Source organism: Ictidomys tridecemlineatus, chromosome 8 (genome assembly GCF_052094955.1).
Source record: "Ictidomys tridecemlineatus isolate mIctTri1 chromosome 8, mIctTri1.hap1, whole genome shotgun sequence".
NCBI classification, from domain to species: Eukaryota; Metazoa; Chordata; class Mammalia; order Rodentia; family Sciuridae; genus Ictidomys; species Ictidomys tridecemlineatus.
In genome coordinates, this window is record NC_135484.1 from 46,364,791 (window position 1) to 46,487,762 (window position 122,972).

Here is a 122,972-nt window from a genome sequence, read left to right on the forward strand (position 1 = left end):
TGTCCAAGGACACTATATCAAGATGTCACTATACAGAAAAAATGGGAACCAGGTACAATAAAGAAAAGGAATATTGAGAAACACTGCTGATAGTCCCCTAATATTGAGTCTCCCCTTGTTCTCGATATGCCATTTTTAATTGAGCATATTGACCAGTCCCAGAATAAAAGCTGCATTTCCCATTTCTCATGAAATGACTCAGTTTTACTTAACAAGATAAAAACAGAAATGTCCATGGATGGTTTCCAGGAACTCCCTTAAGAAACTTCTGGCTTTCATCCCGGCCTCACCCTCGCTTAATTTCTTTATCTGTCCTGTTACCTGAAAAGGGAATACTACCATCATTTAGGCCAACAAGGTGAGTACACACCTTAGGGATGACAAAGTAAAGGATCAAAAGAAGCTTCTTCCCTGAGGAACTTTTGAATTGGTCCTGCCATAAGTCTTATGTGCAAGAGCAATAAACTTTTACTTTCAAAAACTAATGTTATTTAGGGTTTTCCATCACAGCTGAACCTATTTTTAAAACAGAGAAGGGGGTGATATAGTATGTGAAAGTAAGGCAGCAACTAAAAACAGAGATGGAGATCCTGAGTTCTGATGAAGGAATACCCCAATCTAATACATACATTACTGTGAGTTGGGATAAGTATCAGATGCCAGATTTGCACCACTGTGAGTGGATCAAAATAATTTTGAAGAAAAAAAAAAAAGTAAGATTGTTGGGCATTACGGAAGGGTAGGAGAGATGTTAGGTGACATAGAGGCAAATAATGGTGAGATGGAGAGAATTAAGGATTTTGCCAAAAACAGATAACAGGCAGTAGCTAAAAGGTATATTAGCAGAGCATACAAATGACCTTAGATTTCCACAAAGAACTAGTAAGCCAATATTAAAATCAGTCCCCTTGGTTGTTAGGGAGTATTTAATCTTTCAAAAGTATGTTTAAGAAAAACTGCTTTTATAAGAGACTCCTGCTCTAAGATATACTGTTAAATGCAGGATTGACAGGGCAAATACAGGATTATGTACAGCTCTTGGCAAGGCAAACAGAATTACGGGAACCTGGTTTTTGGTTCACTTGATGTCAACCAATTTATTTCAACAAAAACTCCCAACATCCAGAGATTTTGATACAGAAACGGAAATAACCAAATTCTACTACCTTAGCAGGACCTTGTCAAGTGAAGCACTACTGAAGGAGAATGTGGTATCAGGAGAGTCCATTTATAATTTTGGAAGACTAGTTGTTAGGAGGGTTGGATCAATGTGCAATCAAGCTACAGAATAGGCAAAAAGAAGAAACTGTATTATGATTTGTTATAATTCACAACAAATGCAACACTGGACCAAAAAGTCTTTGCAAATAGAAAACCTGTTAACTCTGAGGTTAGGGTAGGTCTATGCACTAGAACTGTGCCTCTTCAGCATCCACATAAATGCATGTGTACTTAACAAATGCTGCTTTCTTTAGCTCTCAACCAGCCATTGGAAGAAAAAAAGAGGGGGTGGGTATCTACTTCCTTCATCAATAGCAAAGAGCATTTACCAAATCTAATATTAACTGTGATTCAAAATGAAGTTAGAAAACTATGAATTAGTTCTTTGACAAACTGACACAAGTAAGCTCTCTTTCTTAAATCTGGCATAAAAATACAAAAGTATGGAAACAAACAAAACAAGGCTATATAAAATAGCAAACCTTAAAAGTTCTCAAAATTTCAAAAGATAAAACATGGCAACATTTTATTTCAAAGTCCTCTGCCTTTCTCCTAAGACATTTCATAAAGAACAAAATCACAAGACAAAGGTCCCTAAGAACTATAAATCAAGACATTTTAATTTATTGCAAAACTTATAGGAATGCTATCAGGAATTAGAGATGTAGACTCACATGATAACGGTAGAATACTTGAATGCATCAAAAAATTCATAAATATCATTTATTATCCTGGTTCAGAATTCTCAAGCACTTGTGTATCTGCCAAAATTTCTACATACTGAACTATACCAGAGCTGTCATGGCATAATACAATTTGAAATACTTACGTAACTATTTTAGGGTTAAAAACCTATCACTTTCCTAACTATTTATATGCACATATAATAGTAAGAGATACCTTAACATCCAAAAAAAAAAAAAAAGAATATCACACCTATGCTGATTTGCCTCTACCTACAGAGTTCATGTCTGTGATAAGTCTAAAGTACTAGAAACCACCAAACATCACCATTAAGAATATATCCAACAACTGACCCTGGTATTCCATTTTATTTAGACATTGACATATAAGCAAGGATAGAGAAGGGAGCCAGACTCCATACACACTCACCCAGGTAATGACACTCTCAAACCCCTCTTCACTCATCCCCTTAACATCCTCACAGCACAGTTGTACTGCTGGTGAGAGACAACATGAACAGGACTGGAGCTATACTGGGGTAGCTGACACACTTCTGCCTGTTGGCAAAGCAGAACAAAATTTGCTACCATTGCAAGTAGTGATCAAAGGGCAGAACCAAGGAAAAACTAACCTAAACAATGAAAGGGAGAGGGGTTACAGTTTATGACCTCAAGTAATACATTTTACACTCTGATATCTATGATAGACAGCACTTAAAGGAAGGGATGGGGAATGCCTACTCATTCATAATGGCCTTACCTGGACTTCTCAAATCTGAGAGAAGCTATACTGATAGAATTACCTTATCGCACTTTCAGAATCAACTGAAGCATGACTAAATACGTAAGAATTCTCAATATAGCTAATGAACTTCTCACTAATATTTTATCTTAGCCCAACCAATAAGTAATCTGCTTTCCTTCATATCAAGCCCCAAAGCCTAGAAGAGGAAAAAAGACAGAGTACAGGACCTAATACTTAGTACCATCCCTGCCACTAACTCGCAGGCGGTACCAAAGCAAGCAAACCACTTTCCTTTCCTGAACCTCCGTTATCTTACTTGTAGCAAAAGTCTCAAACTAGATGTCTAACATCCGTACCAGCCTAACAACCTACAAAACTATAGCGGAACAGAAATTTGGGCCACATCATTCATGAGGCATTTTGCAGAATGCCAGGGAGAGAAGTTGTGTTTCTTTTTCTTTCTCTTTAAGAAAGAAAGTCGACAAACTCCAGGGATTACGCTACTCTCAACACTGATTCTAGGTTGCTCTAAGAAGAGCACTGGGAATCCCACAATTTTTCAAACATCATCCTATGAAACACACCTTCTATCGAGTTAGGGGTAAGTACGTGAAAACTCAGACCTTTGCGGCTCTGGAAAAACAAATCTCATTCGGAGTATCTTTTAGTGTATTTCACTGAATCTCGGATGGATTCAGGTTACACAGAAAGCAACGTGCTCCCGACCCAATTCCAGGCCTGACAGTTTCCAGGGACTTCACCAGCGTCACCCCGCTTTTCAGATCTCAGCGAACAATCGGAGAAGGGGAAACAACCATTGAGTTACTGGCAAGCGGCTGAAAAACTTGGTGTGGCGGGCGGAGTGGCCACGCGGCCTCAAGGTCCCCTCTCCATCCCAGCCAGGGAGACTTAGGCCTGAGGCGGCTCCTGCCCATCCCACTCCACGTCGAGGCAGCTGTGGGCTCGCGGCCGCGAAAATCACCTGTGAAGGAATCGGGGTAGATGGACTCGAGAGCCTCCAGCTCATTGCGTTGCTCCTCGCCGTAATCTGTCATCGTGGCCCTCGCAGCTACCCATGGGTCGCCCGGATCCCAAGGCAGCGCGCAGCAGCTGAAAGCGCGGCCGCGCCGGCTGCGGGGCGGGCGCAGGCGCAGAGTCCCGGGCTGGAAAGAACGCAGTCCAAAGCCAGGCCGGACCTGCTGAGCAACAACACCGCGAGGCCCTCCGCCTGAGCCCTAGTTCCGCGTTCGACTTATTCGGCCTAGCCAGCGGGGCACTGATTTGCCGCCTGTTCCACGCCTGTACGACGTTTGCTGGGATCTTGGAGGCATCTGGTCTGGCATTTACTAAGGACACCTATCGCCGCTGCTGCGCTTTGCAGGGCCTGAGCCTGAGAAGCCTTCAGCGCGGCATCCTCGCTCGATGAGTCGGGGCTGAAGGTGCACTTAACTCTTTGGGTCGGACTCTGTCTCCAATGGCGGGCGGTGGGGACGTCTGCGAACTGGCGCATTTTACGGTTTCTGATTTACCTGCTGTTGAAGCTACCCCCAGCCTGCTGTTGGTTAGGTTCAGGTCATTTCTGCCCTTCTCCAAGTTCAAGTTCAAGTTGCTGGGCTTCCTCAGGAGTTGAGCAGCGAGAGGCTGGGACCACTACGGAAGCCGATAAGCGGAGTAGCAGAAGGTCTGCTAATGCGTGGGGCGGGTAGGCTCAGCGCCTTAATAAGTAGAGGTGAATCCAATGGAGAAATCGACTGGGGTCCGGGGATCTGACCTTTAGGCTCATATGGTTAGGCCTTATTTTTGAATTTGTGGAAGAACTCGGCTTGCATATAATAAAGATGTCTATCATGATGTATTTTTGTGAATTGATGAAGAGGAATGTAGACGTCAGTAACAGTTTTGATATGCAATGTAAAATTTTGCTGCACCTTGAAAAATGCTAAGAACCTTTGATTTGGTAATGGTACTTATGAGAATAACATTGTCAACTCCAAGCGTGCGCAGCAATCACAAAGGAATTTGTCAGTGAACCATAATGGCAAAAACTAAGAGGATGGGGAAATAAGCGTGGTGTTTTTATGAGAGAAATATTAAATAACCAGGTTTGTGTTTATGTTCTCAGTAAAGGAATTCAGGTTCCTTTATTATATGATTATGTGTAGCAAAAAAATGTGGAAAATGTAAGAAAATACTCCCAACATGTTAACAGATTTTCTCCACATTTATTTTCCTTTTGTTTTCTGTATTAAATCTGATTTCACTTATCTAGTAGGGGGAGCACTTTTTAAATAAGAACTCTCTAATGAAGAAGGTTCTGAGATTTTCTCTTGTTAAAATGATGATGTCTCATGAGTCATAAGGCATCTCGATTTTTTTTTAATTGGGAAATATTGCTTACTTATAACAGAGGAATACTTTATAACAACCTACTCAAGAACAATCTCTACCGATTCCGTGTTTTAAATATTCATTTAAGCTTGAGTCAGAGGAATCTTCTGACTATACTGAGAGTTAAATAAAATGTATAAAATAACTTTCCATATATAAAATGTTTCATTTTCTGGATATCCTTAATTCAGAGGAATTACAATTGTCTCTTTTCAGGAAAGAGCTTCGGGCAGAATCCATTGCAAAGGTCATAAGGTGGGAACCCACAGAGCATGTTGGAAGCCAGTGTGAAGAGAGCCCAGAGAACTTTGGAGAAGAGGATGGTTATTGCAGATTGTATAGGATTATTGGATGTTTAAATGAAAGAGTAATGGTTTGATTAAAAATACCACAGTAGTTTCTATGGTGTAAGAGTTCTTAGGGAGGACGACATCTGAAAGTGTAGAGAACAGTTATGGCAGTAACCTAAGTAGAAGACAGTGGAAATCTGGACCAGAGTGACAGTAATTGAAGTGGTAAAGTAATGATGAAATTCCAAATATATTTTGAAGATAAAACTGTATGAATTATAAGAGAAGAGTCATAGATTGTTTTTGGCTAAAACAACTGAAAAAATGATGTTCTGGTAACCAAAATGACAAGTGACTAAGACAGCATATGTTTGGTAAAAAAGATGAAAATTCATCTTTGAATCATGTATCAAAGAAAAATGCAAAGTAAATTTTTTTCTAATTGATAATGCAAATTAACTACCAAAATAGGTGAGACGGAGCAAAACAGCCAATTTATATTAAAAAAGAAAGTTGCTATTGCCATTGAAGTTTTAATCTAATGAATGGATGACCATTTTACTATTTTATTAACAAATTTTGGTAAAACATCCTTTTCAAACCTGTTACATACCATTGTAAAACCTGTTTTTCCAAATGTTCCAGAGTGGTATTTTTAATACTAGAGATAGTTTCCTTATAGAGTTCCAGACCTAGCGTAATCAAAAGAACTGTTTTAGTCAGGTTTTTTGATGTGACCAAAATATCTGACAAGAACAATTTCAGAGAAGGAAAAGTTTATTTGGGACTCCTGGTTTCGGAGGTCTTAGTCTACAGCTGACTGACTCCATTACTCTGGGCTTGAGTTGAGGCAAAACATTATGGCAGAAGTGTATGGAGAAGGAAAACAGCTTAGGACATGACAATCAGGAAGGAGAAGGAACTCCCCTTAAAAAGGACAAAAATATATATCCCAAAAGCACACCCCCAATGACCTACTTCCTTTAGCCATTGTATATGACTACCACCCAGTTAATCCATTCAACTGGATTAATGTACTTATTAGGTTAAGGCTCATAACTCAATCATTTTACCTCTAAACTTTTTTGCATTGTCTGATACATGAGCTTTTGGGGGATACCTTATACCTAAACCATAAGAAAAACATGCCCCCAAATATTTACCTTCTCATACCTACTTAGACATCATTAAATTTTTCTTAGTTGATACCTTAGTTTCATTTGTCAATGAGAGAAACATTTCACAGAGCACAAGAAGCCCTTATCTGAAAATATGGCAAATTCTCAAAAGGAAGGTTGACCCTTAATTTATAATTAAAGATGGTGTGGAACAAGTATGTTTCAAGCTGTGCAGGTAAGCAAATGGTATAGTGAAAGTAACCATCATGGTCTGTGAAGCCAGAAGTGAGAAGCCCATCCTTAAACATTTACAAGCTTTATAGGATCATTTGGATAGCATGAAATGTGTGTGGAAACATAATAAACTAGAAAATACAATGCAACTGTTGTTTATTAGTGATTTGAAAAATATAATATCCCTTGAAGCATTTCTGTTCTCTGTTCTTTTTTATTGCTAAAGAAAAATGTCCCTAAGAGATTAACCTTTTTTAAAAATTGATTTTTTAAAATAAATGACAGTGGAATGCATTACAATTCTTATTACACATATGGAGCACATTTTTTCATATCTCTGGTTGTATATAAAGTATGTTCACACCAATTCGTGTCTTCATACATGTACTTTGGATAATGATGTCCAACACATTCCACCATCCTTGCTAACCCCCCGCCCCCTCCCTTCCCTACCCATCCCTCTGTCCTATCTAATTCATCTATTCCTCCCATGCTCCCACTCCCTATCCCACTATGAATCAGCCTCCTTATATCAGAGAAAACATTCGCCATTTGTTTTTTTGGGATTGGCTAACTTCACTTAATGTTATCTTCTCAAACGCCATCCATTTACCTGCAAGTGTCATGATGCTGAGTAATATTCCATTGTGTATATAGGCCACATATTTTTAATCCATTCATCTACTGAAGGGCGTCTAGTTTAGTTCCACAGTTTAGCTATTGTGAATTGTACTGCTATAAACATTAATGTGGCTGTGTCCCTGTAGTATGCTGTTTTTAAGTCCTTTGAGTATAGACCAAGGAGAGGGATAGCTGGGTCAAATGGTGGTTCCATTCCCAGTTTTCCAAGGAATCTCCAAACTGCTTTCCATATTGGCTATATCAATTTGCAGTCCTACCAGCAGAGTGTGAGTGTACGTTTTTCCCCACATCCTTGTCAACACTTATTGTTTGTCTTCATAATAGCTGCCATTCTGACTAGAGAGAGATGATATCTGAGTAGTTTTGATTTGCATTGCTCTAATTGCTAGAGATGATAAACATTTTTTCATATATATCTTGATAGATTATATATCCTCTTCTGAGAAGTGTCTGTTCAGGTCCTTGGCCCATTTAAATTGATTGGGTGGGTGGGTTATTTATTTAGGTGCTTAGCTTTTTGAGTTCTTTCATCACTATACCAGACCTTAAACTATACTACAGAGCAATAGTAACAAAAATAACATGGTATTGGTACCAAAACAGACTGGTAGACCAATGGTACAAAATAGAGGACACAAAGACTAACCCACAAAATTACAATTATTGTATTAGACAAAGGTGCCAAAAACATGCATTGGAGAAAAGATAGCCTCTTCAACAAATGGTGCTGGGAAAATTGGAAATCCATATGCAACAAAGTGAAATTAAACCCCTATCTCTTACCATGCACAAAACTGAACTTAAAGTGAATCAAGGACCTAGGAATTAAACCAGAGACTCTGTCTAATAGAAGAAAAACTAAGCCCTAATGTTTTTCATCTGGGATTAGGCCCCAACTTCCTTAATAAGACTCCTAAAGTGCAAGAATTAAAACCAAGAATCGATAAATGGGATGGATTCAAACTAAAAAAAAAAAAAAATTTTTTTCTCAGCAAAGCAAACAATCTGTGAGGTGAATAGAGAGCCTACATCTTGGGAACAATTTTTCACCCCTCACACATCAGAGCACTAATTTCTAGGGTATACTTAAGAGAGTAACCTTAATCATTTGGATTCATCTTAATTTCTTCTGTGGGTAATGCAAACTCGATTATCTTTTAATATTACGTCTTTAAAATTTGTTTTGGTGTTTATTTTTGCTTTCCTATGCCTATGAGTTCTCAATCTTACACTACTCTTAGAAGCTCAGAATTGAGAATTCCTTTTTTAATGTTTAATTTAATTTTCCTACCATTCACGTGGGTAATGTTTCATTTACCCAAGTGTCTCAAAGGCTGTTCAGCAGTCATAAATACAAATAACCGTGTAAAATTTTGATTGGAGGTGGGAATCTCAGTAATACTTCTAGCCTAACTGATGTCCCCACTTTCACCCTTATCTCACAGTCTACTCTGACTCAATCCAACAGCCAGAATGATCTTGTTACAGTGTCATGAGGTCATATTACTCCTTTGCTCATAACTGTGCCTCACCCACGTCTCAGGTTAAAGGTCTATATCTTTACAAATGTAGGTCCTGTAGAATCTGTCTCCCTGATGCTTTCCTGCAACACTTCTTTCCTCTCTGACCTTAACCTGTTACTAACACATCTGCTCCAGCCACACTAACCTATTTGTTGCACTTCAGACATGCAAGATAGTCTCTCCTCCAAAGGTCTTTGCACTCACTCTTTCCACTGTCTGGACTAAAGTTCCTTCTGTGACCACATAAGTCATCCCCTCGTAGTCTTTCCTCAAAGGCAGAAATTTTATTTGGTGCTATATTTTAGCACATATACCAGTACCTAAAACAAAGTAGTCACTCAGAAAAGTATTTACACTCAGAATGAATGAGCCCAGTGGAGGGGTAATGGTATGATGTTAAGCGCTGGACCAGGGATTGTAAAACCAGGTTTTGGGTCTTTGCAATTACCTTAACACATGAATTTGGGTAATGTACCACATCGCTGGGTCTCACCTTCTCCATCTATAAAATGAGGGCTTCGTGTAAGATGATTTGAAAGTTTCTTTGCAGAGGTAAGAGCCAATAATTTCTCAAGATCTTGCTCATTTTGGAGCCAATTGTATGGAATCAGACTTTAAGACCACATTTAATTTCTTTGACCCAAAGTCTCATAACTAAAAGGAGTAATATTTTATGGGTAATATTTTGTCTCCTAGTAGTCTCATTATAATGCTCTTGAGCCATGTATCAGAAGGGGATCTCAATTCTGGGCAAAAACAAAGCAAGGACCACAATAGTTTTGTGTGAACTATACTTTCAACATGACCTTGCATGTAAGAACAGGTGAGCAGACAAAATAAAATTTGTACATTTTTCTTTTCTTCCACCTAGAACACTTTGATAATTTTTATCTTTGCTATCATCATCATCATCACCATCATCATCGATGTATTATTATTATTGTCTCTCATACACACACACCCCTCTTGTGCTTTGGATTTAAAAGGGACTAGGTGGGAAAGAGGAAAAATCAAAGGAGCAAAAGAAGATAAGGTTACTGAAATACAAAGCAAATGTCTTAAAATGTATAGAAGAAAAATGAACTTAAGAGTTAAAACAAACATTTAAAGTAATTAATTCTTTGGCTTCCTGTGATAAAAGTGAAGGTCTGACTCAGAGTCACCCCTAAGGTATGGAAGATCTAGATGGCAAACATTTGGAGGGAAAACCTAGCTTCAGATTTACTTGCTTTTAGTTGATTTTAAACATCATCAATTTGGGAGATCACACAGCTGAGCAATAGATCATTAGCCTTCCACTAGGTTTGCTATGGATTACATCTCTGATGAACAGGTCGTGATAATGGTTATCTAAGTTACTTTTCAGGGACTTAAAGATCATCTTTGTTGAAGCCATCAGCTCTTCGCTTGAGCCTGCATGTGTCCAATGGATGACCTTTTGACATCAGGGCCCCAAAAAACTTCATACTCAGATCATTCTAATGCCACTAATTTCTGAACAGACTTCCTATGAAAAGCTATGAAGGCTAATTACACATGTACATATCCCTAATTATCTCATCTCCAATCACCTGTCCACATATCTTAAATATCCTGATTCTTTATGTCATAAATATCCCAAGCCCCATCCTTTGGAGGTAGATTTGAGACTTGGGTCTCTTATACTTGGCCATCTTGAAAATAAATTATTGGAAAATTCGTTGTTTCAGCAATTGGTGTACTTTACAGTGGACAAATGGGCCTTGTTAAAAAAAAACAGGGCTCTCAGTAGTTAATTAAATTGAAAATATTTTGAAACAATTCAAAGGCCTCTGTAAGATATAATAAACTTACTGATGAAGACTTAGAATAAATTATAATAAAGCAAGGTACATAAACATTTGTTTAGTCATTCTGAGAATTCTCCATAGTGTACATTTACCATCTCTTCCTGTTGAGGTTAAAAAGCCATCTCTTCATGTTTTTTTTTTAATTTTTTAAGTTGTAGTTGGACACATGCCTTCATTTTTTATTTATTTTTATGTGGTCCTGAGGAGAAAACCCAGTGCCTCACATGTGCAAAGCGAGCACTCTACCACTGAGCCACAACCCAGCCCTCTTCATATTCTTTATTTGCAAATGCACTGTTCCTGTCTGATTTCTTATCTCTCATTACTATTTAAAAGAAAAATAGTAATGTTATTACATACATGTTATGACTTTGTCATTTATATTGAAATAATTATAGTTCTTGCTTCTGCATTATCCTAAAATCACATCCCTAACCTAATATCCCTGATCACATCATTACTTATTAAACCCCATCAGGTTTTCTCCTGAATACTGGCTTCCAGTGAGTTTCCCCAAGAATGTTTTCCTGATGAGCACAAATTAAGATCTAACCCAAAGCTTTCTGGTGAGCTAACTTTCCACACATCTTCCAACCATGTTTTTAGGCCATAATCACTGCATTCCTATCACACTGCCTTCCACATATGGCCCCCAGTAGGCAAGCAGCCTATGGGCAGTGCTAAAGTGAGCAGTTCTATTCCTTTGTAAGGAATGTCCTTGATTAACTGGAGAGCTCAGTGTCATCTGCCACCATCCTGCAGGCTTGGAACATATATGTGGAGAACACCCAGGGCTTGCCTGCACCTGTGGAGTACAGCCTAGATAGCCAGAAAGGGACTAAAGGAGCCAAAGCAATGCAGAGCCAGTCAAGATGGCTCCAGGCACCTCACCCGGGTGGTTCCCAGAACATTTCAGAGAAAGAACTCAAAGGCCCTGATGGTGAGCAATACTGAATTGCATATTAATTATTCTATCTGTAATAACTTGGATATTTTTCTTGGTTTTGCTTTTATCTTCTCCACAAAATACAAGCCTTTCCCATAGGATTTCATGGGATCTATTAAGTCATTATTGAATTAAAGATGCTTGTTTTGTAAATGTTTTTCTCAAATTCAAGTTAATCTCAACATGAAAAAGTATTAGGCAAAGATTCATCATTAATAGGTCAGCTACTCTTGATTTATGAAATTTATACAATCAGTAAAGTGCCACATAGATCTAGATTCCTCTTTTACAAAATATTGTAGGTTTGGGGAGGGGGTTTTTGTTTTGTTTTTGTTTTTTGCTTTGGCATTTGCTTTCTCACATTTCCAAATGCTGAAATATTATGAAATAACTTATAATATACAGTTCTATTATAGTATACCACTGACTAGTAACTACAGAAGAAAACTAGATATAGGTCTTTTTATTTATAACTTAAGGTGAAACATCTATACATACAAATAAAGTTTATATTCAGCTATTCTTTCTGTACTTTAGAGCACCTTAAATATTAGAACACATTGTATTTTATTTATAATATATTACATATATGTGTATATATACATATTTTTTAGGAGCAACAATTGTACCTAGGACAGAGCATCAGCACATATAGAATCTTAGGATGCTCATGCTAGAAATGACCTTGAAAAGGTCTTAATCCAGAGGGTATCATTTGTCCACAGGCTTGTGGATTCATAAGCTACTGTGACATATCAGTATGTGTATTAGTTTCCTGTCACCAAATAACTATGAACTAAGTGGTTTAAAACATGCAAATTTATTATCTTATAGTATATGGTTCTTATTGTCCTGACACAGGTCTCAGTAGCCTAAAATACAGGTGTCACCAGGGCTGTGTTCCTTCTGCAAGCACGTGGAGAGAGTCAACTTCTTTGCCTCTTCATTTTTAGGAGCTACCCACATTCCTTAGCTCATGACCCACTCCATCCTCAAAGCGAGCAGTGATTGATTTCTCAAACTGCTTCACTCTAACCCTTCTTAACACTCTTCTGTTGTCACTTTTCCTTCTCCCTGACTCTGATTCTTCCTATACCCTCTTATAAAGACCTTTGTGAGTACACTGGGATAATCTCATCTCAAAATTCTTAACTTGATCACATCTGCAAAGTCTCTTCTTCCATATTACTTTACAAGTTCCAGGAATTAGGATGTAGACATCTTTGAAGGGCCATTGTTTAGCTTGCACAGTGTTGTAAACTCTGAGGTATGTGAGCCTGTGTCTGTGTGTATGCAGTTTTGCTGAATATTTTGTCAAAATAATTTATCAGAATAGCGCCTCAAAGAGATATGTGACTCAAAATACTTTAAAAACCCACTTTCACAATTTAATATGCTCTCTTGTTTCATACAAGGGGAAATTAAAATTCCAGGGAGACTGACTCATACAAGATCATAAGAGTAATGGAGACTATGTTTCCCTGAACCTCATTTTGACCCTTCATAACTATGACTGAAAGCATATTCACAGATTATACTATTGCCCTGCTGAGCCCAGCATAAGAAAGAGTACATGTAAGAAGCCAGGGCAGGTATATGATTCATCTGAAGTTAGTAAAATCAGTGCTACTGACTGTTTACTGAGTAGATAAGGTCTAAAGTTCATGGTCCAGTGAGAGTGGAAAAGTCACTATGGTAAGAAGCACAGTGACTTGAGGTTTAGGCCTTATGTATGCAAGAATACAAGTGGAAAGACAAATGAAATGTGCTATGACATTGACTTGTTGAAGTTCAGGGTGGTTTATTGATTGATTGGACTATAGAGAAATCCTCCCAACACTGCAAGGCCCTGGAATGTTGATAAACCGATACTTTTGCAACATTTTAGCACAGTGCTATGTAGTATAGGGTAAGAAGTCAGCCTGCTGGTGCTAGATTCAGGCTTCATCACTTATAGGTAAATGATCTTGGGCACATTGTTTGATTTCTCTGCATCTCAATTATCTCATTAATAAAATGGAAGAACTTATTTTAGGAGTTATGTAAACTTGGATTCCAATTATGACTCACCATTCACCGGTTATCTAGTAAAGTCATGTAAGTGGGAAAGTATTTCATTTGTATAGGACTTTTAAAACTTTTTCATATTATTTACATTATTTAATGTCATTCCAGCAAGTTATTTTCTGATAAGTGACTCTGTTTGCTTCTTTGTTATAAGTAGATACTTTTTATAGTAGCTGGTATATAATGAGCACTCTTAATTATTTTTACTTCTGCAGGTAGAGTATCTCTTATGCAAAATGCTTGACACGAGAAGTGTTTCAGACTCCAGACTTTTCAAATTTTAGAATATTTGCATATATTTTACTGGCTTAATATTCCTAACCCATCATGTTGGCTCTCAAAAAATTTAGATTTTGGAGCATGTCAGATTTCTAATTTTGGGATTAAGAATGCTCGACCTGTTAATCTCATTTACAAATGGGTGTGGGTGCAGACAACACTACTAACCACTGGATGGCAGCAGAGGAAGCCATACTTGAAATCAGTTTTCTTCCTGAAGATTTCTGGTGCACTGAAACTAGAGAAGCTTAATCAAATTGGTGCTTACTTCAGAAAAATAATCTGGCCGATAATTAATTTTGCTTTTGTGGAAATTGCTCTTAGGTTTATCTATTGCTCTTTGACCCAGGGGTCACATTTTATGGATTTGTGCCTCCCCTGCCCCAGCTCAAGCAGCCATGTATCTGCTCCCCTTATTCTGCCAGTATCTGTTCTTCCTTTACTAGAGCTAAATTTTGATAGACTCTTTTAGAAGCTAAAATTATGTCTCTACACCTTATGTTTTTGAGTTAGCAAATACCTACATAATCATGAGTTCAGAAGGCTTTTGGTAGTTGTGGTATGTCAAAGTTTATGGTTAATGTGCTTTCCCTTTGCATATAGGTGGTAAAATACACTAGTATTTCTTATTACAAACATAAATGAGTATTTTTTAAAGACAGAGTTGGAGATTGAGAACAGAGGGAAAAAACAAGGAGGATGATAGAATTTATAATGTTATACAATTCAGCTTTGGAAAAGAAAGAAATCTAAATTAAACATACCTAAACATTGGCTTTATTTAGTTCCTGGGAAGGAGGCAGTTTAGACTGCAGTGGGGAAGTGGAGGAGCTGACAAAGATGAAGTTAAGAAGTCAGCAAGTTTCTATCTGCCAAGCCAAAGAATCTGATGTGGTAGCCAAAAGCACTTGGTAGCAAAATATTAGGTAGTATTAGCACATAATTGATTTTAATTATATGTTTCATAATTACACAAATCCACTAAGCTTAAAGGGGAGGAAGTACCATGTTCTGATGGAAAAAAATTTACCTAACTGACTGTGGGGCAAAAGAATACTCTAGATAAAAACAAAAACAGCAAAACAACTGGGAATTCAAGTCTTTCATTTGAAGTGGATAACATATAATGCAAACACAAAGATGTATCCTACACTTTAAATGTTCATATAGATTCTATGAAGTACTTTGAAGCCATTTAGAAGAAGCAAAGGATGCCTATTGTCCTTTACCAGAAAGCTATGATGGAAGAGCATGATTGACTTGCTCAAAATATAAACTTCATATGTCATAGTCCAAAAGAGTTTATGAAGAAAGGGCTTCAGAAGCCAATAGAGACAAAGTTTCCTATTATTAAGGTATATAAGCTACTATTAATCTTCTTTCTGATGATGTCTGCTAAAACTTCATACATTGTTTGATTTTGCTCTTAATTGAATATCCTATTGGAGAGTCTTTATTGTGGTATAGTTCCTGCAAACCAATAAACTAATTCTGAGCATGGTATAAAGGGCTGATTTTGTAGCAAGTCTCACTACAGAGAAGTTTCAAAACCTCTCATGTAAATAGAGCCATAGAATTTTCAAGCTTGAGGAGAATTTTGAAGATGAAGTGGATGAGACTTTCCATATTTGCCAGCTCATGTAGCAAAAGGAACTAGAATCCTAATTTCCTTCCATGACACACATATTTTGTTTTTAATGTCTTTCTTGCAATGTACTGAGTACATGGTTAATTGATAAGCTAGAACAACTTTCCTAGCCACATGCAAAAAGTACATTAACATTCTTTAAAAGTAGAATGCCCGTATCTGTCTAAGAGAAAGCTCAAAATCAAACTTGGTAATATTTTTCTTCCAGCAGAAGCAATCTGGTCCTACTCATTTCAGAAGGATGTGTACATATTGACCTGTATATCTATAAACATAAATATTAAAGTCATTCAATCTGGAAAAAACCTCAGGAATTTGTTCAGTCCCTTGCCTTCCAGAAGAGAGGGCACTATTATCTTATTTTACAGGCGAAACAGGGAAAGGCTAAAGAGATTAACTGAGTTGTACAAGGCTAAATTACTAATAAGCAATGATAAGGCAGCACAAGTCATTAGTGCTTACAAAATATGACACTGAACAGCCTTTTGTTGGGGGGAAAGCCTGAAAACATTTTGTTTCCTTAAATATTCATTTTTACTTGTTTTGTTAAATTGAAGGACCCAGCATTTGACACAAAATAGAATCCTCCATAATTGTATAAAAATAAATTAATAAGAAATTGGTTTAATTTTAGATAATCAAGCTATTTGTTCTCCTTGAAAGTGAATCTTCTAAGTCAAGTTGACCATTGGCAGTTTGGCCCACTGACAGTAAGAGATCATTGTTTTGGCTAAGGAAATGGATAAATTAAAGCCATCAGATTGCTCATTTTAGCCCATGAGCCAGTTGCTTCAGTAAACATGAAAAAGTCAGACATGAGACACTATACATAAGAAAGAATTATGATCCCCATGTCTCACTCCTTGGTTTTTATCCAAAATAGCTAAAATCAGCATACTACAGTGATACATGCACACCAATGTTTACAACAGCACAATTCACAGTAGCCAAGTTATGGAACCAGCCCAGGTGCCCATCAACAGATAAATAAAGAAAATGTGGTATATATACACAATGGAGTTTTATTCAGCCACAAAGAAGAATGAAACTATGTCATTTGATGGTAAATGGAGAAGACTAGAGAGAACATGGTTATAAGTAAAATAAACCAGACTCATAAAATCAAAGGACAAATGTTTTCTCTCATATGTGGAAGCTAGCCAAAGAGAGAAAAAAATCTCAAAATTAAAGAGAATGTGTTAGGGAGCATTTCTCACAAAAATAGAAGGAAAACCAATAGAGTAGATTAAGAGAATCCAGAGGAAGGGAGGAGGGGAGGGCATAGGAATAAGGAAGTACTGGGGGAACAAAATCTACTAAATTTTGGTCTATCCATACATGAACATATTAAAATGAGTCCTGCATATATATATATATATATATATATATATATATATATATATATATATACACACACATAGTTGTATATATACAACTATGTGTGTATATACCCACATATATATACATATATACACGCAATTACAATGTACAAGCTAAAGTAATAATAAGAATAAAAATAATAGGGCGATCTGTAGAGTGAGTAGATGAGGAAGAGGGAAGAGGGAAGGGAAAGGGACGGTACTGGGAAATGAGATTGAACAAATTATCTTGTGTGCATATACAAATATGGCATAATGAATCCCACTACTACATGTAATGCACTAATAAACATATTAAAAAAGAATCAAGATAAATTAGAAAATTGTCAAATACTAGAAATCACATAGCAAAGGCAGGCAGAGGAGGGACATATTTTCCCCTTTGGGGTTATAGTAATGGATAAACAAGAACAAACAGTAGTCTTGGTTTCCCAAACAGACTTCTAATGCAAGGTGCAATTTGATAAATAAAAGGCACAGATGGGACCCCTGTAGTAGAGCACAGAGAGTAAGTTTTCTAGAATAATCCTTGTATGTAGTCTAGGCCATTAAAATGCTCCAAATATGTAGTATGCTACAAATAACAATATGAAACTAATGATAATACCATAAGGCATCACTTCCTCCTGATTATGGTAGGATGACTGAAGACCTTCTTCACATGTTATTAGTTTAGCAAGGCATTTTATTGTTCTTCCCAATAGGTCAGATATTCAGATTTTAAGAAAGAGGAAGAGACAATGGAAACTTTCTAGATATTATATAAAGGTAGAAATAGAGAAAGCCAGGAATTAGAGGTAAGGAAAACAATGATAGAAGACATAGAGTTTAAAGGGAAAGAGAAAATTAAAATTTATTAACACTTTATGAAAGGTGCTGCAGTAAACATATTGCTCATGTTATTACATTTAATCTTCACAATGGCTGAATGAGGTAGCTAACATGTGGAGATGAAAAAAATGCCACTCAGAAATATTAATTTTCACAAATAGCAAATAATGGAACAAAGAGGCAAATTTTGATATGACTTAAAATTTCATATTTTTATTAGATTAATATGACACTGTAGGCATTACCAAATCATCAATGAATTTTAAAAAGGGAGAGAAGGACACAATTGTCAAACTGATTTCTGAAATAGTATTTTTGGATGAACTTCTACCAACAAATATTAAATGGAGAGAGAAAATGATGAAGAGATTGCAGTGAAACTCCATCATCATAAAGTCAAATATCTGTTAAATAACTTGAATTGTTAAAGGTGCTATTATCAAGGTTTTAATTCAATGCCTTCTGGTTTGTCTTCATTATCTTCAACCACCCTGTCTCCAAGAAAGCTATAGTGCCCCAGTGAGGTGTCACCCATGCATAGAAGACCAGGTGCTGAAATATCTCTCCAGTCCTGACTTGAAGGAATACGAATGTGTCTGACATCTTCACTCCCGGGACAGAAGCCAAATAGTTTCTTTATGCGCTGCCCAATGAGAAGCCTGGAGTGCTCCTTTGCGGCTTGTTCAAAAAGCTCTCTCTCGTTATGAAGGTGGTTGGTCCAGTAGTAATGCTGCAGAGAGGTGAGGGGAGAGCAGCACCTTGCCAGACAGCAGGAGACCACGGTAGCAATGGTTGCCAAGGTGATCAAAATCCAGCCTAGCATCTTCATATAATTATTAGGAAGAAAAAAGAAAGCATCAATACATCACTAAAAAATGACAAAATCATGGAATTTTCAGGGAAATGGATGGCACTAGAGCAGATTATGCTTAGTGAAGCTAGAAAAACAAATACCAAATGTCTTCTTTGATATAATGAGAGCAACTATGAACAGAGCAGGGAGGAAGAGCAGGAAGAAAAGATTAACATTAAACAGAGACATGAGGTGGGAGGGAAAGGGAGAGTAAAGGGAAATTGCATGGAAATGGAGGGAGACCCTCATTGCTATACAAAATTACATATAAGAGATTGTGAGGGGAATGGGAAAATAAACAAGGAGAAAAATGAATTACAGTAGATGGGGTAGAGAAAGAAGATGGGAGGGGAGGGGAAGGGGGATAGTAGAGGATAGGAAAGGTAGCAGAATACAACAGTTACTAATAGGGCATTATGTAAAAATGTAGATGTGTAACTGATGTGATTCTGCAATCTGTATTTGGGATAAAAATGGGAGTTCATAACCCACTTGAATCTAATGTATGAAATATGATATGTCAAGAGCTTTGTAATGTTTTGAACAACCAATAAAAAAATACATAAAAAATTCTAGAAACAGCCATGTCAGGAGGGATTCCTAGAAAACTGAGAATTTAAATATGGGTTTGTTTTTCTAGTCTCTAATAAATTAACAAGAACTGATCATTGGATGTGGAAATGAATCTGAGAGGACAGGTCAAGTCGTTTCAACTTGGCTTTCAGATTACAAAGGAATTTGACCAGTTAACATGGAATGGATTCTAAAGTACTGTTCTTTAAGTCACAGACACCATAACCCATCAATTAACCTTACATAAGATACATTGTTCTTTGCTTATAGCTCAGCCTTACTTCTCAAATCATCAGGTACAGGCCCATTCATTCCTTGGGGGCGTAATGAATATTTGGTAATGATGGTGATAAAAATAATAGTATGATAGACAATAATGGTAGCCTCCCAAAATATCTTCAATCATGTGCCAACAAGTATTCATTGATATTTCTTCCTGTATTGCTGTTTCCTCTTTTCTTTTGCAATCAAAGAAAACAGTGAGGAAACCCAAGTCTCTAAATTTATTATGAATAGTTTAGTCATTGCAGCTTCTAGTACCTTATTATTTTCAAGTGGACTATTTAGTATTTAGTGCATGCTTTTAAAGACCACCATAAATGTTTTCTAGTCTTAGAATAATTTTTTTCTTTTTATTATCATTTTTTAATATTTAACAATTGCTTTGTAAATAAATTAATAAAGACAAGTTCCCCACATTTAGGGGCGTCAATAGTACAACAGTATGCAGCCAGTTTGGGCAATGAAGACCTCTTCTGTATCTTGCCATTTGTCTACAAGCCTGGAGTAACTAGAATGGCACAGTGCAAGTTTTAGCCTCTACAGTTTTATATTTGTAACAATTTAACAGAATAGAGGCCATCATGGTGGCAGAAATGTCATCATAGATGCCCATTAATTCATAAACTATCATTTATCAAGCTCCAGTTTGACTTTCTACCTTATGCAGCCTGTGGTGTTTGGTAATGGGGACTCAAATGGGGATTTATTCTCCTTATAGTCTTTAGACCCAAAAGGAGAGATTAATAAGCAACCTGAAAGAGAGCACAATGTGATCATTTCTGGTATGAGTAAACATGGCACCGAAGGAGCACAATAGAAGAGAATTGAATTCGTTTTAGGGAGAAGAACATCAGGAACACTTGCCAGATGAGTGTATTCAGACTTAGACTAAAAGAAGTTCACAAGATGCAAGAAGTTGAGAATTCTTAAGGAAAGAAGACAGGAATATAACAGCCTGAAGAGTTGGGAGAACCACAAGAAACTTGTATTTGCAAGTTCATAGGAGTCATGGAGAAGTCGTGGAGAAGAAGTCGTGAAGGACTTTGTATGGAATGCCAGGAATTTGGATTTCTGCTTAGGCTGGTAGAAAAAGGACTTTAGGGAGAGGAACCTCACCATCCAACTTACATTTAAAAAATACTTTTGGCATGTGTGTAGAAGATAGACTGAAATGGGTGAAACTAATGTCAGAGGTATTTTACAATGGGACATGGACAAAGAAGGAATTTTAACTGAATATGACCTTATGGTCAACTCAGAAAACTCAAACTGAAAAGCCACATATATTCTTCAAAAGACAATGAAGTTCAAGGTGGCTGCAGAAGGCAACCTGGTGAACTGGAAACAGCATGACCTCTGGATATCTTAATCAACCATGTATTAGCTCTGTGAACATCTACAAGTTACATAAACTCTTTGAACTTTAGCAACTCATTTGCAAAATGGGGTTAATATCATCTACCTCTCAATATGATGAGAAAGTAGAGACATGAAATATTTATACAGTACTCTAGATGATAAATATCTAAAAATTTATAAGTTTTCTTGTCACGAAAGCAAAACCTACTGGTGATGGTACTTTGAACTATAACTATATATATGACCTTTTTCATAGTAATCTGTGTATGGATTTTATTTTGACCTTAAGAAAATCTTACCATAATATCTTTATTATATTTTAGTTTTTCCTTAAGCAAGAACATTTTTTTTTAACTTTATAATTGTCCTACTGATTTTTTGACTTATCACATAGCTTCACAAGATTCCTCTCTGCCTGACTTTTAGGGCTAGTGTAAAAAAAACAAATTGAGACAAAGAATGACCTATTGGGATTTTTAACTTTTCTTAAACATATTGCAACACTTCAGTATTGTCTGTTTTGATTATAGTTTTTTTCAATTAAACTGCATTAGCATTCCTCAGTTTTAATAACTGAAAGACTATAGGTAAGAAATCTTATATATCTTTGCAGTAAGAGGTTTAAAAAATATGTTTTTACTGTTTTACAGTGGTTTGAAAGTATGTTTTTCCCAAATCCCTTGGAGAGACTGATGGGAGGCAATGACTTTTTCCCTCCTGAAAAAGTACTTCTAAAATTGTACTTCTAAAATTTAATCTATAAATGTAGTAGATTCAAGCTTTCCTCCCGCTCCATCCCATACTTTGACACAAACCTGTCCATGGATTGACCAAATTTAAAAGCATCATTGGAGATATTTAAATCATAATTAAGCTTCCTGTAATTTTAAGCAAGGTCGTGAGAACATACATGCAGCAAGTTGGGATTTACAATACAGTATTAACTGTATTCATAAAATTCATTATTTTTAATATAAATTCATAGGGCAGGGCATTTTAGATATGTTATTTTAGATGTATGATATATTGATCATTTATTACATTTTAGATATATAATATATTGCTCATATATTCCCCACAACAATTCAATGCAGTAAATACTATTAATACCCCAATTTTACAAATGAGGAAAGTGAAACATAGATAACTTAATCAAATTTTTTTCAGGCTAATGAATAGCAAAGCAAGACTAAATCCCAGTTTGCTGACTCCAAAGCACAATGTCCTAATTACAATCTATGCAACTGCTCAGTGGAACTCATTTTGATGAATGGAATCTAGTTTTTTTTTCCATAATCAGACAATACTAGAAGTAGCAGAAATGTGAGATGTTTCCAGTATTATAGTAATTATGGAATAGCGTGCCAAAAAAATAAAAATAAAAAACTTACTTGTGACTGGTACCTGTGCTGAAGAGCTACTTCATCTCTTACTAGGATCACATTAGAAGGAGTTGACCTGTCACATGGAAAGCCAGCTAGGATCTCTTCTCGTTTGCTAGCAGTGACATTTTGAAACTCCGGGTAATGGTCCACAGATGCAAATTCACTTGCTGCACATTCATAATAATTGCCTTTCAGCAGGGTCACCGCCAGCCATGTTAATGGTGCAACAAGCGCCCTCCCTGTGATGCTGAATATCCTAAGGCAAGCCAGGCTGCGCTCCAAGGGACTGATGTTCCGTCCGCGGGGGACACAGCTGCAGCAGTATTCACTGGTAATTGTCCACATTTGGTTTCTCAGAGCATAGCCAGCAATCAGAAGGATCAAAGCAGGAATGACAAGAAAGGCTGAACCATAATAGAAGTTTTTTCCAACTTGACAGGGACATCTGAAAGTGAATGAAGAGAACAGCTGTTGTCCACCAATAGTCAACACTGCAATCAAAGAGTTGATAAAAGTTCCACTTCTCTGCAGAGAAGAAACAATATTGTTGAGGGTCAGGCTCATCATGGGAAGTTCATCCACAAATCAGCTTATGGCCCTTTCTGATCATTAGACTCCACAGCTATAACCATTTTATGGGCTCTTACTGGTTTAACTGGTTATGTCAAGTGACCCGACATACTTACATGTTTAAAGGATTCGAACATCTTTCCTTAGGTACTTTGTGAATCCTGACCTAATAAATACACACCAGATTATAGCTAGAAGAAACGGAAGGTATCTCAATTCTCATTTGGTATGTATAAACTGAGAAAACTTTCAATATATCTTCCTACTAAAAAGAGTAAAAAGAGCATAGCAGGACTGAGGCTGAGGCTCAGTGGTAGAGCACTTGCCTAGCATGTGTAAGGCACTGGGTTTGATTCTCAGCACCTCATATAAATAAAATAAAGGTCCAACTAAACAAACAACAAAAAAAATTAATCTTACTTTTAAAAAAAGAGCATAGCTTGCTTGTGAAACAGACTGCCTCCATCTCTGTGCTGCTATGTACAACACAAAATGCTGAGCAACAGCAAACAGAGTGCTGAAAGCGCAACAGAGTCACTCCTGCCTTTGTACTAGATGAGGGTTCTATCATCATAAAGTTACAATATACAGAATAATGAATACTAGAACAATCTGAAACTTAGGGTCCATTGGAAAGTCTATAACCTAAGGATTCCACCATATCCCAAAAAATTTTCCAAAGAAGAATAAGCCTAGGTACCTCCAAAGCCAAATAACAAGAAAAACATTCTAACTTTGCATAAAGATTTAAAATCTGTTTCTGTTCCCAGAATATTGCTATGTGCTACCTTAAAAGTTAAGTTGCAGATTTGTTTATATGGTATCTTTTTCTTATATAAAAAGGTGATATTTTATTTTTAATGAACTAGCATATCTGTAACTAATGAAATGATCAAATATGTAAGGTAATTTTATGTTGATTTGATTGGTAAATATTTATTGCGCGGCTCCTATATTAAGGGCCCTGGACTAGGCTTGGTTGGGGGTTATAAATTTTTCTTCTCAAAACTTTCAACTGGACATAGTTAAACATGTAATTAGTGACTTAAAATGCAGAACAGAGAAACTCATCCAAAGTGCAATAGGACAATGAAATAAAATAATACAGCTGAGGGAAACAGAAGACAGATTAAACAACTCACAATCTAGTAGGAATTTCAAAGGGAAAAAAGAAAGGAGAGGCAGAGAAGCAATATTTATGAAAAGAAATAACTAATAGCAAAATCAAAGTCAAGTTTTTACATCATGAGCATGTTAGTTGTTCTGAGCAGAACTAAATCAGATCAATTCACAATTAGGCACAGCAAAGAAAAATGCAGAATGTGAAAACAGGAAATATTCTTAATAGCTACAAAAAAAGAAAAGACAGATATCCCACTAAAGATAGACTTCTTATCAGTAACAATAGACCCTAGAAGACACTATCTTTAAGGTGCTTAGTACCAGCTAAATTGTCATTTAAGACGGAGCAAAATAAAAATACATAAAGACTAGGAAATTGATCTTTCACAGAACCTCATTGAAGGAATTATGAAAGGATATATTACAGCAAGAAGAAAAATGAACCCTGAGGAAAGACATGGAAGCAAAAATATTGATGAGCACAATAGGATACTTTTTTAAAGGTCTCTTTAATTATTAACTATAGAAAACACTATTTTTATTTCTAAAGATATAACTAAGGCAATTATTACATATATAATGTATTATTATAATAAGATATCACTACATATCTACTAAGATGGCTAGAATTTAAGATTAACCATAGCAAAGATCAGTAAGAATGCAAAACAACTGGAATTCTCATACACTGATGATGGGAAATGTCAAGTTGAACAACCCACTTTGAACTACACATTTTCTTTAAAAGTTAACTAAGAACCTATCATATAACACAGACATTTATGCCCTAGTTATTTACACCAGACAAATGAAAGCATATGTCTACATGAAAACTTATCTACGAATGACCATAGCAACTTTCTTTATAGTAGGTATAAATAAGAAATAGTCCAAATATCCATCACCAAATGTGTGAATCAACAAATTATAATATCCATTTGAGAGAATATTACTAGCAAAATAAAAGGGAAAATTATTTAAATATTCAAAACATTACTGAATTCAAAAATAATTTTCTGGATGAAATAATTCAGAAAAAGGGATATGTAGTATATGATTCCATTTATATAAATTCAAGGAATTATAAATTAATCTGTACTGACAGAAACCAGATGAATGCCTGCCTAGAAAGTAAGGGAGGAGGGATAAGAAGGGAAAAATTACAAAGGGACTTGAGAAAACTTTTTGAGAGTTGTATCAATTTGTACCCACAGAGTTTTAATTTATGAAAGTGACTAAGTAACAACAAAGAGATGCCAACATCAGAGAAAGAAGGATCTTTCTCCCAGACAAGGGGGTATGCAGTGTCATACTAGGTCATATAAGGAAGCAACAGGTTTGGTCAGGAGGTAGAAAGAGGAAGGAAAAGGCTAAGCCAGAGCATTTATTGGGGTTTCTATGGAAAGGCAGAGCAGGAAGGGGAAACACTTAGGACTGGCTAGTTTAGATAATTCTAGTGGGCTTTTGGCAATAAACTGTCCCTACATGTGTGTGACCTGAACATGAGTTGCTTTAGGGCAGGAAAATATTGCCTTTACTATGTGAGAGTTAGATAAGGAGATGGTTCAGTACATGGGTTCAGGGTCATAGGGGAGATATAAACAACTTGGCCATTATTTGACCCTGTAATTAATGGATGCCAAATAGACAACCTAAGTAAACACAGTGCAGGAGTGATGGAAATGTTAATTATGCTGATTAATTTGATGACTACATATATATTATGTATATACACAGATATATATATTCTCATCAAAATGTACAGAAATTATATCTCAATAAAACCATAAAATGCAAGTATGATTCCAAAAAGAATAAATGTACAATTATAGATCATTCAAAAATAGAAGGAGATGTTGATAGAAAAGGAGATGGTAAACAAAGGAAAAGGATGATAAAGAGAGAACAAAACAGCAGTAGAAATGAGACCTAATACATGAAAAATCACAATTAAATTTTTAAATAGCTAACACTTACTAGGTGTGCTACATGCTGGGCACTGTTCTAAGAACTTTGTCCCATTGAATTCCCACAGTAACTTAATAATGAGGTTATTATGTTATCCTCAATGTTGTTACAGACTGAGAAAATTAAGTCTGGAGAGATTAAGAAAATTGCTCAGTGTCACACAGAGATGAATGGAGGAACCAACATCAGGAACCAGGTGGTCTGGCACATACTTTTAACCCCCATGCCAGAACTGGCTTCAACTTGCCTACAAAGTGGTAAACAATCCTTCTGCTTACAAGTGACACTCTCAAAATTGTACCACATGTAAAGCTTGAAAAGAAAGGTACTGGACTGTAGATCACTGAGAACAATACTAACAGAAGGTAAAAGTGAACTAAGGCAAATAATGTCAAAAGGGCTAATTATGAATGTTCCATCATAATAAAAGCAAGGATCCATTATAAAGATATACCAATGTCAACTTGTATGTCTATGATTGCATAACTTTGAAATATATAAAGCAAAAGCTAATTGAACTATAAAGTAACAGTTTTATCATAGAGATTTTTAACATATCTTTATCAGAAATAAATTGATCAAGTAGACACTGGAAAGTATACAAAAAATGCAAAGAACAATCTTAGCAAGTTTTGTCTAAGATATAGGTGTTCAGGTAGAGATATGTAGTATTCCATCCCCCCAAAATAGAAAATAAACATTTTTATAAACTACCCACAAAATAATTAGCAAAATATATTGATTATGTAGAAAATCAGAGGGGAAATTCCAGCACTAATGTCCAATAATAAGGAAATAAATTAATACACCATGGTAACAAATGTATAGAGTGGAGTTTGGCAACTATGGCTTACGGACCAAATTGGCCCACTGTCTGATTTGTATGGTTTATAAGCTAAGAATGGATTTTAAATTTTAAAATGGTATAAAAATTGTTAACTATTTTGTGATATGTGGAACTTATATGAAATTCAAATTTCAGGGTTTATAAATTAAGTTTTATAGAACGTAATCACATGTCTGTTATTTCAGGATAAAGACCACCTTTACATTGCAGCAGCAGTGCCGAGTTCTTGTGACAAAATCTATATGACTGCAAAACCTAAGATCTACAGTAACAGGCATGGAAATCGATAAACCTTAAATAACTTTAAGAAAAATCCAAGCTGTAGGATACATGTAGTAAGATACTATTATATAAAACTCCAAATACTACTATATATTCTTTATGGATAGTTGCATATCTCAAGTTAAAAAAATGCATAGAATGATCATTATCAAGCTCTGGATAATGTAACCACTAAAAATGAAAGGAAAATAGAATTAAAGAGAGTGTGGCTGTATCAGTCCTGCTTTATTGCTGAAAACAAAGTCTGAAATGTATATAGCAATGTGTTCAGTAAAGTATTAAAAACCACATATTTCCTTAGGTTTATAATTTCATATTTAAAAGCCAACCTAATTTTTAGAGTATATGAGAAATGTGGAAGTGGGAAAGGAAATTACAGATCATTCTTTCTGGGAACTATGTAGGAAAGGATGGACCATTGACGGAGTAGATGTCACTATTGGAGTGTCAAATTATTACTGTAAAGGAGCTCACTGACAACAAATTTGCAAGTTTTTTTATTGTTAGCTATTGAAATAATGACTTCATCTGCAGTGCCAGTGTGTGTGTAACTTGTCAATGGCTGTGATGGATTACATCTATGAGTAATCTATTTTCTTTTGGGCTTTGTCTTAGTCCTTTTGTACTGTTATAAGAAAACATATGAAACTAGATAATTTATATTAAAAACACACAAATTTATATTCCACAGTTTTAGAGGCTGGGAAGTCCAAGATTAAGATGCCACATTGGTGTCTGATGAGGGTTGCTCAAGGCTTCCAAGATGGCACCTTATTGCTGTGTCCTCATATAGCAGAGGAACAAAACATAAAAAGGCCTGAGCTAGTTCTGTCCAGCCTTTTTATAAGTCTTTCATTGTTCATGAGGACAAAAGCTTCATGGCTATTAATCACAGTTCTCAGACAGCCTCACCTCTTAATACTACCACAATGGGGATTAAGTTTAAGCCAAGTTCATTTTGAGGGAACATTCAGACCATAGAAATTTACGGCTAAATTGTCTCCTTGTTAAAGATAACTTGCTGCTGTTTGCAACACATAGGTATCAAATGTATATTCCTCAGCATGGACCCACCACCTCATTCACAAGGTACAAGTTGGCACATAGATATGGGATTGGCACTAAACTCTAGGGCTATCCTTAAGGGACAAGTCACACACAGATATTACTGAAATAACACAAGATAAAATAAACACTAAAACCAGCCTAAAATAGAAAGAGTTTGGAAAAAAAATGAGTAATCTATTTTCTTTTGGGCTTAAGAAATAGAAAGAGTTTGAAAAAAAAATGAGTAATCTATTTTCTTTTGGGTTTAAGCCTCTGGACCAGATATTATGGTACCAGGAAATAGCTCTCATCCATCTTCTATTAGCTATTTCCCACCTCTCACCCGCCCAGATACCTCCCAAAGGCCCTGTATAGAGGTATGGCCCAGTTCACCATTTACTTGGATTGGTTAATTACAGTGCACATTTGATGAAACTCAAGAACGCTTCTTTGTCTCAGCCCTAGGTCCAAAATCAGTCCTGGCCAGTCTAAAGAACTCCTACTGAGAGAAAAAAACTACCTGTGAATTATTTTGAAATGATTCTCCTTCGTAGTTTAGTGCCAGGCTAGATATTACAGATCATTTACCTGCTTCAAATATATACTTGGAGCTGTCTTCTATTTAAGTACGGGGTGGATTTAAATAAAAACAAGGAGCCAGGGACAACAAAACAAAGATTCCCTCAGATCCTAACAAGTGCTGAAGGTCAGTGGGTTTCACAGTCTGAAAAACAGCAAACCAGTGTACGCAGTGACAATGACTACAGCTGCATTTGTGCAGCTTTGCTTGGTACAAAGTCTCTGGGCTGAAACTAAGTTCTTCTTTCTCTATTCCTGTGTCCCAGGAAGAGAGCTGTTGGGGCTTGTTAGTCTAAAGGAAGAGCTCGCTTTCTCTAAATTCCTCACAATGTCCTGAATTTCCACAATGGCTCTGATGCAGTCCTACCACAGCCATTAGAGTTTAGTGATTGATTCCAGTATTATCATACCCTCTCTCCAAGCACACAGATCTTTTCTGTTTTTCTCAGGGATCTCTTACCCAAAACCCAAAACTGTTTCCACACTAAGCCCATCAATGTGCAATAGCTGCACCTTAGTGATTTTGTGAGCCTACCTCAAAAATATTTTGTCCTAACATAATTAGAACATGTGCAACAGGGGGGAAAAAACAACGCTTGTCTTAATTTATAGTCAATAAAGTTAGCTCAAATCCCTTTCCCACCCACTATTCAGGCATATTTGAACAAATTTCTAGTCTTTCTACATTTAGATTCCTATTCTACAAAATGGCAATGATTGCAGTAGTGACTATATCACAGATTATAGATGAATTAAAACAAGGCAAAGAGAATGAATACCATGTTGTAAATTGTAAAGTTTATACAGGTTGTCATTAATCTGCTACTGAAAAGTCCTCCATGCCCCACAACTCAACAAAACTGATTTTCCTGAGATCATGGTATCTAGACACTAATGGAAATACCATAAATATTATACAATTCCACTCAATAAATTCACCTACAGGAATAACCTATAGTTATTGACTATTATTTTTTACTTAGCGCATTACCATGTGTTTTATAGCACATATTATCTCTTTGATACTCACAATTATTCTTTGAGGTAGGTATTATTACTGCCATTTTGCAGATGTGAAAACTGAGCCATAGAGCAATAAAGTGGCTTGCCCAAGGCCACACAGCCAGTAATTGTAGAACTGCAATTCAGCCTGGGTCTTTCCAGTCCTCCAAGGTTCTTTCAACTACCTCACACTTCTTCAAAGTATTCACTAGTCTGTTCCTTTATAGCAAGAATATGCCAGAGCAAATAGAACTAATTGTCTCAAGCTGTAAAGAGGTAGGAAACTACTTTTCTAAACTGAACTTTATGCTTCTGTTTCTGGAACAGCTTTGTTCCTCCACACCCCATAGTTGTCAAGATGAGATTTTTTGTTTGAACTTTAAATATCTTTATTTCTGTATAAATAAAGCAAGCTTTCAATAGTTAACATCTTAGGAACTATCAAAAGAAAGCTAAGGACTTACTTTCTCTGCCAAAATCATCACATACATTATTAAACTATAGAGCACCCATTTTGTGCAACAGTTCTGAAAGAAAATATCACTGATTCAACACTTCTTAAAATGCTGTTGCTGCTTATGAAAAGAAGAAAAAGGATAACAGATATATTTGACTATTTGAATATTGTAATCACACAATATGGGGACCTACGTCCTGGGAACAATGTGATACCCATTTGAGTTGTTGCTAAGGTTTGAACGAGGATTTAGTGCCTACGGATTGCTGATCCTGTCTCTCTAATTCATAGGACAATCAATACAAGACTGAATAATGCTAACATTTAGTTCTCTCTAGATTATAAAGGTTTCTGTTTGTGATTTTAAAACAATGCCTTGGCATGAGAACAAAACACCACTCTTGAACTCCCTAGGGCTAAAGAATTTTTAGTGTCTTGGTGCTTCTGATCTGACTTCACACTATCAACTTTTATGGGTCCAGATTACAACTCATCCTGACAAGTCAAGCAGTTATTTGAGCAGTGGCAAATTACGTAGACACAAGACAGTCCTGTTGTTCATGATTTTTGTTTTCCTCTTGAGTTCAGCAAAGAGCAAAAGCAGTAGAAGGCAGAAGTAGCACTCCTGCCTCAAAGCAAGGAGGAATTTGCAAAACTCAAAACAGAGGAAGACTTATGCACCTCTAAGTTATAGACAAAAGAAAAGAAATTGAAGATCACCTTCTTCCTCTACCAAGCACTATGTCTCGCCCTGCACACAGAAGACCGGAATACCAAAAAATTGTAAGATCCTTTTATAAAGGAGCATTATTCTACTTCATAGAAGATGTTTTTTCTGAGCAATTCTTGATTTATTTTGAAAGGTGATGCTACAAGTAGAATTTTTCAGTTGAGCAAAATTGGGTTTGGTGAAGCATATCATAGATGACTCCTCTGGGAATAGTTACAAAATATCTCTCAGTGTAACAGAATAATTGATTCTTTATAGAGATTTTAGGGTCTTCTTTCCTGATTAATTACATCCATAAAAGTGTGGAGTTTTCCTCTTGTCTCTGTGAGGAAATACAAAAAGATTAAGCAATTCTTTGTGTGTCATATTGCAAGAAACAAGAAATTAAATGTATATAAAATAGTTAAATTTTATGTGTAAAATCAAATATGAGTAAGATTATCAAAAAATCTAGGTGTTAAAAGATTACCTTTAACAATTTGTTTCATAGTCTTAAATGTGTTTATATTTGCTCCATGTTATTATTCTTTCTATTTTAAATTCAGAGTTTTTTTAAACTTCATTTTGTACAGATTCAATTAAGATAATATTCTTTTTTAATTCTCTCTCATAATAGCTTTAGCCATTTAGATGTTATAGATGTGAAAATCATGGTTACGTTTAAAACTATGTTAACTACTTCAGGAGAATAATTGGCATTTGATGTAATTAAGTAATTTCAGCCTTGGGTACTTTGGGTTGTAGTGAATAACTGGCACACCCCAATTGGAAATGCATACAGATGCCCCTTGTCCCTGGAACTCTGGATCTTGATTTCTTTTACTATCAGGCTCTCAAATACCAAAAAATATTGTACATAGTTCATATTGTGTGTGTGTGTGTGTGTGTGTGTGTTTACCAGTAAAATATTTTTATCCTGATATAGCACAAACCTCTGGAAATAATTAAGTGTTCCATTTTTCACATATGAAAATTTTGGGTTATTATGGTTTTAAAAACCATAAAATAAATAAATTTATTTTGACATTTCTTTGGATCTGTGGTGTGGATTTGAGATCCAACTGCACATGTACTTCAAAGTACAGCCTTTGGTCTTGAAACAAGAGAGAGTATGTGTAGTAGGGAGTTGCCATTTTCTTAGTCTGACCTTAATTATAAATGGGCACAATACTGAGGCTATGGCATGTAGGTGGGTTATAATATTTTCTCCTTTTCAAATTCTTTTGCTTTACATCTAGTTGCAAGAAATACATTGTCATTCATGTTCTCTCTCTCTCTCTCTCTCTCTCTCTCTCTCTCTCTCTCTATTCTTCATCTTTGATATTTCTATGTTGTAGCATTGGTACATAGCCATATTTTGTTTTATTCTCTGGCTTCTTATATGCTAAGTAGATATAATTGCAGTCATTATTGTAATTTGTGATTAAGTTCATGGAAGATTTAAATAAGAGAATTAAAATTGAATACATGGTGACCCTTAGTGTTATGTTTAACAATATTTTTGTTCATATTACTTGCTTATATCCCTTATATCCTGGTAAAAATATTAACATATTCACTATTTTCCTACACCTGAATTGTATATATTACTGTAATATCAGTAAATATATAACATAATATCAATTAATTATAGGTAACATATATCCTATGTAAATTTATGGTATTTTGGGGGTTTTTTGCATAAGTATGTCATATATGACAAATAATATTTAGATTCTATTTATTCAAATTTTATTTAGTGTTAATAAATATCCTACCTGACTGAAGAAACATGTTTGTCACAATATAAACCCATACATAAGAGTCTGATGGTATTGAACCAACTTTGGAAGCTTTTGATCAAATTATGTAATATTTACAAAAGTAATTTGTTGAATAAACAATCTTATTGGTTTCTTAAAGGCATTCCTGACCATGCTTTAAAAAAAAAAAATCACCCAGAGGCCTTCTCTTCTCCTATATATTAAGTTATCCAAGATACTTGGACCTAGAAGTAAGGACACCTCTTCTAATCTGGAATCTACATTTGACTTTTCACACAAATAAAAGATTATGTGCAAAATAGACTTATTTTCAGTAGTGACCCTCCTTCTTACCTGTATCTCCTACCCACATCTACTCCAAATAGTATCCTCCATCTTTGTTTACCTCAGTGATAAATGCTGCGTCAGAATGGAGGCTTGGAGTCTGACAGGCCTTTCTGGCTCTCACAATTGCAGGCTAATTGGGCAAGTCATTCGGTTCTTCTGAAGCCTCATTCTCTCCTCTGGAGAAATGGCAGCATTGGAATTAATTATCTCTAAGATAACCTTTCCTTTTTCAGGTAGTACTCAATATTAGAAGCAATTACCAATGGATTGATTGAACTTTATGTTTTCTGTTTCCCATATATTCAACATCTATGCTAAATGATATCTAAATTGGCTTTGGTTTTAGTTTTCACTTGTAATTCACTCTAAAAATGAGACATATTTTGGAAATCCCTAAAGAAAGCACAAGCACCCCCCTCCAAACACACACACACACACACACACACACACACACCTTTTTTTTTTTTTAAAGAAAAAAGAAGAAAGAAAGAAAAAACTCACAAATTTGCTGCTCCAGCTGGGTTCACCCTGAATTTCTCATTGGCAGATCTGCTGCTCATTAAAGATTGTACAGACTCAGGAGAAATCTCACCCAATTATTTCTTCCAACTGAAAACAGGGTCAGTACAAATCAAAGTTCACTTTAGAATAATAGGAACTTGTATTAGAAATTAGTGATTAAAAATACTTTATCCATGAAATACATTGCAAGTTATATAATGTAAGCAAAGGCATAGAAAGATATTCTCATGTTAAGAAATTGATTTCACAGGTCTTTCCACAGCACCAGCTAAGTATCCAAATGTAAGTACAGTTTGTTCTAAAAATAAAAAGGGTTGCAATAATACAAAGATGGGAGAAAAATGAACAGATGATCTCTGAGGCTGATTCTAACACCAAGATTTTGTAAAGAAAGGGAAGTAGGTAGGAAGGGGAAAGAAAAGAAAAAAAATACAGTAGCATATTGTTGTAACTTTGCCTATAACATAAAACCATCCCTTTGCCTACAGAACAAAGATCTCTTTGTCCTCACCTATGGAGCTTTGGTTGCCCAACTTTGTAAGGATTATGAAAAAGATGAAGATGTGAACAAATACTTAGATAAAATGTAAGTAGGCATCTTTTATTCTTTTAGAATGTTCGTTGTCTTAACATCACCTACATTTTTCCTGCCTCTGATGACTTGCTCCATTTCACCAGCTCTTCTTCTGTGTCAATGAATCATATTGGAAAGCTGAGTATAATTTCTTACACTTACCATTTGGATTGATACCAGAAATTAATGGGAAGGAATTTTTTCTCCATGAATATCAAACGTGGAATGTTTGTTGTTAGAAATTATTTCTTCATTAGCCACTGTTGTGGCAAGACTAAAGTTGCTCTTTTAATAATGTGATAAAGCATCCAATTTGATCTTTTCAGTAGTCTTTTTTTCTAACATTGACTCCTTACAATGTAAATATTTACTTGCAGAAGCATAGACCATCTAAGGAAGCATATGCAAAAATGTTATTATAATTGCCTAAAAAGAAGACTGGGTGATAGGGAATTATGGGTTGAAGGGAGAATTTCTTTTTCCTATATAACATTTCCATTGTTTGAATGTTTTTTGCCCTTACTATAATTTATTTTAAAATATATTTTAAATATAAAACACACTTCTTAATAAGTCCATTCTCTTTTGTCTTTATTAATAGAGATTCCTCATGCTCAAATTTCACCTTTTAATTCCCTCAGAATAATTATATGATCATCAGATTATTTCCAAACAATGAAATACCTGTCAATATCTTTTTAACCTCTTAATTGTGGGCTCTGAAAAGGACTGGAAAATATGCACTGGCTAGAAGATTTACTTAGGCAGATTGAAGGGGAAATTTAGCCTAGCATTTTAGAGCTTTCTAAAAGGGCTCCTTGTATTTTCCATTGGAATACAGGGGGAAAAAAAAAGAGGAAGAAGAAGGGAAAGCTTGAAATTTTAAAAAAATTTTAACTCTTGTTCATATATATATATATATATATATATGTATATATATATATATTCTCATTTTTTCTTTTTGGAAAATTCCTTTTCATTTTGGTATACAAGCCTGCCCCCTTCCCTCCCCATTTCCCCCCTCTAATTTTTAAAATTTGTTCTGTTTAGTTATATATGCCAGTAGAATCTCTGTCTCGTTTCTTTATATTTCTTCTTAATTATTTGGAAGTGTTCAAAAAGCAGCAGACAGCCCAATTACCCGCAAATGGTCATTGCAGTTTCTTCCTCAGCTGAACTGTCTACAGCTGTGGGAGCTGCTAAAGCTGTTTTTGCCTGTGGTCACACTTCAACATCTGACAGTAGTAGCATTCCCAAAAGTTATCCATTTATTTGACTTACATTACATTTGCATTGTTTTGTGGAGTAGCTGAAGAAAATTAAGAAGCTGATTTAACTAAAACTTAAATTTAACTGAACTAATTGAGTGCACATTTGAACAAATGTGAATGGAATATTATTTAAAAATAAATTTGGAGAGGCTGTAGAAAGGCTTTATGAAAAAAAAATCACACTTGAATTTCTTTAATAGCTTCTGGGAGTGCCTTATATTTTAAAATTGATTTATAAATATCTACTTTGTAGAATCATATTTTTTGACCAAAGCAAGACATGCAGTATAGTGCACTGCTCATAACCTCTGGCTTCTCATCGCTGTTCCAGTGGCTAAGTCTATAGCTCTGCATAATGATAAATAGAAAATACTGGAAATATCTTTTAAAATGAGTTTAACTTTCTTTTAAAGTAAATGTTCTGTTCTTCAAGTATCTTTTCAGTGTGAACACATCCGGGTTAGAATTATAAACCACTTTTTCCTCAGAAGTCTCAAGTAAGCTAAATGGACTATTTCTATCCACTCATAAATATAAATAGAACATCTCACTAGATTTGGCGCTCACACTGACATCAAATCCATCTCCCCCAAGTCACCAATGATCTCATGCTTTTTTTTAGATCCTCTGAAACAATCACTACCTCTAAAAACTGTAATGTCTTTAGTTTGTTGGGCCCTCTGCTGCTCTATCCAAATCATTTTACTTGTGTATGTACTTGTGGCTATGAAATAAAGACTTTTTTCCCCATTGGTTCGACAAAAACAGCATTCCCTTTATTTTTCACCCTTAAGGTTCTACTTCTTCAACTGAATTGCAAGTTCTTATATGAAAGAAACTGATTTTTTTTTGTGTGTGTCCCTTTCAGAAATTTCACAGTTTCAAGGAGTGTGCTTAACCATCTTAGCCACATATTCAGTTGTGTTATCACATATCAATAAAGGCTCTCAGAATTGTACTTCAGGCACTGTCCAAACCACTTACTTGAGGTACCATTAACAGATAACAGCGCCTCCACCCCAAGCTCCATCATTCCAGCTTCTCTAGAAAGAGACACGAGCTTTCTTAATTGGCTCTTCTCCTGGTTCACTCACTCACACATACAGTAAAATTCAGAGTCCCAACTGCTAAGACCTTCACTAGCAATGAAAAGTATTTCTCTGATCCTTGTTTTCCATCTGCCAGAGCCTGCCCTCCTAACTGTGCTAAGAGTGAGCACCCAGGGCCCACACCCATAGCAGACAAGAGGGCTAGACTCTCAGTCTATTTCTGTTGGTAGGTAACATTAGGCTACAGACACCAGCTTTTCTCAACTGCCACTGTCAAGTTTGCCAGTCTCACTATAGTCAGGCTCCTATGCTTAGAGGAGACTAGTTAATATTTCCTGGATCTGTTGCTCTCTGCTTCTGTGGGACAGATACAAAGCCCACTGCCAAAGGCCATTTGACTCATTATATTTGGTTTATTTGTTATCCACGTGTGCAGACCACACTCCTTCCTTCATCCACAGGGGTTATGGCATTGGAACACGGCTGATTGAAGACTTTTTAGCTCGATCCTGTGTGAGAAGATGCCATAGTTATTCAGAAATTACGGACATAATTGCCCAGGTAAATGCATTTTTAGTTCTGTCATGTTTTGGGAAACTTTGTGGGTTTTTTCCTGAGTTTTCTGCTTGGATTGGACAGGTTCCATCTGTATACATTGCTAGGTGCTGAGAAAGGGGATTCTGATTGAAAAGCATTTTATTTCAGCACAAAGATAAAGCTATTGAGAACTGAAAGAGAAATGCTTCCGGGCATTTAAGCATCTATAGATTTTCCTGACTACAGGGCGTGTGTGGAGTGTGTGTCTCAGGCTGGAAAAAAAAAATGTTTTGAGAAGGTAAAGAGAAGAATGTAACAGGGAACTTTGTTATGTGCATGGCCACATCTAGTTTCCTTCTGTTGTCATTTTCAGCACATGGGAAGAGATAGGGTTTGGCAGTGTCAGAGAAAATTGCTGTAGTCATTTCCCAAGAGAAAAATAAAACTTCCTGTAAATGTATATTTTCTAACATCTTTCACAGCCTTGATGTATGAGAGACAACTTGGAATCATCCAATACTAGCTCAATTTAATTTTTTTTTTAAACCAGGGATTGATTGAGCTCAGGTGTTCTCAACCAAGGAGCCATATACCCAACACCTTCCCCCCTTAAATTTGTTTTAAATTTTGAGACAGGGTCTTGCTAAGTTGCTTAGCTCTCACCAAATTGTTAAGGCTGGCTTTGAACTTGCAATCCTCTTGCCTCAGCCTCCCAAGCCACTGAGATTATGGGGTATGCTACATGCCCAGCACTAACTTAACTTTCTTAGATATAAGACTGTGAAATGCATCTGCAGCCAGCATTTCTTTAATCCACAGACCTGTGGTTAATATTATTAATTTGTTGGAGACCCAGAAATTGTGCATGGATATGAAATATTTAGGAAGTCTTGATATGGTGCCCCAAGGTTCACACAATGTCAAATTAGCTCAAGTCTTATTTTTTTTTCTTGACCCTTAGTATTGTTTACATGGCACACTTCCCACAAATGGTTCTAATACTACCATATAGTGCTCTGTGGTTCTAAATGCAGTTACTTAATTCCTTTCATCCTAACAGTAGTTCTGTGAAATAGACAGAATAGGAGTTATTATCCCCATTTTCCAGATAGGAAAACTGGGTCCCAGGAAGCATATGATGAAATTGAATGATAGTGTATATGAAAAAAATTGTACATTTGAGGCACAATCCAAATGAAAGTTTTTTCTATTTATTGATATTGTTACTTATTACTTCATGATTAGTGAATCATGTGATTGAAATTGGAATCCAACTTTAGCACAGTGAATTCACTACATGTTTAAGCAGATTTTTTTTAAAAAAATTATTTTCCATATGTATTGGCAGAATATAAATAAACTCCTAAAACAGTGGTTTAGTTTTTCACTAAAATGATTTTATGGGCAATAACCAAGAATGCTAGCTAACCATTTTAATGGGAAATAAATACAGTAGTTGAAATATAGACATGAAATGTCGGTGTTTGCTGTATTTCTGTTTTTCTAGTTAGTGCCCTCTCTCTTGGCCTTTTGACTAGTAAGGCACCTTCTTTCTGTAATGATGATGGTCAGATTGCTTTGAGAATGACACCCCTTTAATATTTGCCTAAATTCATCCCACTGGTTGATAATTTGAAAAATCATATAATGTGAAACATAAAACCTGATTCTTACATTTAAAGTTGTTTGCCAGGCTTTGGTATCTGAAAAAGAAAATAATTTCCAAGGCTGAAATAAGACTCCATTCTAAAATTATGCTAGCATAACCAGTCCAAGTTTTAATTTTTTCCTCAGGATATGTTTATATATGTATATATTTTCCATTTAGCAGTATCTTATGTTTAAAATGAGATGATTAGAGATGAGTTTAAAAATCTGCTGAGTAAAGAACAATATCTACTGGACATGGAGGCATATACAGCCTCATTCCTGAGAACCTGGAACTATTTTCTGTCATGCAATGGAAGATCAGAACTCATCTGAAATGAGCTCAATACTGTAAATGCTCTTACCAGGAGAATCTTGGCTGCTGATCTAACTGAGCAGCAGTTAGAGTAGTGTGGTGATGGGGGAAGGTGCTGTAGTTCCCTCTTATGGTTTTTCTTGGCTCTGACTACAGAGGCCAAGTCAGTGAAAGGCTTCTGTGGACTCTAAAGGAATAATTCCATGTATACATTTTAATCAGAGAAATGTTAAGAAAACTAGGCTTCTCTATCGAGTGGGGATGGGGAGTTGAGTATAAGAAGAGTCAGTATAAGAAATAACTTTTTTAACCAGTGTTATCTTTTTTTTCAAAATACCTGCTAACAAATATCCCATAAAAGTTATTCCCAGAGGTAGCTAAGAAGATGAGAAGTCTCACATGGAATTTTCTTATTACCTGTGTTCCTGTACCAACAGACCCTGATGTGTGGGAGACAACTTGGAATCATTCAATACTAGGCCCTGTTCATCTCAGGAAAAGCACAAAACTGAGAATCAAAGCAATTAAGCCAATAAGAAATATGATACCTGTTTATTTAGGGCCTTACCCAGGACTTGTTACTTGGTAATAATCAGTAGAAATTAGTTGGAGAAAAAGAAAAGAAGAAGGGCAAGAACGATAAGAGGAAGGACAGATGATGAGAGGTAAAAGGAAGAGGCGGGAAGAAAGAATGAAATCTCTCATTGGTTCAGGCCCCTTGGGAAGAGAGCTTTTCTTCAGCAGGGAGTGTTCCTTAGCTGCCCACCACACCTAAGGGCTCCTTGAGTCCCTTTCATGAGGAACCATGCATTTCACCTAACAACGAAGTCTTCAGTGTGCAGAAATTAAATCCCATTCTGCGTACCAAAGTAAAGGAAAAAAAATAAAAAAGGCTAAAGATGAGCCTAGTGAGAAGGAGAGAAAAAGGATTCCTATCTCAGCCAAAAAGAAAAAAAAATTCCCACAGAGTGCCTCCTATTTTATAAAGCATATTCTGCCTTTAAAAAAAGTAAAACAGTCTCTAAAGATATCTGACCTCCCAACAGTGGACCAAATTTTCATCAGGTTAGAAGCGATTCTACTTGATATAAAACCAGAAACATGTGTATCTGCTTTCCAAATATCCTTTCCCCAAACTTTTTATGTCTTGTCAACCATTCTGACATCTTGCAAATTTTTGTCTGACATCTTCTGTTCTCAGTGAGCTGAGAAAATTCCCTTTGCACTCCCATGCAAGATTCTGTCTGGGCAGTAAAAAAGTTCATTACCTTCACCCTTCTCATGTGCATAGCAATTGTCTCGTACTCTTTGAAGGCCTGATTTTTTTTCCCCCTTTTCATTTTCACTTCTCCAGAAAAATGTTCTTTTATATCTGGTGATGATGTCACCCATTCCAGGAGCATTTTGACAGAGATGAAGGGTCAGACTTTAGTTATGTACTCACCCACTGGTGCTTTGCTTGTAATTAGCAGCTTCCATTAAAAGATCTGGCCTTTGGCATCATTATCTCATTAATCCTTGTGAACTCTCCTCAGAGGAGGCAGGTAGCAAATGTAACTGAGTCAGTTTTATAGAGAACTAGGTCAAAGTCAGAGGAAGCATAGTCACGTGTTGCCCTCACATTGTGGTGGAGTCAGGAGTAGAACCCAATGGCTGTGCCTTGTTAGACCATACATTGTAGAGTACATCAGTACTGAGCTGAGAAGAAAAGAGAGGAGAATACATTTGAGTAGACTTGACTAGATGAAGAAACCGATGTTCTGCCTAGGGAAGCAATTCCTCTGAGTCAGTTAGCGAGAGCCTGCAGGTAGGCCAGATCTTTGAATTTTCACTCCACTCTGCAACCCTCTGTCTTCCCACCAGGAGGACTGTGTAACTTCAGATGCTAACAATATTACCCGCTCTCTTGTTTTTCTCACTTTGCCTTTTTCAAAAGGGATGTCTTTATCAGTAGGCATCTGGCAAAGTCTTTTAATGTTAGGCCTCAAATTTCATCATCCAGTGGTCTGAAAAGAAATTTCATAAAAGAGTCCAAACAGTTGATCAAAAAACAAAAAAGAAAGAAAGAAAAGAAAAAATATTTTGTAGGCCTTACAGGACTCATATTTTGCATATGAAAAGGGATGACAAGCTAACTCTAAATTCTACTTTGTAAAAAATTAAAATGGATCCTTAAAACGTGATTTTGTCAAATACCAGTTTGCATTTTTTGATCGCATTCAAGTACACCTGAAAATATTAAATAAGACATAATAACAGCTCTCCATATCCATGGGTTCCACAAATCAAAAAAAAATTTTGAAAAAAGTTGCACATGTGCTGAACACATAAGGAATTTTTTCTTGTCATTATTCCTTAAACAATACAGTATCACAAACATTTATGTAGCATTGACATCATATAATGTATCAAGAGAAATCTAGATGTGATTTAAAGTATACAAGAGAACTGCACAGGTTATATGCATGTGCTATGCGGTTTTGTATAGGGAATTGAGCATACACAGATCTTGGTACCCAAGGGAGGGGAGGGAAGGCAGGTGTTCCTAGAACCAATGTCTTGCAGATACCGAAGGATGGCTATGATTTCTAAATGTTGTAGCAACATTTAGCAACATAATATTGAAAACCTCTCATAATGCAGAGGATTTATTCATGAAAGTTCACAATAATTCCTACTTATCACCTATATTCACCTTACAAAAAACTTATGAAGTTAAAAAAAACTATCATTAGACCCATTTTATTGATAATAAAATTATTACTGATATTTATATCAGTAATAATTATATATTACTGACAGTGTAATAGAGACTTATGATATTACCACAGATACATAAGAAAAGCACTCCCCAAGAATTTAATTCTTCTGATCTTATTTCAGTGCTTTTTTTTTCACAAATTCATTGTTTCTTTCAAAATATACATTTGACATTTTCCCTGAGCAAAATTTTGTAGTTTTTCCAAATAAAATATGTAATTTGTGGCAGAATTATTATAGCTGATTTAAGTTGTAGTTATGAAAAGTTAGAACATTTAACTGTTACTTGCAGTCCTACCTGTCTTTCAGTTTATTATAAGAAAAACTAGAAAATATAATTGTACCTGTCTCTGGTCTAAGAACTAAAAACACAAACACCTCTTTTGCTATACAAAAATACATTTCAGGATTTCCAAATACCTTTATGATAATTATTAGAGGAAATGAAATAGAGATAAGTTTCATCTTTTAAATCGGGATGATTATGCAGGCTAGCCTTGACAAGAAATATTGTAATGTTACCTTTTAAAAGTTATTCAAGCACAAGGAGCTCTGATCCTCATCATGAAGTAATCACTAACCTAACCATCTCCAATAAAGTAGAGATTGAAGGAGCCACATTCTGCTGAGCTACAATCCCACCATGTATCCTTAAGCAAATTATTTAGCCTGTCCAAAAGTACAGCTTCCCCCATATGTCAGATAAGACCTTTTTTTGGCTGTGGTTCTTCTAATTTTCAAATATTACTTTCCTTAGGTAAAGTCTGGACACTGAATTCTAATCACATAAGGCTGAGTGTGGTAGTGTCACTTCCAAAGCCTCCCTCAGAGCATCCATACCTTAGTTAACTGACAGTGTTTATAACTGCATGGCCTTGCATGTATTGTTAATCAAAGTTGGGTCAAATTTTTACTGTCTGGTCAATTTCAGTATTATGGTTACTCAGAAGGGCAATAGAGGGAATTTGCCATTTTTCAATGTAAACACCACAGCATTGGTGGTGTGATACTAATATGAGACTTTAAAAAACTACTGTGTAAAAAGACTTATGAATATGAAACCCAATACACTACAGTTGTTAGAAATTCAGAAAAGCAAAAATGAGATCATTTCCTTTTATAGTATAAATTCAAATTTTACCTTAATTAAATAATGAGAGCAATGATATTTTTGGTGAGTGATATAAAATTCAATAAAATAATTTAAAGAAAATTTTCATAGGATATAATACAAATAAGGATGCCTAAAACAGGGAAGGAATAGTAGATGTGGTAAACATAAACTCTGGGCAAAAGATTTTAGAACATAATCCAGAGAGAAAGTTAAATGGCAGAGGATCTTTTTTTTTACTGGCTAAATCATTTATATTCTAATATAAATGGTGTAGAATCTAAATAGAAGGAGTCCAGAAAATCATTCCAGTTACTTTTTTAAAATCCTTCCTTGATCTGAGTGCACAAGACTGCCATGGCCGAATCTGTAAGAAGAATCCAACACTTCTGAAGACTCAGGTTACTTTAGAATGGGCACAGCTCCATGACAATAGAAGGTCAACCCCTACTCAGAATTGTGCTCAGAAATACCAACTTAACACTCAATAGGAACATCCAAATCTAATTAACTTTATTAAATATTTGTAGAGGTAAGGGAAACCAGTGAGGGTCCAGTCAGAGAACAAATACTACATATGCATTTCAACAAGGAATAATGAATATTAAAGAGTTTTAAACTATTTTCGGGGGATGTAGCTACTAGAAAGAAAATAAACATATTTTAGTCTTCTGACTCTAGGGCTGAGGGAGAAAGCATAAAGAAGAAATGCATTTTGGAGGAAGTTCCTTTTCCCAAGGGCAGGGTTCAAATCTGGTTGGAGAAGGTGAGATAGGAGTCCCTGGGATGATGGAGAAATCCACCAGGCTGATACTGGTGGGCAGGGAACAATGGGCCCAAACTAGCAAGTTAGAAACCCCTGCTGAGAGCCAGGATGGCAGAGAGAGACCTATGGACTAGAATTAGCAAGTTAGAAGGGAAGGGATCATGCACTGCAGGTCACCAGGCCAGGAGCAAACCAAGAAAAGGCACCCTAGAGCTAGATGAGGAGCTCCTTCCCTTCTGCATTGACCCCATAGCACCTTCTATGGGCAAAGGAGAAATGTTTGCATGATCTAGCAGAAGCACCACAGTCAGCATGATGAAGAGTGGCTTTTGGGCTGAGAGGCCATCAGACAACCAGCACAGAATGCATGAGCCACTCTGGATTCTATGACCATTTTTATGGCAAATTTTTACTTCCATGGCCTTGTGTTTGACTCTGCCCACCTGCTTGCCACACTGGAACTCTTCTGGCCTCTCAGTGCAATTCTAGTTGAATGGGGGAGGAGCAAAGGAAACCACATTCCACTCTTGCCAGGGTGGTGTCAACTTCCTACAACTGAAAAATAGACTAAAACATACAGTTTTCAGTTTACATCTTTTCTTCTGAAATAAGGACTTTCTATTAAAGTTATCAAATATAGCCATTGCTTTTCTTTTCTACAAAATTTTTAAGTCCTATAACCAAATCTATGTTCTCTCCCTCAATCACTCCCATGACTATGAATTCTATTGTCTCTATTACAATAGAATAGTGCCATGTTATGGTTTAGACTTGGAAATTCCCCCAAAATCTCATGCATGGAAAGTATGTTCCCCAGTACAGCAAAGTCCAGAGGTGGACAGCAGATCACCTGGGATAAGGTCTTGAGGACTGTATCAATCCCTGCTCCCTTCTCTGTCTCTTTCTTCTCTTCTCTCCCCTCTCTTCTCCTCCTCCACCTCCTTCTCCTCCTTCTTCTTCTTTCTCTCTCTCCCTCCCCACCTCTCTCCCTCTCCCTGTCCCTCTCCTTATCTTCCTCCATCCCTCCCCACCCCTCTGCTTTCCGACTGCCATGAGCTGAGGTTTTCTCCATTAAGCTCCTCTGTCATGATTTTTCTTCTTGGAGACAGCAGAATATGGACTGGTTCCTCTGAAACCATGAGCCAAAATAAATCTTTCCCTCACTAAGTTGTTCTTGTCAGGTATTTTGGTCACAGTGCCAAAAAGCTGATGAACACATGCTATTAAAATGATACAGTCAACAACGCCAGAATATTGCTAAGAATTTTACTTTCTATCTGAAAGTCCAAGGGAGTGATATGCAAGGCCTAACATCAGACTGACACTTCAGATACCACCTAGTGAAAGATGTAGTGGGAGCTCAAGGCTTGAAGCCCATATGAAAAACATACAATCTCATAGACTGTAAGTCAACCAGATTCATTTTCTGAAACATCTATAGATCTTAGAGGATCAAAGTTGCTTTGCATGAGGCAGGAGTTGCAGTGTTAAGCAAAATTGAGAGCCAACCTCAGAGAAATAAGGGAACTCATAATTAACCTTCCTTAAAACATTTCTTTTAGAAGACTAGAGCAACATAGGTCTAGGTGTTATTTAACATTTTAATAAGTCTGTGATATCCAATTTTATTGGTGATTTATCACCAATTTATTGGTGATTTGTCACAGATCTCCCAAGAATTTGCCATTGAAAGTTTCTTTTGTATATATTTCCATTAATCATCTAACTAGAGCCAAGGTGTCTCACAAAGAATAGAAATAGAGCAGAGCACAGTGGTCTATGACTGTAGTACCAGCTACTCAGGAGGATCTCTTGAATCCAAGGCCAGCTTGAGCAACATAGTGAGACCCTGTGTCAAAAAAAAGTTTAAAAGAATGAAATAATAGTTTCCCTGAGTTATAAAACATATATTTTGTTTAATTTGATGCTTGGTTGTATTATTCAGTGAAGTTATTTCTCATTTCCGGACAATTTCATTTTCCTATCACACCTATAAGCTTATCAAAGGGAGGAATAGTTTCAAGTATTGCTAGGGTTAGCCACATGCTACACATTATAGACATTCATGAAATGTTTTAAAGTAAACTTAGAAAATATCTGAAGATCTTCATATACCTCTGTACACTATTTCTTCTCCTATTCTGCCCAGAAGAGGGCAGCAATCCACATCCTCTCTAATGAAAGATTCCTACCCTTTCCCCTTCTACCCCAATTGCCACCAAAAGCAGAAGAACCCTCTTATTTCAAGCAGTATTCACTACATTGATAATCCAGCACTCTAAATGTGATTCACAATAACAAATCTGCAATAACAAGATTTGAACTACAAGAAGATCCTGGACAGGAAAATAGCTAATTCTCATTAAATAGGAGACAGTGAATTCATCTTGAAATTTTATTGAAATGTTTAATTTTTTTTTCTACCATCTATATGAGTATAGAAAGTTTCAGAAGAGGGAGATTTTTTTCCCCTCTACTCTGAGGTCAATTGTGATTACAAAATGTAAACATTAACTAGTTAATTAAATCATTACATATAACATTTCACATTATTATGGAAAATGTTTGAAATCTATTCTAAAATTCACCATGGAGCCAAATCATATTAGAAAAACTCCCTTAGGTTGCCCGCTTTGGGGTATGTCAGGCCATGGGAGCTCATGGAGGGATATTCAGGGATACAGTAGTCAGGCCTCATGGAAGAACACACACTGGAAAGTCCTTCAGTTTATCTTGTCACCTCAGCTGGCCTTTGTGGTTCCCTCCTTCAGTCCTCCACCATCTTGGTGACTCATCTATTCTCTGCTTCATTTGCTCTTGTGCTACCTAGTATTCTTTCTATTCTTTTTTTTTTTTTCTGTCTCAGTGCTTCTAACACTACACAGTTTTTTGCTTCTGCTCACTCTTTTCTCCAGGTATCATTGGTCTTCTGCTCAAATCAATCCCTAAAATGTGATTTCCTCTGTGTATCTCATGTTCAAAGTCCTGAAAAGAGAGCTTCTAACCTGTCTGTCCATCACCAGGCTCCGTGGGGTAGAGTTTTCATGGTAGGTCATTTCCAGGCCCTTAGCCAAACTCTTGACTGACTGCCGGGCTCTCAAATGCCCACTGCCGCCCATTAATTGTGGCCAGAATGGCAGAGTAAGGACACAGTATCATAAGGAACCCCTCAGGGAGATTTGGGTCTGAAAAACATGTTGAGATTTTTTAAATGGGGCAAAATCATTGACAAATACCTTGTTCTTCCTGTCTGGGAAATGGGTAAGAGTCATGTATGCACCCTACCTCACCCTTCAACCAGCTGTTCACTGAATACACATTACTGAGGCTGGTGCTTGCTTCCCTTTGTTCCAGAAGCTAGACTTTGAGGGAAATATTAGTGTAGCAGGTTCCATTTCATATGCCTACTATAAGGTATCAAAGTAGAACTGTCTTTGTTATGCATTTAGTAGATAATAATCAAGTAAGCAAACCTTTTTTTTTTAAAAAAATGCTTCCCCTAGGAAGCAGTCCAAGTGAAACCACATTGTTAGTTGAAAGTAAATATTTTAGGCCATTAGCAAGAGTGGGGCAGACATTTCTCAGAATAGTAAGCTCAAAGGGAGACTTTGGTAGAAGAGAAGTAAACAAATTGTCCTAAGAAAAATGATGTGCTATCATATATAGTGTTAGGTTCTCTTCTGAGCTTATAAAGGAATTCATCATAGAAGTTTGCTCTGGTCCTGTAATCCTGTGGGACTTTTTCTTTTGTTACTTTTTTCTTCTAATCTTTCCAGTCCTTTCTCTTGGCATTCTGTGGTTTTTCAAAGAATGTTACCACAGATGATCTGAATAAGAATAAGATAAAATGAATTTGAAGCAGTCCATTCAAGTCAGACATTAGCTTATCTTGGGTTATTTATTTCTTTAGAAAAGATTTTGTATTTTATTCTTCTGTGTATTACTTCCTCTCCTTTCTTTTTGATGGTTGTATTAGACTTCCTTAATTTCCTAAATAATGTGCGTTTTAAAACCAAAATACTTTCCTTAAAAGTTGCCTTATTTCACAATTCTGACGCAAATCTTAATGTAACATGCCTGGTAAGATGCACAGCACTTGATCTGTGCTGCCATTGGCATGCTGTTCATGAAATGGGAAGGCTTGTGTGTCTTTTGTTCTTTCTTTTATCAGGATGAAAATTTCAATTTCAATTTTAGAGCTGCCTCCCATTCTCTCCTGGTTTACTCACAACACAGAAACATGCACACACACGCACACACACACACACACACACACACACACACACACATGCACAGCTCCTTCTCTAATACACAACTTATTTTAAGGGAAAGGCTAGGAAACTCAGCCAGAAGGGCATAAAACAGAGGGAAACCTGCAACCTCTTTCTTTCTGTGGAATTTCTGCCATTCTCTTTGTTAACAGCTCACTGTCGTGGAATACTGATGTCTGATGCTGATTCTCACAGAAGGTGGCTCATTCCTGCTGCTTTCATCTCATCAGGGCTGGGAGTACATCACTGAGGCTGCCCAGCTGTCAGTTTCACCAGATGATAATGTGACTTCCACCTTTTAGGAGTGGAGAGGGTCTCTGTGCTTCCTTCACAACTGCAGAAGGCAGATACTAAAGCAAAACAACTTCACTCAGCTCAAAGCTACTCCATCTCAGGTCACTCAGTGTTCTATCCAGGACAGCCTGCCAAGAAACCCCTGGCAGTGCAGAGTTCCAAGGGCTGAAGGTGAAATGCACCTCCCATTTATTTCACCTACGGTTGTCATTTTGTTGGTTATCAAGATCCCAAACCCTAATCTATTTGGATATCTCACCTCTATCTCATATTACCAATAATTTGTAAATAGGCTTTTGAGAATTTAGCTATTATTGTGTGTGCCTCCCAACCTCTCAGCCAAAAGATGAAGGTAGGAAACTGAGGGATTGGAATGGTACAGAGTCCTCAGGGTCTAGGTGGGATTGGAGACCCAGGCATTTCTTACTGTATATAGAGCTGAAGGTGTGGGGAAGAGTCAAGGGAACAGCTCAATTGTTAATACAGTCGGGATGATGTGGAGAATGCATTTTCTCAATCCACATGGTGGAAAATGGATACCTAGCCAGACAGCAGTTCTCATCACAGGGACCCTGTGGGCAGGGGAGGACTAGGGCAAAAAGCAGCATTTGTGTTGAACTAGAATTGCTGCTTCCTTGAATCCTTCAACTGAAAAACTGGAAGCTCACCAGATAAAGCCTAAATACAAAATCTCTCTTTGCCATTTCTATTCTTCAAAGACTAACTCATAATGAGAGAAGTCTGTTGAATTGTTTTCCTTTTTTCCACTTTTTCTAACATATATTAAAATAAGTGGGAGCCCTTGGTAAATAAGAATCGAATTCCTTGGAAGTCACAGCCCAACACAACATAGCATTCCAGAGAAGGCTGGCATCACAGTTAGCTGAATGTCAGACCATTTTCCCACTTAGTAGCATTTTTTTTTTAAGCAGAGAAGAAGGGCGTGGAAGTAAATTGAAAGACAAGAAAAATTCTTTGTGGTAATAAAATTTTCAATATTTAAAAAATGGTAATATTAACAGCAAAAGCAACTCATAAAATAGAGAATTTTGACCATTTGGTCTAGAAATATGGCAGATGAGTTTATTAAATAGAAGAGAATTCTTAAACAAATGTAACCATTTAGGCTTGATTCTTCCCACTGAGTAGGCAAGAACTGCCTTATGTAAACCCTCACACACTTGATCTCTTTTTCTCTGAATTTCAGGGAGGGGTAAAAGAAGGAAAATGTGGGCAATTTTCTTTTGTGGAAAAGCATGTATATACAGCCACGAAGTCTATGGATTTTGCAGGCTGATTGGATTGAACCCAGCAAACCACATTTTCTCCTCATTCCAATATGAAGACAAGGCACTGTGGGAAAACTACCCTCACTTTAACTATGACTACATTGGATTAAAGTACTTTCCCTTTAGTCAAAGACAGTATTTCTTTAGGCTTAACTCTCAGCAAATTCTGCAAGTTCCTAAACTAACTTAGTGCTGCCTCTCCCATTGCTTAAGAATGCCCATCTTTCCCTTCTGTTTATGATCAGGACTTAGACAAGAAGTCTAGCTTGACCCAAGGATCCTGTGTCCTTGGCACTGTTACCAGAGATGCTCCAGGGAGAATTTTTTTTCTCCAATATTAACTTTAATGGTTTCACATTGCCCACATTTAAACTAAATGTATGGGCTACCTATATTTGTGCTGAGTCCCTCTGCTGGGCCCTAGAGACCAGGCCAAAATGGACTTAAGCTGAAGTCTCATGTCACGAACCTACATTAAGTTGTTATCAGACATTCCAAGGAATCAAGAGAGAGAAGATAGGATGCCGTATCTCCAAAGAGGCCCATTTTAGCCAGCCCCATCAGGAAGCCCCCTCTGCTTTTACCATTACTTAGAAAGTAACCTGATATTTACCAATATGGTTTTATCCCCCTCTTTTTTCTTGGTCTTTATTGTTCTTATTAAAGTACTTAATGACTTCTTTGTGGTCAAGTGATATCTAGATTGTTCCAGGATTTGAGCTCCTGGAGAGCCATGCCTATCTGTCTGTCTGTCTTCTTCTTTTTTATTTTATCTTTTAATTAAAATTGATGCATTATAATTATACATAATAGTGGAATTCATTGTTACATACAACAGGAGAGAATTTTTGAATTTTCTATCTCAGCATATGAAAATTAGGCTGTCCTAATTTTACATCAGAAATTCTTGGTTTTATTTTTATTGCTTAGTTCCTTTGGATGAAATGCATGAGATAATGACATAAAATCGTACGGAAAGAAAGACTTTGCCTCTATCAAATTAGGTTATTTGTTTGTTTGTTCATTCATTTGTTTTGTGCTGGGCCTGAGAATAAGATTGACATAAGTCAGATCAATAGAAAAAAGTCATATGATTTATTTAACACAAATCTTACATAGCCTGGAAATCTTCTAAGGAAAAGGGAGACCCAAAGGATTGAACTATTGTACACTGAATTGGACAGATATGATGTTGCAAAAAAAAAAAAATCTCAATTATCTGGGGAGTCTAGAAGAATTATTTCAATACATTCTGTACAGAATTCCCTCAGCCTCTCAACTTCCTGTCCTTTATGATAAGCATACTTTCCTTCTAGAGTAGGGAGGGCAGCTATACATGAGAATTTTAAATGCTGCCTTTAAGAAACAGCATGAAGTTCAGAGAGATTGCCTTGCACATGCTGTTTTTCAAGTGCCTTGAACACAAAACAGTCAATATGCCAGCATGGAACATTTTGGTGTGGCATACTCCTAGCTCCTTCAAAACAAACCTAAGTGTGTGGATTGAAGGTAGCATTAGCTTTGGGGGTATTTCCTTGAGTTAACTACTTATGATGAAATTCCTTACTAAGAGATGAGAATTGTAGAACAAATATTCTGGGACACAAAACCCCAAAGGCTAAAGCAGGCACCGTCTGAACCTAAGCACTAGAAGACACATCAGGAAGGTTAATTGAACTCTGGGCCCTTCCTGCTTGGTGTGAATTTTAGGCCATGTCAAAGTAAGATTTGGTCCAGACTTGCCCTGACGTCTCAGTGATACTTCAAGGCAATGGTTTATCAATTTCAGCTGCTCTGTAAAATCACATGGAGGTTTCCAAGGATGGTCAGGGCTTACTTTGGGGCAGTCAAATCAGAATCTCTGGGAATAAGAAATAGTGCAGGAATTAGAGCTTTTTAAGTGCTCCCCAGATATTTCTATGGGCCTTCTTGTTTAGAGCAAGTGTTTTCAAATTGTGTTCCGGGGGCCTTAGGGCATTGCTGTAGAAGTGAGGTAGCAGGTAAGGGCTGCCACTCTTCAAGATACTGCATCCAAATTCTTTGATTTACCTCTCATTTTATTTCCATTAAATGTTTCAAAATAAAATATAATGTCACTATAAAAAATAGTGGAAAACACTCCAAAGATATAATAAAGTTTTAAGAGTTTTGACCTTAGCCAAGCCCATCCACTAGAGGTTGAAAGAACTATCTTATCTTCTGGGGAAGAGGAAGGAAGAAAAGCTGTGTTTTCCACACATTGGTTCCAAAGAATATGGAAATTGATATAATATCAGTTCATAACTGCATAGTTTTAAAACTGCTATACTTTATGCAGAGGGCCAGTGAAACTTACTCATAGTTAGCCAACTGTTTAAGGAAAAACCCTGATTACTATTCCTTATGTTTCCTCCCATGACACAAATGTCAACAAAACCCCAGGGAGAAATAATCTTGTTCTGTTGAAACCATCAGCATTCATTATTATTGCAGAAGCACATCCTTTTATGTTAAAATCTAGGAACAGAATGTTATTGCAAGGGAACTAGTCAACATTTCATGGGTTGTATGCTCTGACAAAGGATGTATACATTTTGAGGTACTTATCTTAAATAGAGTCACTTGATATCACCTGAGTTATTACTTTACTGATTTCATCCTATTCTTTAAAATGATCCAGTAGATATGATTAGGGGAGTTCATTAATTCATTTTACCCCTTTTTGATCTCAGTTTCCATTATGATTTAAAAGTTGTAATGTTTTCTTCCTAGCATTTTCCTATAGATTCAAGAAATTTGGAACTATAAAAAGATACTTGGTCAGACAGAAAGAAAGATGGACTCTAAAATACGTAAAACTCAAAGTTTAGAGAGTATTCTAAATCTTTTGTGAGCTTTCTGCTACTAAAAATTCCTTCTTTATAAATTATAATTTTTATCTAAGGAAATAAAAATAAACAAATGGAAAGTTGACCTCATTGATACAGTAGAAGTATAATTTGAGCTTAGCTATTCCAAATATCCAGAAACCAAAGGTGACAGGCTGTTCAGGATAGAAGAGTCCAGGACCCAAGAGAGAGGCCAGGAGACTTGGAGACAGACATCTATTCCCAGAACTTCACTAGGAAGCCAACGACTGGGAATTCATATGTCACTTGACTGTAAAGCATAAGATGACAGAGTTGAAAGAAATTTTGATATGTAATTATTCAACATCCTTTCTTTTAAAAATGAAAAAACATGCTCTTAAAGGTTAAATGAATACATAAGAATAACAGCAACACGAGGCAGCGTTTGTGTATTGAAAATCAGGCATCAGACAAACTTTGGGACCAGATTTATATTCTGTAATCTAATGATGGCTTCACTCCATTAACCTTTTTGAATATTAGTGTTATTTATAAAAATTGAAACAGTATTAAATCCCTCAAAGTAACTATTAGGAAAACTCTCAAATGCAAACCAATATAAAAAAACATGCAGTGAATCCTATGTATTTCTCATCCAACTTCAAAAGTATCAATATTTGCTAATTTGTTTCATCTTTCAACTCCTTCCTTTTTTAAACTAGGGTATTTTAAGTAAAATTCTAAACATCATGGCAATTTATATATAAACATTTAATATGCGACTCTTATTAATAGGAACTTAACATTTAAAACATAAGCCAGCATGTCATTATAACCTATAACAAAATTAATAATTCTATAAAATCATCTAATACCCATATAATATTCATTCATATTTTCTAAAATATCACAAAATTATATTTTCACAGTTGGTTGTTTGAAATAGGACACAAATAAAGTCTACATATTGCATTTGGTTAAGTCTCTATATCTTATATATTCTTTTTAATACCATCAATCTGTGGGGGGGAAAAAAATCACCTACTGTATTGGTTAGCTTTCTGTCACCGTGACAAAATATTTGAGATAAACAACTTACAAGGAGGAAAGATTCACTTTGGCTCATGGTTTCAGAGGTTTCGATCAGTGGTTGCTTGGCTTTGTCACTTTGGGCCTGGGCTGAAGCAGAATATCACGGCAGAGAACATGTGGTGAAGCAAAGCTGCTCACCTCATTGCAGCAAAGAGATCAAGAAAGGGACTGGATTCTCAATATCCCCTTCAATGGAACTCCCCTCAATGATCTAACTTTCTTCCACTAGGCCCTCACCTCTCAATAGTGTCACAGGCTGGTGATCAGGTCTTCAGCATATGGTCCTTTGGGGGTACACTTCAAATTCAAACTATAGCACCTGTAAAATAGCATGTTCTATGTCTAGATCTATCTGGTCTTCCTGAGGGTATTAACTACCTTTCTTTCTGCTGCTCATATTTCTTGCAAGCTAATAGTTACCTCTAAAACCTAGATTAGCTTCAGGTTTAATTTTTTTGGAAACAATATTCGGCAGGTGGTGCTGTGTACTCTAGTCTTGCATCACAAGGCACATAATACCTGGTTGCCATGTTTAGGGATGCTAATATAGATGAGTGTCTTCAAGTTGCACAAGGCCTCACCCCTTCTTGCTTTTATCTCATAGTTAAGAATTTATTTTGTTATCTAGATCCATTATGTTATTAGGTGTTACAAAATGTTACTTTTCTAATTCTGAAAATAAACAATAAAAGGACCAGCAGTGTTGTTGCATAAAGTTGATACACAAAAAACAAGAGCTTTTCAGTGGACTGAGCTAACAATCACTTAGAAGATATGATGGAAAAAAGAAATTATTTACAATAGCAATGAAGAATACCAGTAAAGAATGTTTACAAGAAAAATGCAAAACTTATGTATGATAAACATTAAAATATTCATAAAAGACAAAAAGTATCTTTGAACAAACCAAAAAGCACCTCAATTTCTTGGACAGGTTGATATAGCATAACAAAGATGTCTGATTCAGTAGACCTGGGGCAGAGCCCAAATTCTAAATTTCTTCTAGCCTTCCCTTCCCAGAATGGCCTGCTCTGTGCACTAGAGTCATCATCCTCATGATGTGGTCACTGAACCAACAGCAGCAGCATCACCTGAGAACTTGCTAAAAAGGCAGATTCTTTTGCTTCACTACAAATCTACTGAATCAGACATTTTGGAGGTGGAGTTCAGCAATCTGCATTTTAATAAGTCCTCCAGATGGTGTTGATATGTGCTAAGTTTAAGAACAACTCTTCTACTCTTGCAGACAAATCAGCTAAGATCTTGTTAAACTATGAACTTGATCCAGCAGGTCTGGGATTTTGCATTTCTAGCAAGATCATTCAGGTTGCTGCTGCTGCTGCTGATGGTCTGAAGACAACATTCTGAGGTACAACACTTAGAGACCAATCTTTTTCCAGCTTACTCAAGGCCAACCTATCCTCTCATCTCCTCCACTCCTATTTTTGTCACAGATATTAATGACAAATAATAACTTAATGGGTTACCCCTCCCAATAATATGTTTACTTTAAGTGGAATTTAACCCACAGCAGTGTTCATTTCAAACAGAATTTAGCCAGAAATAATTAAAAGTGCATCTCAGGCTTTGGTGGAGCTATTTTGAGAGGTACCTATTCAGCATTTACTAATCATGCCATACTGCTAAATACTGCTAAATGGAACCTAAAGGAGAAGAAAATCTTAAGGAAAAGTCTATGCATAGAGAAAATCTTTGTATAAATCTGTTTATAAATATAATTTGCCTCTATTTTCTTTTTATAAATTCTGATTTTTATTTGTTTGTGTCTGGTTTATCTAAGTTGCTTCATATTGCCCCCAAATTTGGTTTCTTAACATAATGCACATTTATTAAAGTGCATGATTTTCTGGGTCAGAAGTTTGTAGAGAACATAGTGGAGACTGCTCTACAAAACCTGCAGCTTCAGTTGTGATAGCTTAAATGTGTGGGGAATGCTGGAATGGTTTGACTAGGGCCTTAGATCTGGAGCCTTTTGTTCCAGCTGTTGGTTAGACTCCCTGCTTCTTCTCCATGTCATTTATACTGGGGTTAGAATTTCCACTATGGTCTCTTCATTTGTATGCCTGACACCTAGGGTAGAATGACTGGAACAATGGGGGCTGTTAAGATCTCTTTATCTCTTTCTGTCTCTCTTTCTCTCTTTTTCCGTGTGACTAGCTTAGGCATCTTCACATTGACATGGTCTCCAGGTAATTGGACTCTTTCCTAGTGGCTGGAATTTACCAGATTATTGAGCACTGAAAGAGACCAAGAAATAAGCTTTAACACTTCTTACCAACCCATCTTTACTACTACCATAATGGTATTCTAAATTTTTTGTGAACTTTCCATTACTCAAAATTACTTCTTTATCAATTATAATTTTTATCTAAGGAAATAAAAATAAATAAATGGAAAGTTGACCTCACTTATATGGTAGAAGCATAGATTGAGCTTAGCTATTCCAAATATCTAGAAACTTAGGGTGAGGTGGTGGTTGGAAGAGGTAGGGCATAGTGGGAAGTCTTTAAGTTATTGGAGGCATGACCTGGAAGGGGATGGTGGGACCCCATCCCTTCTTCTTCCTCTCTTTTGTTTCCTGCTCATGAGGCAAGTGATTTTGCTTCTGCCATATATTTCCTCATGTTGTGCTGCCTTGCCACAGGCCCAAAGCACAATTCATGGATAGGAACTTCTAAAACTATAAGCCAAAATAAATTTTATCCTTTTATACATTGATTTATCTCAGGTATGTGTTATAACAATAGAAACTACTAATTCCTATCTACTAATTTCAACTACTAATAACACAAATTAGTAGTTGAAATCCCTGAAATATGCCATGTGAAAACAGGTAGAAATTCTATGCTACCTAGTGACTTCTGGAGTCTTAACCAGTTCTTATAGGAAATCAGTGGATCACCAGGCCTTGAAATATGATACTGTATTTAAAGTTTTCATGTTAAATATATACATTTCAGTGGTATATATGTTAAATGTATAACACTTCAAAGGTCCTGAGTAGAAAACCATATGTATATTTTCATTTTAAACATATATATATATATATATATATATATATATATGACATATGTATTTTGCAATGTGTTACTTAAAGGTATAAGTACATTATATAGAATTATGTAATGATTTGTCTGTCAAGCCTTATTTTTTTTTCAAAGAGAGAGTGAGAGAGGAGAGAGAGAGAATTTTTAATATTTATTTTTCAGTTCTCGGCAGACACAACATCTTTGTTGGTATGTGGTGCTGAGGATCGAACCCGGGTCGCACGCACACCAGGCGAGCGCGCTACCGCTTGAGCCACATCCCCAGCCCCATGTCAAGCCTTATTTTTTAAAAAATCTTTACTAAATGCCTTTTTTCTCATTTGCCATTGGATATGTTTATGATAATAGTATCTAAAATTACTAAGTTTATTAGTAAAGTCTGAATAAAATAGGAACTTCACAGGAAAAAAAAAAGGAATCATATATACCTGTATACAACTTATTCATGGAATAAATTAGGAAAAGTAGGTGTTATGTATCAATGATTTCTTTCTTATACATATTCCTTTCAGAGTACTCTCTAATTCTTTTCTTTTATGTAATAGAACAATAATAGTAAGAGAGTACAAGGCACCCACATTTGTTGCTCTTTGGCTTCAAGAGAAATTAGAAGTTTTACAATGGAGTCAGCCTCAACTAGAGGGCTCTTGTCTAGGATGTCTTTCATATGCTTCAGTTCTAGGCCTGAAGGAGACTGTCATAGCACACATCAGTGGGAACCTTCTGGTACACTCTCCATGTATTTAATAGCATGGTGCTTATCCCTCAGTCACTGAAGTGAACCCCTTTCTGGAGGGTCACCCCTGGGCCACTGGTGGCTCTTTGCCTAGAATTGTCTGGGGAATGCTACCACCTGCCCTGGAACAATGCTTAGTCACAGCTGAAAATCCTGAGCCCATTTTGAGGTCAAGCCAAGGCTGGTGGCCCAGAATTCCCTATGGGATTATTTGGCACAAGGCTTCACTTGAAACCTCCTTCTTTCTTGTGTCTCTCCTGCTAATAGGTGATTTAATAAATCAGTTACACACAGCTTCTTCTGATAGGCACTGCTTCTAAAGAACCCAACTTAAGACAACAAACTGTCTACACTTCTAAAAAGTCTCCCCTACCAAAACCAGTTTATCTCCCCATCTGTAGATACTGGTTCCTTCTGAACACCCAAGAACAGATAACAATTTGCTCTCTCCATCTCCACCCATTCCCTTCAAGGCTGTTCATAGGACAGATAAGTTTCCTTGGACTTATTTCCCCCCTGAGCAAATTACTGTTCTAAAGGAATTAGGACCGGGAATCAAGATGAGAACCTGACTCATCGTGGGGTGACTTGTTCCACAGTAGGAGGATGTGCTCCTCTGCTACTTATTAAGCTGCCGCTAAGAGTACCCCAGGCTGCTGGCTTGTTACTAGTCAGTTTGGCTATTCTTGAACAGGGCAACCATTGTCATGAACAGGAGCTTTCTGACCTCAGAAAGCCTCTGGGTTGAGGATGACAGAAATATGTTCCAAGTTGACTCCTCAATCTTTAACGTCCTATAAGTAAGCTACTTCTGTACAACTGTTGCTTCCACAACAGACATCGACTAGTTCCACCTGCCTTCTCCCAGCTCAGCAGACAATTAAGGGCAGACAAGTCCAAATCGAGAAGGGATATGGAGGAACATTTGTATTTGCTGAGTTTTATCTCTCTTCATTCCAAAACCTCTGCCATCTTTCATCCCTAATCTCTGTCCTGTCTCTCTCTCTCTCTCTCTCTCTCTCTCTCTCTCTCTCTCTCTCTCTCTCACACACACACACACACACACACACACACACAAATTGCTACTGCACCTCCAAAATCCAAAGCATATTGCATACAGAAAAAAAACTTATTTTTCCTTCTCCATTCTGACCATCAAGAGTGTGGGTTTTGGGGCTGGGGTTGTGGCTCAGTGGTAGAGCGTTTGCCTAGCATATGTGAGGCACTGGGTTCGATCCTCAGCACCACATATAAATAAATAAAAAATAAAAATTCATCAACAACTAAAAAATATTTTTTTCTCCCACACTGACCAATTTCCCAACACCAACTGCTTGTCTATAATTCAGTTCATTTCTGACACTAACCGGAGTTAAGTTCAGAACCCCCAACAGGTTAAGGGCTCATTCCCACAGTAATTCTCCCCAACTCTAGATGCCAATCACAAGCAGTAGGCTCCCAATCTACCCACAGCTTTGGTCTGACATGGCTACAAATCCCTTTCTCAGGTTCATTTGCTTGCTAGTAATTGGCTTACTAGAGTAACTATTTTTACAAAAAAGGATACAACTCAGGAACATCCAGATAAAAGTGATGCACAGAGCAAGGTGTGGGTGGGAGGGGTAAGGAGCTTCCATCTCTCTGGGCATGCCTCCTTTAGTCTGCCAGCCAACCCAGAAGCTTTGTCCTTTAGGGGTGATTTATGAAGGCTTCATTATGTAAGCATGATTGATTAAATTAGTGACTGTTGGTAATAAATTCATCCTTTCAGTCCCTCTTTACTTCCTAGAGGTGTAAGGATAGTTTCAACCCACTAGTAATGGTTGGTTCTTCTGCCAATATGCATCCTCTACTCTGCACTTCAGCATGAGGTCCTCCAGGAGCCAAGAGTCATTTCATTACTATACAAGAAAACATATCGTGGAGAGCATAAGGGTTTTGGAAACTCTGTGCCAAAAACGGGCCTGAAGACAAAATGCACATTTCTTATCATAAATCACAATATCATAGACATGTCCTGGGTCTTCCATTTGCAAGGTTCTCCCCTCAGTTAGTCAGGATGTTTCATGGTAATAAGGAGCTAATATCTAGCCTTCTCAAACTCAGTGATGTAGACAGCCAGTGACACAAGGGATGGGTCACAGTGCAAAATATGGTTCCTCTTCCTTAAGCTCAATTCCATTCAGAGAATTTACATACACACACATACACATACACATGCACACACTAACTATATATATTATATAGTAAAATTCAAATTTGATTTTTTTTTTCTGATACCAGGGATTGAACCCAGAGGTGCTTTACCATTGAGGCATATCCCCAGCCCTTTTAAATTTTTTTTTTTAAATTTTGAGATAAGGTTTCAATAAATTGCTTAAGGCCTCTCTAACTTGCTAAGGTTGACTTTGAACTTGTGATCTTTCTTCCTTAGCCTCCCTAGCTCTTGGGATTACAGGTGTGCGCCACCATAACTGGCTAAATTTGAATTGTTTCTAATGAATGTAAAAGGGCAAAACAATTTTATACCAGTACTACTTTGGACAGTGGCCCCAGACCTCTAGTCAGGGCCAATTTGTCCTGCTATGGTCTGAATTCTTGTATCACTCCAAAATTCATATGTCAAAATCCTAATCCCCATGGTGATGGCATTAGGAAGTGAGGCCTTTGGTAGATAACTAGATCATGAGGGCAGAGTCTTCAGCCATGAGATTTGTGCCCTTATAAAAGCTGCTGGAGGGAGCACATTTGCCCTTTCCACTTGTGAGGGCACAGTGAGAAGTCAGCAGTCTGCAGCCTGGAACAGGGCCCTCACCAGAACCTGACCATGATCCTGGCACTCTGATCTCAGAAATCCCAGCCTCTAGAACTGAAAGAAATAAGTTTCCATTTTTCTAAAAGCCACCCAGTCTATGGCGTTTTATTACACTATTTCAAATGAACTAAGACATACTCACAGAATAGTAGACACCATGCCCAGGGCCCCACAATACTTGTAGAAGTACATGAAATTATTTTTTTAAATTTTCTTTTGGGAGGTACCAGGGATTGAACTCAGGGGCTCTCGACCACTGAGCCACAAATCCAATGTTATTTTGTATTTTGTTTAGAGACAGGGTCTCATTGAGTTGCTTAGTGCCTCACTTTTGGTGAGGCTGGCTTTGAACTCGTGATCCTCCTGTCTCAGTCTTCCAAACCACTGGGATTATAGGTATGCACCACCATGCCCAACATGAAAGTGTTTTTAATTTTAAAATCAGAAAGAAATAAAACAACTTTTGGGTTGAGCAAAGTGTTCTAATACATAATATTAATATTTTTGAGTATAGAAATTGGTCTGTAAAGGCAGAGAGTGCTTAGGGCCCCTGCTCCAAGAGCACACTTTCAGTATACAGTAAAAACTTGCGGAAAACTCTGAATTTTCAATATCACATTCTTTTGATTAATCCTTTTTGAGAACTAAAGTCTTTAAATTCTGAGGTAAAGAATTCCTAATGGTAGAATTTCATACATCTTGAACAGCAGTGGGATGGATTTACGGAACAAGGGCTCCTGCTGACCACACCACAGATCCCACTGTGTAAAGCAGTCTATACTGAAGAGTACTTTGCTTTAGCACAAGCCACCAATTCAGTCCCAGATACCATGACCAATATTTATAAAGAGTGGCAGATCCTCTTGCATGAATCTGTCTACTAAGTCATAAAATCTTAGAACTTAGAACAATGTTTGGTCCTAATAAGCCCAGCCCTCCACCAATGCAAAAGTGTGTGTCACCACTTAGCCCCAATTTGAGCACATCCTGACACTGTCTTCATCTGAGTTTCCAAGCAGTTTCTCTTTGTGTCATTGTCTTGTAAAGAAGGTAGCTATGAAAAAATGCAGAGACACAAGATGGGTGTGTATATCGCAGGAAGCTTTCTGAATGAATGAACCGCTGGGCATTTGGAGCCAGTGATGGTGGATGAGCTACAGAGTTTATGCGGTACCCACGAGGACCATTGTGGTCTCATCGTCCTGGGGGCAGGGTTCCAGACCATCATCCACCACCTTGTGGAGAGTGCTGTAATGTTGCTGATTTTGGTGGAAAGAATGCAGCTCTGAAGCAGCTTCCCAGGCAGCAAAGGTGGGCAAGGGAAAGACACCCGGCCTCTTGTTTTCAAAAAAGCATTTCAGGTTCCTCTCACTCAGTTTGGTGGCATAGTCCACAAATGTATTTTCCAACTGCTCCTTCTCCTTTTCCGTATACGTCTTCCAAAAATTCAGCTGCAGATAGCTAACTTGAGATCGGCAGCGTGCATAACAAGTGGTGAGCAGAGAGAAGAAAGATGCTGAACAAATCAGGCACCATCCTAGAATCTTAGGAAGAAAAAAATATGGAGGATATGTAAAAGTAAAATCCATTCGCAGGGAGCTGGGATGGTGTACAGCTAAATTAACCAGGGGGAGCATATAGCTAAGTTGATAAGTCATTACCATACCTCATTTCAAATCATTCATCTTAATTTTAAACACTTTTTAAACAGTCAACATGAAGTTAGAGTTTACCTAATATCTGTTCTCCTACCCAACATCGTTGCCATGCAAAGAAATAACCAAAAGGTCAGCAAATGGAAAAGAATAAAAAGTAGGGTTTATTCCAGAATTGGATAAATCAAGTGCTCCCAAAATATTAGCTATTAGAAGGAAAAATTCTATGCATCAGTAATTGTGATCATTTGAACACTGACCAGTTCATTAGTCAGGTGTCTTAAGCATTGATAAATGTGTAGTGTATACATGGCTAGAGGCCAATTTTACCATGTGACATTGTTTACAAAGAGCAGCAGACACTCTGGAAGAAAAGTCATTACTTACTGCCTGTGGTAAATGGAAAACAGACATAGAAGGACATTTTAAAGCCTCTCTAAGTGCCAAGAAAAAAAAAATTGGGGTCATTCCAAATTTTGAGGATTATTCGTCTGAATTTTGGTAATTAGAAAAAACAAAATTTATATCCTCTCTGATAAGAAGGGTCCCGTTGGGCTGGGGATGTGGCTCAAGTGGTAGCGCGCTCGCCTGGCATGCGTGCGGCCAGGGTTCAATCCTCAGCACCACATACCAACAAAAATGTTGTGTCTGCCGAGAACTAAAAAATAATAAATATTAAAAATTCTCTCTCTCTCCTCTCTCACTCTCTCTTTAAAAAAAAAAAAAAAGAAGGGTCCCACTATGTTTCTAGTTTTTAATGCAAGTCTACATATCTCAAAGTAAAGCCTAAATATTTTTGTTGTTCAAGTTGTTTTCCACAATTGAAATTAATTTTATATTTAATTAACAACTAATAGATCTCTTTGAAATCGTCTCAACATTTAATTCCAATGACCCTTAGTATCCCTCAACAGATGGGCTCATTTGAAAATAGAATAAAAATCTGCAAATGAACCCATTTAGAGCAAAACAGAACCACAAGAAATTCCATATCAGTGGTTCCCAACCTCTCACTCTCAGATGAGGGATTACTGTAAAGGGTCTCAGCCTCTGCATGAACTCCACCTCTGCATTGGCTTATTTGGGTTTAAACCCTAGCATTCCCCTTGCTATGGATGTTCCCTGTGCCTTGGTTTCCTCAATTGTAAAATGGGGGTTACCCATCTCAGAGGGTATTTGGGGGGATTCAGTGAAAAGATGTTGGACACACAAGTGTATTAGGTATTATCACATGCTATTTTTCAAATGTATATACATTTATAGAAAAGTGTTACTGAACTGATAATATCTTTCTATACTTATGATTAATGAAGTAAAACAACCATCATGTGAAAGTCCTCAAATTTACTTCAGTCATTTGTGGACTTGTGGCTTCCTACTTCTTTCCTCTAACTTCCTCTTTCCTTACAACTTAGGCTTCTGAGCTAATTCTAGCTCAGAAACTGTATGATCAGCTTCAGATCCTCATCTTTCTTAGGCTTGACCTTAGCATTGACCTGCTCTCACCTGAGTGCTGAACACTGAATATTTTTGTCCTTCTCCTCAATTCACAGTATCCACATTTCCAACTACAGTGTGGTAGATGCTTCCACCCCAGCCCTTATTAGGGTCCTGTGTTGCATAAGTCTCCTTCCCCAAACCCTGGCAGTTTTCTCAAGAACTTGGAAACTTATGTGTTCTAGAAGCTTTGTGCTAGACCTTCCAACTACTGTCCAATGTAGGTGTTATTATCCCCCATCATGAGAAAACTGGTGCTCAGAGAAGCTGAAACACAAGTTCTATGTCACATAGCTCATGAGTGGGAGCATCAGGATTCAAACCCAAAGCCAGTTAACTCCAAGTCTTGATCCATTCCACTACTCCAGTTGACTGTCCTTAATAATAGAGTCATCCAGCTGGATTTCTTGTTGCTCTGCCCCACCCAGGGATGAATGTACTTTTCCCACTCCCACCCACATGCCCAATTATTGGTCTGAACTGTATGTTGCCTTTTGCCTATCTGAACCTCATGGTCAGCACCTGCTATTGCCACAACTCCCTGTGTCCACATCTCTGGGGCATCTTCCCATAGGAATAAGCCCCAGGTCTTTCTCATTCTGCTGAAAAGTCAACATGTCATTGTGCCCAGTCTCAGCTATGACAGGATGTGCATGATTTCCTTGTGCCTGTGTTTAGAGAAGAAAAGCTTACACAGTGATAAGTGTTTGGACCTGGCACTGACTGAACAGCCTGGTGCCTGAGGACATAAACCATAACTCATTCATTCTGCCATAACATTCGTAATTAATACCTTCCTTCAACAAAAGATGGAAGACATTTGGGAGCCTGACATGTTTTATCTAAGATGTACTTTATGTACTAAACAAAAGATTTTGTTTGAGGTATTTTTTTTGGCTTATCAGTTTATAAAGAAAGTATAACTTTACTGCCAACCAGCTTTGGAAAATATGATTTTAAGAACAGAGTTTGCTGTTTGTGTTGTAAAGGCAAATCTTTGTCAAAAAAGCAAAATCATACTCTTTTCAGTACATTTATTCTGAAACAAACAGTATTCCTGCCAAATTGTAGACAGTAGACAAATCTTTTTGTCTACTGCTTATTTTGGTTTGGGGAATGCATTTCCTACTACTCACATTCTTTTCCTAAAGCCAGGGAAGGGCTGTACATCTGAATTTATGTTCATATACCTGGACAGATGGTAGCTACTTCCCTGCATCAATTAGGTGAAGCTACAATTTTCTTCCACTAAATTCCATATCTTAAGCTTCTAAAGAAATGCAAGAACTTTCTTAGCTGTATGACAAAAAGAGTAAAAGACGTAATCTCCCTTGAGAATATGGTCAGTTTTTACTATTAAAGACTTCAGAGTCCTACATTGTATAGAAAATTCTTCTATCTCGACAATATCTTTACATGGAAATAGCAATCACCAGAACCACTCAAGTGAATCCCTACACTAATTAAATTACATACAACTTTAAAAAGTAGTAGCTCATTTGGTTCAGCTGTATTTTAATAGATGGATAAGCTGTGCTTATATTTCAAGAAAGCAGTTAGAGAATGAATATTTGATAGGAGATAGTAATGTTTAATTACCATTCAGCCATTAACACTCAGTTTGTGATTTGGTGTTATGCATTATTTACAAAGTCATCCCAGAGAGATTGCTTTAAAGTACTTAAGCATTTACATATACATAACCCAGAGGATATTTTCTTTTCGGAAATGGAAAAGATATAATTCAATCAGCAATTTTACTGAGCCATCCAACTTCTAAAAAGCTTTTCCTGAGATTGTCTTTCTGCTGCATCATGTTCCAATTTCCATTTAGTTTCAAAATATTCTGGCAGAACTCCGACTCTACCCTGGCTGAAAGGAGGACAGAGAATACTTCAAGCTCCTGCGGGGAGAAACAGGCGAGTTTGTTCTTACCTGAGACTGGGCTTGAAGGGACAGTTTCACTTCTTCATTCTCCATGGGTAGCATGCTAGTTTTGTCACAAGACACTTTGTAAAGTTCTTCCCAGCACTCCTTGGGCTTGCCCTGGCAAATCAGTCCCAGGAGTCTTGAACTTTTCGTCCCACTCATGGCACATTCATAAAAAGTTCCATTAAGCAAAGCCACAGAGAGCCACATCACTGGAGCCACCAATGAACTCAGAGTGATCTGGCCCAGGACATAGAAGAAGCGGTAGCTGTGACCCCTAGGGAAGATTTTCCTGGGGTTCACACAGCAACCTGTGAAGAGTTTCCATGCTTTGTTGTTCACAAAGAATCCTAGGATCAGTAACACCCAGGCAGGAGCAAAAAGGAAAACCAACCCATAGACCGTATTCTCAGAGCTGCAGGGGCACTTAAAAGCCACAAGTGAAAAGAGACGCTCACCTCCCAAGGTCAGTAAAGCCATGAAGCTGTAGCCAATAGCAGTTTTCTGGTTAAGAAAGAATTTTAACATGCTCTGAAAAGCATCCATGTTGGAGATACACAAAGAGGGAAAATGCTTTGCCCTTGCTATTGACTCCGCAGCTGTGGCAGTGGCCGAGGGTGGAGCTCTTTCTTCATTAGAAACAACAGTCCTCCTTCTCAGGCTGAATTCAGCCAGATAAGGAAACAATGTCATTCCCTAGGAATGCATATTTCCCAACAGTGTTCAGATAATGCCTCCTACTGGTGGATATTGGGCCATGGAAGGGCAGCCTAAACAGAGGGATTTAGAATATAATTCAAAGTGCACAAGCTTCCTTTTAATATTATTTCCATGTGGCTTAGATTGAAAATCAGAAGGAAGTTCTGGCTAAGATGTACAATAGTCTAGAAACTTTCCAGCAGGATGAGTCAACACTAGCAGAAATGGGTTTCTGCCATTTGATGAGGAGCCAAATCCAATGTCCAAACACAGAATTTCATCATGGTTGCGCTCTCTCTCTCTCTCTCTCTCTCTCTCTCTCTCTCTCTCTCTCTCTCTCTCTCTCTCTCTCTTTTCTCTCTCTCTTTCTTCCTTCTTTTTCATTTTTTCCTCTTAATATATATATGGCTTAAGATTTGGAAGACAGGAATTCATTTTATGTCTTCTTAAAACTGCATAGTTTAGAGACTTGAGCCATGTCTTAGGATTTGGAGTATTTAACTTATATGGAAAAGCTTAGGGAGAGTTTAAGTTTTAAAGAAAAAACAAAACAAGAAGGGTCTTCATCATCACTTTTCTTGGGGGGAGGGGGTATTGGTTATCGAAGTTCAGGGGCACTCAACCACTGAGCCACATCCCCAGTCCTATTTTATATTTTATTTGGAGACAGGGTCTCACTGAGTTGCTTGGTGCCTTGTTTTTGCTGAGGCTGTCTTTGAACTTCAATCCTCCTGCCTCAGCCTTCTGAGCTGCTAGGATTACAGGCATGTGCCATCAAACCCAGCTGATCATCACTTCTTTCCTAAGTCATCATGGTAACCTCTAGATTAGTATCTCTCCTTTTGACTTTATGCCCATCCCAACCATAACCCTAAATCCATCCTACATACTGATGTGAAAGAGATCTCTCTAAAATAGAAATCCAATGCTGCATAGCCTTTTCACATCTTTAGGGATCCCACTGCCCACAGACTGAGAGATACAGACCTCCCTTGAACCTCATCATGATACCTCATGCCAGGACATGTTCCTGCTACCCAGAGTATAATAGAGTGGCCCCTGTCCCCACCCCACCTCATTTGCCTGACAAAAACTCACTTATATTCCTATATTCCAGTTCTAAATATGGTGTCAAACTTAGATCAGATGCTCATCCAATAATTTATTTTGAAAATGGCTATTGAACTCCAACTGTGTGCCAGGCACTGTGCTAGACTGGCTGTGCTCAATAAGTACCTATTGAATGAATAAACTTCTTAGTACTTCAAATTAGAAATAATTTAAGAAAATAATTTCTATTTCCGTTCTCTACACTGCTCTAGATTTAAAAATCAAATTCAGTGATTTGGAAAATTTAGCTTATATATTTAATATAAATAAATAAAGTCAAGTCATTTGAAAAATGACAACACATCAAACTAATAAATTTCCATTAATAAACTTTAGAACCAAGGCCTATGTGTTTTGTGAAAAGAAATTGCCCTGGACTAGGAATCAAACAATTAAGTTATACTGAGGTCTTTGTGTGTTGTTTTACTTCTCTCCAGTATACTCATTTGTGAAACTAGGGGTATAAAAGAAATAGTCTCTAAAATTTCTTCCATTTTTATATTATAAAATTCTTCATGTGCTAGGAAACAGTTTTATTTATTTATTTATTTATTTTTATTAGTTATACATGACAGACAGTACAATGATCTTGACATATCATATATTTGAATCAAATGGGGTATAATTTCTCATATTTCTGGATGTACAGGTTGCAGAATCACATTGGTTATACAGTAACGTATACACAACTTTGAGAATAACTTTGTCACTCATTTATGCTTTTCTCATCCCACCACTATCCCTTTCTTCTTCTCAGAGACTTGTTATCTACAGTAATATAATTTCCTCTCCATCCCCAAATACACCCTTGGCTTTAATCTGCCCTCGGCAACTGTTGCTCTGACCATGACCTTCCTATTATGGCAGATATGTCCTAGATACCTTCTAATTCAAGATCCTATCATTTTCTATGATCAGTGTGCCAAATACCATGTAAATATGTTTACAATGAATAATATTTTAGTTTCTTACCCTCCTAGAGGATATACATATTTAAAAAAAAACATTATTGAAAATAAATCTATATTATTTTCACGGAAACTTGTCCCTTAGGATGTTCCATAAAACAAAAGGATTTTACATTTTCACATGGCATAGAGTCAAAAAATTGCAAAACTAAGTTGAACCCAAATGTCCTATGCTTAACCCTTGTGCTATAACACTTATAATCAGGTATTTGGTTGTCCTAATACATATCTGTACTAGACCAGGTGGCAATAATTTATTTTTCTCTTTATTAGGTCGCTTTCAAGATGTACTTGGGAATTACGCCAAGTGTCACCTGTAACAATGCAAGCAGAAATGAGTTTTCCCTGATTCTAGACAAGAATCCTCTGGTGGACTTTGTGGAAGAGCTCCCTGCTGGGCGATCTTCTTTGTGCTACTGCAATTTACTCTGTGGGGTTATCCGAGGTGCCCTGGAAATGGTAAAGCACGTACTTCATGTTGCCAGGTGTATTAGTTATCTAGTGCTGTGTAACAAATTGCCTCAAAATATAGCTATAGCAACTTAAAATAACACATGCTTATAATCTCACATAGTTTCTAAGCATCAGAAACCTGGAAGCAGCTAAGCTGGGGTTGTTGTGGCTCCAAATTCTTCACAGCTTAACACACGTGCATTCAAGCTGTTGGCCAGGGCTACAGCCCCTGAAGACTTAGCTGAAACTGGAAATTCTATTCCCAAGCTCTCTCAGATAGCCTCAGGGCCTTACTAGCCATTGGCTCTGGGCTTCCTGAAGGCACTTGTCAGATTAGACATCTCTGTAGATCTAATCACAACATGGCAGCATGTACAGCCACCCACCACCCATGGTGCAACATGGGAGGATACCACCTGAGGGCATAAATACCAGGAGGTGGGGATCCTTGCAGGCCATTTTGGAGGCTGATTGCCACACCTGAATTTGAATTTTTCATTGGTTTAACTGAGACGCCTAGTAGCATCTATTAAGTGTCAGGCACTGAACATGCAAATAGGAACAAGATACCAATGCTGCCCTTAAATTTTTTTCTGTACAGTAGAAAAGTTGTAAATGTATAGAAGTGTGATAAAGGGCTATAGGAGGATATGGGGCAGGAGACACTTTCTGGACTTTTGAGCCATCTTTTGAAGAAAAAATTGGAGCCAAGTGAAGCTTCTGGGTAAGGAGAGCAGGGGAAAATAATATTCCAGGCAAAGAATCAAAATGTGCAGAGGCTCAAGAGATTGTTTCTTTCAAAGAACAAGGAGTTATCTCAGTATGACTGATATGAAGAGTCAGACAGGGATTGTTATAAGAAACCTAATAAAAGAAAGGAATTCAAACCTTTACGTGGAAAGTATCAGAGAGCCAGCATAGGTTTACAAACAAGGAGAAGATACTTTGAAATTTTTGTTTTAGGAATTTCATTACCTTGTCAACCACAGAGCATGCACAAGAGGGAATACTGGGGGGGGGCAAAGATGAACAGGAAGCGGATGATGGCACCATTAAGTAAACCTGGAGAAAGCCTGCAAGTGGTGATGTAAATGAGAAGACCCAAGAGAACAATATTATGAAGGTAGGACAGCGTAAGATGAGGTTGTCAATTGGCTGAAAGGGACAAGATTAAGAAAAAGGATTTAAGAATGGCTTTTAAATTTCAAGGTAACCTGCAGGGAAAATTGTAAAGAAAGCAAAACCAGGAGGAGTACTTTTGAGGCTGGAAGATACAAAGTGAGGAGATCAGTTTTGATCATGCTGGAATTGAGTGGCTAACATACAGTGAGGACATTCAGGAAGAAGTTGTTAATGTGTGTCTGAGGTTTACAGAGAGATGTGGCCTGAAAGAGGTATGGAAACTGGCAAATGATGCCCAAGGAGGGCTGTGGAGCAAGAAGAAAAAGGAGCCATAAAATAACTCTAGGAAATAGCAAAATATAATGAGTAAATTAAATAGAGAACACAAGGACCTAAAGGATGTCAAGGAGTGACCAGAGGTAGGAAAAATAACAGGAAAAACAGAGTAACAAGACAAGGGGAGAAGTATCTTCCAGAAAAGAGGTGAACAAGATCAAGTTCATCACAGAGGTTAAGTAAAACAAGACCTGAAAAAAGAGTCACACCATTAAATGAAAAATCAGGGAAGTCTTGGTAAAAGTTGTTTTGGAAAAGTGTAGGGAGAAGAAGACAATCTGTTATAAACTGATAAGTCAATGACAGTTTAGGAAGAGGGATCCGTCAACAAAGTATAACTTTTCCAAAAGCTTCTCTATTAAGAATGGTGGGGCCAGGTAGTGATCAAAGACTAGACATGTGTTGACCTATGAGCCATGCATGCAATTCTTAATTATTTTTGATAATTATGGGAAGGATAAAGTAACAGGTGATCCAAAAGCATAAAATAATAGAAATAGTATGTTCTTTTAGGCTTGTCCTGAATCAATAGTGATGATACCAGGAAAGGGAGAAGGAAAGTTCTGGGAGTTTACAGGCAAAGGAAGAAACCACAAAACTAAATCATAGATAAAAAAGTAAGATAAAAAAGATAAAAAGTAAGATAAAAAAGTTTTCAGCTTTCATGGATGACAATTATTATGCTGAAAGAGAGATAGATATCAGACATCATTATGACCCCAAATACCCAAAGAGCTTCAACATAGTCTCCTTATTTTAGTTGATTTTATGTTAAAATTTGACAAAGGCATGAAAAACCTTATGGTGGAAAAAAAAACCCTAGAATGTAAATTTAGCTTTTGTATTTGAAAATGCAATCTATATTCTTCTGTTACCTGGTAGGCACCACAAGGTTCATGTACTCTGTAAACCAGATTATTTATGGAGGTCTGTGATTGAAAAATCCAGGCTGGTAAGCTTAGACATTCTTAGAGATTTGATCAGATAAGTTTCAATAAATATTAATCAATTGTCTGCTAGACCCAGGCATTTTTCACTTATTATGTTCTTTTTCTAGGTACTTTCACTTATTTATCCCAATGACTTAAAATAACTCTGGACAAATACTCTATTGAGGGTGGGTCAGCAATATCAGGCTGCTTCTATTTTGAATACAATTTAATGAATAGAGAAGTGATTCTTGAGTCTCTCTTCAGTGCCTAGGAAATGGGAAGTGCTTTAGAAAGGAAAAGAAGGCCTGAGCATCAAATATTCATGTCTATAATTTCAATCTTTAATTTTATATGTATAATTTATTTAGTTGATATTTTTTTCAAAGCTCTCAAAGCCGTAAGTGATTGCTAAGTGTTATTAGTATAAGTGATTATGTTGTTTCGCTAATGACAGAGTGATTTACGGTAAATCAGTTTGAGAGGAATCCTTTAAGAATCCATTTATCCTTGGAAGTTCTGCTTGGCCAAGCACACCGAGTCAGGGCTATATTTAAGTATGGAATTTGAGTTCTATGTGAGATGAATCCATAGTTCATCCCTGCTCTGTGAACATAGCTGGGCATGTCCCATGCATCTGGGCATCCTAGCCATCCAAGCTGGGCCAGGCGTGGCTTACCCCTGTCTCAGCGGATTCATACCACAGAGGTGATATGCGGCTAAACTGTCTCTGGAGGACAGTCAGGGGCTCTTCAAACCTAGAACAAGTTCTTTTTTTTTTTTTTTATCTTTCCATACAGAAAGTAAAGAAAGCTGAAAAAATAGATTGAGAAAAATTTAGAGATCTTTTTTTTATAATTGAACAGGCCTATTTTTTTCTTCTTTTTTTCTAGGTTCATTTGTCTGCTGATGTTTCATTCTTGCAAGACAGACTAAAAGGTGACAAAGTGACAGAAATAGGAATAACATTTCTGAAAAAGCTAGACGAGAAAAAATATAGACGGAAAAAATGAAGAATAATGTGCAAAATGTGACAGAGTGGCTAGTTGAGGAGTGAATATTAGTGAAACACATACAGCTTCAGAAATTTTGAATTGCTTTATAGCATGAGCTTTGAAAGGCTTATAAATCAACCAGAAATTTAAAATGCAGAGCATGTGGATTTTCTTTTTCATATTTTCAACCTCACATTCATAGTATTTCATATACAGATAACTTTCTGCGATGAATTCTATATATTACACAATCCATCCTCAAGGAGTCTATTCATTTCATTAATAGGAGAAAAAAGGCACCATCTATAGAAACAGTGTATTATCTCTATTTAGTAGGACAATGGATGATTTGATAGAGCATAGAGTTCATTATAGAGAGACAGTTTCTAGGTACTCTATATTGCATTCTCCAGAGAAACAGTTCCAATTGTAACACTTTTCCATATTTTCGAGAAATTACGGATTTCATATTTCTTATATATTATCATATAGCTTTAACTTCCTGAAGCTACTCTTGAATTGTAACCACCAAAACAAGCTATTGATTTGTATGCCAATTCAGAATCATTTAAAAATAGCATTTAATTTTTATTCACTTAGCTAGAATTAACAAAACCCCTTCATTTTTTTTTTCATGTACTAATGACAACCAGTGAGGAAATCTCTAAAAATGAATGGTAAATAATGTTCTTTGAAGAACACTTTCTAACTCCAAAGTTTATTTACTTTGAATTTTTACTATCATTTTTAATCCCCTAAAAATCTTCCAAAGAATATTTTGTCTGTGGTCAGAACATATTTCAAATTCAAAATGAACCACATTATTAAATAGACAGTAATCTTTGCCAGACCATCAGTACACAAGAGCAGCCTTGAACACAGCCCAGAAATTAGTACTGCAGAGAACACAGAGTACAAGTAAAAGTTATAATTAGCAGGACTCCATGAATTAAAACTTGGGTCTGGTAGTGATAGAGGTCAACTAGGACTTGAGGAGCCTGATGATCCAATCCCAATTGTGTTTCCAGTGGCATCAGCTAATCCTGACTAGTGTGGCTCATCCTGGGCAACACACCTCTCTCCCTTTCCTCCCACCCTTTAAACATGAGGGGATTGGATATGATAAATATCTAAAAAAAATATCAGTGTGTTTAAATGATAAAAATGACCACTGAAATCCCACTTTTGGAGACATTAAAAGATCATAAGAAAATTGTTTATTCTTCATCTATCAGTTGTCTCTTTGAAGGCTATTGAGGTAGACCCAAAGGACCAGAGAGGGTCCCTGAGGCAGCTGCAGCATCATGGAAAGTCCTTCAGGTCTGTGGCACAGAAGATGAGTATCATCTGGAAGAAGATGTCAACTATCAGAAGGATATTATTTCACATATTTTAAGTTCATTCCTCCAACAGAATGCTCGCCTGCAATCCATCTCAAAGCTTCTTTTTAGGATTTCCCCACTTTCTGTTCCATTACCTTTTTTTTTTTCTTTACAGTACACTTATCCCTCCAGGAACCCATGGAGACCAATGTTTAAGAAAGTCCTTCTTAAGTCAGCACTCAACTAGCTCTATGCCTGGAGTATTCTCCTGTTTGTCAATACCTTCCCTCCTTTTTTCTCCCAATCCAGTTATTAAAATCCATACCCAGAAGGTGACTTAATCTTTTATTCTCAGTGATGCTGAGTGTTTGAAATAGCAATGGTTTTAGGATAAAGTTTGTTTATCCTGGAACATCCTTTGTGTTTCTCACCTGGTGGGAAGGGAGTCTCTTGGCATCAAATTTATGCTACAAAAGGTAACCTAATACCCAAGAGAATGACTTGGGTATTTACATTTAATATGTGTTCCAACCTGAGGAAAGTGAGAAGCTAGAAAGTGCTGCCCATTTGAATTATGAGCCACTAATTTTAAATTTTTTAATAGTCACATTAAAGGACAAGTGACATTAATTTTAGTAATATATTTCATTTCTACTGCTTATCCTAAATATTATTATTTCAACATGGGCATTTTACATTTTTTATACTAATCTTTGAATGTCAGTATGTATTTTATGGCTTTTAGTACATCTGAAATCAATGGTAAATTCTTAAAGATTAAAGATAAATGTCCTTTCAAAACAATGAAGTTGTGATTAGTGGTGGTTAGTAGCTTTTATATCAAAATTAATTGAAATAAATTCAAAATTCAGTCACCCTTGTCACATTTTAATAGCCAAATATGTCCAGCTGCTACTATGGACAGCAATGGTCTAGAATTCCCAATCAAACGATCTTTTAAATCTCCTTCATCTTTGATGCAAAGAAAGAATCTGGAGGATCCAGGATTATGGAAAGAAAGAGAAGAGATGGGCGGGCCTGAGAGAAGTTAAGGAAAACCAGCATAAAGAAACTGTCAGACATCCACGGAATGGTTTCTCTCCACTGAGCTGTGACCCAGAGAAACAATAAACAAAGATAGCACATCATCCCTGGGCTCTAATTGTGTTTTCATTGCTATTGTGTAAAGTTGGGTCTCTCTGATGGAGGGTTTGAGGAAATTATTCAGCATAACTATGAAGTGATGTCATATTTCCATTTCACAAAAGCCTTCAATTTGGACTTAAAATCTTGATCAAAGCAGAGATTTTTATCATCTTGGCAAAACAAAAAGAGGAAGAAATGTGTGGGACAGACAGAAAGACAGAAAGAGAGAGACTAGTGCCTTCAAATGACACCCTCAGACTGCTGCCCAAGGTGTTTCTGAGAAGGCCGGCCTTGGTTGCCTGTTCACTATTACAGTTGCCAGGAATCAGAGATGCTTCCCTCAGCATTCCGTGCACTTATTTATTGTCTTCTCAAACTTCTCAGTTTCATCCATTAGTTATTAGAAGCCTGAATCTTTTCAGCAGTTGGAATGGACTATTATGAATAAATGGAAAGTTCCCTCTTTTCCTTGATAGAGACCAAAGAAGAAATGTAGAAAACCAAATGCTTAAAAGTGAAGGAAATATTTCAAAATTTTAAACCAAAGACACTATTTTAACTAAGATTTGCTAAATATTAACTGATGTAATAAACGCTGAAAGAAGCGATGTTATCCATTGGTAAGGGACCCTCCAGTGGGGACTGTAGACCCTCTGCAGTCCTTATGTTTCACAGCTTCATCTACCAGCTAGAGCCCTTGAGGGAGGCATCTTTCCAGACCTGGAAAATTTGCATGATAAAAGATCCCACATTCTTCTTCTTTCAAAAGAGGGCCAAAGTTTGTTTACTATGCTTAGTTGTATATTCTTTGAAAGATTCGTCCAGTTGCTACACTTCCTCATTCTGGTGAACTTTCCAGGATTTTATCTGGGTATGAACAGCAGTCAACCAACAGTGTCTAGAGCAAAGCATCAGTAGAGAGAAAAGCACCTCAGTCTGTTCTCTGGGAAGGAAACAACCAGTTCAGATCCAGTCAGCAAGTATCACCCTAAAATTGAAAACAAGCAACAGTCACAATAATCAGTGAGATTTTATTTTCAAGTATTTCACTAGAGAGAAGGAACTAAACCTAACAAATCAAAAATTGTAAAGACTTCATTTGAAACAGTTAAGAAATAGATATCCTGGGGTAGTTACTGGTTATCCCTTAAAATCAGATTCTCTCTTTTCCAATTAAATCTTTCTTTGCTTTTCTTCCTCTGTTTCTTTTATCCTCCACTTTTTTTTTTTCTAGAAGTCCTGTTGCCGATTATATACTTTGTTCTTCCAAGGAATCTTCCTGAAACTTAAGTTCTCTCTCTCTCTCTCTCTCTCCCCCCCCACCCCTCCCTTTAGTGCTAACAATCAAACCCAGGGCCTTCTGCACTCTGGGCAAATGCTATACTACTGTCCCCAGCCTCTTTCCTTTAAAAACTACCTTTCATATAATATATTTTTGTTGACTTGCTGTGTCTTTCCCCTTCCTAATAAAATGACATTTTTTCTGCTTAAGTGTTCATCATTTCAATTAGGCAACACATCTATTTCAGGAGAAGTCAGCTTTATACCCACTTTGTTGCTACTACCTAAGCATAGGGTCTTATTTCCAGTTTAAAAACACTCCTTTGAAAGTCATAATCTACATAAGGTATCCCCAGACCACAGTCATTGGTTCTGGCATGTTGATTTTATTTTTTAAAATACACGACAGTGGAATGCATTACAATTCTTATTACACATATAGAGTACAACTTTTCATATCTTTGTATAGAGTAGGTTCATGTCAATTCATGGCTCTATATGTGTACCTTTTTTGCATTACAATTTTTAATACACAAATATACCACATTTTTTCATATCTCTGTTTACATATAAAGTATGTTGACACCCAATTCAATTCTTCATACATGAACTTTGGATAATGATGTCCATCACATTCCGCCACCCTTGCTAATCCCCTGCCCCCTCCCTTCCCTATCTAGAATTCATCTAATCCTCCCATGCTCCCCCTCCCTGCCCCATTATGAATCATCCTCCTTATATCAGAGAAAACATTCAGCATTTGTTTTTTGGGGATTGGCTAACTTCACTTAGCATTATCTTCTCCATCACCATCCATTTACCTGCAAATGCCATGATTTTATTCTCTTTTAATGCTGAGTAAAATTCCATTGTGTATATATGCCACATTTTTTTATTCATTCATCCACTGAAGGGCATCTAGGTTGGCTCCACAGTTTAGCTATAGTCAATTGTGCTGCTATAAACATTGATGTGGCTGTGTCCCTGTAGTATGCTGTTTTTAAGTCCTTTGGGTATAGTCCTAGGAGAGGGATAGCTGGGTCAAATGGTGGTTCCATTCCCAGATTTCCAAAGAATCTCCATACTGCTTTCCATATTGGATGTACCAGTGTTGCAGTAATTCACTTGCAGGTCAGCATGGGAAAAGAAAGAAAAAGAAGAAGCAGAGCAAGCAAAGCAGCAGCAGAAAAAAAAAGTCCTTTATTGTGTACAAGCAATCTTTTTATAGTATTGTGAACAAAGAAGGCAGCCTTCCAACATCAATAAATCAGGTCTTTCAGCTAATTAAACATAGCATACAGAAGTTTTACTTTCTAATCAGAAGTGACCCGCTTCTCATGGCTAATCTATTCTCAGCTCAGAGTATGTTGAGCTCTGCTCTTTGTTAAGAACAGATAATAAAATTTTTCTCAGCGCCCTCCTAGCCCACTTGGCAGAACATCCCGTTTGCAGGCAAGTCCTCCCAAGGACAGCAGACACCTCGTTTTCAAGCATGTCCGCTGTTACCTTATCTAAACCTTGAAGGAGCCTCTCGTTTGCAAGCAGGCCCTCCCAAGGACAGCAGACACCTGGTTTTCAAGCATGTCCACTGTTACCTATCTATACCTTGACAGAATATCCCGTTTGCAGGCAGACTCCATCAAGGACAGTAATAGTAACACAGTCACATCTGATTCTCTACATACCAGTTTGCAGTCCTACCAGCAGTGTATAAGTGTACCTTTTTCCCCACATCCTCGCCAACACTTATTGTTGTTTGTCTTCATAATAGCTGCCATTCTGACTGGAGTGAGATGATATCTTAGAGTAGTTTTGATTTGCATTTTTTCATATATTTGTTGATAGATTGTATATTCTCTTCTGAGAAGTGTCTATTCAGGTCTGTTTCTTATTCTAAGACTATGGACAGTGTCTCTCATATGTGGCTCTGGTTGCTGCTGACACAGGAGGAGGACAGGACAAATGGATGAAGAGGAAAAAAGCCTGCCCTATCTCTAGAATTTCATTTACACAAGCCAATAAATTTACTGTATTCTTTACAAGAACAGGATTGGTATTTTGTTACCAACTAGCCATCAACAGAATCTAAAGTAATGCATTTTCCAAATCTCCCATTCCTTTTATTAGCAATGAAATAAAGCCTGTTTCATAATATCTGATAGGTCAAAATTCTCTGATTTCAGGAGCTGCCCAATGATATAAATCTTTCAAACCAGCAGACTTCATTTAGGGACTTATTATTTCAGGGAAGTATGTGAATCACACAGATTTTGTTGACTTTGAAGGTAAAATCCTAATTCCCAGTGATCCGTATCAAGTTATAGAAAAACCTGGAAATGCTGGTTTCTTTTATCTGTGTCCAATTAACATTTTTAGCAGGTGCTTGGTATATCATTTAATTCTCACAGCAGTTTATGAGGCATTAAGTTTGTAGCAGAAAGGGGAGGGTTGGCTATGAACCTACAAAATAACTTAATTTTCCAGTGCCTTACATGTATTAAGATGTGAGGCTAGTGGGTAAAGGGAGACGGCAATGGCTCCCAAGAATTCAACCTGGAGGATTAATGAGTAAAGGGACCATCGCGGGAGCAGCCAGCATTAGGAAAGATGCTAGTTAGCCCTGAGTATTTTGAGTTTGCAGTGGCTTTGAAACACTCAAAAACTACCAGCAGCTCAGAAGAGGGAGTTGAACTGAAAATGGACTTTGAGGTCATCGTTATATAGATCATGGATGTGGATGGCAACACTGAGGAGAGTATAGACTTGAGAAAACACAAGGGGCAGAGATAGAATTTTGAGACTCACCATTGTTCACCAGGCAACAGGGGAGAAGAACACCAAGGAGGTCAACTTTTCAGTCAGAAACATAGAGGGGAGAAACTCGGGGCATGAAGCCAGGTTTCAAAGGAAATAGAGCAGGCAGAGGTGTTAGATGCCACAGAAAAGCCAAGAAAGTTAAGCCAGTAAAAGGGTTTGGAATTTGCATTGAGAAGGTCTTTGGTTCAGAGCAATTTAGGGCAGTGGCAGTGGCAGAGCCTTCATTATGGTGGACTAAGGAGACCATGGGAGCTGAGACACTGTGTAATGGTGATTCTTTTAAGGAACTTGACCATAAAAGGAAAGAGGATATTCAGTGCAAAGGTGTGCTATTTGCTCTTTTAATTTTATTTTTTAAGAATGCGTCTGTTTTAGTCAGCTTTTTCTCTGTTGCAACTAAATGACCTGACAAGGACAATTTTAAGGAGGAAAAGTTTATTTGAGGGCTCATGGTTTCAGAGGTTTCAGTGCATAGTCAGCTGGCTCCATTCCTCGGGGTTTGAGATGAAGCAGAATATGGTGGCAGAAGAGTGTGGCAGAAAGAAGCAGCTCACATGATAATCAAAAAGCAGATACAAAATATATACCCCAAAGGCACACCCCCAGGGACCCACCTTCTCCAGCCACACCCCACCCACCTTCAGTTACCACTGAGTTAACCCCTGTCAGGGTTTTAATTCACTGATTGGGGTAAGGCTTGCATAATCTAATCATTTTTCCTCTAAACCTTTTTTTATTGTCTCATGTGTGAGCTTTTGGGGGACACCTCACATCCAACATAATAGTGTTCTTCGTAAACACAGGAGAGAGAGAATAGCTGATGACGCAAAGTCGTAAGAAGTGGACGTGGGAAAAGATCTGGATCACAGGGGAAGGGTCTGACTCAGAACTACTCAATTACCCCTTCCTCTGAGAAGTTGAGTGAGTGGAGAGAAGTATTAGAAGACCTTAATCCCACTCGTGACCATTGACCTCAATCTTCCCCGAGAAGCAAGATTCAAGTTCTTTGTGGAGAAGGGGGTGGGCAGAGGCTGTTATACTTTCTTCTGTGGAGCTTTGTCCATACCCTTAGCTAATAATCCTTAAAGTAGCAAATAACCTGCCTTCAGATTGAATGGTCATGCTCGGGGAGAAAATGCACATGATCTTTGCTTTACTTGTGCTCATTAATTTCCACGATGGCATCCTGACTGGTCAGGCTTATCTGAGATTCCCCATGAATGATGAGAACAATGTCCAGAAGAGATGGGCCATTTGGTTGTGTGCCATCATAAGGAGTTCTTCAAGCAGCCGTCAGACTGTGGCTACAAATTTTTCCCAGGTTTTCCTGCATTTGAAAATGTTTGTGATACACACATGGTAATGCCACTGGGGAAAGCAATGTAACTGACACTACCAAGACTTGTTGGCGATTATCCCAAAGATGTCACAGAAATGGGAAAAGCTGATAAAAGCCATAATTGGGGGGGGGAAAAAACAGGAAAAACAGCACAAAAGCTGGAGTATCATGAGCTGTCTATGGGCTGTGTGTGGATTGTGTTGCACATAGTAGCCTCCTGAGGGGATAGGCCTGGCACTGTGAACTCCCTGTCAGGGATTGATCACATGATGCAGGTGAGCCTCCCCCTCTAGCTCTGCCTAAGATCCCACACAGCACCTGAGATGGGTGTGACTTGCCAAGATGTCAATCAATCTGCTGACCAAGAGATGTCAAGAAGCAAGACTCCACCTTTGAAACCTTATCCCTTTCTCTGATGTCCCAGCTATAAAATAAAGGAACCATGGGCTCACACTCTCTGCCAGCGCTTAGCATGGAAGCTGACCCTTAAGGACGCAGAGCCATCCTGCCCTTAGTTTACAGACTACTCTCTGTGTCATGTAATTTTTCGCTGCTTTCTTAGCTTAATGTTGCAGCCAGCTCTTTTAAACTGTGTTTGTCTCCTCTGCATGGATCGTGGGGAAGACTGCCAATAAGACCACTTTTACTGCTGGAGAAATGCTTAAAAACTGACAAGAAAATCTCCACTCCCACTGCCAGGATTCCCCCAAAACCATAACCTGTGACTGTCTGGTGGCTGCCTCAGACATTTCACATTTCAGACAGTCTGGAAGCACTCCAGGTCAAAACAATGTCCTTTTAAACTCACTAGACAGGTGAAAGATAGGCCTTTTAAGTTTCTCTGAACACCTGCTGGGTGTAGTCCCCCGGGAGGGTGTCAAATCAGAATGAATGAATTGAGGAAAAAAGTCCCAAAACTGGTTGCTCAAGTTCAGACAACTCTAGGGGTAATTCTTTACCAAGAATGTAACTTCTCCAGACTCAATAATTGATTAAAGTTGTATTTCTATGCATGAACTCAGCCAGCTGTCTCTTGGCAAAGATTTATTCCTATAATATAAACTTAAACGAAATTGAACATAGTTGAACTAAGTCTTAATGATACCCATGGTAGCTACCTTTTAGAAGCAGAAATATTTGTCACAAATTTGGCTAAAAGACAGGGAGGCAAACCATGTAGGAAATTGATATTTCTTTCCAGTTCTGGTATATTGGACTTTATATAAAAAGCTATAAAGATAAAAGTTTAGAACAACAACAAAAAGTATTGGAGAATTTATAAAGTATCCTACTTTTTAAATTGATAAGGTTATGATAACTGAAAATTTGATTTGATGCCATAAGGAAGATACCAAAAAAGAGAAAATTAAATTAGCAATTACTAGTATATGGAATTGCTTCCTCTTGGAGATATGCAAGAGTGCTCCAATTCCTATTACCTCATCAGCCAACTTACTTGCTCAATTACCTCCTTACCCCTCCCACTGCCTCCTCCTGAGATGCTTAAAAATATTCTCAAGTCTATATCATCCTAGAAAGAACACTCCCTTGACACTTCTTCCCCACCAGTGCTTTCCTTGTCCTTCCTTTGCCAAACTTATCTGAAAATCATGATGTGACAGAATAAGTACCAGCTTTGAAACTGGACACTCTTGTGTTAAAATGCTTACCTTGCCAATGAAGAGCTGAGGGACCTTAGGTAAGTCTCTTTCCTTCAGGAAAAATAACACAATAACACCTTCTTTGAAAGATCATTTAATGAAGGGCACCCGTTATTCTTATGCTTATTGATTTCTCTTCTTTGTCTACCATTCATTCCTCCTTCACTGCAATCTAGTTTCTAATCTCACATTCCACTGAGTCTTTAGTACTGCTGCAATTTACCCACTTATTTGTCCAATAAAATCAGCATTTTATTTCTAGTCTATCTTTACCTCTCTGCAGTGTCTTAATATTCCTCGCTCCTCCTCCCTGGTCCTTTCTTCTTGTTGGGCTTCAGAAAAAAGTCTGCATCTTGATTCTTCTGCTGTATTTCATCAAATGATGCCAAGTCTCCTTCATGGCCTGTAGTTCCTCTGCCTTTCCCAGATGTTATGCACAGGGCTCGTGGTTGGCGATTTCTCAAGGTCAACAATCCCCTTGGACACTATGAGCCTCATACAGAATGCCTCTCCTTTCTACCCTTCTCACCCGCTGCTTCCATTCCCTACAAGTGACTCCACCTGGATGTTCCAGAAACATATCTGGTAAGTTCAAATCTCAGCTCATTATTTCCTTTGCTCTCTGCTAACTCTCCTTTTCTCTAATTTTCCATTTCCTAGCTAATGACCTCATTTTCAAAACAAAAACCCCTTTATTCATTTACAGCCCCTTTCCCTCTTAGTACTTACATCCAATCTGTCATTAATTCTTTTAATTCTACATTCTAAATTGCCCTTAATTTTTCTTTTCCACTTAGTTCAAGGACCCTCAATTGGACTTTGTTTGTTTGTATGCGGCATCTTACCATTAAACTTACATCACCTTCCATTTTTATATTTTTATTTTGAGACAGGGTCTCCATAAGTTGTTTCAGGCCTCAATAAGTTATTGAGGCTGGCCTCAAATTTGCAATTCTTCTGCTTTAGCCTCCTGAGTCTCTGGGATTACAGGTGTGCACCACCACACCTGGTTCATCTGTACTCTTGAAGTTGCTTCCTGCTTGGTTTTCCATCTCCAGTTACTTCCACCCCTTTTTCACTCTCCACACTGGAATCATGTGATCTCTAAAGCAACCAGATGGTGATAACACCTATGCTTCTTCAAGGTTTACCTGTCTATAGAATTTCCAAAATATACCATCCTCCTTTTATTTTTTTTTCCATCCTCCTTACTCATCAAGTTAGGTTCATCTCTTTAACCTCCTGCATATACAACATACTCAGTAAAGACTATCCTAACTGGCCCATGACCCACTTCTCTGGACTGAATGATTTTCCCTCCGTTAGTACCTCACACACATTTCTACTATATATGTTGAGTGTATTCTTACTTGTCTTTCCCCCTAAATTAGTCTGTGAGTTCTGCTTTGACAAAGAGTACATCTTATTTATCTTTACATTTCCTAGCACCTAGAGTGATCCCTGACACTCAATAGTATTTTTTTATTATATAACAAAATTGCAGAATGAATGAATAAGATGATAATCTAAATATCCAATTGGCCCATCTTGGAAAGTTATCCTCCTTTTCTCATTATTCATTTGACCTTCTATTGCTGATGTCAAGATTTTTGTGCAAGGTTCTCCAAAACTCACCAGTATGAAACAGATAGAATGTACCTTTGTAATTATAGATGCATGTGGTCATGAAGATATCCAGACTGCTTTGACTGGTCATGCACAGAACTACATAATTTGCTCAAGACACGGGGATTAGGGGGAAGACCATAATTTTCTTGCATATTTCCTAAATTATGTGTTCTTCCTTTTAATTTTCTCGTGTGATCAATCTCCATAACAAATGGGATAAATATTCTTTATTCTACCTGTCCTTTGGTTCACTCTTTCATCTTAAGGACATATGCTTTAAAATTAAAAGCCATACAAACTGTAATAGAATGTTAATGGGTACCTCATCAAAAAAAGATTTTATTTACTTTCATAGATAAATTGAAGACATCTTAAAATAAGCACAATAAAAATATCGATTATATCACCAAGTCTGGTTGAATATCAGCACCCCCACCATTACCACTAAATGTCCCTTGAATAAATTTCCTGTTTTCCCTACATAATGCCATTTCCTTAATTTTATTCCTTACCACCACAGAAATGGCTTTCCCTTCTTGCCATTCCTGAAAACTGACTACCACTTTGTTAATTATACTTTGGATGATAGTAGTAATGTACTTTTTTAGGATATTATCATTTTTATAGGGATATATAAAATATTTTTGGAAAAATAACATATCTATTTTTCTTTAAGGTTATTCACAAAAGATTAATCAAATATGACAAAATATTCATGGTAGATATGTAAATAAGACTTTTTATTAAAAATAAAAGAATCATATGTCTATCAATAAGGACTAATTGAGTAGACTATAATATATCCATAATATGGAGTATGTACTGCTATTTAAAAAGTAATGAGTAATATATCACTACATGTTATGATAACTTGTAGAATCTATTAAGTAAAAAAAGGAAGGTGGAAAAAACTGCTCATAATAAACTAACATTTATCTAAGAAAGGGGAGTTCTCAAATAAATAAATGCAACATGCACATATTGTTCCATTTAATAACATACATTTAAAGTGGAAGACTAAACCAAAAACATTTCTTAAAAGGTTACCATCTTTGGGGTAGAGACAGAATGAAAGTAATAAGGATAAAAGGTAGACTTCTCAAAATATACCTTGATTGGTTGGTTTGACATTGCAACTGTGTAATCACTTAATGAAATAATTAAACATGTTAAATTGAAAGCAATTACTAACAGTTAAAAGCAACATTAAATAAATGGAGCTAACTGCATAGTGAGTTAGTGGCATAACATATAAAGAAGAAGTAATGGAAATCATTTTAAACACAGTTAATTTTATTGATTGTATGATTTTAGGGGGATATACTTTAAGGAAAAGAAAGAACAGCAAAAATTTAAAAATACAAAACTGCCCTCCATAATAAAATTACTTATGGTGGTACTGGCATAATTATCAGCCTTTGAATATACACGGTAGTATAAAGAAAAGTAGTAATTATGTTAGTGTTATTTAGACAAGGAATTTTTGGCATGAGAAAAGTAATTAAAAAGATAAGTCTAATAAAGTTAAGTTATATAAAAAGTATAGTGTATAAGTTGAATTGGAAACTGTCAATATGGAGTCTTTATGTATTTTTGTTTTAGAAGATCACATGGGAACCAAGGTGAATTAACACATTGTTGGTAGGATTGCAAATTAGTACAACCACTCTGGAAATCAGTGTGGAGATTCCTAGGAAAAACTAGGAATGAAACCGTGATATGACCCAGCTATCCCAAAAGAACTAAAATCAACCTACTACAGTGTTACAGTCACTTCAATGTTTATAGCAACATAATTCACAATAACCAAATTATGGAATCAATCCTGACGTCTCTCAATAGATGAATGAATCAAGAAAATGTGGCGAATACAGACACACACACCCACACACATATTTGTACAATGGAGTTTTATTTAGTCCTGAAGAATGAGGAATGAAATAATGGCATCTGCTGGTAAATGGATGGAAATGGAGAAAATTATGCTAAATGAAATAAACCAGACTCAGGAAATCAAGAGTTGAATGTTTTCTCTATTATGTGGAAGCTAGAGCAAAATAAGAGAAAGAAGCCGGGGGTTGGGGGGGGGCTCGGATATCATAAAAATTGGGGGAAGATCAGTGAAGTAGAAGACAGAACAAGAGAGGAGAGAAAGGAAGGAAAAGAGGAAGAAATATGGAATTAATTTAATATAATCGTGTCACTACATATAAATATGTACCAAAGTGAATTTCACCTTTATGTGTATGTAAAAAGTACCAATCAAAGGTAAATAAATAAAGGAGTGAAATGAAGTTTAGTAGAGGTGGTAGAATAGGGAGGAGGGAGGAGGGAGGAGGGAAAGAAAAGGGGTGGGGCAATGGAGATTGAAATAAAATTTCTTGTATATATCGTTTTGTCAAAATGAACCCAAATGCTATGTATGATTATAATGCTCTTATTTTTAAAAAATTAAAAATATCCCACAGATGACACTCAAAGCACATATTATAAAAGAAAAATTGATGAATTGAATCACATTAAAGTTTAAAATTCCTTGTACAACTGTGTAATATGTAACAATGAATCCTTCTAATATGTTTAATTATATGCACCAATAATTTTTTTAAACTTCTATGTATCAAAGTGCACAAACAATAGAGTCAATATGGAGTCTTTATGTATTTTTGTTTTATTCACAGAATGGGAGTAAATATTTGCAAATCATATATATAGTAAAGGGTCAATATGCACAATGTATATAAGAAACTAAAGACCACTCAGCATTTAAAAATATACATGAATAAAATGAAATGAACTCAAATAGACATTTTTCCAAAGAAGATATACAAATGGCCAATAAGCACAGGAAAAGATTCTTATTTGTATAAACAAAAGTCAACCAAGTGAGATACTGCCTCACACCCATTAGGATGGCCACTGTCCAAAAACAAAATACATAGTGTAAGTCAGGATGTGAAGAAGTCGAACTCTTGTGAACTGTTGGTGGGAATGTAAAATGTTGCAGTTACTATGTCAAACATTATAGTGACTCCTCAAACATTTTAAAATAGAATTACCATATGATCCAGCAATTTCACTTCTGATTACATGCTTCTCAGAATTGAAAGCAGAGTCTCAAAGACATATGTGTACACCTGTGCTCATAGCAGAATTCATTGTAATAGCAAAAATGTGGAAGCAACTTAATGGATAGATTAAAAAGTCTCACAAATATTGAAGTATCATTCAATCTTAAAAAAAGAAGGAAATTCTAACATATGCTATAACATAAATGAATTCTGAGGATATTAATGCTACATAAAATAATGCAGTCACAAAAAGGCAAATATTATATGATTCCACTTACATACAGTATTGAGAAGTAGTCTCATAGAGACAGAAAGCAGACTGGTTGGGTGGGTAACAGGGGTTAAGAGGAAGTAAGAAATGAGGAGTTACTGTTTAATGAGTACAGTTTCAGTTTTGCAAGTTGAAAAGAGCTCTTGAGATGGATGTTGATGATGATTGCATAACAATGCAAATGAACTTAATATTACAGAAATGTACACTTAAAATGGTTAATATGGCATAATTCATGTTACAGGTGTTTGACGAAAATTACAATTTTAAATGAATCAGCCAGAAGTTATAGTGCTCTCCGGGTAATCCTGGCAGCTCCAGAAGCTTAGGCAGGAGGATTGCAAATTCAAAGCCAGCCTCTGGCAAAGACGAGGCACTAAGCAACTCATAGCAGAATTGATTGTAATAGCAAAAGTGTGGAAGCAACACATTTTTGCTATTACAAAATAGTGAGATCCTAAAATGCAAAATAGGTCGGAGGATGTGGCTTGGTGGTTGAACCTAAGTTCAATGACCAGTACCAAAATAATAATAATAATAATAATAATAACAACAACAACAACAAAAATAATGATAAAATATGCATAGTAAAGGAATGATTAAACACAGAAAAATTCTTAAGGGGCATTCCAAGTTTGCAATAAATGTAATTTCAATTATTTGAATCTAATTCAAACAGATAATGCCTCTAGGAAGCAAGTATGAAGTAAATGCTGACAGAATATTTTATGATGTTAAGAAACCATTTTTAGATGTGATGATGTTGATGATGGTATTGTGAGTTATTTTGAAGTTATTTCTCTTTTGAGATATATTTTATAATTACAGATAAAATGATGACATGAGAATAGGCCTCAAAATAATCTGATAACAAAGGAAACAGTGGGAATGTAGATAAGATTGGTAAGAGTTGGTAATTATTGAAGCTGTTGTGTGTATGTACACAGGGCTGCATTTTATTATTTTTTTCTACTTTGTTCTTGAAACTTCCCTTAATAAATATTTCTTTGAAATGATAATGATTAAACATTTAACACTTGTTAAATTTATGTTTACATGATCCATTATACTATTCTATTTTTCTCTGTTTACATAACAGTCATACAATAATTTTAAAAAATCCTTCACCAAGATGGTCTATCCATATCCATTTTTTTAATCACTCCTCCATTGTCTACAGGGAAGTATAAATCCTTTCTGATGACAAATGTAATCTCTTATGACATTGCATCCAAGGGCAGGACAATACTGAACTAGTTTGTTTCCTGAATATACAATGCTATTCTTGCCTCTGTGCCTTCTCACATACTGTTTCCTCTTCCTTCAATTCTCTTCCCCATTTTTACATCTGATAAACAATTCATCTTGCAGATACATTTGTAGTGGTTATGTTCTCCAAAACCTATGCCCTATCTGATGTAGCTCCCAGGCAAATTAGTACTCTATTTCTCTGACATGTACAACATTAATCTTTGCCTAAATTCCAATGCATGATAATTATTGGTTACAGGTCTTTCCTGTCCCTTTAAACTGTGTTCATGTAATGAATACTTAGTAAATATTTATTAAATCAAAATAGCTCCTGCTTTAAATATTTTTTTGAGTGACATTGCAACCAGAAACAAAGGTACAGTGAAAGAGATCTATTTAATAACAAGAATATTTTTTCATGCTTTGAATCAATAGAGAAAACAAACCAGAGTTGATTAAAGTGGTTATTAGGAAATTGCGTTTTATATCAGAATACAAAATGATTCTTGTCAAACAGCACATTATTATGACTGTGGTCCTAAGATTAGGAAACACAGAAAAGAAAGAATTTAAGTACAGATTATTAATATCATGTAGACAGTAGATTACCAACCACATTCATGTAGATAGTAGATGCACTGACCATATTCACAGTGCCTCTTGAAGAGAATTGGGCATTACAAAGGATATGTGAAACACTGATTAGAAACACCATCAACATTTCCAGATTCTGTCCATACTTTTCAGTGATGATTTTAGTGACAATGTTGCTTCTCCTTTTTTTTCAGTTTACTTTTTTTTAAAAATGGATTTATGCAAATACTTTTAAAACAGTAAGATAAGAATGTAAATCATCTGCCTACCACTCGTCCCCTGCCCGAACTCCACTATTTCTACCTCTTCTGGTATTTGTTGCATTTCTAGATACAGTGTGCTCACATGGCCCTCTTTTTTTTCACTGTTTAGTGCATAACTTTTAAACTTCTTTTTACCTTCTGCATAAGGAAGAGAAAGCTTTCTCCCACACATCCTGTACCTCAGTCACATTCATAGGCATTCCTGACATGCATTCCTCTACTAGAGTAGGTTTTGAGCAACCACATCATCACTGTTACTTCTCTCCCCTCATTTTAAGTTAGTGTCTGGCACGCACTCAAGGGAGGCATTAATCTTTCTCTCTTGAAGGAAAGAATTTCAAAGACTTTGGGAACGAGCTTTAAAACCATCAGACACTATATGAAAGAGGTCTCAGTGGTTTTCCAGTAAAACCATAGGGACTCATAGTCTTGTTAACATTTTAAATTTTTTCTTCTCTAACTTTTGTCATCTGGGGCTAACTTATTATGGAGGGGCTGGTTTTGCCATCATTTCTGTAGGGTGTTTTCATTTCACCATTATCTTAGGGTTTTATTTCTCCTCTATCTTGCATGGAGTCCCTTGGTTCCTTGATCCTACTACTTTTATTTCTTGGTCTACTCATTTTTCTGGAAGAGTGCATGAACCAGAAACCTCCTGATAAAGAGTGAAGAGGAGATAAAGGTTGTGCAGATATGATTATCCAGCTTCTAGTTATTTTTCAGAAGTTCAGTACCGCTTGATTCTTTGTCCTTGGTCTGATCTTCTATGTGGTAAGCTGTAGGATTTTCTCTGTGGTCTCAGTGTTCTGAAATTGCACCGTGATACAGTATGGGTCTGTATGCTTCCATTTTGCTGATCACCTACTGGAACTCCAGTCTAGAAATCATACATACCTTCCTTAACATGTGGAATTAATTCTTCAAAAGTTTCTTATCCAATTCTCTCCATTTCTCTGCTTCTCCTGGAATCTTATTGATAGGATATTAAAACTCCTCGAGTAGTTCTCTAATTGCCTTTTTTTATTCTTGGTTTTTTTTTCAACTCTGTTTCTTAACACTACCTCCTACAAGTTTTCCCCAAGTTTATCTTCCAAGCCTTCTATTGTATTTTTAACTTCTGCCAGCATCTTGTTAATTTACAAGAATTTTTTTATCCTCTAAATGTTTTTAATAGCATTCTATTCTTATTTCTTATATATAATGTCTACTCTTATGTCTCAAAAGTCATAAAAAGTAGGTTTAAAAAATTTTTTTAAAAAGTGTAGAGCTTCTGTTTCCCGTAACTCTTTTTTTTTTTTTTCTATTTTCTTTGGCCTCTGTCTTTCATATTTTTCTCAAACTTCTGTAGCTCCTGGGCTATCCACTTACACTGAATAAAATATGAATTTTGGTTTATAGATTAAGGAAAAGTTGGAGAATGTTAAGTGTGAATCTCAAATTGTGCCAGTTTATTGAAGTCTCTTCTGGGCAGTCATATTTACTAGAAATGGCTCTCTGGACTACTTCCTGGAGAACAGAGGACCAAGGCGAGCGTTCTAGAAGCCAGATTTGGGAAGAAGGCTGGGAGGTAAAAATTCAGTATATGTTTTTAACTTAGCTTCCATTTTTTTTAATGTAGTGCCCTTCATTTAGAAATCTTTTTTTTTTTAAAAATTTATATCTAGAGATTAAAATTTCCATCTTGTGCTAGGGCGTGGAGGTGCAGTTCTCACCTGAGTTGAATGGGAACAAAGAACTGAGAGGCAATTCCTAAACAAGTTCTCCATCCACCCTTTTAACTATATCACTAGCCTCATTTCCAGAGGTTACTGGTGCTGCTGATTCCTGAGCTGGGCCTTTTGCAGATTCCATGGTACAAATCTTGTTGCTTCTTACCTTTTCCCCCTTCTTGTTTGGGTTTCAGATTTCTCAGGTCTATTAGCCTAATCATCATTCACCATCTGCTCACCAGTGTCCCAAAACTATGCTGCTCTTTCCCCCTCTCCTTTTCTCCGGTTGCCTTATGCCACTGAAAAAGAGCCTTTTATTTTTATTGTGGCTAAATGTACTTTCACATAAACAGTTTTAACCAGAAGTTATATCTTTTTATTGACTTTTGCTGCCAATAATCATATTTACCAAGCATTATTTATAATAAGAGTAAATTGTTAGACCTCAAATTGGAGTGGCAATATAGAAGATCCAGAATAAAGGCTTAAATTTTAGGAAAATAAAACTACTATTTTAGAGAAAATGCTTCATCATAATCTGCAAGGAGAATTAGGCAGCTTCTAGCTGGGATAAATGTGTTCATGAGCCTGGAAACATTGTGGAATTCTGTTGGCATGAACAGTGGCAAACATATTTAAAAGTTTTCTTTAAAAAATGAACTCATTAAAGTTAGTCCTTTTGATTGCATATGAATTGAGTAGAAGCAGTTGTCTCATCAAGAAATCTTGAGCAGAGCTGGAAGCTCAGAAAAGGGTTAGGATTGTTTTTATTTTTAAGAGGAAAAACATCTGGTTTTGATTTTTATGCCCTTCCCTCTAAGTGCTTTTAAATATCTTTAAAGATGCCTAGACATATGATGATCTCGTCTCCATGAAATAACGAGGGTTTAATGACTCCCTTATGTATTCAGGTACCTGCTTTGCCATCGGAATAGGTTGTCCCATATTTGTACCATGTCTCAGATTCAAGCTTATTCAAGTTGTTATTTTCGTATCAAACTGTGTGACTTAAGAATGTGATACAATGAATCAAACAGTTGGTGGCCATCTGCCTCTGATTATCTAATGAACGGATTCTTGAACTGTGTTCTATGGAACATCAATAACCCCTAAGTTTGTGGGCACTGTATAAAAAGTGATTTTTTTTTCACTTAAGTTTTTGTTTCTTTATTACAAGTAAGAAAGATATTTAGCATATTTACATAATAGTTTTTCTTATGGTATAATCTGCCTGTAAGAGTGTCATATGCAAAAGAGCAACAAGGACAAGAAATCACCTGGCATATAAACATATGGTCTTCCAGTCTCAAATTGATAATGCTTTTTAAAAATGCAACATCTGGTTACTGATTTATTATATGTGGTTATGTACTTTGTGACTTAAAATTTCAAGAAGTATCTATGGTACTTTAAATTTTTTCTTAATAAAATTTACAAATTTTTTAATTTTGTAAATTAATTTTTCTAACTTGTCTTATCAATTTTGTTGCTATTTTATGAGAGTCACAATACAATCTTTAAAAGTCTTCAAAAGGCATAAACTCATGCTGGGAAGAGAAAACAAAGTTTTACTATGTTATAAAGATGCAGGGCTGGGGTTGTGGCTCAGCGGTACAGAGATCACCTTGAACATGCGAGATCCAGGGTTTGATCCTCAGCACCACATTAAAAAAAAAAAAAGGTGAAAGAACGGTATTGTGTCCAACTACAACTAAAAAATAAATAGTTTTTTAAAAGATGCATATGATTAAGTGCTTTGAGTGCAGAGAAAAAAATTTCGGTGGATTGATGTAGTTGTAGAACACACTGAGGAGGAAGTATGTTTTGAAATAGGGCTTGAAAGATGAAAACTACTGTGTGTTGGAAGACAGTTCTTCATAGGTTTCTCACAAATCTGCTAGTATGCCAAGAATTCAAGGCTCTGGCTACTTTTTTATCCATATCATTTCTCAGGGTTATGTTTGTGGCAAGTGACATTGAAAGGTGAAGTAAGACCTTCTTGGGAAGGAACAGGTTTAATTTCTGCTTGCTATAAAATGGTGGTGGGTGGTGTTCTCTCCAGTAACCTACTCTGTGTTCAAGAACCCATCTTGGCCTCCCATGTCCCCATAGAATTTAGAGACATGGGAACCAGTGCAAATGTGATGCTCATGCTATTTGCTCTGCTCTGCTGTGATTAATACAAGTTTGGTCCCTGACCCAGAAATTTCATCTCGTCTGGAAGTTTCCATGATAAAGTGACAGACTAGTAGCTTGTAGTAAAATCAAATTTCAGACTTAACAAATGGGTTAATGAGAGATTAGAGAATGATTTGAGTGGAGAAGTGTGAGTGGGCCTGGAAATGGGTATGGTAGAAATGATAGAATGGTCAGAAGACCTGATTAAATCAGAGATGGTATATTTAAGAACACTGAAAAATTAAGAAAGATAGGTAGGGTGGAATGGGGTGGGGGAAGGTAGATTTTAAAGTCCTCAAATGATAGGCAAAGGGATTTAGATCTGATTTTTAAGTGAAGAAACCATTTGGACATACATTGGGGGACAAAATTAGATGCATTTTCCCTAATTATGTAAAAATAAAACTTCCCAAGCCTCCAAGTTCAGGAAGAAATTGAGCCTTAGAAAGTTACACACACTCAAACTTTAAACGAGAAAGCAATCGAACAAAATTGAAACCTCTCCCAATTGACCAGCAACAAACATCTTTGCTTCAATGACTACAATGTCAAAGCGGATCAGTCAATGTTGGTCTCACACTTCAGAACACCAGCCAATCAGTGACAGCCTCCCAATTTTGAAAATTTGGCTAATAGCATTAGCTGCTCTCCAGTAATTGCACTTTCATGCTTAAAACTGCCAATTCACAATCTCTATTTCTAGGAGTTCACAAATTTCCTGAAATCTTATTTCCCAGAACTCTATGTAAAGTCAGCAGATTTCTCTTGTCAAGGAAACTTTGCATGAGCAGCCCAACTCTCTTTGGCCTAACAAGCAATAAATTCAGTCTGTAGTTTCAGAAACTGAGAAGTAGTCTCCTTCTGCAATGTGTGGAGCTTGGAGTCTAGTATCGATGGGATGAATAATAAGTGTCTCAGTCAGAGTGAGATAACCTGTGTTTTAAGAAGACTGATCCTGCAATTGCCAAAAGCAGAGTTTAGAACAGGGAGAGACTTCAGTCAGGTAAATCAGGTAGAAGATCACTATAATAACCCAAGTTCTGATGAGACAAGTCTGTGAAGTTGAAGTGTATATCAGCAACTCACGGTGACACAGGGCATCCAGCTACAGCATCAAACATCACTAGAGGAAAAAAGTAATGCTAAGACAAGGAGACAAATAAGGGACCACCTAAGGGTGTGTATATGGGGAGGGGTTGGTTCATTTTTGATCCACAATGAGTTCCAACCAAAACTATGTGTGGATATTGGTCTCATTATAGCAGGTACTGTTTAATACATGAGAAAAAATAACCAGAACACTGTGGATATGGTTAAAAGAGTTCTGAGAGTTATTTTTTACATAGCAACATTAATTTGAATGAAATAGATTTTTAAGCTGCCACTGTTCAAGAAAAAATATCCTTCAGTTAACTGAATGAAACTTACATTAAAAAATATCATCACCACCATCCCATAAGACAGAATGAATTCAAGAGAAGTTTACTCCTGAGGGACAAGCCATGGTGGTAAATCCTGAAGTGGCCCCTTGAAGATGCAGGGCAGGGGGACTTTTAGTACTGATGCTACTTAGCACATTCTAGAAAAACCCTGTTCAGTAGAAACATGATGAAAGGAGCTTCTCTGGGCAGTCAGAGAGTTGATGAGGCCACAATTTCAGTACCCTTGACTTTTCATTTAGATGACTGGTATCTAACTTATGCAACTCTTAGCTAAAATATTTCCTCTTTAAAAAATTTCTGTGAATATTCCCAAGCAGAATTTATTCTCTCTTTCCTCAAAATATTTTGCTTATGTTTTCATTCCAGTACATTTTATTTTTATTCTTATTATGATTATTTACTTATTTGCTACTTCTATGATTTGAACATCCCACCCAAAACTTGTGATTAAATTTCATGGCCATTTTAATGGTATTAAGAGGTGGGAATTTTAAGAGGTAGTCGACTAGGCAAAGCCCTCATGCATAGACTAGTGTTGTTATCCTGGGAAAGGATTACTGACAGAAAGGATGAGTGAGGACAAATTTCCTCTATCTCTATCTCGTGCTTGCTTGTTCACTCTTCATTCATGTTATGACATGGGACAAAAGCCCTCAACAATGTCAGGTTCATGTTCTTGGACTTTCCAGTATCTGGAACTATGTGCCAAACAAACCTCTATTATTTATAAATTATTCAATCTCAGATATTTTGTTATAGCAGCAGAAAATGGCTAACATGGACTATCCGTTCCTTGAGAGAAAAGATTACGTCTTATTTATTTCCTACATATTGAGCATTTTCTAGGCAGTATCTCATTCAGTGCTGACACTGAGACTTTGGAGAGATGTTTAAAGTTTCATCTGTAGGAGAGGGTAAGCCAAGAATGCAGTGGTTTATGCTCTAGTGACTGAGCTTTTAATCATGGGACTATAAAACAATCACATATAGTAGCTATTCTCAATATATATTTGTATGTCTCTTGAATACTAAAAATGAATGTATTAAGGGGTAGATAGTGAATATGGATGCATTAGTTTAATAGAACCTAAAACTACTCAAGGAGAATCCCTGAAAAGTGAGTTGCAGAGTTTTAAAAGCAAACTGTGTCCACTAAATGCACAAGTTCACTTTTCACCATTGTCAATAATTTTGTCAAACCAGTTTTCTTATGTTATAATCTCTTAGCAAAACACACTATGAAAAATGTACTAAAGATGTATTATAAGAAAACTGATGCACAAAATACAAATATTACACTTCCCATCTTATGTAAATTCCATAGTAACATTCCACTAGGTTGAAGACATCATCTCCTGCTCCAGTTCTATGACCACCATGCTTTAAAAGGACCAAATCACTTGTTTATCTGTATGATCTTATCTCCTGTTCATTATCCCAGAGCTTTAATCATCAGATAGCAGGCATTGTAGGAAATTTGTGAGGTGGTTATTCATTTCATTCAGACTAAAAAGCAAAGTCCTGACAGTAGTGCAAAGGCCTTACGTGATCTCCCTACCTCCTTACCTCTCTGGCCTTGTGGCCTACCTTTGTCTCCTAACTCACTTTTCAATGAGGGCAATAGCTGTCCTACCACCAGCATTCCTAATGTTTTTGAGTGCTCTCCTTTTTCTTTTTTTTCCCACAGTATTTTTCTTCTCTCTTTCTTTATTCTTTTTTCCTGCATTTTTATTGGTGCATTATAGTTGTACGTATTAATGGGATTTGTTGTTACATATTCATTCATGCACAAAATACAACAATATAATTTGACCACTATCAATTCCCAGCACTTTCCCCGTCCCTCCCCGCTTCCCACAATTTGGTCCCTTTCCTCTACTCACTTTATATCTTCAATTGTTTACTTATTTACTACCTCTCTCTTCATCTAGAATGTAAGGTCCACAAGGACAGAGCTGTGGCCACTGATGTATCCCAAATACCAAGGACATGCACAGAACACAGTAGGCACTCAATAAATACTCATTGGTTTAGTTAATAAAATAATGATGAAATCTGATGAATACATAGGAAAAAGACATAAAACTCAAATCTAAAAGTAAACCAGAGGCTTGAATAGGCATTTCATTAAAAAGAATATAAAAATGAGTAGTAAATATATGCAAAGATACCCAAAGCCTTTAATCATTAGGGAAATGCCAAATAAAATTACAAAGAGAGTATTATTAGATATTCATCAGAATGACAGAAATGAACAATTAAGAATACCAAGTATTGTAGAGGTTAAAAAAAACTGGAAAAATTAGTGGAAACTCTCATAGTAATATAAATTAATAAACCATTAAGGCAAACATTGGACATAACCTGACAAACTGAAATATGTACATACCCTTATGCTCTCATATATTCCTTGAAACAAACCCTGAAAAAAAAAACACATGTACATAGAATACAGATCCATAAATGTTCACTCTGGCATTGCTTATAAGAGCCAGAAATGGAATAGCTTAATGTCTATCAGTAATTCAATGGATAAACGAATTGTGATGTATTCACATAATGAAATAGTATGAGGCAAATCAAAAAACGTTGTTCTAGACATAATATGGATGAACATCACAAAATAATTCTTAGAGGATGATTCCATTCTCATAAAGTTCAAAAAAATGCAAAACTAAACATTAGTAGTCTGCCTAATAAGCAATAAATTCATCCTCATGTTAGTTTGGTAACATACAAGTTCTAAAACTGTAAATAAAAGTAAAGAAATGATCATCTCCCACTTCTGGGTGAAAAGAGCCAGAATTATACAGACATGTGGGGCAGGTATTTGGGGGGTGCTGGATACGTATTATTTCTTTCCCATAGGTAGTGATTGCATTGTATGTGTTTTTAAATTTTTACATAATTTTCATATACCATTCTAGTTTTGATATCTCACCATTTTTTAAATTGCCATAATTTGCCTGATCTTAGAGACTATTTTTTTATTTTACTGGGGAACTTCTTAGTGTTCTAACAGTGTGTGGCAAAGAATTTTGACAGCATGTATACTTTTTTGATTCAGATCTTTCATTGAATAAAAATATAATATTACCAATTCCATAGTCTTCACACTGCAATTCAAAAGAGATATTCTATAGGTAGGTGATGAAAAGGAAGAGATACAATTAGGTCAAATAGAGGCTTAGTTTTCAGGGCAGGTAAGGGTTTGGCACACAATGGACAATAAAAGCAGAATGTGGGAGTTTGTAGTGACAAAATAGGCAGTGGTTGCTGCTACCAGGGCTGACTCAGGGAGTATTTCTCCACCTTTAATCTTAGGGAGAGTTGTTTATCATAGGCCACCTGGGAGATAAAATGTGGGTATTGTCAAAGTTAGGGGTTCCAAGACATTTTCAAGTCAGAGACATTTGGGTATGTGGTTAATTCTGCTTGAGGATGTCTCCCTTGGGAATTTCATCTTAAGTCAGTTCAGAGAGCATTGGATGGAGCAAAGAGACCATGCTTAACCTTATTCCCCATAGACTGTATATCATGCCAGTACCCAGAACAATGTGAAATCATCTCTTATATGTTTATTTTTCAGCAAATATTAACAGCAGATGCTGTGTCTGAATCTCTCCCAAGAATAAGGCTTCAGGTCAGCATACAGCTGGGAATGATTCTGAAGAATTCTTTGGTAGGCCAGCAAATAAATATACACCAAATAGAGAAACACTTCTTGAGCCCATGGTGTGGCCTATTTGAGGCCAGGCTCAGAGGATTGGTGTGTCAAGCCAACCAGCAGTGACCAGGTTCCCATCATGAAATAATCCCATTGTATCTTGGTCCCTCTATCTTTATTGAAAGCAGTCTTAGCTATCAACAGTTGCCAAGTTTCACAAAATGAAATGCAAAGTATTAGGGTTTGCTGAGAATATCTGTACCTCTTCTGCTTACAAAGGCACTTGTGCAAAGAAGGGAGAAATATGATCTAGTAATTAAAACAATAATGTACCATATTACACCACAAGATTTAGACAGGATCAGCTCCCTAGTTTGGTTTTGCATTTGTTGACTACATGATCTGGAACTAGTAATGCAACCTCTCTTAACTTTTGATTCCTCACACCTAAATGCGGGTGATCTGTTTGTGGGTATCCCATTAAACTCATGAAAACAAAATGAGGTCAGAAATGCAAAACTGCTTTGTTGACTGCAAGCCCTTATGGTAAGGACTCTTTTTAATCTTTTCCAATTATGCAGTTGATAATTATTATTCATTAACCAAAAAACAACAAGAAAAGAACAATCCAAAGATCGAAAGTGCCTGAGGTTCAAAAAAAAGTCCCCATACAAATCTTAAGACTCCAGGAGTGACCATATTTGACAATTTGGGGCTTATCTTTATACATTTTATGATTCGTGTGTGTTGACAAAAAAAAGGATTATAGCCTACTAATCTGTAGAATACTATACAGAAATTTTTAATAACATAAATTGTTATATACTGACATGGAATATATTTTATGTGAAAAGTTACAGAATAACATTTTTAGTGCAGTCTTTTTTTGCAGACAAAATAAGTAACTACCACAGGGAAGTGAATATTGCAATTTGCAAATGAGGTACTTTTACTTTCTATCTTACACAATTTCCATTATTATAATTTTTATATGAATATATTTTTATCTTACATATATTTTCACAATAATTTTTAAAACCTGCAAGAAAAGTGAAACGTATACCAACAAAATAAATACAATATGATACTACTGAAGATGTAAGTATACAGGCTACACCTGGAAAAAAAAATGTTGTGAAAGGAAAGAATACACACACACACACACACACACACATACACACACACACAAATTGGAACTAGGCACAGAGGCACATACCTGTAATCCCAAGTGCTTGGGAGGTTGAGGCAGGAGGATCACAAGTTCAGCATCCTCAGCAATTTAGTGAAACACTCAGCAACTATGCAAGATCCTGTCTCAAAGAATACAAGGACTAGGGATGTCGCTCAAAAGTAAAATGGCTCTGGATTTAATCCCCAATAAGAGAAAAAAAATAAATAAATGGAAAATAAAATAAAAGAAGCAAAATGAAAATAGGCACGATGTGACTTTTCAAAATATATTATTTTTTTAGGAAGTGGAAAAAAACTGATCATGCAGCGTCACTGCCAACTTTCTTTTTAAACATGACTCCCAACCACAGGATATTCAGCCCTTCTGACTAGTTCCTTTTAAGGGCCCTGTGCAAAAAAAAAAAAAAAGGCAAAATAGAACCCAGTACAGGGGTCTGCCAAGAGAGGAAGAGCTAAATATAACCAGTAGTCAATTGCCTTACAGTTTAAAGTCTTCATATTCCATTTCCTAAAATGTAGAAATCAGTCATAAATTTGAGGAATGGGCAGGAATGACAAGCTAATGGAAGACAAGCTTCCCTGAAAAGTGCTGGCATTATCAAGTAAGAGAGTTTACAATAAAAATCACAGATGTCATCGCTCTCACTAAATTCTTACATCCTTTCCAATCAATAAATCCTGTCATGACCATGTACAAAATCCATTATTTGCCATTTTGATTACTGCCCATCCAATTCACATTTGCTCCTGCCTATTTCCACTGCAGTGACCTCCTGTTAGTCTCTCCACTTCCACCCTAGCTCTTCCTCTTTTCCCTGCCATACCTTTCTCCTCAAAAAAAAAAAAAAAAAAAAAATCTCCTTAACATGTAGAGAAAATGAAAACCCAAACCTTAGTATGATTCCAAGGCTCTGTCCTATTTTTCCCTTCCTTATTTTTCCATTCACCTTTAAGCTTCCAACTAAGATCTGTCACACCTCAGCGTCTTTGCACATCCTTTTTCTTCTGCCTGAACTGCTTTGCTCCCTACTCTACAGATTTCAGTTTCTCACGAATTTCTCCAACCTCTTCCTTCCCTACTCTAAATCAAATCACAATTTGCATTTTTTTCCAGTAATTATTTGTATGGCATGGATTTTATTTGCCTTTCCTACTCTGCTGAAGCTGCTGTATGACTGGGTAGGGGGTTTATAATACTATCCTCTCTACTGTTGTACATATTTTAAACTTATCATAATAGCTTGAAAATGTTTCCTTGGATCTTACAAACTAAAAGCAATAGTTATTGCCTGCAGTTATCCTAAATTACTTTTCCAACTTTATGTTTTTTGAAAATTTTCCTTTTCATGGTTAATTTTTATATAGTAACCATATTAGAGCCATAAAATGCTGTTGTATTTGAAAGACCACAATAGGGTTGACTAGAAGTCGAGTATGCTGGACTTACATCACAGTATGCTGCAACCTGCACAGCTGAACTCTAGAAACCTGTGAGGAGCAACAGAGGATTAAGAAAGACACACAAACATTTACAAAGAGAAAGCTGGGACCAGGTGGGACACTGACCTCTGATGGAGGAACAGTGACCCAGACCTAGTGCAGCACGTTTATTATATAGGTTTTATCATCAAAAGGTTTTCTGTAGGAAAGTTTCTGCAAAGCAGGCAGACTTGAAGTTCACAGGGCTTAAAAGCAATTATAATTATCTTGTTATGCTCAGAATTCTCTATCCCTGTCAGCTGGTGTCTGAGCTCAAAGTCAAGACTGATATAATTCCATGCCTTTGCACAGAACTTCCTCAGGCAAGGCATCATCATAGCAACTGAGCAATCTTGTCCTGCACCTTTTCACAGAAAGTTCCCAGAGCAAAGCACAGCCACAGCTCTGAGACAGTCAAAAACCATGACCCAGGTCACTGTTCTCCACAATGGTACAAGCAGATTAGAATGCCATAATTTTTAGGTTCCTAATAAGCTGCTATTGGCAAGGAAGTGAATTTTCAACTAACATCAGATAACTTAACAGAAAGATCTGAAGCTGAACTGTTTCATTTTTCTCACTACTGAAAGCAATAACTATTGCTTTTAAAAGACCAAAGTGTTTTATTTGAAAAGAACCCTAGAATAGGGATATAAGACTTCTAATGTAGTCTCTATTCATCATTTTGGGTGAATCATTTTTCCTCAGTTGTTTGTTTAGTAATTCATATAATAAAGAGATTAATATTTCAATTCAGATCTAAAATCCTACAATTTTAAAGGGGAGAAAATAGCCATAAATAATACCAATGGTTTTTTAAATGAAGCAAATAATTCAATATTTCAAAAGAACTTTTTATCTATTCATTTATAAGGTCACAACCCAGTAGAGCTATTTATACCAGGAGAATCTACAAAGCCAAGAACAGGAAGCATTACATCTCCTTCAGAAGATTTGATACTGTCACTCTCCTCCTTTCTGTTAACATATTTGTGCAACATGCTGTAGTACTGGTCCTTTGGATTGAAAGTATACAGTGTTGAAATTTGCTGCCAGTCTTTAATACTTGGGGTGTTGTATTCTTTTGGATGTGAGTGCTCAAAGAAACATTTAACATTTTCTTTTGCCAAATCAGTGGCATGCTCCTTGGCTTGACTTTTAAAGATCTCCTGCTCATTCTCCAAATAAATTTTCCAAAATTTCAGCTGCAGAAAACTAACTGGAGACAGGCATCGGCAGACAGATGTGAATATCACAACGGCGATAATAACAACTGCTATGATGATCCAGCCCAGCACCTTAAAAAAAACACAACAAGTAGCAATTTTTAGTCACTCTTCAGAAACAAAAACAAACTTAACAAATCCTCAGATAAAATTTAAATTACTCACCAGCTAGCATGGTGAACAAGCCAACAGTCTTTTAAGTCTTAACCCCTTAAGATTAAGGAATGGCAGAAACTTCCCCAACTCCTCAGTACAATTGCTTACTAGGAAAGTCAGACACAGGCCAAGTCATGTCAGGGACCCAGAAGGAGCCCATATGTCTGTCACTCCCTCTAGAATTCAAAATGTGGATTTCCTACAAATGAACACTCTACAGAACCTCTGAGCTTTATAAGCCCAGAGGCAGCGTGGCTGGTGGCTTTAGGTCAGGCAGACCCATTTTATTGTACAGACCCATTTAATTGTGATAATTCTGCTGCTTTCTCCTGCCCAGACAACTTAACATAGATTCTCAGTTTTCACTCTACAGAGGAGATAATAATACTCCTGCAAAGTTGTGAGAATAATTAGGAGGTAAAGGACCCAGCGCAGCCGGGGCATGCCTACTGTCACCCTCCACCTTTCACCACAGCGCCCAGTACTATATGAGTACTTTTTCTCCTTTTCGTTGGTTTTATTGAATATTTGCCTATGGGTACATTAGAAACTGGCGCTATTCCAGCTTCTCTTTGGGTGACCCCTGTCTGGAGAAAAGTCACTGAATTCTCCTTCACGAGGTCGCCGTCCTGCTCCTCCCAACCCGCGTCCAGCGCCAGCGCCTGACCTGCGACTGAGCCTTGAGTTCCTTCAGGATGTCTTGGAGGTCAGACTTCTGGTCCTTGCTGCAGGGAACCAGCGGTAGCTGGTCGGTGCAGCCTGTGCGGTTTCTGCACAGGTACGGCCCCAAGACCTTGCTCCCGCTGGCTGCGCATTCATAGAATGAGCCCCCAAGCAGCGCCACGGCCACCCAGGTGAGGGGTGCGAGCGCTGCGGCCACGGCGATCTGCGTGAACACAAGCGCGCCCCGCAGCCCGGAGCTGCACCTCACACGGGCGCCTGGCGCGCAGCAGCCGGTCAGTAGGCGCCACGTGCGAGCGCTCAGCATATAGCCCAGGAGGAAGAGCACAAGCGCTGGCACCAACAGGAAGACCAAGCCGTAGGGCAGGTTCCAGGTGGCGCTGCAGGGGCACTGGAACACCACAGTGGAGAAGATGCGCTCCCCGCTTGCCGTCAACAGTGTCACCAGGCCATAACCCAGCGCGCTACTGTGCCTGAGATGCAGGTCCAGCAGTGTCTTAAACTTTTCCATGGCTTCTCCTAACAGGGAGCCGTGGACAGGCCCAGAAGTTTCTGTCACTTCGCTGCCCTGTTTGTCAGATGAATTGGGTGAACTGGGTCTGGGGCTTTCCAAATTCTGCTGAGAAGCAGCTTTCAAAAAGGGAAGAGGGCTTCTTAGGTCTTTTGAGGTTTCACTTTCTCACTTCAACAAAACCAGCTCTGGCTGACAAAGTTATATACTACCGCTGTTAACTCTGATCTCCCCAGTACCCAACCCTTTCCAAAGGCAGAAGCACCTGTTAGCTTTCTCCTCCAACTCAGGAACTATGTCAGAAGCACAGCCCTGTTCAATTTGTCATTATCTTTGTGTCCTTCAGTCATACAGCAAACAAGGGCACTTTCATTGCCCTTTCTGATCAAAGCAGTCCCTGAGCAAAAAAGGGGGAGAAAACCCCCAGAATTTCCTCTATATTGTAGTCATCCTAGTTTCTAAGCCAACTTTCAATTCCAACAGTAGTGATCATTTTCAGGAAACGTCTGAAGACAAGTTTTTTTCTTTCATAAACTAAATCACACCACAGCCCAGAACAAAGTCAAGTTCTAGTGCTTCCATGGTATTCTGTCCCCCTCCTGAATAGAACCTCTAGCTTCCTTCATATGAACTCTTCTCTCCTAATCTCCCACATGGCATTAGACTGAATATATTGAATTCATTTACTCATCAATGCAATAAGTATGAATTTTTTTCAGATATGCCATAACACTGTCAGTTTCTGGGGGAGTGTCCAATTGTTACTCTGTGACCACCAAGTTGATCAGCACAGAGAGGATAAATGGTTGTTCAAAGATCATTAGTTGAACAACAACAACAAAAAAAATCAAACTGCAGCTACATCTAATACGTTGTTTCCTCTGCCTTCAGTTTTCTCAAGACAGCATTGCTCTGACACAAACTGTAACCACTTCCGTGACACTGAGCCTTACTTTGGTTTCAAAGTGAGGTGAGTTACACTTGAAAGAACATGGGCCTGAAGTTAGGTGCATTGGGACTGTGTGTCACTTTATGTGTTCAACAAGTTAGCTTCTCTAAGACTCAGCATCCTTGTGGTGAGCCACCTATGGGCTGTGTGTGTGAGCTGTGAGCATTTTGAGCGCACAAAGTAGACTGGACTGATAATGCTGCTCTGTCTGGGCTGTGCACATAATGTGTCCCCTTCATTTGTTCTGCCTTTGATCATCACACAGTACATGAGATGGACGTGATCTTCCAAAATGTCAGACAATGTGCTGACAGCAAGAAGCTAGACTCAACCCCCTGACACCTAACCCCTTGCCTCATTTGAATGGCTTCTTCCCAATAAAACCTGGGTTCAAGGCATGTTCTTTCTCTTTCTTGCCTCCCTTGCCTCCCTTGTGGGAGCTGTGGCTGAGGAGCAGTCACTAAATCCAAAGAAAAGTTACTTTATGTGTCCTTGACTTTATTTATTCTGCCAAAATTCACTTGGAGTGACCCTAACCTGTTTAGTCGTGTGTAGTGACACATCCTCATCTGTCATAGAAGTATAATAGTGTCCACTTAAGATTGTTGAGATGAGTAATTGAGTACCATATCTAAAAATGCTTTAACATATAGGGTCTGTCATTAATTGAATGCTCAATGTGAGGGATTAATGCTTAAACTGCACCTTTGGGAGTAGGAAAAAAACTACACAATAACAAAAATACAAATGAATGCTCAGTTTCAGATGGAGGATTACTTGATGACTCTCTACTGCTTTAGAGAATTGGTGTCTCTCTAAGTTGTATACCTAACTACAAGGAGGGTATTCAGATCCAAAGTTCATTTGGACAGTTTTCTATGAACTAGTTGCTATTGGCATCCATCCATTAAGTTTGCTTAATTCTATTAGGAAAAAATAAGTATCCTATAGAACGAAGTGATTTGCTATAGAAGGGGCAAGAAACATAGGATTCTTTTCTTACTTCCACTTGCCATCTTATTACTTCTTCTCACTACCCCGACCAGTGCCCAGCATAGTACCTACATCAGAACTTCCATAGTGATGTGATAAATACCTATTTTTTCTGTGTATTTAGAGGCTAACTCCAGATCCTGATAGTTGGGGCCCTATTCTCTGAGATTAGACCAGGCATCGTGTAAACTTGGAGCAAGTTTGCATGTTTGAGGAGAATCACTTTTGCTATGACTTATCTCTGCGATCATCCATCTTCAAAAACCCTTCCTTCCTTCCTTCCCTTGTGCCTTGGGTAACTCTCCTCTTACTGGTAGACACTTCTTCACCCATCTCACTCCTCTAAGATGTTTTCTCTCTCCTCCACGCTTCCCATACTCCAATAGAAACAAATCCACAACTTCTGTGCAGAGAACTGTAGTTTATTCTCCTGCAAGGCTCAAGTCATTCAGCACCATCCCTCCCTCCACTTCACCCCTACCACCTGTCTTCATTTCTTCATTTATTAAGATTTGAATTAAGGTGACAAACTTCTGCTATTTTTTAGTCAAGGCTTCGGTTTCATGTATGTTTAGCTACAAAAACTTCTATCTGTTAGCCCCGTCCCTCAACTAAATTAACCCATTTGTTAGCCAAATGAATTAGTTAGTTCCTCTTTATCAACAGGTGTCCTGTTCTCCTTGAGCGTGTAGCACTAAGGCAGAGAGAGTTCTAAAGTATTCAGGGAATGAAAAGGATATGAAATGTTAGCGTGTCATAAGGAAAAGCTCTGTGAGGAGATGACATCTAATATTTATGACAAAGAGCTTGGTCTGAAAGGTCAGCATGGTGTGAGCATAGAGGGTGGAGAGGCAAGAGGACAGGTCATGAAGACAGAGCTGCAAGCAGAAGGTCAGGTTCAGGGGCTTCACAGACCAAAATATATCATTTGTAATTCTGCTACAGAAATTCTTCACAGAATGAATTACATCCTGACATACTGTCCCGTCATCTTATGTATCTAAACAACACCTCCTGGGTTTGCTATTTCTGTGTCTCTGGAGTAACATCTGTCTCAGATGCTGGTCACCATTTTATACTCATTACAGGTTTCTTCAACTGTTGAGAGTCCAGGTTCTGCAAGTCAGGCCTGAATTTTCTCTCAGCACTGACATTGACTCTTGGATACTGCTACCCACCTCTGACATCTCCAGATCAGTGGGTAATTCCAGTTATGGGTCTATTAAAAATTTCCCAGTCCTTCATGTCTAATTTGTGTGCTAAGAGGACGCTGCTGAGAATCTCAACACTTAGTGAAAACAGACTAACATACTAGTGGTATTGAGAGGATTCAAGAATTCTTTGAGAGTAGACTACATAATGTTTAAAATAATAATGTTTAAAAGAACCTTTAAAAAAATCTTATTCTGATGCCACTTTTCTTTAGCTTTTGAGAAGTGAGTGGGAGATTCACACCGGAAAACCAATGTTTATGGGGTTTGTTTCATTTTCTTTGTGGGACATTCTTTTTCAACACTATCATTTGCAATGTCAGAAATGGGTGTCAGAAACCACAATTTCTCAGAAAAAAAAATTAAAAGAAACCATTGAAAGGAAATACGTAGCACTCTGTGATTCTGTAAGATCTTACATTTATCTTCCAGGGAGCTGGTTCCCAATCCTTATTCTCTGTAGCTCTCATGAGAACTCACAACTGTGGTATCCTCCCTGCTTGGAATATGACTGCTATGACATTCCTACTCAGAGAAGAATATCTTTCTGTATGTTTTTTTTTTCTTGTGGTGCTTGGAATCAAACAGGGCTTCATGTTTCCTAGGCAAATGCTATGTTGGCTGAGCTACATCCCTAGCCCTCTTCCTGCATGTTGAGAATATGAATATTGTTCATGTTAAGCAAGGGATTTGAAAGTCTGGGACACGTTATTATCTTAAGTTTTTTTTTAAATAGCCTATTGAGACATAATTCATGTATCATACAATTCAACCAGTTAAAGTGTATAATCCAATAATTTTAGTATATTCACAAAACTGAACATACTAACCCATCACCACATGCAACCATCTCCATAATCAATTTTAGAACATTTTCACCACATAAAAAAGAAACTCCATGACAGTTAGTAGTCATTCCCATTTCTCTTCCCTTCCCCACCTATCATCTTCCCCTAGCCCCCGGGACCCCATAATTATATCTTTTGACCAACACCTCTCCGTTCCCCCATGCCCCCTAGCTACTTATGCCTCTGACAACCACTGTTCTACTTTCTACTTCTAGGACATCAATACCAACACAATGAGCTCTTTCTTGACTCAAGATTTTTTCATATAAATCATCCTCTTCCTGGGATATTCTCTGTTAGTTCCTCTTTATCAATTAAGTGTTAGTTTAAATATCTCAAAGAAATTTTCTCTATTAGATGGGTTAGGCTATGCTATACTGCAATAACCACCGTTGATCTTGGTGGCTTAATACAATTAATTTAGTTTCTCACTTCCAAGTCATGTTCCAGTGCACCTATTCTCTATGCTACTTTGAATATTTAGTACATCCATTTCAACCCAATGCCTCTCTCATTCTCTGTATTAGTCAGAGATCGCTGGAAGAATAGAAGTGATATAATGCATGATGATACATTCTATTAGTATGTATGGGGTTTTATTATATTGACTTATATGATCAGAGGCTGAATAGCCCCATAATGGGAATCTGCAAGCTGGAAAGCCAGGGAAACTTGAAGCTCCTCCCTCCATGGAGCTGGAAGCCTCAGAACAAGAAAGATCAATGATGCAGCCCTAGTCAGAGGCCAAAGGCCTAAAAGCACCTTGAGAACTCTGTTGCAAGTCCTTGTGCAAAGTTTGAAGACTCTGGAATCAGATGTCCACAGGTAATAATAACAGCAGCAAAAACATACCAGTTGAAGAAGGGTTGAGCATGTTAGCTTACCTCCTTCCACTTTTTGGTTCCTCTGGGACCCTAGCCTAGCAGATGGTGCCTCCATGTTCAGGCAGGTCTTCCCACACACCTGCCAGTCTTCTATGGAAATATACTCTCAGACACACCTGGAAGTATGTTTTACCAATTTTCTAGACATTACTCAGTCCAGTCAAGTTGAAAACCAAAATTAAGTGTCACATTCTCCATGATTGTCACAGTAGGAAGAGTGCTAGTAGTTATCCTGGCAGTCATTAATACTTCAGCACAGTCTATGCATGGGAGCAAGGACACATAACTTGCCCATTGGCCAGAAAGAATGGAGCCATCACTAGTGTCTATTGCAGTGTCTATCTTCTGTTTCGTTTTTCAACACCCCGCCCCCCAACACACACACACAGAACCCTCTAACTTCCTTCCATAAAGACTAAAATCCAAACTGGTCATTGTAGGAAGTTCACTATGTGTGGTAGTCTGTACTTCAGGTCTTCTTGTGGTCCTTTTGGTTGACAGAGCTATGAACTAATAATGATAGATTAATCCATTCCCTAAAGAAAATGCATAGTGGAGGGTCAGGGCCAGTGTAACCATGGGAAATATCCCTTTCTGAAAGGAGAAAATGGAAGGTGGTGGCAGGCACTAACGTGCTGCAATTCTGAAATGGCCCCTCAGCAAAAGCTGCAAAGATCCCTACACTTGAGGTCCAAAATGTTTCTTGATTATAAGTCTTCTAATTCCTGGAGTGTCTCCTTCTGTTGTGTTCCTTGGCTGCATGTACATGTCCTTATTGGGGTCTGAGCATTTTTTTTTTTTGGTCCAGGTCCTTTTTGTGTAATGTTCAAAGACCATAGGTACACTTGGGCTTATGATTTCTTTGGTTTAAATCTCAACTGAAATTCAGTAAGGTTTCTTATCCCTTTGAATTTGGTTAAGTATACTTGCCACTGTCCTTTGAAATTTGCTTCTGAGATTGGTTTTGACCCATTCTCTGTATCTTTTGCCTTTACAGATTCCCTGAGTCTACATGAGTCCATGATTTTCTGTGGAAAAGCTACATCCTAATTGGGTCTTTGCCTGAATATTTATCCAATTCAATACCTTAATGTTATCTGTTCTAACAGTTTCAATCTACAGAGAAGCATTACCAATAAATGTAGAAGCCACACTGTTTATTTGATCTTTCCACAGGTTTATTTTAATGGACTTTGTCTTTCAAAGCTTTATCAATTTCTAAGTGTTTGGAGTCTAAGATTCCAATGTCTAGACCTCCAATTTTGCAAGGCCCCAATTTCTTAAATATCTCTTTTTCATATATGTTTACAAATCTTTTAATTCTTTTTGAGCTTATAAAATCTTGTCAAAACCTAGTCCATAGATAACACACACTTGTAGGAGCACACACTAGAGACATTGTTTTCCCCCTAAAATCACATTTTCTTTACCTACATAATCTTCCTTCCAATTTCATACAGAAAGTGGCTTTACCAACCACCACCTAAGGGGAATTTTCATCTATCTAGCCTTCATTATCAATTTCTATGCTGTCAGTCACTGGTTGCCACACTCCTCACCCTCATTATGGAAGCACACTACTTCAAATCCCAGTATCTGGACAGAACTAGTCTCAAAACTCCATCAACCTGTGAGGAAAAGGGGAAGTACTATCCTTTTTTTGTGCCTTCATAGCAAAGGGCACTGGGTTGGGTGAGCATGGGGAGTCTCCAGTGCAGTCTTTGTTCATAGTCCTTACCCACCCCTTGAACTTCTTTGCCACATATTTGTTTCCTTATACATGTGACAGTTTTATAATCTTTTATTTCCTGTTTACTACTTTTGTTTATCTTCCCAATTAGATTTTAAGTGACATGAGGGCAATAATCATTCCCGACTTAATCCCCTTTTTTTCTACTCAGGTACTATCATAGCACCGAGGATATTGTAAATGTTTAATAAATATTTGTAGAAATAATGAATGAACCAATTACATGATTGAATAAGTGAATGAGTGAAAAAAAAAGACTCGAATTTTCTCTTCTCTTCCTGCAGTTAGCATTCTGCCTGTTTTATCCATCTCAAAACTTGAGCCCTTTTGCAGCTGTCTTGCCTGTCTGAGCATGACCCAGCTCAGAACAAAAAAGGCATCTTGAATTGCCAGCCTTGTGACCAACAGCAAACAGCCTATCCAGAGCAGGTCAGGACAACACCAGGAAGAAGTCAGCTGTGGGGAAGGTTCTAGGTGCAGCTGAAGAGCCTCATGGACACCCACTCCCTCCCACTTTCATCAGAGTCAAGTAGACACAGTGAGGAACTGTGGAGCTGCAGGCACGGGTAGAGCAGGGAATCTCCCACAACTTCCTGCTGTCAGGTCAGGTGCTTCGGTCTTGTTTACTCAGCACAGTTGTCTTCCCTGCCATCTCCCCTATTTCTCCATCTTTCCATACCCACCCATTACTGAATTACTTAACAGAAGAATATTTATTTTTACTTTAGCTGTAGGAAGCAACCAAAGAGCAATAACTATTTTCCATATTTTATTTTTAGATTCCTTAAGAGGTTTCACTTCCTTTCTTGGAAGCACTGAATCAAACCTAAGTTAAGTTTTGTTCACAGCTAGACTCAGAGCTTTACTCTCTGTGACTACTTTGGCACTCTACCTGACTTCCTGCGGTAGTGCCAGGCACCTGCAGTACTTACCTTATTAAACTAATCCAAGTTTGACAGTCTTCTGGCTCTCCGCCTAACTCTGTGACTATTCATCCAAGTCTCCTTTCCAGGTTCTCCCACCCCTTCCCAACTATTAATATTGCTGCTCACAAAAGTTTAGTCCTTTCTAAATACACTCCTTGAATAATCTCCTCTTGGCTGCACCATTAACTAGATATGTGAACTTGGGTAAGTGAATTCTCTCTGTGTGTCTCAATTCTCTCATCTGTAAAATGAAAACATTATTGGGAAGACTAAATGAATTGATAGGTATAACATTCTTATGTTAGTGCCTGGCACATAGCGAGTGTTCAAAAGGTGTTGGCAATTTATGGTTATTCTCCTTTCCAATGGCTTTGATAACCAACTGGATGTTAACATTCTGAAATCTTCATCTCCAGCCCTCCCTTTCCTAAGTTGTACATGGATGTTTCTAGGTGCATCTGTAGATTGACTGGTAGATGTCTTCACTTACAAGCCAACCAGCCACCTCAAACTCAAAACAGAACTCATTTTACCATACTATTATTTTTTTCCTCTGGAACTTTAAGGTCTTTACGTTAGGAAACTCAGGGTCACCAGTAGGAGTCACTCCATTTCTCTGCAATGTAATTCTGCTCCAAGACTGTCCCTAAGTTTGGATCTCTCCTCTACACATGTGGACCAGCTCCTCATTACCTCACTCCACTGCAGTTTATGCCACACAGTCCGATCAGAATTAACTTCTTCAAAAATTCGGATGAGTTACTGCTATTGGGAATGCAAAGTAGTACAGCCACTTTGGGAGACAGTTTGGTAGTTCCTACAAAACTAAAACACTCTTACCTTACGACTCAGTAATCTCATCCTTTGGGTACCTACCCAAAGTAGGTACATGAAATTTGCATGTGAATATTTATAGTAGCTTTATTCATTCCTACTGAAACTTGGAAGCAGTCGAGATGCTCCTCAGTAAGTAAAAGATAAACAAGTGTGCTACATCTAAACAGTGGGATATTATTCAATTCTAAAAAGAAATGTGCTCTCCAGTCACGGAAATACTTGAGGCAACTTAAATGCACTTACTAGGTCAAAGAAGCCAATCTGAAAAGCCTCCATGCTATATGATTTCAACTACATGACATTCTGGAAAGCTCCAGAGGTAGTAAATGGTGGTTGCTAAAGAGGGAAGAAGGAATGAATAGGCAGAGCACAGAAAAAATTTAAGGTAGGCGAAACTAGTCTGGATGATAGGGGACTGCAGTTGTAGTTCAGTTGTAGAGTGTGAAGGAAGATTCTGGATATATTAAAATGGCAGATATATATCATTATACATTTATAAAAACCCATGTCAATGCAGGTTCATCAATTGTAACAAATGTACTTATCTGGTGGGGGATGTTGCTATAAAGGAGGCTGTGCATGTAGGGCACAGGGAAAATATGGGCAGTCTCTGTACCATCCTCTGAATTTTGCCACACGCTTTAAGGTGCTCTAAAATAAATCTCTTTTAAAAATGACTCTAAGTATACTCTAGAGACTGCTGTGCCCATGTCAATGGGACACAGAATATAAAAGTTTGTAGTAGTATTATTCATATCTGGCAAAAAAAGTGGTTTAAAAAGACTGATAAAACATAAGAACTGGTAAAGAAAAATGCAAAAACAAGTATCCAACAACAGCAGACAAGATCAGCTATAAAAGAGTCAAGGAAGAGAATATTATATAGCAATGTAAATTAAACAAATACTGCTGTAGCAACAATCAACTGCAAGGATGAATCTTTAAAATGTAATGTCAAGTAATAAAAATCAAACACAAAAAATGTTTGGTGTGATTTCACTTGCGAATGGTTCAGAAATAGTTCAAACTAAAGTATATTTTGAGGATGTAGAAAGAAGTGATAAAGAAAAACAAAGTGATTAAGAATCAGAACAGTTATCATCTTTAGGACTTGAATGAAATTATTACTATTGGGAAAGCAGAAAGGAGTATGAACAATGTCATATTTCTATGCCACTGTGAGAGTTACAGGGATGTTATGCTTTATACAGTGTCTCTTAGTATTTTTATGACTATGGATTATTTCTCAATTTATGAGGCAGAAAAAGGAAGTAATCCAATTTCATTGTTTTCTAGTTGAAAACCTCTCTGCTCTCGGTTGTCAGGAGAACAAGTGTCATATCCATACTTTGGCAGGGAAGAAGCTCTTGCTTCAAAAACCTCTGCCCCACTTCATCCTGTGTTCTCTGGCTTTTAGCACCACAGATCCCTTTACATTTCCTGTTCTTTCTCAACACCAATCCTTCCTACTTGCTTCCTTTGCTACCTTGAATGACATTACTCTGTTCTGACCTTTAATTGGACACCTACTATCTTCTTTTAATAATCACCCCTGTGTCCTCTCTTCATCTTCAAAACTCCCAACGAGAACTAGCAGTTCTGTTTCTTTGCTCTCACACCATTTTAAAAATAAGTAATGGTGCAGTAGTTCTTAATGTGCCCATTGCAACATTTCTTCCCAGGGTTCTATCTCCTATGAGACTGGGAGCTCCCAGAGATCAGGACCTCTTCTCATTTACCACCTTGTCCCTCCATGGGGTCTGCTTGCAGCTCTCTCCTCACACCTGAAGTAGCCCTTACTCATTGCGTAATACTTTTATTTACTTAGACCTATTTTAACCTATGTTATACAATCTTTGTGAGAATTAAAATAAGAATCTGGAGTGGTGGCACATGCCTGTAATTCCAATTATTCAGGAGGCTAGGGCAGAAGGTTCCAAGTTCAAGGTCAGCCCAGGCAATTTAGTGAGACTGTGTCTTAAAATAAAATAAAAAGGAGTGGGCATGTAGCACAGTGGTATAACACTTGCCTAGCATGTGTAAGACCCTGAGTTCAATTCCCAACACTGTTAAAAAATTTTTTTAAAAAAAGCTCCTCACAGTACTAAGAACATTTTAATTCCACAGTTAAATGTTATAAAAGATTTTTTGTTTTTTGTTTTTTTTAAGTGGAGATGCAGACATGTGCTAGAGGGCGCTGATTCACTGTTTTATAATAGGTTATATTTTTGAAGACTTTAATATTTGACTCAGTCATTAGGAACCAGAGAATCAGATGTTTAGTAAGCAAAATATTATCTTTTAAATTCAATAAAATAAATTAATGAAAGCATTTAAAAGTCTATAACTTATTTGAAATTATTTTGGGTTAAAATAATCCAATAGTCGGATTGATGACAATGACATTATATTACTGGTTTTAGTCCATTTTCTATATACCTCAGCCTAGGGTTAGTCCAACAAGCACTGGGAAAATCAACGTGAGCAATGTGGATTTTGGTTATATACATAACCAAAATATATCTGTTTATGTATAAACTGCCTAGAGTTACTGTAAAATGGGAAAGCTGGACTAGATCATCTTCAGGGCCCCTTTCAATTCTAACATTCTGTAATACAAAATTCTAGTTCACTAAAAAAAAAGAAACAATTATTCAGTCATAAAAATGCATAACTTTTCCTATGTACAATATGAATACGCCAGAGTGAATCTCACCATCATGTATATCCACAAGAACAGGGTCCTAATCAGACTAAAATATATTCCATGATTATATAATTATATCAAAATGGATTCTACTGTCATGTGTAACTAAAGAAAACAATAAAAATATAAAAAATAAGCTTTAAAAAAGAATTAATTGTTGTGGTGTGAACTGTTAAATACAATCAATAAGAGTGTAAGTTATAGGTTATAGATTAGTAAAAAATATAGATTATAGATAGAAGATTTTGATAAGTGAGGTAAGACAATTATAAAGCAAGAACTGTCATAGACAGGCCTAAGACTCCATTTTGCTGCCTTCTATAAAATACTGTTACAAGAGCTGTTTCTGAGAAACTGAAATGAAAGATGCTTTCTGATTTTTTTAAAAAAATGTCTTTCTGTACTTTGTACCCCACAAATTGTATCCTACTCAGGATGCAGCAGTGGTTCTGGTGAGCTACATCCTGGGTGTGAATGCCCTTGTGGGTCTACATGACTTTGAAGTAGATTCTTGCCCCCACCCTCACCCCCACCCCTGCCCAAGTTCAGGATGCGACTGTGTAGCACCTGCTTGAACCCAGGACTGTGGTCAACTGAACTGCAAAGCTAATGCTTTTTTGCTTCCGTTTATCCCTTGCTTGCTAACTGGAAAATTCCAGTCCTGCCAAGAGTCCACAGGTCCCACTTATTAATGTTTTAATTTCTATGATTGGCTAGCTTACATGATGATAAGCAAGTCACTGAGTTGTGGGTTTTTGTCCTTATATTCTCTTTGGATGGACCAGGAAGCTGCTGTCCTCCCACAGAGCTTGAGTCTCTGTGGTGGGTGACATTCCCTGGCCAGGTAAATGAAGCTCTCTTTTGATTTGAAATCCGTACTTAAGAGTGCTTTCTGAGGCATCTCCCCATAACATAATCTCGGGGATGAGATTGGAGGACATTATATTAAATGAAGCCGGACAGGCACAGAAAGGCAAATCTGCATGTTGTCATAGGTAGAAGCTCAAGAAGTTGATTTCATACAGGTAAACAACAATCTAGCAGCAAAGGAACAAAGAGAGAGGATGGATAACAGGTACAAAATACAGCCAGAGAGGGAATAAGTTCTCATATTCTACAGCATAATAGATGACTATAGTTAATGATGTTTTTCTATATATTTTTAAAAAGCTTGGGAAAGAGGATTTTGAATGTTTCCACAACAAAGAAATGATTATGTTTGATGTGATAGAAATGCAAATTACTCTGATCTGATCATTGTACATTGTATTCATATACTGTCATATCAGATCCCATATAAATGTGCAATTATTATGTGTCAGTTAAATTTTTTTTTAAAAAAGGATTAGAAATATACATTATCTGTAAAAAACAATTTTTAAAATCTTGACCAAAATGTGACGAAATTCAGTAAAAAGTTTTAAAGAACATTTTAATTGACAAAAATAGGAAACAATAAAAGCAAACAAAATTGCAATTCCATTTTCCCTTCTCATACTGCTGGGGTTTTATTTATCTATAGATGAACACGATACCTTTATTTTATTTGTAGGTGGACACAATATCTTTATTTTATTTTTATGTGGTGCTGAGAACTGAACCCAGTGCCTCATACGTGCACAAGCGCTCTACCACTGAGATACAATCCCTGCCCTCAGAGTACTGTTTTTAAAAGGAATAAAACAACTGGCTATCTGCGAGATCTAGGTTGTGAACTATTTCTTAGCCCCTTTTACATCCCCACACCCTCTGTTTAATCATTCTAGCCAAATATTGCCTTCTTGATTTACTTTAAGCAAGGCATTAGTCAGCCAATGGAAAGCATTGTAGTGTTATAGTGGCTTCATTCACTTCAAGCCTGAAAAACCACAAACATTTACATAGGGCGAAGTGGGGAATAATAAATATTAAATTATGACATAGAGACTAGTATATCATTTGGGATTTTTGTTTGTTTGTTTGTTTATGAAGGTCAAAGTGGCTCACAGTTTGGATATAAGATGAAACTAGAAACAAAAAGAAGAAGTCTGATCTCTGCACTGATCATATGCTCTCTGGAGGCTGTGCAGCAAAATTCTAAACTATGGCAAGATATCCTAGGAAGATATCCTTTAGTCTATCTTTAATATGGATAATTTACTTTAATAATAATATTCGTTTGCTATTTTATTTCATAAGATTAAGGGTAAAAAATGACAATCATTAATTTAGAGTTTTTGATATAACTGTGCTTATCACTCAATATTTTAAATGATTATAATTTGACATTTTGCACACTTCAAATAACTAAAATTCAACTATCAGAACTTTTTTTCTTTTTTTAGTTTTGAGCTTTATACAGTAGTCCATAATAATTGATGGCTGTGTCTGTGTTCATTTTCTTAATCTCTCTGAGCCTAGCTTCCTAGTACTGGCATTGTAGTGTGGAGCTGTGGACATTCTTTGAACTCTTCTAGGCTTCAGTAAGATAGCTATTACAATCACAAACATCCAGTTCTGTGCTTGCTCTTATGTAAGAATGGTGTAAACATGGACTGGGCAATGTTTTCATGAGTTTAAGGACATTGTATGAAATAAGCCTGACATGTAGGTTCTTCATATGCCATTAAAAAAATAAAAAGCTTATCTTACAGAATTATCAAATCATCCTTCTTTCATTCCCTACTTCTTCCTCTGGCATTCCCCCGCCCCAAAAAATGTATATATAAACAGATATTATTATAAATATATAAATATAAATATTTATATATAAAATATATAAATATTATATATAAGGTGTTTATATAATACATAATATGTTATATTATATATTATATAATATATAAACATATATAAAACATGATATATAAACATATATGTATATACACACACATACGTATATACATATATATTTTTTATTTTTAAGAAATGACTTTTTCTCAGTAGTGAGTTCATAAAGTTCCTCTCATCATCTAAAAGACTCTTACAATATTCACAGTGCAACACAGAAACCCTATTTAGAAATTAGAAAAAACCTACAGTAACTTATATGAGACACTCTTTGTCAGAGCCTTTTCCAGGAAATCGGTGTACTCTGAGGTGCCCTGGTGTGCTAATCCATGCGCAGGTGTGGCTGAAGGGCCAGCTGAATAACCAAGCCTCCCCAACATGCAGCTACCCACATCCCCGACACCCACACTGCATTGTCCTGTGTTCTCTAGGAAGTCTGAGGTGCCTGTGGTGCTTTCTGGGTTGCACAATATTGTGAACTCAGAAGGCACTCTCTCAGGCAGTTGCTGAAGCTTAGCAACAGTCTGTTGATTACTAGTGGTTTACAACTTCCCACGCAGATGGTATGTTATTTTAAGTTGTGCTTTGGCATCTGGGCTCTCTGTCCCACTTGGGACCAGCCTATGTACAACAACCTTGAGGCAGCTGCTTTTGTGTATCTTGTTAACATCTGTCTTTCAGTATACCCTTTCCTGGAGATGGAATTTAGGACTTCCACATAGCTCAGAGGTGATAATGTTGAAAAGGCTCCAGGATCTATTTGGAGTATCTCTCAGGGCCAAGGTTCACAGCTATGTGGGAGGTTAATGAGGTTAGCTCATTACAAGAGCTAGAGCTCGTAGCTTACTCAGGCTGCCATAACAAAAATATGATAGACTGGGGTGACTCACTAAACAGAAATTTACTTCTTACAGTACTGGGGGCTAGGAAGTTTAAGATCAAATTGCTGACAGATTAGGGCCAGTTTTTTGGTTTATAGGTGGCTTGTATTTTCAGTGTAACCACATATGGCAGAAGAGACAAGAGACCTCTCTGGGGTCTCTTTTATAAGGCTGCTAATCTCACTCATGAGGGCCCCACCCTCATTAGCTAATTACCTTCCAGAGGCCCCTTTTGCCTAATACTATCACACCAGGATTAGGTTTCAACAGGTGAATTGTGAGGGACACAAACATTCACTCTGTAGCAAGCTCAATGTTAAGTCTTATAGGACCAGTCTTCATATTCCATATATTCAGTCAGTCTACTCAGCATGCATTTTTTGAATACCAAGTACAATATACACTAGGCACTGTGTAAGAACCTTGTATATAAAAGAGAAAGAGACAAGATCCTTTCCCTGAAGGAATATAGTCTAGCTGGGAAGATGGACTATTTTTATGACCTCTTTGGGTCTGTTAAGTGTGACCCACCCAAGAGCAGCAGTGTTCAGTGATAACAATCTGTTTTAAATTGTTTGTGCAATTGGTATTCAACAATGAAAAAGATTCTATGAATTCACCTTTCAAAATAATCAAATTTTTCTTTTTTTTTTTTTGGTGTCAAAACAGAGCTTTAAATATATACTCAGTACCCCAAGATTTCTCCTCACGACTCTAATAAAGGACAGGGATTCATTCTTCTGTCATTAAAAGAAATTCCTTAGAGAACAGGGTGAAGGAGTTAAGAAATCAAGATTATCTGCATAGAAAGGCAACAAATGGGATCTGTTTTATTTTATTTCAGGCCTCTGTGGACAAAAATTGGTGAACAACAGACTAAAAGCTAAAAAGTAGAGACAACTCATAATCCCTTCACACAAAAATGTATTTCTAGTGAGTTGCTATTTCCATTTGTTTGAAAGAAAAAGAAGGTGTCTCAACCATTGAAAACTCTTTTGTTCAGAAAAAAAATTCCTAAATATATACTAAAAACATCCCTCATTGTTTAATCTGGAATGTGCTGGGCAGACTGGAATGTTTTTAGAAGCTCTAGCCTTAAGAAATTCTACCTTAAACCAAAGCCTCAGGAGCCCATTCCAAATCATTAGTGTTTCCACAGGGACTCGCCACTGAAATCACATGAACATTCCATGACAAAGGCTTCCCACAAACTAGTTTCTAAAGATACACAGGGGCAGCACTGTGACTTTTCTGATTCAGAAAGTATTCTTTAACTTATTAAGGGATCTCCAGGGTGATTAGGGGCAGGGCCATGGCAGGCAACCATGCTCTTCTACAATAAATAGAACTCAGAGACATACACATCATTAGATACCCTGGATTCATCCTCTTTCTGATCAGTACTTGTACAAAATACACATCCCTTTGGTCATACATTTTGCCTGTGAGCTGGGCCCTAAGTACTTCTTCTCCAGAGTTGGTTGAAGAGCTTAAGTACCTCTTACTGGAATACTGTGGCCTCTTATTCTCCCCCCCCCCGCCCCCCCCCCCCCGCCCCGCTGGATTCATCCACTCACTACCCTGAAGCTAATTTCTTTCTATAATGAAAATTTGATTATTTGAAGAGAAAACCCTTATTGGCTCTCCATTGCTTACAGAGATTTTTCCAATTAGAGGGAAATTCTCCCTTAGAGTGTACTTATGGAATGGGAGCTATGGTTTCAATGTCCCCTTCAAAACTCACATTGATTCATTGCCACTATGATAGTATCAAAAGGTGGTAACTTTAAGAGGTTATAAGATCCTGGGGGCTCATTGTCTTATAAATGGGTTAGTTATCAAAGGGAGAATTTGGCAGACTCTCTCTCTAGCCTCTTTCTCACCATGTGACGCTTTCTATCATGTTATGAGGCAGTAAGGACATCATCAGATGTGGCCCTTTGATCTTGGACTTTGCAGACCTTAGAATTGCATGCCAAAAATCTTTATATTCTTTATAAATTTTTTCAGCCTATGATATTCTGATACAGCAGCAGAAAACAAACTAAGACATGAACTAACCCAAGGATCAAAACATGGGAATATGTGACATCATCATATCCCCTCAACCATGCCCCTTTTGTCCACCATATACATTTCCCATGCCATCAAAACTGCTTCGTGCTCTCTCAATAACAGATGAATGTTGCATCCTTCAGTAATGCTAAAAAAAGGTGGAGAGGATTCATTATATAATCAAGTCCAAATTCCTTAGCATACCCTACAAAGACCTGCACAATATCTTCCCTGCTTTCCTTTCTAGCCTTGTCTCTAACCACTCCTTATTACATGCCTTGTGGCCAACAAAACCAATCTGGATTAATTCCTGAGTCAGACTTGCTTTCTCATATTTCTATTTTTTCATACTATTCCCCTTATCTAGCATTCATTTCTCCTCTTCAACAGCTAGTGAGTTTCCATTTAACCTTTAAAATGCACAAATATAACTTCATTAAACAAGCTCCCAAGCCCTCCTTGCCTCTTCTATGGTCATTATCTTAGTTTACGGGAAACTCCATTCTTCCAGCTGACTCCCTCCTCATAATGCAAGTCTTTGCTACAGTCTATGAAGAATATGTTACCTGATCTTGTTCCCATAATTTTCTCTTTACCATTCTTCTCCCATCACACTGGCCTTTAGTCCTGAAACACACCAAATGCATATTGACCTCAGGACATTAGAAACTGCTCTTCTGTGTGAAAAGCTCTTCTCCATGTCCTTGTGGTTCACGATTTCAATTCCTTCAAGTGTCTTCTCATATGTAATCACACCTGAAATCATTTCTTATAGAACAATATCAGCCTTCCATCACTTTATATCCCTTTTGCTCCATTCTCCATCAGTTATTGCCACTTGACATCTTGTATTTTTGTCATTGTTTGCCTTGTTTGCCCTGAATCCACCTAAACTAGAACATAAATCTCATGAGGGCCAGCCTTTATTTTGTCATTGCTGTTCTCTACCTATCTTTGTTTCTTAAAATAGTATTTGGCATGTGTTGTCATTTTTGGTTATCTGTCAACTCAAGTGACGTGGCACTTTGTGTTAAACAATATATGAATTTATTTGTTCCTTCCTAAAACCCCACTAAACTGTCAGTAAATGGATTTTTAAAATGACATGGGAATAATAGCATCAATAAAGCCATTTAAAATAGGCTCCTCTTCCCATTCTTTTTACCATGCCTTCCCCCACCCATGGCACCCCTCTTATCTCCTAATGAATTATACAATTAACTCATAAATTATACCAGTTTGTCAAGACCCATCCCTAAAATGTAAGCACCAAGAAAGCAGAGATCTTTGTTTTATTTTCTGATGCAGTGTTCTAAGTATCAGAAGAGTACTCTGCACTTAGTGGGTGCTCAAAAACGGAATGAGTAAAGAATAGAACATTCCCATGAACGTCAAGAGCACAGGGATGACTGGCAACTCAAAGGGAGAATAAAGCCCAAGCCAGCAAGAGAATAGGATGGGAGTTGTCAGAAGCAAGTCATTCAGTGGAACCACAAAGAGGCTCAGAAATCGGCAGCAGGCACCATTGAAATTGGGGATGCCCCTGAGTGGAAAACGGAATCATGACAAGCAAAGCGCACTGGCCACAGCAGATGACTCTGAAGAGACTGGGAAGAGGGATTCAGGACTTACAGGTGAGCACAGCTGAGAGTGGAAGGGCTGTACTTAAGCAGGGGATGAGGTTGCCCCACCCAACTGTGAGACCTGTAATCCCCTTATTCCACTTTACGTTGGGGCCCTTCTAAAAAACTAACTAACTAACCAGAGAACAGACTGGAGAGTCTCTCTGCTAAAAATTATTGTGTCCAACAGAAAACACTGTAACAGACTTCTCAAAAGGAACATCAAAAACCAGAAGATCATAGAGCCACTCCTTCACCCTCCTGAGGGAAGGTTATTTTCCACCTAGAACAGCTGGTTAAGTGATCAATCAAGTAACAGAGAGAATAAAGACTTTTTTTTTCAGACCAAATGAGAAAAAAATATATTCTCCTCCCATGCATACATTCTCAGGAATTCAGGGAGACTATGCTGCACCAAAATGAAGTGTGACTGAAGAAAAAGGGAAGTGTGAGAAGCAAGAAACAAAGATTTCCACAGTAAAGAAGCAAAGCAAAGCCTCAGGATGATGGAGAGTTTCAACCTGTCTACGAAACAGATGACCCAAATCTAGATATTTAGGCCATGTAGCGGAACGCATGGTTTTTCTCCTTCATTTCTTAAAAACGTGTCAGGACTTAATTGGCATTACAAGTATGAAATAAATATTCAACCGAAACATTTCTGGAAGCATATGTCATCTTTGCTAGTTAATTAAGCTACAAATACCAACCTCTTCTCAACATGAACCTGAGGAGGAGAGACTCAAGCTGAGGGGCTTTGCCAATAGAAATTATATAAGCACAGGCAGGGAGAAGGGAGGGGATCTGGGCCCTTTTGTTTGAGCCTCCATTTTCTCATCTATAGATTTAGGGGACTCAGTCTGATCAGCTCAAGTTCCTTTTTTGGTACTAAACTTTGAGATAGACTTTTACGCCTCTCCCTAACTCCTTTTTTCCTGAGTCATCTAGACATCTGACAACGATGACCATATAGCCCAGATTACCTAGTACAGTCCTGGTTTATGTAAGTTGTCCTGGGGTAACTCTGAACTGTTTCTCCTCTAACACTCAAAAAAGTGTTTGGGAACGTGCACCTGAGGAACTTCTGGATGCTATGGCCTAAACATGGAGGACTGGGGAACTTTTGGATCTGGGGGCTTAAACATGGACATGCGCCTAAGGAACTTCTCGATCCAAGGGCCTAAACATGGACACCTGAGGCACTTCCAGATCCTAGAGCCTAAACATGGATGCCAGAGGAACTTCCAGATCTGGGGGCCTAAACATGGATGCCTGAGGAACTTCCAGATCTGGGGGCCTAAACATGGATGCCTGAGGAACTTCCGGATCCTAGAGTCTCAACATGGACGTGCAATTAAGGAACTTCCGGATCCGGGGGCCTAAACATGGACACCTGAGGAACTTCCGGATCCTAGAGCCTAAACATGGATGTGCACCTGAAGCACTTCGGGATGCTACGGCCTAAACATGGATGTGCGCCTGAGGAACTTCCGGATCTAGGCGCCTAAACATGGATGTGCACCTTTGGAACTTCCAGATCTGAATCCGGGGGCCTAAACCTGGATGTCTGAGGAACTTCCAGATCCGGGGGCCTAAACATGGACACTTGAGGCACTTCCGGATGCGAGGGCCTAAACATAGACGTGTCCCTGGAACTTCTGGGTCCTTGTGCCTATAAAGGGCAGGGTGTGACTCTCAGAAGGGACATGGCCCATGAAGGGGAGCTGAGTATGGGGCCTGTTGGGGGGCAGACTGAGCTGTCACACCCTGAACTTGAATGTGACAGAGGCCTCACTTCCCAGCCTTCCCCTGTGTGTCACTTCCTCCCCTTCCAGTTGGTGCCTGGGAGGAAGTGAGACCAGACACAGGGGCCAGGCCTGGAGGAGGGACACTGTCTTTCTCCTCACTTAGCCTGGCTGGGGACAAGGACGTCTTGTGACACTGGCTGCCTCTGCATCCCTGCCCCACGACCTCAAAGACCACAAGCTGGGACAGTTGTTGACATGATTCTCCCCTGGCCACTGACCCTCAGCCCGGGGTCTGCCCA

General features: G+C 37.3%; 5 protein-coding genes and 2 long non-coding RNA genes across 17 annotated transcripts in view; 2 read left to right on the forward strand and 5 right to left on the reverse strand.

Annotated features, from left to right (window-relative positions):
- Positions 1–4,202, reverse strand: part of Rwdd1 (RWD domain containing 1) — a 19,982-nt gene extending 15,780 nt beyond the window's left edge. The window contains exons 1-3 of one of the 4 annotated variants that reach the window (XM_078019351.1): positions 3,632–3,770; positions 2,335–2,462; positions 1,167–1,281 (exon numbers count right to left, since the gene is read on the reverse strand). Coding sequence is in view for 1 of the 4 variants with exons in the window: in XM_078019350.1 (XP_077875476.1) it covers positions 3,632–3,704 (73 nt within the window). In the remaining 3 variants the exon portion in view is untranslated. Of the gene's footprint in view, positions 1–1,166; positions 1,282–2,334; positions 2,463–3,631; positions 3,845–4,178 lie in introns of those variants that run through there. The other 3 variants (XM_078019352.1, XM_078019353.1, XM_078019350.1) reach the window with 3 other exon arrangements.
- On the forward strand, positions 3,934–6,873 carry LOC144366079 (uncharacterized). 2 transcript variants are annotated; one of them, XR_013424930.1, is made up of 2 exons: positions 3,934–4,751; positions 5,254–6,873. It is a non-coding gene; the product is annotated as an uncharacterized LOC144366079 (long non-coding RNA). The 2 variants fall into 2 exon arrangements; XR_013424929.1 differs by having other exon boundaries at positions 3,934–4,330.
- An 11,135-nt stretch (positions 6,874–18,008) lies between these two features.
- Calhm4 (calcium homeostasis modulator family member 4) lies at positions 18,009–65,595 on the reverse strand. Of its 6 annotated transcripts, XM_078019354.1 has the most exons (5): positions 65,455–65,595; positions 40,330–40,583; positions 33,471–33,578; positions 22,282–22,720; positions 18,009–18,646 (listed from the first exon to the last, which is right to left on the reverse strand). In XM_078019354.1, the coding sequence occupies exons 3-5, from the start codon at positions 33,527–33,529 to the stop codon at positions 18,263–18,265; spliced, it is 882 nt and encodes a 293-aa protein (XP_077875480.1). In that variant the 5' UTR covers positions 33,530–33,578; positions 40,330–40,583; positions 65,455–65,595; the 3' UTR covers positions 18,009–18,262. The 6 variants fall into 6 exon arrangements, with proteins under 6 accessions (XP_077875480.1, XP_077875482.1, XP_077875483.1 ...); XM_078019356.1 differs by lacking the exon at positions 33,471–33,578; XM_078019357.1 differs by lacking the exons at positions 40,330–40,583; positions 65,455–65,595 and adding an exon at positions 30,870–31,201 and having other exon boundaries at positions 33,471–34,478.
- Positions 30,508–74,078, forward strand: Trappc3l (trafficking protein particle complex subunit 3L). Of its 2 annotated transcripts, none has more exons than XM_005340850.5 (5): positions 30,508–30,932; positions 33,980–34,077; positions 36,847–36,946; positions 68,047–68,232; positions 71,507–74,078. In XM_005340850.5, the coding sequence occupies exons 1-5, from the start codon at positions 30,891–30,893 to the stop codon at positions 71,624–71,626; spliced, it is 546 nt and encodes a 181-aa protein (XP_005340907.2). In that variant the 5' UTR covers positions 30,508–30,890; the 3' UTR covers positions 71,627–74,078. The 2 variants fall into 2 exon arrangements, with proteins under 2 accessions (XP_005340907.2, XP_077875485.1); XM_078019359.1 differs by lacking the exon at positions 30,508–30,932 and adding an exon at positions 33,500–33,589.
- On the reverse strand, positions 56,503–65,542 carry Calhm5 (calcium homeostasis modulator family member 5). The gene is made up of 2 exons (XM_005340849.5): positions 65,003–65,542; positions 56,503–61,459 (listed from the first exon to the last, which is right to left on the reverse strand). The coding sequence occupies exons 1-2, from the start codon at positions 65,540–65,542 to the stop codon at positions 61,079–61,081; spliced, it is 921 nt and encodes a 306-aa protein (XP_005340906.2). The 3' UTR covers positions 56,503–61,078.
- On the reverse strand, positions 67,334–98,772 carry LOC144366080 (uncharacterized). The gene is made up of 2 exons (XR_013424931.1): positions 98,466–98,772; positions 67,334–75,064 (listed from the first exon to the last, which is right to left on the reverse strand). It is a non-coding gene; the product is annotated as an uncharacterized LOC144366080 (long non-coding RNA).
- A 1,196-nt stretch (positions 98,773–99,968) lies between these two features.
- On the reverse strand, positions 99,969–102,665 carry Calhm6 (calcium homeostasis modulator family member 6). The gene is made up of 2 exons (XM_005340855.4): positions 101,969–102,665; positions 99,969–101,217 (listed from the first exon to the last, which is right to left on the reverse strand). The coding sequence occupies exons 1-2, from the start codon at positions 102,491–102,493 to the stop codon at positions 100,795–100,797; spliced, it is 948 nt and encodes a 315-aa protein (XP_005340912.2). The 5' UTR covers positions 102,494–102,665; the 3' UTR covers positions 99,969–100,794.
- Positions 102,666–122,972: the final 20,307 nt, after the last annotated feature.

Bases quoted from the DNA above. Each gene is read 5' to 3' on its own strand.
- Calhm4 (XM_005340852.5), bottom strand. From the start codon at position 22,842: ATGATGAGCCTGACCCTCAACAATATTGTTTCTTCTCTGCAGAGAAGT. The intron at 18,647-22,281 runs GTAAGTTTTTTA...AATTATATGAAG, and splicing joins AGCACAGGTACCAGTCACAA to ATGCTAGGCTGGATTTTGAT.
- Trappc3l (XM_005340850.5), top strand. From the start codon at position 30,891: ATGTCTCGCCCTGCACACAGAAGACCGGAATACCAAAAAATT. The intron at 34,078-36,846 runs GTAAGTAGGCAT...CTTCATCCACAG, and splicing joins AACAAATACTTAGATAAAAT to GGGTTATGGCATTGGAACAC. The intron at 68,233-71,506 runs GTAAAGCACGTA...CTTTTTTTCTAG, and splicing joins TCCGAGGTGCCCTGGAAATG to GTTCATTTGTCTGCTGATGT.
- Calhm5 (XM_005340849.5), bottom strand. From the start codon at position 65,542: ATGGATGCTTTTCAGAGCATGTTAAAATTCTTTCTTAACCAGAAAACT. The intron at 61,460-65,002 runs GTAAGAACAAAC...TTTCTTCCTAAG, and splicing joins CCCTTCAAGCCCAGTCTCAG to ATTCTAGGATGGTGCCTGAT.
- Calhm6 (XM_005340855.4), bottom strand. From the start codon at position 102,493: ATGGAAAAGTTTAAGACACTGCTGGACCTGCATCTCAGGCACAGTAGC. The intron at 101,218-101,968 runs GTCAGGCGCTGG...GTTTTTTTTAAG, and splicing joins AACTCAAGGCTCAGTCGCAG to GTGCTGGGCTGGATCATCAT.